The following is a 144,179-nucleotide window of genomic DNA, read 5'->3' on the forward strand; positions in this document are numbered from 1 at the left end:
TAAAGATGTCTATACACAGTAACAGTAGTGATGATAACCTTAATATTACTCATGAGAAATTAAGAATACGTCTATGAACGTAGGCTGGGTGTTTTGTTTGGTTTGTTGTTTGTTTGTGGGTTTTTTTTTTTAATTTTTCCTCACTACTTTTTCTCTCCCTTCCCCACATAAAAGCAGCATCATACACAAATGCAGTAGTCACGAATTATTTTCTTTTAAGTAGTACACCATCCCATACTAGCTTCTTGTAGCTTAAGGGCTGTTGTTTACTTGGCTGGTAATTAGCAAGCTCCCTACCTCTAATGAAGCAACAAGACCTGAACAAGCTTCAGACTGTCTCTTCATACATTCCTTAGGCTACTGAGCAATTTATCCTTCAGGAGGCACATCACAGATGCTGCCATGCTGACAATAAGCACAGGGGTCCCCCGCGCATAAGCCAAGCAAAAACTGCATGCTCTGAAGTGAAGCAATAGATTTATGTTTTACCTGGCTCTCTGATTTTCAAGTAACTGAGACTGACACTTTGGGTTCAGGCTTGTTTTTCTTTCTCTGATAGTCAGCAGGCCAGGAGAGCTTAAGCTTGTACAGTTCTACACAATTTTGATTTATTCATCCTGATCAGAAATGTTTTCTTAATCAATCACCAGAGGTAAAAGGGTCACATTTCCTTCTCTGTTACACATACGAGATTTGCAAGGAACGATAACATGGAGATTTCAAAATAAATCTTCAGACAGAAATACTGATAAATAACAAAGAAAGGCAATCTAGAAAAATAAGTCGTTTCATCCAGCTGTGCTCCCAGACTCAAAAGAGCTGGACAATTCTCTAGGATTTACAACTGGACAGAGGTCAGGACACTTGGGGTATTTCATCTCTGGGCCTGTTTTGGCAAAAGTGCTAAATTGCCACAGCTGTGATAAGCACAAAGGCTCTCCTTCATCCTCTTCTTCATCTCCTGACTGCACAAAGTACACCCCTAATTTCAGCCTATTTTGTGATTATATTCTTTGTCTCTAGAATCTAGAATACACACTTTTCTATACCCATGAGCCCCCAGAGCTATACTTTCTTTACAGTTACTTGTAAACCTCATTTTTTGGTAACAAGGACCCAGAAAACCAGCAACAAACGTACCCACACACAGTGTTGTCTTCTTGCACTTACAGGTGGGTTACCTCCTGAATTTTTTCTCCTCACCCCTCCTGTCTCTCTAACATGGGCTCCTGCCCTGCCTATTTCCTGTTTCTATTTCCTCCTCACTGTCATTGCTTCCATCCCAATTTCCCCTCCTTGCTCTTCATGAAGTATACATATCGGCTTTGAACCTCAAGCTTTCCGCTTGAATGAAATTTGATGCACCACACTGATCATAACGGGGCGTGTGGTTGTCACCATTTTTATAACACAAATGACGCGTTTTAAATCTCAGCAAAGGTTATATTTTCATACGGTGCTGTACCAATTAACGTCTAAAATGACAGGGAGTTAGAAAGCGCAGGGGAATTGAAAGACGTATTTTATGTACAAATGACTGCTGAACTATGGTCGCTCGGTATTTTTAGTTATATTGTCATCCCACTTTTCATCTTGTAATGAACATCAGAGGAGAAACAAATGGTGAATACCACCTTGGCAAATGTCTGGTAGTAAGTCCGGTACTTGGAAGTAACTTTCCTAAAATGAAATTACCAAGATGTAGAGAATTGTACTGAACCAGTACCCAGCCCCATTATATTCCTCTCTGAGGTCAGTGACCAGCATGTGCAGGGTAAGGACTAGAAAGTCTGAGCTCTGATTTGGACCTAATATGTAGGGCTATCTCATTTTTTTCAAAGAGATCTTGTGAGGCTTGATTAGTGCTGATCCAAAAAGAAAACGGTTATCTATGGAATTTTAAATTAAAAAAAATATATTCATTGACTTCCTCTGAATAAAGTTACTGAAAATATTAAAAAAATATTTCCAACTCAATGGACCAGGCAAACAATTTTGAAAACTGAGTGGAGGAGGAGAAAGGGAAGAAAAACAACTGCAAGGAAATGCTTTGATTCTATTTGATTCAACCCTTCAAAATACATTTTCCAGTTCAGAATCATCTGAACATCAGAAAAAAATTCTGAATTTTCCTAATACTTTTAGCAGTCGTCAACTGGTAGCAATGAGTTTCTGTCAAAATTTGAAACCTAGATCTCCAACAATTGTGCTTTTCAATGTTTTAATGAAAAGCTCCATTAGAGTATTTATTAATTAATACAGGGCTTCTGAGATTTTCATTACAAATAAATGCTGCCCAGGGAAATTAACTGTGGTGAGGTCAGGAATCAGACGAAAGCCTTGTCTGTGCAGAGAAGCTGGAATGCAAACCATGCCAGAGGAGAGATTCCCTTCTCGGGCAGCTCTTGAACAAAAAAGGATCTGACACATTTCACCTTCAGAGATCTAACTGAATATAACCCAGGAAAAACATCTATGGCTTCAAGATTTTCAGAGCTATTCAATGACCCAAATGAAAAAATCTTTACCCACACCACAGACAATTTGAAAATATCTCAAATATCCCAAAACATTTCAACATCCTAGGTCTGTGGAGGCGGCATTTACAGCGGCAGCCCAGCACGCCGTACCTTTCTGGCTGATGCCACCTTTTTCTTTTAAAACAGATGAAATCTGCCTCGTAGGGGTTGGAAAAGGAGTCAAGCAAGTCTGGCTGGGTAGGTTACAGCTCCCTGCCTCAGGGGAGGAAAAGATGTAAATTCCCAAGAGCTTCCTAAGCACAGAGGAGGCCTTCAAAATGTTCTGGTCATGTCTTGATTAAGGTACGTTTTTAGGACAGCATAAGGAAACCTATAGGGATCCAGTTCTGCTATGCAAGAGGTGTCATCCACTTAAAAATTCTGTTTGCAGGACAGACTTGCAGGAGATAGCATATCAGTTCCCTGCCACACAGAGCCTCTATTTCACTCAAAGGCTTCAGAAGTACATACCTGCCTAACAAACGTGAGTAACAATAGTTTGCCTCCCATGAGATAATAATTAATTTTGAAGAAGACACAGACCTGTTCCAAGGTTTTTTTACAGCACCAAGTGTGTGCATTTGTACTGTCCCAAACCACCAACCCGCAGATACCACATGTATATGACTTCACACGCAGCAGCAGCAGCAAAAGCAAGAGGCAGAGCTCTTTACTGACATACGGAAGCATTAAATACACAAGATGTTAGAAGCCTCAAGCTCTAAGTAATTAAATAACAACCTACCATCTCCGTGGTGCTGGCTGGAGTCAGGAAGAAATCCCTTAAGTTCAGAAAGTAACCCTCCAGTTGTCCAATTAACAGAAGTAAGATAACTCCATCTGCAAACTGGATGAAGAATGATCTGAATATTATTTATTATGATGGCTTTCAGTAAAGTACTCCGATAAATGCCATTCCAGCGATAAAGGAATTTAAATGGTACTCTGGCAAGCAGACAGCCTAATGACTCAGCTCCCCCAACCTCTTCTACAGTGAACTTCGTATTCAGTTACATAAGGCTCCCAAGTTCATATTAGTAAAAATACGACCTTGTAAAAGGACAGCTATTAAAACAAACTATTCCAGATGCGAAGAGACTTCAGACGACCGCAAGCGACAACGGCGTAAGTATAAATAAAAGAAAACTGTGCCTGGTGCCTGAGATTTATGACACAACACTTGCAAAACTTCCTTTCTCACAGTTGCCCACCAGGAAAACCCAGAAGACCACAAGAGTGCAGCTCTGCTTTTCATCCGCACGGCATAAATCACAGGGACCGCCACTGCACCGGGGTTTTGAATGCCTGGAGCAAAGCAAGACTTGTGGGCTGATTTCTCCGGCAGCTATTGCGGGCGTATTTGCAGAAGCAGGGAAAGAAAAAGCCATGAGGGATATCCCTGAGCTCATTTCCCATCGCTCGCATGCTTGCTCCCCGGAGAGGCGTGGGGAGGATGCTGCGGCTCCCCGGCTCCATGCGAGCCACCGACCGCCCTCCCCGGAGGCAGCGATAGCGGAGGAGGACAGGGAGGTGATCCCAAGGCGCCTAACGAGCACTTCTCTTGCAATTTCACGGACTCTAAAGAAGCTCAATGTTCAGAGGATAGGACTTTGAAATGTAATGAAAATCAGGCCTTTCTACCGTGAAGCAAATCCAGCGTTAAAAATCACTAAGCACCAGCAATCAACTTGGCTTTCAGTTTAATTGTCAAAACACCTTAACTTCCATCCCGACAGAAAGAGCATCCATAGGAGTTGGGCAGACTCCGAAAGTAGCATTACAAGGGCAGCATTCAATACAAAGCTATATTTTTTCATTACTTATTACCTTCAGAAACCTCAGGGAGTGAAGCATGGTATCTTAACCTGAAGCTAGAAATAATTGTTATGTTGCCAAGTTTCAAATTAGTACAACAAAAAGGAGGAATCCTAATGGTGAGAGGAAACACTCAAGTGGCTGACAAAACATGGTTAACGTGCAGCTTAGAGCGGGCTACCTGAGATTCGATGTCTTTCACGCTTAATCCCAATTTTCCAACATGCTGGTTGACAAATTGCAAAAATACCTAAAGAAAAGAGAAAGGGAGGAGAGGGCGGAAGAAAAGATAACTTTTCTCAGTGAAGTCATGAGTTATGTTTTGCCTTATAAATCTTGATGTCTATTAAAAAAGTAAATTACCTTTTTTACAGCATCCAGTTTATCTGGAGCACGGCTAAATAATTCATCAAAGGCATCATCTTCTGTATGAAAACAACGTTAATTGGTATTATTTGGAATAACTGTCAGATCAGAGGTTTAAAGTGGCTCTAGAAGGAGAAAGGTGTTTACACCTTATAAGCCAAGGAGAAAGAGAGTCATAGGGAGATGGGGAAAAATCCTGCTTTTGTATTTATCAGAGAACAGGGTGACAGGCTTCCCTTCAGCCTGACTACATCAGAGAAAACAATTTACTTCACTCAGCTCTGCAATTTTTGCCTGCCAAGGTTCTCAAGATTTGTGCTGCCACCAGCCTGAGCAGTGGCTAAGTTTTGCATCTCTACAGTTTATCTCTTTTCAGTCATGTTGTTTTAATCTCTTGGATAAAATACTGCGAGCAGAGAAGAAGAGCTATACGTTTTAGCGCTCTCCCCTAACAGAAACATCATTTACATCAAATTTGCAGAAAAATAACCCCCTTCCTTCAAAAAAACCACAAACTAGATGCTGGGTTTGGAGACACTGCCCTTTCTCTGAAAATTCATGGACCTCAAAAATGACCACTGCTGCCAACCAGTTTTAAAGGCAGGCACCAAGCCAGTGCCAGCAGCGCTGCGCCAGAGAACTAGCATGAGTTTAAAGATTTCCAGGAAAATTAGATTCATCAGAGCTCTGTGAATGCCCACCCTCACCCTCCTTTTTCTGCCCGGGTTTAGCAAGAGCAGGATACATCTCCCTACAGTAACCTGTCCACAAGACTGCTCTGGTTCAAGCACAAACAAAGCATTTGAAACGCCCTTAAAAATCAAGGGCACTCTGGCAGCATAACTAAATGGAGAACCAGTTTCGACAGTGCAGGAAAGCAAAGGTCACTTTGGAAGATCCCTCCCAAAAGCCAGCGACAGAGAAGCCTCCACTGTGAAAGGGTTTCCTCCGTCTTTTCCGTTCTCCCCGTTCAGAGGGTTGCTGCAGGAGCAGCGTCAGGGAAGGGGTGAATCCATCAAACGAATCACCCGGCAACAGTTTGAAACCTGCAACGGTCTGGCAAACGAGAGAGCCCTCTTCTGGAGCCACGCTTTGGGATTTCTCTCTTTGTTAAGCAAGCTGCCTCAGAGAGAGAGCGAGCATTTTGAAGAGTGAACTGCAGATTTCTCTTTCCAGCGGAATCAACCCACTGGAAGAAATACCTAATTACAAACTGGGTTTTTTTTTCCACAATTTCAGCCCACACTAGAGGCTACTCGGTTGAATAAGTGATAAATATGGAATAAATTATACAGTTTGCACCTCTGCAAAGGATGAAAACACTAACATAAAGGGGGCAGGAGAGAATTAAAATGGTTGCATTGATTCGCTGGGGATACAACGTGCTCCTTTGCAGCAAGGAAAAGCAGCTCCCACTGAAGCCTGAGCAGCGCCCAGACCTTCTGCAGGCTCTAAGCACGTGGACATTTTTCACCTCAAGTGTTTCACAGCCCCCAGAAGCCCTAAGGGCAAAATCTCAGGGGACATTGGTTTTACTGAGCTGCCGTCTATAATCGAGCACCAGTAGCATTTCTAAATCTCATTTGCAAACTGCGGAAAGGAAACTACATCGAAACTGGTAGCAACAAGAAGCCCAGTTCTCAGGCCATTGTGCTCATAAATAGTTGCAACAGTGAATGAGGTCAATGCGTAAGTTCAAGACGTACTTTGTCCCTCAGCCAGGTCTTCTCTGTTGGGTTATCAACCCATTGTATCATTTCTTGTCTCACCTCTCATTTGTTGCCTGTAGTCCACAGGCAAAGCCACCACCCAATTTCCAAACTACATCGTGTTGATATGAACACACATTAACATAAGACATTTAGAGAAAAACACTAGGGGAAATCCAATAATCTCCATTAACTCTAGCGGGATCATACTTGTATCAGGAGGTAAAAACGGATCACAGCGTGGTGTATGACAGTACATAGCAGAGAAACACTGAACTTGGCAAGGCCAGTACTTACTTGACTGCGCTTCTAAATTCTCTCTAAAAGTGCAATAAGAAAAAAGAATTAGAAAAAGCATTCAGCAGAACTAATCTTATTCATAAGAAAAGCTTCTCTGGGCCATCAGCTGTCTTGTAAAGGAGGAGATACAGTACAAAGTGCCATGAACTTTATGTCAGAGTAACTTTCCAACAGACATTTTAAAGCACATTGTATATCTGTATAGGCTCTTGGAAGTATATGAGATTTTAACTGGCCCACAGACTGATGAACATTGGTTTTATAAGCACAATCCATAATATCCTCTTCCAATAAGCTGCTCATGATACTAGTATTTGAAGATGTTCTGGCGTATGAAAGATGATAGTAGGAAAATCTGTTTCTAGTGCTTGGGATGATGACCATATTTTCTCAGTTTATAAATGGTATCCTACTGCTTAAGTCCTTTAATAATGACAGCACCTCACAAATTCAGCAAGCTTAAACTGAAGACCTGCCTCCTTTTTCTTTATTTAATGACACAAGAGCAAAAAATTAACAGTAGGTTGAAACCACTATGGCTTTACAAAATTTCCAGCGTAGTCTGAGACTAAATTTACAGTCTGAGGTAAAGTTACAGACCTGGATTTTATTATTATATTTTTATTATATTACATGGCAATGACAAACACTAAGCCTCAGAAATAGTCATACGCATTATTTTAGAGAAGTGTATATAAAGAATAAAACAGGAATATACCACAACACCCAATCTGGAGAAGGGGAAAAATAAAGAAAAAAAAAAAAGAAAAGAAAAGAAATCAGAGAAATGGCTCACATGCATATGCATGGCTGGGTTTACACTTTTTGTCATCATCATGATCCCAGTTTTTTTTTTTTTCTGTGGGGGAAGACACCCACAATATTTCCTGTCTGATTGACAGTGTAAAAAACAGATATATCCGTTCTTACTTGTTTTCTGTGATATATTCCACTGCATTTGTCGTCTTTAATCCTCTGGAGGTGTTCTGTTAAAAAGACAATAAATATTTTTGGGGTTTTTTATACACACACAAAAAAAAATCTGAAAGCATTAATGAGGCTTTCATGAACTGTTTGCCGCCTTAATTAATTACCAGAGGGCATTTATTCAAGAAGTCCAGCACAGCATTTTGAGAGGTGGCTGCTCCCTTCTGCTCTCTCACTCTTCAACCAGAAGTTACCTACTTCCCCACCAGAGGAAGACAAAGGAGAAGCACCTGCTCCCTCAACTGGTGAAGTTCAGAGGCTGGCACGTTTGCCTGGAGACTTGATGAATACATCAAGCTGCTTTGAGCAGGCAGTGATTTCCTGCGCACATCACTGCATTAAGGACTCTTCAGACTTATGGCACTGGAGGTGGCCAACTCTGCCTTATAATAACCTCACACCACAGCCTACCACCCATTGATGAATCTTAAGATTTGGTAGGTTGCTTTGGTAGGTTGGCAATTTTTACTACTTCTGAAGCAACCTGGGATCTTTGCTTATGTCCTTATATCTTTTTTCCCCTCTATATAAATCTTAGCAAAACATCAAAGAAAACAGTCCTTCAACCCAACTGATAGTCTGAAGAGATAGGAAAAGGTGGGCATGCCTGCTGCTTTATTCAGGCACATGGCAAACATCTCTTATCACAGAAAAATCTTTGGTGTTTCCTGCTCTCCACATTTAGGCCATGAAAAAGACCTTCTGTTTACATACTGAGTCAACTCCTTTGGGTCAACTCTGAAGAGGAGCACACACAGCTCCACTGGGGCACAGGCAGGTCCTTCCTGCAGGCACATGTTGCAGAAAGGCCAAGCCATCTCTGGTCCTCTTTGGGTTTCCTCAACATTTCCCCCTTCCTGCCCTTGATCCCTCTCTTCTGAGCTGCGCCTTCATCGGCTTTCCTGACTTTTGACCTAATGATTACCATTCCCATCAAGGGCATTGATTTCTCCTAGGGGGAATCAGCCCACTACCATAACCCCATGATCTCCACTGCCACCCCTATCTCTCTCAGGGTGAACAACCCTTTCTGATGCTGCAGTTTCACAGATAATCCCTCCCAATTTCTGCACAGATGAGGCACTTGCAGCCCCATAAGGCACTAGATGGAGGGCTGCTTTCCTCAGAGTCTGGGTTGTCACTCATCAGACCCATATGACAGGAGTGTGGGCAGCAATGCACAATTTGGACTCCCATTAGACACCAGAGAGACCACTCCCCTGCTGAAGTGCTCAGCTGGGATGGGGCCACAACAGCTACCTTTGCAGAACCAAGTCCCAGAAGCAGCTGTCCCTCCAGGACGCTTTTAAGCATTCTAAAATGACACCCGTAGCTCAAGGGCATGCTTCGTTTCAGTTCCAGTTATGATCCTCCAAAGAGAGAAAAGCCATACATCACACGTCATGACATACAGATCGTGTGCTGGGCTCTCAACACCACTGAATTGCAAACCCTCTGTTAAAACTCTAACACAGTGGTGCTAATTTTTGCAATTACATCCCAAATTGTGGGATGTTTGATGTTCTCCTAAAGTTCCAGAGTTGACTTTAAGAAACAAAATAGAGAAAGAAGGCATGTAGAACTCAGCCTGTAAAGAAAAATACCAAAATGCAACCCCAACAGAAGGGGAGTAAAAACTCCCTTCCCCTAAAGAAATGAATCTTCAGCGTTAAACCAGTGTCACAATTTATGAGTGCAGGCTTCTATTTTAAAACAGAGTTAGTTACAGCAGAATTTCTTCTTTTTCTTCTTTACAGAGATCAAGAGCTGTTTTCAGTTGGGACCATTCCTTCTCCTCATCAAGGAGAAAAAACAGCATAGTGTTTCTACCCTTCTAAAGATACAGCATCTGAACTGAGAACAAAACGATAGCCTGGTCTAGCAAACTCAGAAATTAAAAGGCACGGTTGACAGAAAATACAAGTAACTCTTTCACAGGTGCACACACATTTCTCCATAATTCTTAGCAAATTTGTCTTGTGAAAGGTCTCCAAGATCTACTGTAACAAATAATGAAACTCTAATTACCTCAATGGTGATTGTTTCCACTTGAACATTTGAAGGCATAGCCAGGTTGGGTTCAAAGTGCTTTGCTATTGCAACCAGAAGATGCAGTGTGCTCAGTAAGTCCTTTGTCAAGATAGCTATTCCGTGTAAAGAAAGAAAAAGATGTTTAGCGTGCAAAACAAGTAAACCTCACTCTAATATCATAAATTCTCCCTGTGATCCCAAAGCCATGGAGAGCCATAACACAGGTGGGACACCAGATTGGGGTTTATATAATATTACAATTCAGCAATACCACACCTTGAAAGTCCTTTTTGTGAGACACACACACGGGCACAGAGGGCTGTTAAGTGGTCCACAAGCCGCACACTTAGAGGATGCAGCTTGCATGACCTAGTCAGGGTCAGATGTTCCTGTCTTACTTCTGATTCAACTAGTAACTGAAAACAGGAATTAAACAGGTTGTTTAATTCCTGTTCTGACACCCTTTTGCTTCATAGCAGCCTTATAGCAGAGGAAGCCCCGTGATGGATAATCTTCTCCAATTTCACTTCTGCACCTACATTCCACACTCCATTTCAGCTGACTTTCTTCCAGTTGCAAACACTTAGCCACAGCTTCCAGAATCACAGAGAGTTTCTGTCGCTGTTTGTTTTCTGTCAATGCGATCTTGTCCACATCCAGCTTGAGAGATCCTAGGTTTTCTTTGACAGACCATCCACAGGAAGGAGAAGGATGTATGTTAACAACACCATAGGAAAAAATAAATTTAAAAAAAAAATCAGAAACATAAACTGAAAGCAAAGCACGCAAAGTCTTGTTTTAAATGTTCCGTATCACTTAATAGCTTCCACAGACCCACATCCCACACCCATATGCCCCGTTAAACTCCTGCGCTCTCTGAAAGCCTCAGTAAAATCAGTGAAGCTCTGCAAAAGGGAGAGGACTCAAGTCATTCCTTGCAGCTTCATCCCCCAACCCTAGCACTCCACTTTCCTCCTTTTCCTAGTGGAAGCTACAGGAATTAAACAAGTGAATCTTTCCTGTAGACAGTGTGCAAAGGCAATATCAACTCACATATACAGAAGAAATCCCAGCTAATTGCTCAGGCAAGTAAACTATGAAAATAAGCCAATCCTGTTCACGCTGCTGCCCTCAGCCTTGGTGAAAAGGAGATATGATTTGAAACACATCCCCAAAGAGAGTGAAGGGGAAAAGAAAAATGAAATAGGCACAGGAGAGAGAGAGAAATAGAAATAGACCAACAGGCTATTCCAAGAGATGGCAGCTTTACACAAGCACCTCTTAGTGTAAAGAGCCCCTTAGATATAGATCAGTTCCAGTTCCAGCCCAGTGCTTTAGACCGAGAACTTTTTATTGTTTTGAGGTGTTTTTTTTAAAGCAGGAAAACATATAAATTATAGTGCTAATTCCATCCAATGTTTCTGGTAGCATCACAAGTCACCTTTGTGCTTCTGGCTTAGGAAGCACTTCTTCCCTCCAGAGGCACTGTAATTTCACACGTCAAAGTTAACCTTTTTATTGTGTTAACTAGCAGGTAAAAAAAAAAAAAAACTTTCTGAGAAGAAAAATAATTCTATAAAAACAATAGTGGATAATCAAGCATTCGTTCAGAATTGCAGTTATCACAGATGGTTCACAGTGCAGTGCTTTTCTCAGTTAGCAAGAAGCAAGACTCCAGGAGATCACTGCTATTGCAATTCATAAGGTTTATTCTCTGATCTGGAAGTTCCTCCATGATGCGTTTGTGAGCTAAACTCAAAGCAGCAGCTTACCCAAAAGATGATGAAGTACCAGCCCATCATACAGATCTTCTTCCAGACTTTTAACCACTATGTGTTCCTCTTTCAGCGTTGTGTTAATCCAGTCAATCAATAACTGCAGAGGAAAACAAAGCAGCTGACAATTATATTGTTGTTCCATACTATTATATAGTATGGAACTCAGTGCTATATTTTTTTTCACCTTTCTCTTTAGTCCCTCATTTCACATCTTGGTTTGCTTTCAACCACCACTTCCTTCCTTTGTTCTTGTTAGTTGTTTTTTAAAGAGAAGTTAAGTATCAGTTAGTTTTCCCTAATTTTCAAGTGAGATAGACATCTCAGAAGTTATATTCCTATGAATTTTGTAGAAATAGTTACACAGGTGGAGAGAGAGACCCTATTCTCACTTCTAACTGGGAAAAGGCTGCAAGAGTACACTTCCCAATGCCTGATTTCATTAGACATCACAGAATTCACACAAATTCAACAATCAGACAAAAGTTCCTAAGAAAAGAGGCTTCACTTACTCTGCTGGCTGTTTCTTGCAGTCATCCATGTTACTAGCACTCCTCCCTTTCCTCTCCTATTTTTGTTTTCTTTTTCTTTCTGCAATTTTGTACTAATCTGTCTCCAAATACCTTTTTTTTGGGGGGGGGGGGGGAAGGGGAGGGGGTGCATTTTGTTTATTTTGCTTTCTTACATGGCAGTCCTCCCATCGCCCTTTCCAATATCCTTCCTGCCTTTGCAAGGGGAAGCTGCTCAGGAAGCCAAGGGCTGGCTACAACTGGAAAAGAACCATATTTCCAGTTACATCCCTTGGCCCTGCAGACCCTTGCTTCAGCACTGTGCTCCTACACAGGCGACCAAAGGAGCTCCTCAGAACTTCCCCAAGCATGTGTTTTAGCCCCTTATGTTGCTAGAAAGGGAAGACGACCTGCTGAAGCTGAGCTGAAAAGCAGTAGCCCCAGCTGGCTGTTAACAAGAACCTCTCACAACAGGGATGGGTATTGCTTGTATTGCTGTTGTTGCTACAAGTGAGTGTCTGGAGTTTGTTGTGTGGATAATATCCTTCTCGCTCGCTGTAAAGAGAGGAGAAAATTCATAGCAGATCCTTGCAAGTTAGCCAATATTAACAAAAATGTAAAAAGCAGTTCGAAGAAAAAAACCACGTCTCCGAGGTGCTTGAAACCGCACAAGAAACAAAAATGCCTGGCGCCAGCGCTTGCCTGAACTGAGAAGCTGTCAAAGGGTTTGTAATGCACTTCCTCAGCAAAATAGTAACAGGAATTTTCTAGACCAGAAAGCTGTGCTCCTCAGCTAATGCTTGCAGGTTAAGACCTGGCGATGCTTTATAAGTGCGAGGGATAGAGCTGTACCCCAAACATAACAGTACAACCAGATGGAAGCTGGAAAAGCAGAAAGTACCGCCAATGGAGTACAGATCTCCATCCCAATCTCTTCTCTGGAGGAGCCATGAACTTTTTAGATTAAGAAAGCAATCAGTGGCACCGATGGGCACCCAGAGGACTGCCTGCCTTGGGACCCAATTTCCACCTCCTCATCATCCAAAGAAAAGAAACTAGACAGTGAAGAACGTTGTTTCAGGAGTCTCTGACGGGAAATGGTTTAAGCACTGAGTCTCATAGAAACCTTCATAAACTGAAGAAAGCTCTTCATTTTTGGCAGTCTGGAAAGAACAAATTCAGTGTCTCTGTAGACAACATAATTGCATTTTGCAGCACCACCTTTCAGATTTTCTCTTTTGTATAAAAACATTGTGAAAGCCTGACACAAAAAATTAAATCTTTTTGATCAAATGTGCATGAAGGTTTAAGAAAACATAATATAGAAATGCACGTTTGTGGATTTATGAATGCTGTGCAATACACATAGCAGCACAAAGCCTAAGCTGGTTTTCATAATATTTATAGCAATTTTAGTATCTCCATAATGCAAGAAGTGCTGGTCTCATAAGAGATATGCCACTTTTCTTCCAGAAAATGTCAGTATGCTAGCCTTCCCCTGGGCTGTGCCATTAGAGAAACACGGTGATTGAATGCACAGGGGAGATTTTCAAAATTACTTGGAAATAAAGTACTTTCCCATGAAATGGGATTCATCCTTCACGGTTACCTCAAGCAGACAATGCACCATACAACAACTCAAAAGCTTTTCTCCTGAATTCTTGGTGACTTGCATACCCTTCATCCCTTCTCCCTCTGCTCTATGCTATCCTCATCAGGCTGCAACCCAGCCGAGCCACTGGCCACCGGAGGTAGAAGACCAGACAGAATGTTGCAAATCAGCACAGCAATCCTAGAACTTCTTATCATGGGATCAGGGCAGCAAACTTGCATGTATCGGAACATCTCTCTTTAGTCACAGCAAATGATGACGTGGGTTTCCTTTCAATCACGGTCTGCTGTTCCAGCTGGACCGTCATTGCTTTTACACTATCATTACAATAAAGTAGCAACTGGGTACTTCTGGTGTGGCTCATCCACACGTCCCAAGTTAGGAGAGGTAACGTATAAGAAGAAACTCAGCTTTTAAATTGACACTCCACTTTACACAAAGCAGTGACCTGTCTTGGGCGATGCAGGCGTTTGAAGGCTGGTCTTGTACAGTCCCAGCCATCCTGACACTGCGCTTAAACAAAAGCTCTGGTTTACTTGTGTGGAGCCCAGGTGCCAAAAGCAGAGCTCGTCCAAATCCATAAAGAGTGAATGGAGCCAAAGAGTTGGGTAATTTACAGGGCTGAGCATTAACACAACAGGTTAAAAACAACTTGAGGTGAGAGTTTAAACAACATAGTAAAAGAAACGGTACCAGTTTTAATTCTTCCAATTTGGGATTATTCATTGAGGTCGGTTTTATGAGTTTCCTCTTTTCACCTATGAAAGGAAGCAAACAGGATCCATTACAATTGTAAGATACGACTAATGCAAATTTTCTGTAAAATAGGCTATCAGTTTAATGTTACCCAATATCACTAACTGCCCTATGTAGAAACACCACCATTTTGTATTATAACTGATTCCTTATGAGAAAATGGTATGTCAGACTATTAAAACTGCTGTTGGAAATTAAGCTTCAATGTAATTCAAATCAGTAAGATCTAGATGGACAATTCTGGAAAGAGGGAAACAAACTCAGCCAGATCCTTATGTGTGAAATTTAAATTTCAGTGAAAGAACCAGCTAGAAGATGTGCTGCTTCTTCATGATCTGCCTCTAGAGAGTCAGCAGCCAAATTATACACAGAGAGCTTACTCACTGCTGATAACACCAGGGGACCTCTGCTAAAAATATATGGTTCACTTGTATTAAATATTATCTGCCTTGGTTCTTCAGGTCATTCTTTGGCCCTTTTTCTGCCCTGGTTCATAAAGTACATACCTTGAGGGATGACATTCTCAGCTAGGAATTGATTAACTGCAGCAGGCTGTGTAAACACATTTAAAAAGTCTGGATCCATTGTCTTTTCTCACTCCTGGTAAACTGGTAAAAAATATGGGGGTAAAAGGAACATGAGTAAAGGCATGTAAAGATCAAAGTTAGTGCCAAGAAGAAAACAAACAAACTGAAGGGCTTTCTTCAGTTACTATTTCATGACTGGTGGGTTGCTTTTTAAAAAAAATCTGAAAATGTATTTAAATGTGTGTAAAGAAAAAGAAGTTAAAAAGAACCTTTAACACATCGAAGTGATGTGTACTGCCTGCTGCACCCTTGGTCTCTGTTTGGCCAAAGAACCCAAACATCAAAAGCTGCTCTTTAACATTTGGAAGCCTGTAAGAAAAGGCCCGAAATTAAGAATTTGCAATAGCATAAGTTAATATCCCTTAAGACTTCAGTTCTGTGTGTCCTACTCAGTGTTAAAATTGGTATACTGGGTAAGACTAGCTTACCTAGCATCCAGTCCCTTACAGCACCCAAAAGCAGAAGATGGGGGCGGGGGGGGGGGGGGAAACATGAACAGAGCAAGCACAGACAGATACTTCCTTAAAACACTTCAACATCCCTCAGCTCAGCCTTCCTAAATCAAAACTGGGATCCTGGTAATTACAAGCTGTCAACACATTTACTTCCCATGAACTTCCCATCCATCCCCTTGAACGCGCATCTCTCCCACCATTCAGCAATGGGGAGCTGAAAAGCGTGGCTTTACCTTGCGTGAAGCCCCACCTCCTGTTGCTTCCTCCGACGTGCCACCTGCCAGCTTCCCCCGAAGCTCCCCACTACACATGGTGCAACGGAGACCAACTGATTCGCATCCTTCACGTCACTGTGTTACCACTCCATCTTACTACTGTATTGCTGTCCTACACCCCCAACGGTCATCTCTTTCCCAATCTCAGGAAGCACAGCCTACAGCTTAGTCGTCCTTCATAGGGCAACCACTCCGTTGCACCTTTGATCATCCTTGCTGCCTTTCTCTGAACTCTCTCCAGCTCTCTCTCCACCAAAAAGTCTACCACAGCCTTTTTGAAGCACTAAGGGACCAGGCCTGCCCAGATGTAGAGAGGTGCACCGCAGCATTCACGGTGTTGTTCTCTGTTCCTCTCCTCCTAATTCCTAACGCTGTTTGCTTTTTTTGATCACCGCTGAGCGCCAAGCTGACGCTTTAATGGAACTATCTATTACATCCCCAAGATCTCATTCCTAAATAGCAACACACCACTCAGAGCCCATCACTTATCTGTAGAGTTAGTATTGTTTTTCATGTGTTTCACCTCACGTTTATCGACGTTGATTTCCTACAGCCATTTCAGAGCCTGCAAACTGCAGTTCCTTAGCATTTAATGGACTCATTGCTTATTACTAATAATCAGCATTCATGGGCAGCCCTTTGTGTCTCAAGCTGCATTTCTGTGAGGGTTGGTCCTAGACAGAAGCCTTTCAAAGAATAATACACTGCAGAAACAACATGAAATGGACACCTTCTTGGGGTTAGCTATTTAATGAGATATAGGAAGGGATGGAAGACATGGTTCTCACACTCAAGCTTCCACGTTTGCTGCAACCAGCCTCTGCAGCCCATCGTTCAAATTTGCTATTCAGAGCTGTGACTGACATGCTGTTTTTTCCAGCCTCCACCTTCCTGCACATTATTTATCAGTAGTTGGAGAAGAGATCGCTGTAGGAGACAACTGCTTGAATACTGATTATAGAGGCATTTCATTATCACATTTTTAAATAAAATTGAGGTTTAATTATTGACTATTCAAATGAAACAGCATAATTTGGTCCTTCATCCTCTGAGAACATCATAGATGCATAGGCTTGTCTGTTTTAAAGTCAAGAGGTGTTTCGTTTTTTCCTGTGCCACCTGCTGAGGCAGCCAAGAAGTGAATTTTTTCTTAGGGCAAGAGCTAGGCTATTGCACAGCGTCGCAATACCACAACTAGCGAGAAAACAACTTATTCTCTAGTTGGGTCAAATCAGCTCACTTTTCCTCCATGAGTCTTCACGCAGTCTGGTTCCCACATATGCCTGACATATGATATAAAGCAATAATGAGCTAGCAGGGGTCTCTGGCGTACAAACTAGCTGTAGAATACACACAAGGCACTTACCGGTGTTACCAAATTGTTTCAGCTGGTTTATTTCCTGTTTGAAAAGACAAAAGCCCTACTCCGCATTAGCTCAAGCACATTTCCTAGGAACAGTTGTCTAAATAGATCACACAAAAGGAGGGAAACAAAACCTAAGTGGCAACGTTCATGTCAATGAACGTTTTTTCTGCCTTCAGAAAACCAGAACTTAAAAATAAATAAGAAAAAAAAAAAAAAAAAAGAGAATATGCACTGTGTGCCCACTTTACAACTTACTTTTACTTCCTTGTTTTGTACCAGACCTTTCAAGAGCCATTTTTGCTCATTAGCACCAGAAGAGATGCTGTCTTATTAAGAACAATCCACGTGGACACAGAAAGTTTTACCATTAAAAAAAAAAACCCAAAAAAACGCACCCAAAGGAGTCCTTTTTCCCCCCGAACTTACTATTCTCTCCTTCACTAATTCTCCAGCAGCTCTTCCAAGACCTTCTCACAGCAGGCGCGAAGAAATTTATGGGGAGAGGGGTCTGACCCCCAGGCTCGGAGCGTCCTGCGCCGAAGCTGCAGCCTCCCATGCAGGGCAGGGGGGAACACGCAGCGTACGAGCGGGGGAAGTTGCGCCGCGGCGGCACTGACTACTCTTTAAAAAACGAAACCAGCGTCGTATCCGGAACTTAATTGTCTATGTGCTCGGTCCCCGCTGGAGACTAAAATAAACAGAAATACAAATGCAGGAAACGTGCAACCCCGCAACTCCCGAAATACCAGAAAGCATTAGGACGATACGATCGTTCTCCCGTGGCACTGCGTGGCACGACTGCTTGCCAGCCCGCGGCCGGGGCGACTCGCAGCGCGCTTCTGCTTTGCATGTAATAAGAAAACAGGCCAACGACAGACCAAACCATCGCGCTACATCGCACCTTTTACTGACGGTCCTTTGAGCAGTTTATAAAGCAGATCAGCATTACTCTACCCACCTGGTAGAAGGAGAAAGTTAGGCAGAAGGAGATTGACCTATTTGTCCGCAGAGAGCTAGTTAGCCACACCAGGGCCCAAAATGCTCATCTGAGACAAGAGTTATCTCCACTAGGCAGTGCTGCTGCTCTTCATAGAATCATAGAACGGTTAAAGTTGGAAGGGACCTTAAAGATCATCCAGTTCCAACCCCCCTACCATGGGCAGGGACATCTCCACTAGAGCAGGTTGCTCAAAGCCCCATCCAGCCTGGTCTTGAACACTTCCAGGGATGGGGCATCCACAACTTCCCTGGGCAACCTGTTCCAGTGCTTCACCACCCTCACAGGAAAGAATTTCCTCCTAATATCTAATCTAAATCTCCTCTCTTCCAAATTAAAGCCATTACCCCTTGTCCTGTCACTACATCTCCTGACAAAGAGTCCCTCTCCGGCTCTCCTGTAGGCTCCCTTCAGATACTGGAAGGCTGCTATGAGGTCTCCCTGGAGCCTTCTCTTCTCCAGGCTGAACAACCCCAGCTCTCTCAGCCTGACCTCATAGGGGAGGTGCTCCATCCCTCTGATCATCTTCCTTCCCTTTCCCACCGTTAATTAAAGAGGGAAAGCTCCCTACAGCAACCACTTTCCCTGGACGTTTCCTCAGGTACCAGTTACATTTCCTTCTGGAAGAGTTAACAAAAAGCAATTCTGCAGTCTTCCATGAAATATCTCATCCCAGAATGAGAAAGTATACAGCCACACTAATTAAGCTGGTCTGGTTTAATGGTGTTAAGGGACTGACTCCTGTGTTTAGCTCCACACCACAGACAAGAACTGACAGTTCTTCATGAGCTAAATGGGATAAAGGAAAGTGGGTTGAAAACAGATCTCCAGCTGCCATGAATTCTTAGTAACTGAGCACTTAAATCCAAAATCCTTAATCAAAGGGCAAACTTAATTGTATTTTCTAAGCAAATAATAAGCCCAACATTACACCAAATTAGCAAAGAACGAGAGTACCTTCTTACCCATGCAGAAGTGTATGCCACAGCCTAGAAATGTAGTAAGTGAAAAACAAAAGGAAGGTATAGCTGGAGACGCTATTGGCAACTTTGGACAAATCCAGTTTTGTATCAGCAGGCAGAGGGAGCAGGAAGAAATAAATGTTGGGAAATTCATCTGTAACTACTAGGTCTCTCCCTACCTCAACTCGCAACGCACGTGACTTGTTTCTTGAAAGCCTCATTCACAATACAGCACGTCAGTGTTAAAAGCACAAGTCCGAAACACACGGGATCTTTTTTCCTTCAAAAATTGATGTTGTCACCAGTCCATGAAGTATCCAGTCTCGTGTAGGACAGCATTAGTAAATTGTCTCTCAGAGCTGCATTTGATTTTATGCCATCTCCCGCCCCCTGAGTCCTTCTGTACATTCCCAAAGCACAAATCACACACACACACCCCCCAGACACACACCTGGCCCTCGCATAAAGCCATTGAAGAACAATTCAAGGAATCAACAGCACTCCCACCAATAACAAGCTCTGATAATGCATTTTCCTGCTTCTCCGCATGGCCTTGCTATATGGAAGAGCCGCTCTATGCTCTCTCCACACCAGAGCAGAGGGCAGCACACAGGCATTTTCAGTGTCATCCCAGACTGACTTGAGCTTCTGGCTTCCCAACAGCTCTGCAGACACATCAGGGACTGGCTTTGGCATGCCAGGCTTCCCTCCTGTGCTGCTGTGAAAGAACTGGTCCCCAGGTCTTCTTATGGCATCAAAGAGAATAATTCAGTGACTTTTCTCTTGTGGAAGGGACAAGGTAAACAACTCGATCAGGTCCAGTAGCCGAGCAAAATAAAATAAATTAAAAAAAGTTGATGAAACCTACAGAAGAGCTCATTTGTGTCTGCCCATACAATCTCATCACCTGTACCAGGGCCAGAAACCTAAGATCACTGCTTTGCTAGGTCTACATCGATCATCATGTATCTGGGACCCTTGATGAAGAAGGCAGCTGAAGCCCATTTTTCAAAAGTTCTTCCCACAGACTTATCCATTTAGCCAAAAAAAGATGTAGAAAACCAAGTGATCATCATTTATTTATTTGAATAAATAGTACAACTGTCACAAACCATGCACAACACTCCTGCTGTCATTTTTAGCAAACATAGCATTGCATTGTAACTTGCTTACAGTACACAACTCTTGCCACAAAGCTGGATGTCTCCAGCATATGACAAGTCCAGAATTTTATCTGCAAGGCTGGTTTTTAGTAGTTAGAAATTCAGAGTAAACACTGTTAAAAAAAGTAGAAAAGAGTCTTAAAAAATACATTAATACTGAAAGCACGGCAGGGTGGGGAAGAGGGGCAAAAAGTCCTATAAAGTTTAAACCGACTAAAAAAAAATCTGCCACTGTTGGTTTTTCATCTTGAGTAACAGGATGCAGCTGAGGAGTATCTGGGCTTCTTCTGTGGTAACATAGCTCACTGGAACCAAGTATGTCAAGCAGATGCACCTGAAAGGCAACTTGTATGGACTGGAAAAGACAGACATTCATTAAGTACTTACAAATGTGGAAGCTTTAATGCTACAGAGCATTCAGAGTTCCACAGGAACTCAACAGGATTCAGACCTACCCCAGTGGCAGCCAGGGAACATATCTAAAACTCCAGTAATGCAAAGAGTTCATGAATAATATTTTTAACACTGACTTATCTTTTTGAGGGGGGAAAAAGTAAGTATCATGCATAGGTAAGAGAAAGGCATGACAGAAACAGGTGTTTAGAGAAGCTTTACCCACATTGCTCCTCCTGTAAAATGGACTGCTCGAAGCTCCAGTTAAATCCACCCTGTTCCCAGTCTGGTTAACAGTAAATACAGCGTCTACAGGAAGAGTGACCAGAGTGACCTGGCTAGACAGCAAGGAGCTAAGGAATGAAAAGTGTATTTTCCCTATGTAACATTTACCAACAGACTTAAAAACATAACAAAACAGAGTATGACACCTGCTCCCAACCTGTCCATGGCACCAAGCCTGCAGTAATGTAAGGAATGCTAAAAGGTACCTATGCCTCAGGTTGTAGAGGAGGGACTCAGGTTTCTACAGTGACCAGAAATGCCTAATTAAACAAAATGGAGACTCTTTTAAAACTTGGTGGTATGTTCACATCTGCTCACAAGCAATGAGGATGCTAACTGTTAAATCCCCATCTCAGAAACAGCTATCCCCCCTCCCAGATCCAAACCGATTTTATCAATCTCCTCTTGTTACTTTCTGTTTGCTTTTGATATTAATATTGCTTGCAGTTTCAAAAACTAGATTCTCTGGAGGTATTTCCCAGCAATCCAGAGAATATAAACAGCATTGTCACTTCCACATCAGCTGAAGGGAGGCGGGTGAAATGACAGCGCTTTAACAGACTTGTTTCCCACAAATAACACCGCATTAAACTAAAAGTTTGCATGACCTTTCAGTTCAATCTCCTTCCAGCCTCATGATACCCTTATTTCACAGCACAAAAGTTAGACCAATTTCATTAACTTGCCAGGAGAGCTGACCGACCAGACCTTAGTGCCTCTGCAAGTCTCCTCTGTAATAATTGCTAGTGTCGTGGCAGAGTCTAGCGGCCCCATTTGAAATTCAGGTCCAATTGTGCTAGGCTCTGAAAAACAGCAAGAGGTCAGGTCCCTCCTAAAGTACAGGCAAGCGATGACTCCCCACAGAACCTTATAGGGTAGATGAGACCTGAATTTTTAATGGAAAGAAATGGCAACTTCCTTCCATCTTGGCTTTGGAGTTACAAAAGGAGGTGACCCAAATAAATCGAATACTAGAACCCAGAACCCAAAAATACGAAGCAAAGAAGTAGAAGCCCATTTCTCTCCCTTTGAGATTAAAAAAAAAAAAAAATGTTTAAGGAGTGAAGGAGAAAAAAAAAATCCCAATCGTGAAATGGTATCATTCAAATAGCAAGTTTCCTCTTGAATTCAGAAGGGTAAATAAAGGTTTGCATAAGAAATCCACTTTTAGGGTAAAAGACACCTACTCACAACAGGACTCAAGTGAGCCTATGGAGCAGAGCAATACTACCTGCTTCCTCTTTGGGGCACTCTGCCTAATATTTCGCACAAAATCATTGCTGCCCATAAAAGAAAAGTTACTGCTGAGATACATAAAAGCAGTAGTCAAATCTCTCCCCGGTGCGCTACAAGAAAAGGAGTGCTGTTATATAAATATTCCACAAATCATTTACTCTGGAAATTACAATCCCATTTCTTTGCACAGCTCACCTCAAAAAAAAAATCTACTGGGATGGCTCATGTTCCAGCACAGCCTCCTTGTACACACCACTCACTACACCTGCACATCACCAGCCAGGAACCGCTCCCCAGATGAAACCTGTTAAGTACTATGAGGTAACTAGACTCTTACCGGATAAATACAGCAATCCTTTTTTAAAATGGATTCCCACTAAAATCTGTAACAGCTCAAAAGGCTACAGGATTAGACCAGAGCCTAGCAGACTATTTCTTGGGATAGCACAGGGCAACTCAATTTAAAGCATAACTGATCAACTGAAAAGCTTCACATTTGAGTGCTAACTATTGGCTCGCACTATGTGTAGCACGTCTTGCATAGCCCAGTGCAATCCATAAGTACAGGCAAGCTCTTATTTATACAGGAATTCAGTTTTACTCTTTAAGAAAGAAAATACATGAAACTCCATTTACAAAAGCCTGACCTCCAGAACTGTACAGCTGCCAGTAACTCCAACAGGAATGAATCTGACCCTTTATCTCAACTATGTGAAATGAAGAGTCAGCCTTTAAACTGCCAAGCTCATTATTCCCTATGTCTGTGTCAGAAAGGACCAGGGGCAAAACGCATTAATCCGGCCTATGCCTATTTGACCAGCTCCTGAGTGACCTGATTGAAGCTGCATGCTTAATAGATGACAGCAGCTCTAGCAACTAAATTTATGCTATAAAGGAGATGAAATAAAAAATAGACATCAAAAGATTAGATGGTCATCCCACTGCAAGACTTAACTCTGTGTAAACACGGAATGGAAATAACACTGAGTAGTATGAGGTTAACACAAAACCTGAAGCTTTTGCCATTAGCTTCAGATAGTGCCTGTAATTGCCCTCAGCCCCACCCACCCAACATACAAAAACCTTATTTAACTGAAAAGGCTCTGCTTCTAAATAAATTCCAATGCTGTTTTTCTATTGCTAACACTTAAGCCTGGAAAAACCATCAAATGCCAGCGGCAACCAAGGAGTATGCAAAAGAAAGTCTATTGTAGAATCAAAGAGTCTCCAGCCATGAGGAAAGTCTCATGTTTTCCCTGCGTATTAAAGTAGTTAGTGGTATATTTCCTTTATCAAAAAGAACATTTGTCAATCATAACAAACAACAGACCCAACAGTATCTTCTGGTACAAGTGTGAAATATCTACACATTTTCAAGTGACCTAGAGAATACACATGCATTATTTTTAGCGAGATTGTCATATAAACAGCTACAGAGAGACCACATCAATTGTAGAAAGAATGCATGAAGTATAAGTATAAGGCACAAAGGGAGCGTGCAGAGAGTGTGTTTATTGTAATTTCTGCCTAAGGAGGTTGGAAGGATGAAGACCTCAGCAGCTTCCAGGATCATTCAACATTCTTGTACTTTGTGAACAGGTTGTATAGAACCCTGAGGGTAGACTTCAGATCCAAGTTGACAACATCTGTGGAAAAAAAGGAGAAATCCTTAATTTGCTTTTTGTTATTCTTCGTTTGCCCTCAAAGGAACAAAAGTCCCCACATCTTTGAGCTGGTGGGATCAGCAACAAAACACCCCACATAGCTCTGATCTCCCCAAGACAAGCTTTTTCAGTGTCCCATAAGAGGCACTTCAAAACACCTTCACGATACTACAGTCAGAGCTAACTTCTCCGGGAAACAGAAGAAAGATAATTCCCTTTCTCATCTAAAATTCGTTACAGAGAAAGTCTACTTTTGTCCAAGACCTACGATCAAGGCTTTGGGAAATACTACCGATGACTTCACTGGCCACAGAAGCAGCAAACAAGTAGCCATACATAGCATAGAAGATACTAAACCTCACACATTCACAACTCTGCAATGATACAGTCCACAAATAAACAAAGCCTGAATTCTCTTAGCAGACACAAAGTTTTCTATTATTTAATATCCCTTCTTACCATGCAGGGAACAGGTCTGAAACAGTTCTCAACAAAAAGCCTTTCTGCTGGTACCTCCCAACTTATTACTATAATAAAATGCCAGGAAATACCCCTGGATTACGTCTGTGACTATGGGCGGAGGCACAGCACAGAGAAGGCTGAAGAGGTGGAAGGAAAGCCTGGATATAATATGCAAGAAAGGCAGAGGAAGCAAAAAAATACACAGTAGACAATATATATGGAAGCAGAAGTAAGGAAGAACAGATAATTTAGAAAATCATTCAAAGAACTAGGAAGACAGCAAACAATTAACAGACTAAGTACAATTAATGTGAGGTCCAGGGGAAACATCTACTGCCTGTTTTGAAGAATCCTTGCCAGGTTCTCTCCACCCTTCCCTCCCTCCCTATACTGGGTAACACTCTAACCCCCACACCTCATCTGGTATTTTCAGTAATCTCTCAAACTTTTCTTTCTGCCCTTTTTCTGGTATTATTTTACATATTTCATTTCTGATTTTGTATTTCACATTTGCAAAAGAACCTTCTCCTGCCCCAAAGAAAGGAAAAATCCTAACTGCTGTGAAGTAATACACCCTGAAAAAAGAGATATCTTACCTGGGTAACTGAAATATGAAATGCATTTCTAATTTTTCCAGGTGTCACAGGAAGTTGCTTACTACCATAGCATTCTCAGTAAGGTAACAGGCAGAATCAGCAAGATTGTACCAGCAAGAACTCTGTACCAAGACCCAGTTCCTTCAGAGGTGGATTTAAAATGTAAATTTAGCTGTGAGAAACAACACTTTGCAACAGCCATGCATTTCTAAAGCTGGGAAATCAAGGCAAATATCTGGAGAAGAGACAACTACCAGCAGATTTGCCCCACTGATGCTGGCAGTCACTTTTGTTTGCTAAACAATTAAACAAAATAGTGCTGCCACTATGAAAATACCAAAAAAGCTGGCCCAAATAGTCAGCTCTGCAGTGGTCAGAGACTTGTAGTTTGTATTTGCCCCAGTCCCCTGAAATGGTTTTCTTTTGCCCATACTATCCATTTTCAGCTTCCCACTGAAAGCTGGATGGGTCTTTTCCCTGAGCCACTGTAATCTCCATCTCTGATACAACATCACCTGATACAACATGAAGCGGTGTGGCCAAGTCCTGCAGGGTCCAGTTCCTGCCTCTGGCTGACACCAGTTCAGATGCAGGAGCTGCCTACACTATAAACCAAGATCAAGGTGCCAGTGGAGAGAACGAGACCTGGAGGGTAGAGCAGAAACATCGCTGGAAGCTAGAAGCACAGCTAGGAAACCAGGGCACATCCCAAGGAGAGAATAGCTAGGAGTAAGAGGCAGCAAAGTTCCAGGGCAAGGGCTAAAGGCACCAGAAGAAGCACCAGAAAGAAGCATCTGGAAGGGGGCTAAGACCTGAGGCACTGCATGTACAAGCCATCTGCCCTCATGGAGGCATTTAAGGCTGACTCCTACTAATCTCCACCAGCAATATGAGCTGGGTACCTGATGCTGATCATCCGTGGTGATTACCCTGAGGAGTGAGAGGTATGGGAGGCCCCATCACTAAAAGAAGGAACGGACCCAGCTCTTCTATTTGGCAGTAAATTTAGGGTCAGAAGAAACTATTGTGGTCACATAGCCTGACTTTATGTACAACACAATCCTTACAGAACTTTATCTTGAAAATCCTGTATCAAGCTTACAAACCAACCTGTGGCTGAATTAAAAATAAGCTTAACATTGCATGGTTTCCTTTTTTTTTTTTTTCCCTTTTCAAATCGTCCAGTGGCAGAAATTCCACCTCCATCCCTTGACAATTCAGAACTGATGGTTAATTACCTTCACTGTTGCAAAAGTTATACTGTAATTCCAGTTTGACATTTTCCTAACTTTCAGACCTTGTTATGCCTTTGCTGCATTAAAGAGTAGAGTAGCATGAGATGCATCCTCCCTGTGTGGGTGATTACAGTGTTCCTTATTGATCAGTGTCTAACAGGCATTCCCAGGAATAAGCATACTCTCAGCATCCTATTTCTTATTTTAAGATGAGGCATGCACAGTCACAACATTACCAACAACAACTAATAAAATGTTAACTGAAAGTGGCCATAAATAATCAAAATAGTTTAAAATATTCCATTAATTTAAAACTTTCACACTCCATCACAACCCTGTTAGAGGCTAATAAATTAATCCACTAGAACATACTCTTTCTGCAATAACTCAGCATCAAGTTCTGCTGCTGGCTCAATCTACCGAATTGGGCTGGAAGAACAGAGAAGAGAAGCTGTCCCATATGCTCCTATTTTTGTTCATCACCTGTACAAAGACACGCTCAAATATTAAACAAGATCTCTTTCTTTCATGCACTGCAGAAAGCACGGACTATAGAAATATAAATTGTGATGTTCTGCTCTAGACAACATTTTAAATTAAAATCCTACAACTAATTCAAGAGGCATTTACTACCCATTATCACACTAAAGGCCATGGATTCACCAAACAGGTTTTCCAGCCTGCTTAGGAATGATCAATAGGTCGAGTATGGCATTAACAGAATATGTAATATGCAAGACTTTTGTGGAGCATCTGAGTCTACGACAAAAGGAATTCTTCTTCTAAGAAACACGTACTACATGACTGTACTAAGTGTCAAGATCCTTAGAGGGTTCAGTGAAACTATGGTGACAAGCAAAGCCCAAGATGTTACTGTCCTCTCCACAGGAGCAGCTTTTCAAGAGCAACAGTGAGTTTTACAGGCAATTCCAGCCACACGGACACCTGACGAGCACGCTCACTCCAACAGCTGTGAGCTGCTGCTGCCAGGAATGGGTACGCACACAGAAGAGGAAGGGATACACACAAGAGACCGTATGTCCTGCAGCAGCAAAAAGCAAAAAGGAATGTTCTATGAGCTCATTTGGCTCTCTAACTCCTATTAATAATTAAATTTTCAATCAGTAAAACACTTAAACATATTCTGCTGCTTACTGAATCTACACACCTTGTCCAGAGCAAACAGAAGATCTGCTATAGTGTTCTACCACTCATGACAGTGTAAGGATATAACCTTATGGGAAGGCAATGTCCTCTGTTAGATCAACCGATGAAAACAATACAAAAAAAGGGACAAGCTTTCAACTAGAGAAGTCTTCTCCTAGGTTTTTAACACTTTCTCTCTTGCGAAACAGACTTACCTAGCTTACCTGATCTCTTACTGCAATCTCTTTAACCCCCAAAAACTGCGATTCCTGATTGCGCATCCACATTTCTCCTGTTTCCTTGTCCACCTCACATGCCCGCTGACTGAGCTCCAAGACTCAGAAGACTCCTTTACTTTCCCAAGCTAGTGCCTTGTTTCACTGAATTATTCAGGAGCACTTTTCATCCCCAAATTTAAAAGAACAGTACTGACAGGATACATACGCATTTAATAGTCTTTTGCCTTTTCTCCTCACTATAACCAGCTCCGCTATCTGTTAATCTATTTACTATCACCACTTTGTCCCATTTTAAGTCAGATTGAACATTTATTGGGGGCTCCTCAATTTAATGCGTTCTGCGGAAGCCTTTTAATGCCTATGTAGTTTGTAACAACAGGAATAAAAATTGCTCATTTAGCAGTCATAAAGTTTTAATTCTTCTTTTTATCCCTAGTGCAAGCAACAATGCAGACCTCATCATTAATTAATTTCAAGGTTCAGAGACCTTAAAGGAAAAACTCAGTTTTTACACTTCAATTCTGACTCCCAAGTCCATATAAATCAAGAAGAGAGTTTGCTACTGGTTCTCCTAAAAAATACAAAAGCCTTTCTGTTATCTGTCACTGAAATCTGATCACAAGAGTCCAAACTAGCGCCAACTGTAAGAATTATGAGAATTAGACCATGGAAAGTTTCCTGCTTGGACTGTTATTGAGAATACCAGGCAAATTTAGAATATAGCACTGCATAGGTCTTGGATCATTCACTAAAGCTAGATTTCTATACCTCAGTGCATCTATTCCAGACCAGAAACACAGGTAAGGATATACCCCAGATACAGACAATGAATCCTTTGGAAAACTGTCAAGGGGTGCATTTACTGCTCCACTTTGTGGTACTACTGCTACTATCTTTGAATGGAGTTGCACTTGAAAAGCACCTGCTGTTATGTCTTCATTCACAGTTTAGAGCCACACGGCATGTCCATACCTTCAGGGCGAGCTTTTGGTTTCTTCAGTCCTCCATCTTGCATTAGCTCAAAAGCAAAGGAAACATTATGGACCTGAAAGAGGTAAAGTGTTTAGAATCTCAAAGTTATATACGCATTTAAAACCTTTAATTAAATTTTAGAAATGCTTTATTCTCTCTATACTTGATTTTAATAGAATTATCGTTCTCTATATCAAACATTTACATGCTTAAGCATGGCAGAAAGTACATATGGGAGACTAAATGAACACTTGTATCATTATAGGGCAAATATTCACTTTTTGATACAAAGAAAGTAATTTAAAATTTCCAGATTTCAAGTGTGAAAATGTCACTGGGTACCACATGAACCAGGAAACCCCATTAAGCCCCTATCTCAGTCTCTGAGGTCTCAGTCTCTGTCTCTGGCAGAGGCCAGACAGCTCCCATTAACAACTACAACAGAGCTGCATTTTGTTGAGTTCTTCCTGCCTTTACCCAAGATCAATGTTTCCAACTACAAAGCAAGAGATCACTCACCATCCAGGCAACAAGGAATACAACAGAATTGACATAACTGAACAGAAATGAGAAAATACATATGGGTGTGCAAAAAAGAAGAAATAAGGACACTAAACGGAATTATTTTCAAAAACCATTAGTATTTTCAGTATTATTATCAGTTGCCTATCAAGCAACATCATCAAGAAGCCAGGGCGCTTGAGTCTCCTGGTGCTTTGCTTTGGCTTCCTCTACTTGAAAACAGAGCTAAAAGCCAAATTAAGTTTCTCTAATGAAGCAAATGCTTCAAAAAACTCTTGGTGGTGGCATTTCCCAGACAGACTGTGCAGTGAACTTGCAAAACAAGTAGGCACGACTGTACTGAAAGAGCTTTCTGAACAAGCCACCAAAAATCATACATGAACATAAAGTCAGAGGAAAGAAAATGGACATAAAGGAAAAATGCAAGAAAGTGGGTGTCTTCTGTTAATCTCTCCTTTGAGAAGCAAACATTATAGTTTAAAGAGTTCTTCATAGCAGCTTTCTTGTCCACGCGTACTGAAATTTAAGCAAGGTAATTTGCATTATTAATTCTGTGCATTTTTGTTACTGCAAATGACAGTTCTGGAGGTACATAGTAAGAGGGAGAGATTTAATTAAAGCTACTCATCTCGAAAATCAGGGAGTTACGCATACAAAGCTCCCTACAACAAGGAAGAAAGGCCCCTTTGACTAGCGCTTATTGCTCAGGACTTTATTATCTTTTTACCTGCTACAGTTCCTCCTCATTCATTGTGACAAAACCAATCACTTTCAAGATGAAAATGTTTTTTCCTTTACCAAAATCACAGAGTCTACCTCTCCTTCTTTGATTTACAAATCCCCTTTCCTCAAGGTAGAGTCTTCACACAAACCCACAATATTTCTTCAGTAATACTGGATAATTTTTATGAATTTAAACCATAAACAACAAAATCATAACTGAACAGGTGCTGGCTACAATTAGCATTCTGCATTTCTACAAGAGTGAAAATTCAAGATAATAGGATAGAAAAAACAAGAGAAAGCTATAAAGGAGAGCTTGTATAAGATGTAGTAGTCAACCATTTTCCCACTGTTCTACCAAGTTCCTGTGCAGTATACAACATTCAAAATGAATTAATCCCCATCCTTTCCACAAACTAACACCTAAAGCAGCCCCTCTTACCAGAGTCTGATTTCCTGCCTTTAGGGAGACCCTTTAAGTTCCCAAACAGCAACCAGTCACCTCCTGAGGAAGTCAACAATCCTATATAACCTATAGACCCTATAGCAGGCTCAGCATGTTAGCCTGGGTCTGTAACAGCGCTCGTTTGGTGCCGCTCAATTTCCTCTTACAATCCTGGTACAGGCAAGGTGGGTTACTCTACCAATGATGAATTTTCACCCAACCTCAGACAGGATGTACTTTTGCTGCGGGATGCTTGACAGCAACAATCTGCGCTGAAGCCATTATGAAAACTCCACCATTTTAAACAGCCCTCGCCTTACAAAGCATTCGATCTTTCAACTTTTGCCAATGTTTCCCCTCCTGACCTAGCCATTTCCTGCTGCAGCTCAGCCAACACAACGCTCGCATCCTCTCCACTGCAGAACGTGACAGAATAAAAAGCAGGGGGCAGAAGCATTACTCCAGCACAACCAGGCTCAGAGTATTCCGATATGAGGCACCAAACATACCCAGATGTGCATGCATGTCCAGGAACAACTGCAGAAAGAGGCAAACTTTTGGTTATGACAATAAAATGTGTGTTAAGCACTCTTCTCGTTGTTAGCACTAGGAAGGACACAGTACAATGGAGCGAGTGTGGAGCGAACAGCGAGATGCTTATTTTGTCTCCTTCCATCTCCAGTACCCTCCAAGACACTCTAAGACTGCAAAGAATCCACTCTTCTGCCTCAAAGCTCATTTAGGCAGCAAGTTATTCACTCCTTACCAAAAGAAAGAAATATCAAAAAAAGACAAGCTAGCACATTCTTTCAAAAGTTAAAGTCAGTAACATTGGCAATGATCCTGCCAAGAACTGGACACTGAACCAGATGTCTGTGCTTACAAATTGATCTCAGACAGGCAATTTTTTGCATGCTCCCTCCCTGGCAGGATTAGGGCATCCGTCTTGGCTGTAGATGAGCTCCAAAACACGTTACCTGTGAGCGCTCAACATACAATTTATAATCCCAGATCAACCAAAGATCACGGCCCAGGTACCACCTCTTCTACTACAGTACCTCATTTGCATATCAAGCAATGATATTTATTTGCTTGGCTTGTAGGAACATAAAATAAACTACAGAAAAAGAACTAATGGATAGTAGGCTACTGACACTACTGAGATGAGGGGGCAGTTTTTAAGCATGACATTCTGTGACCTTGGGAAGAAGCTCTATCTCCATGCCAATCCCAGCGTACAGAGCTTCCCATCTTCCACCCTTTTGTCTTTCTTGCCTATTTACATAGTATATACTAGGCAAGGCCAGGCATCAGCTCTGCTGTCTGGCACAATAAGGCATCCCTGAACACAAAACCACTTCAGGCAGTACTACAATTATATAAATCACTTTGATTATGCAAAGTACTATACAGTACAAAGCACTTATTACTGATTATTCATTCCGGATATTAATGAGCTTTATGTGTCGTTTGATGCTAGGTAACAGAATACCTTTGTTCCTTAACTACGGGAAATTTACCCATTCATTTCACAAGCAACTTTTAGTGGTATTAATTATCAAGTGTCACAGCCAGTGCATCTTTGCTACAGCTCCTGAAGAGAAGAATATACCAGGTTCTGATTTACTGGGCGAAAAGAGAAAGGACACAATGACTGGAAAATATCACATGGTAACAAAGCAAAAAGAATATAACCTGGAGTTTCTACCCACCTTTTGATCAAAACTTTCAGGCGTTAAGTAGAAGTTGTGAAGTGGAACAAAGTAGTCTTCAAGGAGACCCATGAGTAAAACCAAGTAAACACCATCTGCAAACTAAATAGAAATACCAATGACATTCCTAGGTGAAAGCATCTGTTTTCAAATAAGCATTTATAAACAAGTGGAACAAGGAATGCTTGGCCCAAATTAGGTACTTTGATTTCTACCACTGTTGTTTGCTAGCACAGAAGTGTAAGACGGTTCAGGAGTCACAGACAAGGAATTGACAGCGAGTGTAACAAGCATTTACGGCTTTGTTTCATCTGCTCCCTGGATTCACCTATACCCTTGCAATCACCAGTGAAGCTGAGCAAGCTAAATCAGTCTTTTCTTAAGAGCCTGTTGATATAGCTGCTTTCTTGTCAGTTCTCTAAAGAAAAGAAAAAACCACAGGATACAAGGCTTTCTCCCTACATCTGGTAGCATTATTTCCCCTACTCTCTTTTCCTGAGCAAAACAAGGAAGCCCATCAGCTATTGCTATAGCATTAACCCATGCAAGATCATGTGCCAACCACTATTTAAATTACTTACATACAGTAAATACCTCTAAGCAGAAGAAATTAAAAGCAATTCACCTGGGAGTTATCTACAATTTGTACTCCTTAGTTGTGCAGACTATTTGGTCTGAATAGCCAGAGACTGAAAACAACCTCTTCTTTATCTCCAGCCAGTTGCCTATTTACTAGGCGACTGAATACTTTGGAGTGAGTTTAAGAGTATGTATGTCTGTTCTTGCTTTTCCTCATGTTTATTTTATTTGCTTGAGGAATCTTGCCAACTTTACTACAGTATTTAACAAAGCTTTTTCGATCAAAAAATAAAAAAAAAGGACTTCCTGGGAAAGATGTTTGCATGTTATGTACTATCAGTCCTACTACTACTGTACCTGGTCATTTCAACCACAATCCCTCTGAAGTTGTGTGTGCTGGACATTCAAATCTCTGCCCTTAATCAGAACTTGAAATTAAGTCTCCCCTGTCACAGGTAGGAAGTTTAACTTCACAAAAGATTTTTTTTTCTTTCCAAGTCAAAGTAGCTTGTTTAGTTTCAGTAAATACTAAATAATATACTGAATACTTTCAGCAATACTATTCAGTATTCCTACGACACAGAACAACTACTTCCTGGCTAAGGGGGGGGTAATGTTTTATATTTCTAACAGACTTGTTACTTGTGATGCTGATATGGCATATGTGACATCTTCTAACCTTTTCAAAAATAAATTGTTGGGTACTTCCAAGGCATTACACAAGAATTGCTTGTGACAGATCAGATCCCGTCACCCATTTATTTCAGCAAAGCTATAAAATAGCAGTGAATGACTGGTATTAAACTAAGCCAGGCTCAAACCAATTACCCATACTCCTGGTATAATTCTCTAGACGCCACACTTTTTTTCTTTTTTTTTTTTCTGGGACAATAAGATAACGATCTCTCCATGGTCCAGCGAACTCTGGAAAGAATATCTGCTTCTGCTTAGTCAAGCTCATGCCTGAAAATTGCGTAATTTTTACTTCTAAAGTGAGAACTATGCCACTGACACTGAAATTCACACTTACTTAAGGGTTCCAAGCATATTCGATACCTAGTTCTGTTCTAGAGTCAGAGAACTCCTAAAGAAGACAGTGGTGGTTGACGGTCACCTCTGCTAGCTTTAAACAGACTAAGCTGGATACCACTGGCAGTCAAGCCACTGCAGTACAGGAGCTACGAGCCGTTAATCCACACTGCCGAGAAGCAAGCGCAGTGCATGTGTTCACGAGATAGCAGGGTAGAGAGGAGCCTATAAAGACCTTTGCCGCAACAGCAAAATTGTTTCCAGTCCCACTTTGATGTGATCAAAGCTAACACTGATATCTCTATGATGAACTGCATACTGTGGTCCACACTCCTCCCGAGAGCCCCAGGCAGCCAGCTATTAAGAGCTTATTCCAGTTCATCATGAACCCTCACAGCTAGAAAAGACACAGCCCACCATCCACCCATAACTATAGCAACTGCTTTGCAGCACTCCACTTTGATCCGAGAGACAAGCTGCCCTGAAATCTAGCCATACTCCACAGTCGTTAGTATGACCCTATTAAATCTACAAGAATTTCACCTTATAATACAAATCAACAGCAACACGAAGCACGTGTAAACATGAGTAAAGGAAGCATCAGTGAATGGCATTGCTACTTAAAAGACAGAGCCCCGATCCCACAAATTAACATGCCCAAAGATAAGCAGTTGCATAACACGGTTTTAAGGAGTGCGGGCCCAGATTTGCAATGTACACAGTTAGGTAACAGACAATAAGACAAAGTCTCCTACCTGGGTTTCCAACTCCGTTACTTCCAAATTTAGTTTATTCAAGTGTTTGTTCACAAAGGTGATCAGAGACTATAAAAGAAAACACCAGAAAGTGATGTTAGACAGTCCAGACAGTGCCTATGTGAAAGGGTTAACATGATCTTTGTTTTTTTAAGCTTAATAAATATGCATGCATGTTATTTGCTTTTGCATAATTAAGTACATAAAACTGAAAACAACTCAGTCGTATAGTCATTTTCATTGCACCATATGCCAGAAGTCACCAGATGGTGCTATTACATACAGCGTACTAGTTATTTTTCCTAGCACATAAAGCATACTTTAGCGTTGTGGGAAAAAGCTGCGATGACATCAGTTCTTTTGCAAGTTCTTTGCGAAGATGAAGCAAGCAGTAGGTGCAATTACCGTCCACGCTAATTTCTTCAGGTTCTTGGAGAAGATCCACTGCCTGGGAGCAAGGCATCAGCAGCACTGAGCTAAGACTCCCAAGAGAAGATGCCAAAAGTACCCTGTTCTGCACACACCTCTGCTCCTGGAGTGATGTGTGCGTAGCAATTAGCAAATTACAGTTGGGATGTAACCCAAGTCTGCCATTTCTATTCCCGCAGGAAGCAGACATGCAAGATCCTGCTGCTATGAGTGAGGTATGTGCTAACGTACTGAAGCAGAGGGATCTGCCAGCCTGCTTACAACACTTCCAAAAGGGACACAGAGTTGGGTGTTAACAGCTCTATCGCAAGGATAGAGTTAACTTAATTCTCTATCAACTTTAAAATCACTCTTCTAGATGTTTTAGACTGGAAAGATAAAATCTTCCAGAGACTTAAAAGCACTATTTTAAATGCATACAACTTCTGTTTCATACAAAGCAAAGCGACGAATTACAGCACTGATCTTTGCATACTACTGTTCTAATCAATAGCTTAACAGCCACGTTGGAACTAGCTGAGAGAACAACATGGAGTGGCTTCCTTATGCGTTCTCTAACACTAACAAGAGCTGGCAGAGATCAATAGCTACTTTACCCCTCTGCTCTGCTTAGCTCAAAGAGCCGTGTCAAGAATACATCTGGGTAGGTGTGATTTGCAATGATGCTCAGCCTTGGAGATGAGAAGAGGACCACATGAATTAAGTGCTGAGTAGAAGAGCCCTGGGACAAAAGCAACTCTTCTGTAAAAGCTTTATATTTAGCAAACTTATTTATGGCTGAATCACAGTTCAGGCTACTGTGGAAAATATCTTCTAGTTGTGGAAGATCATCTTTAGTACAAGAATGAGCTGAAAACCAAACAGTGAGTGCTTCTTGAGGAGACTGAGGCTGAAGACACACGCATGACTGTGGCTGCTGTCGAGCCTAGCGAAGGGGTCACCACCACCAGCCACTCACTAGCCTACGGCACAGCCCCACTTGGGATATAAAAGCGTGTATGACTGTCCAGTCAGCATGATCTGTACCACTGTGAATACTTTGCAGAGTAGCTTTTTCCTAACCTGCGTCATTGTGATTGAATCTAGCAGCGCTACCTAGAAAAGCCTTGGCCATAAACCAGAGTAATGAGACAAGCCTGACCCGAAGCCAACGAATCCAGGTATCGCCTGGCTTTGAAACAGTGACCTTTGGGGGGATAAACACCCTTTCCACTATTTACAGTATTCACTAATCCTTTTCTGCTATTTTCCAGATCTTTCTGGATATCATTCCAAAAGTCTAAGAAAAAAAGCAATGTAGAAAATAAAGCTCAAATTTTCATTTTTACCTTTTTAACTACGCTGAGTTTGTCAGGTGCATGATCGAAAAGGGTGTCAAAGGCATCACGCTCTGGATTTAGGGGGAAAAAAAAAAAATTAAAAAATCAATATACCTCGAACAACCAAGTACGGGAAGCAGGTTATGTGTCCCAAGCTTAAAGGTCTTTCTCAGAAAGCCATGTAATCAAGACTGAAGCTAAAAGTTATCACCCTATTTTGCTGTCTAACTAAATACCAAAGCAAACTCCCTTGGGAATTTTAAAGGTAACTGAAAATAAGCATAGTATTCACTGATCTCTCTTTTCTGCCATTCATAATTGGTCAAAAAATATATAGGTGGAAGAAAAATTAAAATGAAACACAAGTTTTGATTATGCCCCAACCCTAACTTAAACAATGAGCCACTGAAACATCATCTGGTTTTGGGGCACTACAGCTACAGTGATAGCTATGGTTGCATCCATCGCTCAGCATCAAAATCAGGTATTAATTTGCTTAGTTTAATATTACTGGTAGTATCCCTGACTTCAGTAAAGCTTAAAACTGAACACAAGTGAAATCTGATGCAGCAGTGTATGACAAGCAAAGCTTACATACAGTATGAGTAATTAACTTGCGTTTAGACCTTCAAAGCATTGTATAACAATATCTAATCCAATCTCAAGTTCTACTAAATTTACCATATTAGTGCAACATTTCACACTGTGGCAGCTTTGGGCTGACTGAAATCTTCTTAACACTGAGTTTTTTGGATGACAGCTATCATCATTAGGTAAAACAAGAAAAAATTAGAAATCTAACCAACTGCAGTATTGCAGTTGCATTAAAAAAAAAAAAAAAAGAAAAAAAAAGCATTAAAAATGCTGGAAAAGTGTCTGGGTTTTAAGCTGTTCAAAATTTCAAAATAGGTTTTAACAGTTTTTCCAGGTTCAAATTCTTTTAATTGACAAAACACATTTTAATAGTTTTCTATTGTTAAATAAACAAACATATTTATTATGCAGATTCCTTTGGTATCTGAAGATACGTTATTTAGCCCCTACAGCCCCCTGACATTACTTATTTTCCGAGTATCTTATCAATTATTAATGCAGATACACCGCAAGAGGGGAAATGGTAGCGCTCACGTATTATTACTGGGGAACAGAGAAACTAAGTTACTTGTATTCACCACACACAGTCCTTAACAGGAGCCCACATCTCTTCAGTGATAAGTGAGTTAATGCCACTAACAAAACTAAATGCAAAAAGAGGAGTCTTTCAGCAGCAACACCAAAAAAATTGCTTTTTGTTTAGCAGACCAGATCTACGGTTGGTAAGGTCTAAACTCTAAAAATCTAGTGAACATGCGGGAGAAGAGATGCTCCATGCAAAGGAAGTAGAGGGAGCTGACTGGTCGCTGGAAGTGGACAGATAAACAGAGCTTTCTTAGACCTCGTACCATACACCTTTGCTTCAGTCATTTTCGTGTACTCATTTATATATAAATTAAATGGTCACATTATGAAGAAGGTGTAACTCTTATTGCTGGGGGTTGCAAAGATTTTTACTTGAAAGCCACTAACAACAGTACTAGGAAATACTGCCCTGTGCAGCATTTTCACTATTTATTACTTATAAATGAAAACAAGTCAAGAGAGACCAGTCTAAAGAGCACAAGCAGGATACCGGATGATCTGGTTCTACCCATTATGCTCCATATCTGTGTGCAGTAACAAAACCTGCCCCCGCAATACATTCCAACCCCACACAATTGTTCAATCCATTGTCTTGATCTGCTGAAGGAAAACAGACAAGATTTTTGTGCCTGATACAAATTTGAAAAAAAATTTCGGAGTCAACTTTGTTACTTACCAAATCTTCCCATCATCATCCTGCAAGTCAGAGCATTCAAAAATACTGGGTTAGTTCATGAATAATCGAATTGAAAAGACAAGACCATGGGCTTAACGGGCCTTCTTCTGCAAGATGCCGAGGGCTAACCACTCCTACCAAGTCAGGAGGCAGAGCATGCTGCAGACCAGACCCAACGTGCTGCAGGAATGTCCCCAGCAGACCACCAGTGATGTCAGGGAGATACATTCGAAATGAATGGACATGCACAATTATGTTTTACACATAATTATGATTTCTTATGCGTAAATATTTTTACGATGGAGAGTGAACAAATGTACTTCTGTGTACAGTTTCCACAAATACAGTAATCAGATGCTACACCACACAGCTCAGGCTATCTCACTTTCATCTGTTTTCTCTGAAGAAAGAAAACATACATCATATCTGGATATTATGTAAATAGACCTGTCACATATGAATTATATACACAGCCAGTGACATCACCAGACATAGGCAGATGTTTATCAGCTGAGAATCAGGCCCTGATTTGCACAAAGGAATCTGAAAGTATTCAGTGAATGCTGGATTCTGCTGATCACTGCATTTTCTGTAGCTACGCTTGTATCTGGGTACACAACACATTAAACAGTAAACCTCTTAATATTGTGCAATATTAAATAACTTAATAAAATACATGTATAAACACACATGGAAATCTGTAAACATCTTTCTCGCTAAAAAATGTCTAAACCTCACTCCGCAGATTACCTCTTACAAACCACATCTGAAGGAGAGGACAAGCTAACTACATTGTTCAAGAGCACAGGAGTGAGGGGAGGAATTCTGGCCAACAAACCTGAGGCAGAGCTCTGATCCTGCAAAAAACACTATGAGATCTTTAATGTCCACACAGAGATGTTATGATCTCATTTTTGAGCGTTTCCATCTGAAAGATCTTCCCCGCTGAGCTAGCCACATGGTACTTAATTTATCTTCAAAGTCACGGAAAGCTGAGCCAACTCTACAGGGAGCCAATACCCTGATAAACTGAAGGAGGACTCATGTAAGCCCCTCTTAGAATAGTTGCCTTCAGGCCACGCAGAGGAAAAAACCTCATCTTTTATTTGCAGCCAAAGTGCATGTCTAGCCTTCTCCCTATAAAAAGGACTGTAAAAACATAAAGCAGAGTAATCTGTGGCAAAAACTGGAGAGGGAAGAGGTTTATTTATTTAATTTAGTTTTGCTGAGCTCTAGTCCTGAGGTACTATTGAAAACAGAGATCATCTCTCCTTACAATTATAACAGGGTATCGCTTCAGTTTTCAGAGGTATTTCAAAGAATTGCCTTTTGTCAAACTAATTCTTCCCCAAAATATCTACATTGGCCCTTGACTTGAGAGAAGCAAAAGCACTGGGCACAAATTAGTTATATATGGCTACCTCCAGAAGGCAGGGGGCAGAAAAAAAGGCCCACAAAGGTCAAAGCCAATGAACTATTCAGTTAAAAGCTTCTGTAACACAAGAATGTCAAGAAGACACTTTTCTCCTTTGTAACATATTTCCAGAGACCAACATTATTTCTATAAACTTAAAGAAGCACCATCACCATCACATTAATGGTTTTTCTTAATTTAGCAGGGGTGAGGGGAAGATTAAGTCTCTCTGTCGCCTTTGTAAATGGTCTCACATCACACACCACAGACACATTCTGAAGTTGAAGTGTTTTGTGCTTACTCTGTCGTAGTCGTCAGCTCCTCTGTAACATGAGTGGTCTGAAGGAGGCCTTCGCGTTTCTGGAAAGGAAGATGAGAGTTAGAAACTGAGATGGCATTAGTAAAGGAAAAGCTCATTAGGGGCTCTGCCTCATTCAGCATCTTTCGGAATCCCAGAGGAGAAAACTGGATAAAGACTGTTTGCTAAGTACTGTAGAGGTAGAGGTGAAACAGCTGACACATGGGGGCTCACTCCCAGAACAGCGGCATTTATCAGGCTGACAGCCAAATGGATGTTTGGGAGATGTGTATATATATATATATTTAGATATATATATTTGCAGCCAACAAACTCGCTAACAATTCTCCCCCTGAGACCAGAGTCAACATCGTGTCTGGAAAACAGATTAGAGAGAGTGTGTCAGCCCCGTCTTAAACTCCCCATGGGCACTTGTTTGTGTCACGGTGTCAACTAACAATTTGACACCATTGGCAGCCTGGCTCTCCGGAGAGGTTTGGGGCTGAAATAACATGGACGGCTGCCCCCAGGCCAGGGCTCCGGTGTGCCGGCAAACCTCTCCAGGCATGAGGGCAGCTCTCCTAGAGTAAGCATGTTACTGAGGCCACCAGCCACATGCCTGTCAGGAACTCATCCACTAAGGAAACGTAGGAAGCATAAAAAGCCCAACTAGTGATTTCACAATGAACAGTATTGTTCCAGAAACTCCTGGAGGTATTTAAGAAACGTGTAGATGTGGCACTTCAGGGCATGCTCTAGTGGCCGAGATTGTGGGCGTCTTTTGTGTGTGTATGGCTGGACCCGGTGATCTCAGAGGTCCTTTCCAACCATTAAGATTCTGTGATTCTGTATTTCCCTGTTACTGGCTTTTCTCTCCTCAGGGTAATTTTCTGCATGAATAAGGAGTCTCCTACCCAACAGAGAGTTAGCATGTGGTGAGACTCAGTTTCCAAAAAGCTTTCTAACAGCTTCCTCAGCTCCGTTACAACACAGCCCCCTGACACAGGTGGGCTCAAATGTGTCTGATCCTCTCCAGTGCTTTGGAGACATAACATGTGCCTCCCGGAGGCTGGAAGTGCTTTTAATCGAGTCAAAAACTTTCTTAACATCTCTCTGGGTCCCTTCGTGAACTATGGGATATAGCCTTATGCCTGAATGGCGGAATTTCTTTCCTCCTTTCTCTATGCTTAAAAAGCTGACACAAAGAGCTCAAATCTCAGCAGCCATCTAGGAACCGGGTCTGTCAGAATGACTTACGGCAGGGTTAATAAAGCTGCTAACTCAGGTAAGCAGGGAAACCGCCCCCTCAGGCACAAGCTCTGTGCACATACGCCATCTCAATCGTTTTCATCAGCTGAATCCCAAACAAGAATTTGTTAGGCTTTGAAGAGAAAAAACACATCCTTTCCCAGAAGCAATCTAAGAAATAAAAATTGAAATCTAAAAGCCAGTAAGAAGAACTCCTGCCCTCCCGCTCCCTACTCAACGAATGAAGGCAGCACCGCTTTCTCAAGCCACCACCCAGGGAACCTGGCTGGAAAGCACAGTGGGAGCTGTGGTCTCCCATCGCTGTGCTGTTACGGCTCCGTGCCGGAGCTGGGCCCTGTGCTGGATGCCGCCAGCTGGCCATGTCTTCACAGCCCCTCACTTGCCTATCACGCGTACATCTCACCCTGCTCCCCCCGAGGGAGCCACGGGAACAGTGCCAGAAGGTTTGGCGAAACAAGCCAGGATGACAGCATGGATGGAAAAATGAAAAAGCATCTGACAGGGCAATGTTTTCTCGCATACAAAACAACGTTGTCTTTATTCCATCCCACCATGTCTCTGCTTTATTAACACAGGTTTCTGGACCTTCCAGGCACCATGTACCCCAGGGAAGAGATGCTATAAACTGTGAACAAAAACTCACTACATGGCGACTAGTGAATAATGCCTCCAACCCCCCGATAAGAAAGAGGAACGGATGCCAACGCTGACTCCCCAGTAGGTGGAAATGGCAGCATTTGAGTGTAGCCCCCTTCGAGGCAGCTGAGCACGCTGCCTGCGCAGCAAGCCTAGGTCCCTTGGCCTTGCCATCCAAAAGCAAATGTCATTCTTTGGTGAAACTTTGATTCTTTGCACCGCTGCCACCAGACACATTTATTCTTCACCCTGCCTTGCCTCTGACCTTTCAGTCTGCAACTCAGACTGCAAGGGAATTATTGCAAAAATACTTCAGATCTCCCAGTAGCACCAAGGTGGGACATGCTGCAATTTTAAAAATGAGAATGAGGAAAGCTAAGCGCAAAAGACAGCAATTCCTGAGCCCTATAAAAATAACCAACACAGTGAGCTTTAGGAACAATATTTACACTTATTTCTGAGAACCTTTTTGTTTTCCTGAATTAGGGTATTTGTTCATCATGCAAGTCTAAGTTCCAAATATCAGGCAGTAGAGTCAGTTGGAAGAAAAATCTCAGGATTTTCAGCTCTCACTGGAAGAATGCACTGAAACCACGAAGTTTCTCTCCTCCACTGGGTGGGGGCTGGAACCACAGGCACATGCTGAGTGACACCAGTATTAAAACATGTATCATCTTAGACTCTTAACTCAGCACTTGGAGTAGCTATCAACAGGATCTTAACTAGAAGATCCACCTTGCTCTGCTAGGACTCTTCATGTATAACTTCGACATACATCACCATGGTTACAAAATTTTCTGTTTCACACAAAAAAACCACCAAGAAAAACAATTCTGGAGATTGATTTCAAAAAGGTTTGAAAGTGATTAGGTTTCAGGAACTCAGCTCTCAACAGGGGCTACCTCATGATGCCCAATATAAAATAACAAACAAAAGTGTTTTTCTGCTAGGCTAGTATTGTAGTTGTCCTAGGTAATATTGACAGAGAGATAGGTAGGTAAAGGATCTTCCTACCAAAGAAGGTAAAGCAGAAAGTCCTCTCCAAAACCCTTGTGGGTTTAACAAGATATAGATCCAGATCTTTCTCACACTGTAAATTAACTATTTTTAATTAAAAAAAAATATATAGCACCTTAGGAAAGTCTCAGTCTGTCACCTCAAGATGCTAAAGGCGTGAAGAATTTAAGGGAAGGGCAGAATCATCACCAGTCTGTGGAGATCTTGACAGATACTTTCCATGTAGCACAGTGCTGTCACAGTATTATCTCATTTTATGGAGCAGGATACTAAAAATTACAGAAGAAAAAGCCCACAAACATTTACACAAACTAATAAGGTATTCTGCATTGCTCTGGGATGGGCTATGGAAATGCACACAACTTCATTAAGCAGTAACTTGCTAAACCAGTATGACTCTCTTATTTCCATAGCACAAAACCAGCCCATCTGGGCAAGAAGCACCTCATGCATCTGCACAGTGTGAGGACAGCTCAACAAAGTTGATAATGATAATCCTAAGTGCCAAAGTCACTCATGAAAGCGAGATTTAACCAGTTTTGAAAATTTCAGTGTGGGTGTGTTCTTGCACAATACTCCCACAATATCTTGCAAGGTTTTCTTGCTGCGGGGTCAATTCTGCAAAGTTTACAAAGTCTCAGAGGTTTTATGTTAAAAACGAGGGTTTATGTTATCTTATGTTAATTGTGATCTAGTTTGACAGAACCCTAATCATTATTGGGATCTGTAATCATTTAACAATAACTTGATAATTATAATAATAATCATCCTAGTAATAATTTTTTTTACTCTGTTTAGGAACAATATTAACCTCCTTACCCTTCCTCTGCTTGTCATTAGTATAACAAAGGCTAAATAAAATCCATTTAAAGAGATGTGTGTTACTGGATCAGCACATATTTTTAGACTAGGTTATGGACACTGCACTACAAAAATTCAGTTTACCAAACTATAAGGCAAAAGCTATTGTTCCAGAAGAAACATGCTTCAGTTTATGCTGCGCCTTGCTTTCCACTTAAATAAACAAAGCTGAAGAGTTGCAAGCTTTTCCTAGCAGTGGGATAGGGGGGCTGAAACAAGCCTCCTGTTGCATGGGGCCAGCTGAGGTAGGCTCACAGCCAGCAGTTGCCATAACCATCTCCAGGGCTCCAGGCTCTAGGTCCAAGAGCAAGAATTTACAGCCTCTCAGGCTTAAATTAACTCTCACTGTACCATTGCTCTGACACCTTCAGGAACTCCCTTGGGGATACAGGAGTTGCTCTTTTTCTCTTTCTTTCCTTTGTTTCTGTCAGGATTTATTTCATCCTGTCTTCACCTCAGCCTTCTCTAGTCTCAAGATGCAGGGACTATGGTGAACCAGATGCTCTCAGCAGCTGTTCTCTCTGTATCACTCCAACAGGAAAAGGTGTGAAAACACCTTCTCCACAGCCTTCCCTTTGCTACAGAGGAGGAGGGTCCTAAAGCTTGAACTAAGGACAAGGAAAAGGAGGCTCTACCTCTTTACCCAACGTTTTTTTCTGACATCAGTTACAGAAGACACTTCACTGTACTGGGTAGAAGGAGATTTCTAGCATCTGGGTGTCAGAGGACTGTTTACCACCTTATATTTGTGTTTTCCTCCTTATCTTTCCAAGACAGTCAAAAGAAATTTTAAAATAAATTAGTCTCCTATTTACATTCATGTTACTTTATACCTAGCTCACCGTTGTTAAAGCGAAAGAACTACAGCAGCCTGAAAGCAGTTCAAAATCACCTCTTAAAGATAATACATACGTTTACTGTGAGCCAGGAAGTATCCATCAATTACTCATTTACATCACACCCTGTACCTCTAGAGCATTCAGGTAGGCAGCCTGGAAAATGTCATTATGTAAACGTAAAGCAAAATGAGGCTTGCCTCATCAACCACCATGCAATTGCATCTGGTAAGGGGATCCGCATTTGCAAAACAGTCTGAGATCACTTTATCTTATTGATAGAAAACCTGCTATAGACTGACAGCTCCAACAGTAAATGGCACATATAGAAAGCACTTCCACAGCCCGCTGCCAGCAGCCGAGCCTGCCTTGCAACAACGGTGCTGAGCACCACAGCACACAGCCACGGCGTGATCGGAGTGCCAGCTGGAACAGCTCTGCCTGGTGTTTCAACAGCTGCTGAGAAAAGCTGGCTTCGCGTGCTACAGACTGTACTGCCACAGGAGCTTCAGCTGGGATAGAAGGCAAGATAAAAAGCAAGAGTGCATCTGCTCTGAAAGTAGAGTCTTTGTAGAGTGAAAGGAAATGGTCAACACCAAGCAGAGAAAGGAATAACCAGAGCATTATCTAGGGCAGGAGGGAAGAAGTCAGGGTTCCTCAGGTCAGATCTCTTCTGCATATCTAAGGAAAGCTAACAAAAACACAAGGCTGTGAAAGAAACGATGAAAGTCCATTAGCATGCCAAGGAAAACAACATGTCTAAGTCTGCATAATAAGTCACTGGGGAAAAATATCATCAGAAACAGGCTTCCCAGACTAGGGAGACTCTACGTGCTGAAACTCCTTTCTGTGCTGTTTGTGTTTCAATGGCCTCTCTACCAAAAATGTATGGCAAAAAGACATTTACTGAAGTGCCAGAAATTACAGACACAACTCTTTCTTATATGAAATCCCATCACGTGTTTTTAGCTTCATATTGCAATAGTAAATGGTGGTCCCAAACACATTAAAGATACGATGTTCTCAGGATCCCATTTAAGCATAACAAAAATGCATTCCCAGGACTGGGACTCACTAAACAACTTGGGCAAGAACTTTATAAATGACAAGAGATCAGGGGGCAACAGATGGGAGCAGCCTAGTACTGCAAAATCAGACTGAGAAACAATGATTTTTCTGATCAGTTTCCCTTCTGAGTTCATACTCACCCGTACAACTACCACTTGTATAGACACATGTTCAGGCAGTCGAATGGGAGCCCGGAAATGCATTGCCAAAGCTACCAGAAGGTGAAGAATGGAAATCAGATTCTTGCCATGGATGGCTGCAAGGAACAAGGAAAATGAAGCAAATAAAAGAATACTGAGGCTTTATTTTAAGCAAACAGCTCTGGAAAAAAGGCAAGGGAAAGGCAGTGAAAAATACCATTAGGGAAAACAGTTTTTTTTAGTTTTTAAACTTCTTCCTCTTTTTCCTAAATTAACAAGGCCTACAAAATAATTTTACAGGTAGCAAAGCCTAGGTTCAGCCCTCCTTTAAGTTACATGCCTAACTTAGGAGTCCAAACACTTCAGCTCCCTCTCTAATCAATGAAGACAGGCAGACTCAATCACCTGCCTTCCACTGTACTAGAGAATTCTACTTCTAGCAGACTTCCAAGTGTTAACACAAACTTTCCTGGCTGGAGGAGATGAACCCCACCCAGTACCTAGGTGAAGGGACTTCTCAAATTCCATTCTCACTTTTAGATTGTAGCAGGCCATGCTTGAACAGAAGGGACTTTATGCTTAGCCTGTCAGAAGCTGCATCCTCCATCCACTCTTACTGTGGTGGCCCGAAGGATTACACCACCCTCTAGTACCTTGAATGATTTACACATTTCTTATATATGTAGGGATTCAAATTCAGGAAGCAAACAAAAAACTTTCTAATGAAAGCATATCCTTAAAGGAACAAATTACTTCAATTATTCCAGGGTTATGTATATCTGTCCTTAAACAAAAACCACAGAAGAAGGCACCAGATACAACCCATACATGGACGTGGCAACACCCTCTATGTACATATATAAATAATTAAAAAAAAAACCCACTGCATCACAGAGAATATGATCAACCTATTGATTATCATATCCTCCTTGCCCGTGAAGCTGAGACAGAAAGCATAACAGAGTCCTTACAGTCAACGTTCCACTTGATTGTCCAGCCATGGGGTCGGAGTAAATCATGGACAGCTTCCAGGACCGTCTGCAACTTTTGTTTCTGTCCAATTTCAGATTGCGTCACTTCTGCCACGTTCAGTTTACGGTCAGCCAATTTTTCTGTATTTGAAGAAAAGAACAACAGAAAGACCAGGGAAACCCAGATTAAATAAGGCCCTAGGTGGGAATAACAAGCACAGAGCACTGGGCAGAGATGGACTCTGCTAGAATTTTTCCAAAGGAATGATTTTCCTCAGAAAGCAAAATAGCCGAAAGCAAAGCTTTCATCAAAGTGTGTCAGTTCCAACAAAACCTGTGACAGAAAACTGGTAAGGTCAGGCAGAACATGCTTGTCAATGAGGTGTCAAAATATATAACAACTTTCAGATAGGCACCAAGTTAGTAAAAATATTCATTATACCTCCCATTTTCTTTCACTCCTGAAAAGCATTTGGCACAACACAGCCTTCACTACACCAAGAATCTGAACAGGTTTAATGGGTTTTTCTAACAACAAGTTAATTTAGAACAAGAAAGGGGATATACTGTGTGACCATTTACTTAAGTTTGATAAGCTTTATTTCAGGTTAGCTGAGGTATGAACTGAAGCTAAAGCAAACTTTGCCTCCTCAAACCATCAAGTCAGAGACTCATATGACCCACAGATTTATACCAGCTTAGTGGAACTAATTTAAAGTAATAAATAAGTTGGTACAATCTTGTCATGTTATGGGATTGTCACATCATGGTTGATTGCTTCCAAAAATGAAGTAATGTAGGAAATTTTGTAAAATGCCATGACTAAAATTTGAATTCTGTTTCTGTAATATAATTTAATTCTTTGTTGCTGAAGTCATAGACAAGTCATTCCTCTCTTCCTCTGCATTGTGGCCCTTGCCAAAGATGCAGGAGCTGAATTTCTCTAAAAAAGAAAAAAAAAAAGAAGAAGAAAGAGAGTTAAGAAAGGTGGGGTGGAATCCTCCAGGCACCTGAAAAATGGGTACAGCTGATCTCTTTTCTTCCTCCACCCTGGGGAAAAAAAAAATGGTCAAACTCACTCTGCTCCTGGGACTAGGAGGTCAGAACTGGTTGAACATATTCCAATCACATATTATTATCCCAGTCTTTAAAAACAAACAAAAAAATAAATACATACTTCACCAAAACTGTTTTCAAAAAATGGGATGGACTTCAACTCCAAAGATTGTTTCAGAAACAATTTCAGAGTTGTCAAAACCTATTATTCCAATAATGGAAATATTTCTGCTCTCAATTCAAGAGTATGTTTCTTCTTGACATTTTACCTAGCTGAAGATATCTCTCATCTGTTTTTTAAAAAGTGACAGAAATACAAAAGTACTTTAACAATCCAAACAGAAGAGACTTGCAGGTTATCTACTCACAAATACTTTGAGCATTTTGACTGTTTCTATCCATCAACGGTAGGAAATTTTTATCAGTATCTGAATAATATTAATGGGAAAAATGTTCTTTAGCCAAGGTGTCTTTTTGAAACTGACTACCAAAACATGCAAATAGTATTTTAAATTATTTTAGATGTTTTTTTTAAAAGTTATACTACAAAATTCATTTTTTGGTCATGTGTTCTCTATTGTTCATCTGTTCCCAGGAAAGCTGCCAATCAGCAAGTAGAAATTTCCTTTCACCCCGACACCATGTGTACCAAGCCACTCCAGCCTCTGAGTGGCACTACTTGCACCTCGATAAAATTAACTAAATGAGGAACTCCACTTCAATCAGACAGCCATTTGTTAACCTCTTACTCCAAACTGCTTCAAAACAAACCCACCAACAAGCCATTGTCTTTCACCCTTTTTTTGTGCGTGTCTGCCTCTCAAGACAGATCCGCTTGAAACATCTCTCACACACAAGGAATAATAACTAATACTTGAAGTTTAATGACCGTACTTTATTACTCCTTTCCTGGAGGCACCAGAGAAGAAGACTTGCACAACAAAGGGCTGACTTTAATTCTGAGGCCTCCAGCACCAGGAGCACCAGCGCAAGCATGACATGCTTTGCCCCTTGCATCAATGAGACAGCACGGAGATGGGTGGATTCAGTAACATAAGTCTTGCTGAAGAAACCAAGACATCACTGAACACAACACAAGATTGTGGCTCAGTTGTGATAGCTTCGGGTCGGGGGAAAAGCATATGCTCTCCAGCCAGAGGTCCAACAGGAAAAAAAAAAAAAAATGAGGAAAAAACAGTCCAGTTAAAGTCTCAGGCTGCAAGATATACATGTCCACCCTTCCTCCTGTAAGATATGCTAAGTCCAACTGAGCTACTTATGTATGTATGTACAACTAAACACTTTCTAAATGTCTGCAAGGCCTGAGGGTGGAACCATGGCCTCCACAGGAAGCATACAAAATCAGTGATACCTATGACAAAATGGCTACAGTGAAATGCACTACCACTTGCTGAAAGAGCAGTGGCTATCCGTTAAGAAGTACATCTGTGTTCACACAAGTACTTCCCAGGTAAAATTAACTCTACACCCCTGCTCCACATCATGTCTGGAGGGTCCCAGCTGCGGTCTCACCAAGCAGCGTTAAAAGCACTCACTTTATCCCTCAAGTTATTTTTGAGGAGTTTTAATAGCACACAAAGTTAATTGTTGTTAACCAATTTTAAAAGCTTGTGAATGTTCACCAAAACACTGCAGACCTGTTATTTAAGGGGCGTATGCAGAAAATTCGGTACGCAGCATCCATGAGCACCAGTGGAACTAGCACCATTAGGTCCTCTTGCCCGCCTCTGACATACGTCGCACATCCCAGCCCACTCTTGAAAACACGTCCTAAGTAAACCGAGAGCAGTCGGACTATCTGTCTCCAAGAAACCAAGAAACAGTGTGGGTTTACAATGGAACTTGAAGCTTCAAGTCTCTTTGTTTGTTAAAAGCACCTCCATAAATCACCGTGCCATCATAAGGTTTCCTCCATTGCGCCTCTTGCCTGAACACACACATTGCAAAGATGTAAGGGGGTTGCAAAATCACAATTACTTAACTGAGTGTATCGTTCCATGAATCACTCACACGTAAGTGCACATTATAAGTATGTGCCTGCTGCTATGCATTCTCTTTTTCTCATTTTTTTCCCCCCTAAAAGTAATTCTATCAGGACCTCAATAAAGCTCTCAGCCCAAAAGCTTTCAGAAGCAAACTATACAGACAAAATTTTGGACCACATAGCTTCTGCTTGGTCCCCCACTGTAAACACGAATCTCTTCACCTTTTTTCTGCCACATTTTTTAGCTGCCTGGACTATACTTAGTCCATGAAACAGGTACCTAGGAATCATCTGGATTTCCTCCTCTTTCAGCAGACAGTCTGAGAAGAACAGATGGAGACGCTGACACTGTAGCGATCAGTGAAAAAAACCATATCCCTGGTGAGATGGTGAGTTACTGCACAGACCTGCTGCTGTCTGCAGCTTTGGAAGAGATTAACTTTGGGCCCCTTCCAGTCTTTGGGGGAGCCTCCTCTTGTGTGAACTCACCTAGCAGCTTTTGCAGCACCTGCCCATCATAAAGGTCCTCTTCAAGCTGTTTGACAATGATTCTCTCCTCCACCAGCACATCGTTAATCCAGTCAATTAGAACCTGAAAGTACAGAAAAAAAAGAGGCAAACGTCTAAAAACTACTGAAATATGTTCCTTCCATTCAAGGCAGTAATCAGGAATATAAAACAGAGCAAGAGAAACTGTATTTATGTATTTCCAAGTTACAGAGAAATAACAGGCAAAGAGATGCTTTTGCTCTATTGTTTTTAATTCAGGTGTTGCAGCAGGGCAATTTTAGTGCCTTCTACTTTTCCTCATTAAATTGTCTCCTCATTGCACCAATTCTAAAGTGAGTAGCAACTAGCAGCCCTACAACAATAACCTTTGCTAGTATCTATGCTCCCCACGTCCCCAAAATCATGTCTTACCTGTTTTATGTGAACAGCATACTGGCCAATAGATGACAAAAGTCCCACACTCCCACCACGATCTCCACCCTGAATAGATGTGAGTGGTGTGCCGGAAAGAAGAGCTCCAGAGGGGAAAAAGTGAATGCTCCTACCAACAGGAGCTAAACAGACCCACTAGCTAGATCCCTGCCATTAGCAATAGGACAAGACATTTTGTCTTAAGCTATTGCAGAATACAGAAGCCTGGAACTAAAATTTTGGTCAAATGGGCCTGATAACCATTCTACAATGTACATAATAGTGCCCATATGCTGACTACCATAACTATAAAAATCATTCAATCACCTGCAAAACAGGAACGAACATAAAGAACCTTCGAAAAGAAAAGGAACTGAGTTAAGTTTTCCAGGTGCCAAAGATAATAATTTCCAAACAGTTACAGGAAAAACAGCCTTGACCATTTGAATTTGGCAGTAGTGCTTTCCTCCAATTTATTATTTGGAAAATTAAATAACTTTCACAAAAAATAATACAGTTCTGTGGGAAGAGACACAATGTTAAATCCTGCTAAATCCTTGATGTTATAAGAGGAGAAGACTATTGCCAATCATAGACACGCAAAATCCATTAACTTGAGCCACCTAGAGCAATGAGCCTCATTTAAAAATTCTGCAGCTTTTAATTTGCTTCATATAAAATTCTGGATTCTTTAAATTCACTTTCTGATTAGATCCCATACTACCTCTTCTTGACAGTCATGATGGCTAAGAAAGTTTGGGGGGTTTAATATACAAGAGATTGTGAACAAAAGCAAATAAAATATAGACGGGCTTGCAATGGAAAACACCCACCTTAGCAATTCTAGGAAACACAAGTATTTGAATATGTTGGTCACAAGGACATTTAAGTAATTCAGCCTGGCTACTGAAGTTCATTGAACCTACCAACCTCAAGTAAGTTTTGCTAGGCTGAGTGTCCACAAAGAAGTTTACAATCCAAACATGAAATACTAGTGCTTCACGTGCCTCTAATCTATACCTTTAGTACTTCCAAAGCTTGCTGAAAATGTGCAGGGCTGCAACTCAGCTCTAAAAATACTGTAAGTGGCAAATTTTAGGTGAGTGATACTGGCAACCAGTCAATTCATGGAAAGCAAGGATCAGCATCAATGCTCACACATATAAATCACTTTTGCCCTCTAAGCTGCCCACACGGATGAAAAAATCTCAATAATAAAAATTACTCCTCTATAGAATTTTATTTCAAAATAAAGCTTTTCTGATAAGTTATTCACTAGTCAATTATCAGCAAGGTACATCAAAAGTGGACTTCTCTAGAGCAGGTAAAGGAAAAGCGGAGGTGACATTTGAAGACAGATGTGGATATACAAGGATGTGCTCTGCACCACTATCATTGCCCCACTGCTCCCCTGTGACCTTGCAGGAACCTCATCTACCACTTGAGACATTCCCTCTATCAGATGGCCTCTGCTGTGCAGCTACAGCTACCACCACTATTCCAACACATGCCACCAAGTTGTTTCACGCTCTCACATCCTCCTAATGCCGTTTGTTGGGCAGGAGGATCATACTTCCCCTGCTTCATGCTCCCCTCCTGCAACACCTTCATGGCTTACTTTGCCAATAAGTTGACAATCGCACTTCTGCTTGACCAGCCCAGCCTGCTGGCCCAGTGGCTGCCCCTGGCACTTGGGGTCCTAGATTGAAAAGGGGTATTGCAGCACCGTGCCCTGGCAGGTACAGTCATCCTCTCACTTTGGCTGTGGTCACAGGAGCAATGCTGGGAAGCCTGCCTCCTAAAACATGCTCCAACATGCCCTGGAAACCATCTTGCTTTTATGTCACGCATGATACACGTCACACATGGGCAGAGAAAAATGTCAAGACAATTGCTCTTCCCGCGTTTCACCCTCTAGCAGTTCTCAGGATACCTCTTCAGCAGCTTCTGGATGAGATAAACTCTTCCTGGCCCATCCTTCTCCTCTAGAATTAAAGCTAGGTTTTTCCAAAAAATCATAATATGTCAGCTATAGTCTGGCATATGGCATCAAACCTTTGGATTTCTTTTGAAAATCCCAACCAAAATTAGCTCATCAGAGATCACAGACAGCAAAAGTTACATGCAGGAAGATGCAACCTAAATAAAACAATTAACAAAGCTCTGCTCCGCAGGTGGAGAACCATGACCACATTTGGAGAGAAAAATCCCATCAGCTATTCATGTCTCTTTCAATCTTCTTCAGGGGACAGAAGGACATTTATGATTAAGGACTGGAAAGAGACATTACATAAGTTAGCAAATGATTACCACAGCTGGAAGACAATGAGAAGAGGGATACCATCTTTCACCTCAAAAACTCTTCACTAGTGAGGCAGAAAAGTGAGTCCTAAGTAACAAGATACTTTCTTGTCCCAGTTCATCTGGAAAGAGATTTTCAAAGCCTGTCAATAAGGTGACTGCCCTATTCCAAAAGAATACAAGTTTGGCACACACAGACATCAACAGAAAAACAACCGAAGAAATCAAAGTCATAGAAGATTTAGGTCTTCCCTGAGATTAACATCGCAGACTATCAAATATTATTTGGAGTTCAGCTGAAATTATCATTTGATAATCAGATCTCTTTACAGTCCCTATAGGAAGAGGCCAGATTTCCAAAAGGCCTCAGAAGCTTTGTTAAAGAAAGACTCAGGATGCTAAACTATTTGAAACCATTAATAAACAGTTTATTTTGTCTGTCCTGTGGTGAATGGTATTGAAGTCAGAATCTAGAAAATACCAAGGAATTAAAAAGGAAAGTCTAGAAGTACCTTCTAACGTAGGAACCAACATCCCATTTCCAAGAGCGTAGATGAACAGGAATCACAAAGTGGCTTAGGGTACAGGGTGTTAAAAAAGGGAAATACACTGGGTACTAATTAAATGTTTCAGAGAAATTTAGCAGAAAAACTTTTGTCAAAAAAGTACATGAGATACAAATTAAACAAGGTCTAGCCATAGCTATTATTTTAATAGTTCAGCATTTGAATGAAATAAAAATATCCCAAATAACATTCTAACCTCTTTAGTATTCAGACTACAAATCCAGCTCTCTTAGAAAACAAATGAATTTGCAATTTATATTTAAGAAGAAAAAAATCCAACTGTTTTTTGGTTGGTTTTTTTTAACAGCCCTAGAAGACTGGCAAGTGCTGTAATTAAAAAACAAACCAACCCAAAAAATCTGCTGTCCCACCTCTTGCTTTTCTTATTGTGTCTTAATTAGGTGCCTGGAAAAATCTTTCTGCACAGATTTTTTTTTTTTTTTTTTTTTAACTTTTACGAGGGAAATAAAGCACCATATTCCTTATTGAAATGACAAACATGCAGAAATACTTTCTGACTCTCTGCTCACAGAAAGTCAGCTCTCCGGTTCTTTGTAGTTTCTCCTTCATGCAAACACAAAAGCAGAAGATATTCAATAAGCTGAATGTCTAAAAATTTAAACCATTTGACACAGGCACAGAGTACTTGGTGGGAAGCAGACAGAAGGTGCAGACAAAGAGCTTTTCCTGTGCATGAAATATGTTTAACTTCGATCTGTCTGGTCTCACGCTCCTCTACCTGTTCCTTCACTTCTGTGCCTGCTCTTCATACATCTGAATTTCAATATTGCCTTTTAAGCTTGGGCTACATTTGCTGCATTAAATAACGGGTGTCAGAGAAACACTGCAGGTCTGAGGAAGTGTTTTATTGCAAAGCCTGTTCTCCCACTGTCAGCCCCAACACCATGCCCCTCCTTACACGCAAGGGCTGGTGAGGCCATCGCAAGATCCCACATGTAGCTAATGATCTTCAGTGCATCCGAAACTCATCTTCGTGTTCAGGTACATGGAAATATTTGTTGGGTCACTTAATATGTCACACCTTCATTAAAAGCTGCTTTTCTACAATCTTTGGGATTAGCAGCATGATTTTAAAACTTTAATACAATGTCCCCATGTCTCAAAACCATGCCTGCCCTTCCATGCATATCCATTCTCATATAAAACATCTCTGAACTGCATCAAATGCTCAGACACATGCAGTTGTAGTTGTAAAATTTCCAGCAGTGCTTTGAATTCTGACATAGCCGTTTATCATACCATTTTTAGGATAAATGCATACATCTGGTTAAACGAGCCATGTTGCATTACTAAACACTGGGCAGAAAACTGAAATTCGCCACGAGGCAGACAGCCGAAACAAGAGAGTGCTGGAAATCTAGAAAGTAAAATGAAGTTTGCCTGGCTGATTGGGTTTTTTCAGTTCATGCCAGATGGGGTTTTACATCAAACTTCACCAGCTCGGTGAAGTATTTTTGTTCTGCAGGCTGGCTGCTCCCATGGCAGTGGGGCACATTCAGAGTTAATCTTCAGAGTTCAAGGGCATAAGGACCCCACGGTCACCACCACTATACAGTAATGAACAAAACGAAAAACAAGACAAAATACATGAGCACATCTGGCACGATGGAAAAACAGGAAGCCCAGTCACCAAAACCAGCAAAGAAAGAAAACCCTGATTTCAATGACCCTTTCTCCCACCCTCAACTTCTGGGAGAATTAGGAAGCAGAGATCAAAGGGATGAAAGCTTAACTGGCCTCAGGGTTGAGCATGGAAATTAATATTAAAAAAATCATATTCAGGCCTGGAAACTATTGACTGAGCACAAAGCACTGGCAGCCTGTAAACAAAGAGAAGGCTGCTCGTTCCCAAAAGCAGATCGTGGAGCATTTAGGAAGCACAGTTTCATCTGCTCACATGTGAAACCTTATCGAAAGGACAGTGGCTTCATTTTGGTTTTCTCTTCACTACACTGAATTTAAAACGGCCATAAAATTAGACATGGAAAAAAGGTGATAATTTCTAGGACAGTGAATGATTTTCTACAAATGAGAATGTTTACTCACTTCAGGCAGTATCTATCATCTAGAGCAGCAGTGTTCGGATCTGTAATAAGTTTAGATGAGGCTTTAAAGGCTAAAAGTTGTTGTGGTATCAGCCGATCTTAGAGAAGTCTTTGCAGGGAGGGAAAGCGTCTTGTAACCGTGACTCACTGCCTTTTGTCAAGGCAAGGCACTTTCAGATGGCACCCAATTCTTGCAAGCTGCTGTTCTAAAATTTTGGATTCAATTAGTAGAAGCTCTTCTTCATCCTTCTCCTACCGAAATACATGAGAAAACGCTAGGAAATCTGCCACTTATGTGAAATATTAAATTATCTTTTCCAAGTCTCTGACTCAATTCCTACAGCCTATTAACTCTAATTATGATTAGGATGACAACCAGCAATGAATCTTTTGAAACTTTTACCCTTCAGCCATATCTGAACCAGAAGAGAAAAGAAAGATTCCTTCCACCTTTACACACAATACACAAAGAAACACACATGAAAAAGGAAAGCACACGTAGATCAGCACACACCTCCTTTTATATATATATATATATATGTATTTTTTTTTTTAAAGTATTCAAAAGAGAGCTAGAAGAACCCCCAAACACTTTTTACAATTAGCAACATGAAGCAACTAAGGGAACTTTAAGTATTCATGGAAACTGAATTTTAAACAGATTCACAATAGCATATAGACTAGAAACCTGACTCTCAGGTACACAAGAGGAAACAACAGGTCAGAGGACACACCTCTCTATTCCATCACAAAACGGCCTAAACTTACAATTCAAACGCTTACTTTAAGCTAGCTGTGCACTTGTCACTTGGGAAATACTGGGCAATGAGTAAAAGAAGCTCACGCATTTCAGGCACCAGAAATAGAGTATTTTGTGAATAAATTATTTTTATATATATATAAATAAAATTATAATTCATCTCTCTTTCCCTGATCTGAATTTTCAGCTTTAGGTCTGTTCAGCCCTGTACCAAACTGGGTTTGGTTACACACAGAGCAAATGAAGTGAGGAAAAAACGGCTGCTGGACACAGAGGAAACTTAGTTGAACACTTCATATTGACTATTTTTTGAATACCATTAGTGATGGTAACAACCAACACTCTGAGGCATAATTCTAGTTCCTGATGATTTTCATATGTGCAAGAGGACTTAAAGCAGGTATTTTAGCATCCCCAACTAAGCAGCCTTCAACAAGGGGATTCATTGTATGTTCACTTCAGTAGGAGTGAGGGATGAGGCTTTCTGTTGGTTTTTTTTTTCTGTCAGTCTCTCTCTGTTACCACAATGCTATACAATCTGTCTCTCCAGAGTTACAACAGCTCTGTCAAAATCATCTCCAAACGCTCACATGAGCTTGTGCTGATCGATCCACTACGCATGTAATTCCTATGGCATGAGGCTAGCAGAAATTAAAACAACATTTTGTGGAGACAAAGAGATATTAAAGCAGTGTCAGCAACAGATATCTCTGCTGCTTCTTTGCACTGAGATCCATTTGCCCAACCACACGTAACCGACAGAACAGAAACACTCAAAATCAATGATGGCAAACCATTGGCACATCTAACTCTGGTGTTGAAAGAGATTTGGGCTGGCACCAATGAAACCAAGTCATACTGCCAAGTTTCAAAAGGCATGAGGCTCTGTTGCCGCTATTGACACGTTCCTCTCCCAGGGGAAAAGAGAGAGAACCATTTTGAACTATAAAAACCTCCATCTATTCAACTCCTCACTCCTTGCTGGCCCGTGGAGATCTTTCATTTCAAGCTCTGTTGGGCAGGCAGGCTTTTCTGCTGGCTGCTGCTGTACAGCACTTAGCACAGCTGATTCTCATCCAGCACTGGGGTTCTTGGAAAATATCATTAAACACTGAAGAACAGAAAACAAGGAATAAATTGCTCCTTTTTTTGGATTACCCAAACTCTGTGGCATCAAATAGGTTTTGCCAACATCATTCAAACCTCTCCCTTCCTCACAGATTCACACCAACACAGCGTTAAGTATTTCTCTAGCTGAAGCTCTGTAAAAGCTCTCAACTGCTGAGAAGTATGCAAATGATTAGCAATTACCTAAATTACATCATTTTCAAGTAGGCACTCTATAGGACACATCTCTCCTCCGGGGATGATCCCAAGGAAATGGTCCCCAGTTACATGCTGTAATAGTTGCTGTTCAACTGGTAATACGTTACCCTCTCTTCGTGCAAGCGTAAACTGGCGTAGTGAACCACAGCCTGATTCTGCGATGCGCTGTAAGCACTCACACACATTCTCAAGTGCTGCCCTAGCCCTGATTTCCATTTCTCCTGAAGGTTTTCAGGTTTTTAAACTGCAAAATATAACCTTGCTAGACTACAACATCCAGGGAAGACTCACCAACTCACATTAAATTCAACAGCAAAATTCCCAATTTAAAAGCAATTCTGATCAAGTCTCCTGCATCACAGAGTGCATCTGGTTCCTTCACTGCAATTACTCAGCTGAATTATTCATGATAATATCACTGCTCCCCTGCCAAAGAAACCACAGTACATTTTTAAAAGAGGGGTGCAAGACCATTGTACATTTTGAGAGAATTAATGGATTTAGGTATTACAATTTAAAACCACAATGTATTCCAGGTGAATTAGAATAACAAAGTGAAATGAGCACAGCTCCTTGCTAAACTCGGGTTTATGTAGTTTTATAATACTAAACATGTTATTGCTAGTGTTAAAAATAAAGCACTGAGCTTGTTTAAAGACATACCAGGTGAGCAGTTTGCTGAGGCATTCTGTGAAGCATATGCATGCAGCTAGGTGCACAAGGTTTCCTGAAAGGAATGTGCCACAGCTCAACCCCCTATCTGGAGACAGTATACACTACTCAAAGTCTTCAGACCCACCCAGCTACAGCTGCATTGTTGTTTCTAACAAAAATAATTAAAAAAAATAATTTTAAAGTAATAAAGAGGAAGCGTAACACAAGCACAAGTGTTTGGATCTCTTTTGGAAAGAGATCACATTTGTTCAGAACTGTCAGCCCTTCTCTCCCTGCACAAACTTTCACTGTTAACATCAATGACACCGCATAGGAAAGATTCTCCTAAACACTAATTCCTCAAGATCAAATCCTTCACCATGAGCACTGCTGAGGCAGAAAGCCACACCTCACATCAGCACAGTTGGGAACATGATTATGAACACCTTGGGCAGGTGTCTCCAGTGACAATTACAGATTCAGGACAATCTTGCCCCTGCCACAGGACACAGGAAAACTGAGGACTTTTCTTCTTTAAAAAAAAGAAAATCAACAGACTATAGGCCAAAAAAAAAAAAAAAAACCAACCTCAGTTTTAACTGTCCTATAACACCAGAGGTCTTCTTGTTGTCCCCCACTATGCCCTTGCTCATTTCAGTCCCACTCTTTCCTCTCCTGAAATCTCACTAGTGCTTTCCAAAGCTCCTTCCCTGTTTTCACAGACAGAAGGAACCTAGGTTTACACGCAGCGACTGCAGGCAGATTCAAGCTAAGCACTGATCCTCGCTGTGATAATCACAAGGACATAAATGGACAATGGAGCTTTACTCCACAATGGATCTTTACCCCATAATTACCATGAGCATTCCAACATTCAGCCTTTTCTTGTTTCTCTTGTTGCTTTTAGCCTTACCGCGTTGATAACCTCAGATTTCACAAATATACTTCAGTAACAAGATGTATTCCCCAACTGTGTTGTTGGTAATCAGCCTGTAAATGACTCCAGCTCACTAGTTAAATTGAAGAAGGACAAAATAGTGATTTCTTACCTTGATCAGTTCTTTGAACTTGGGATCTTCTTTTGAGTTAGGATCAATCATAGTGCGTTCTTCATTCTCCTCTGTCCAAGTAAAATGGGAAACTTTAGTTAGATCCACTTCAAATGTACACTGCTGAAACACTGCAACAATTTCTAACCATGAAGTGGCCTGTCAGCTGACAAAGAAATGACAGTGCCTAGTCATCATCTAAGCAAGGGAATATCTGATGATCAAGGTGTTAGGCATTTTTAGAGATGTGCAGTAATGTAACACAGCCCTAACTTCCCTAAAATGCGATTATTTCCACTGACCTTCCCCAACCCAGACCCGCAGAATACATCAGGAAGATCACTGTCCTCTATACCCTGCAGAGAATGTTAACATTAACACGCCAAAAAGTGTAGTCAACTACTTCTCTCCCTCTCCTCAATTTGTATTAAATTTCTATTTGAAAACACCTGTCCCAAATGACACCATCCTGAAGAGCAAAGCAAGCTTATGGCACTACGCTCAGTGCAACCGCTGAGACTTGGGCCGACAGTTTGTGCCTCTGCTCTCTGGTTCCCTGAAACCTGGTCACACACGCGGCCCCAAGTGCATGAACTCCTTAACCTCTGGTTAAGCTGGAGAATGAAAACTACCCCAATTTATATCAGTTGTACTTGCACATGAGAGAAGAACATAAAATAAATTTCTGCTGTTGCTGTGAGGTGGAGAGATGTGAGAAATGCTCTCCAATAGTCAGCAGGACAACCACAAGAGGCATGAACATAAAGGTTATTTTTTAGAAGGGATGATTTGATACAGAAATGTTGGTAGCAGAATCAACTTGAGCTCAGTAAGGCTGACAACCAGCCAGCCTTGGACAGAATTATCTTCACAACAGCACACAGGGACACATGCATCATGTGCATGTTTATATGTTACCATAGATATGGACACCGGTATTTAGGAAGCAGCTGGAGCAAGTCTTATATTTTACATTCTGGTGCTTGCTTTCAAGTAGCACACCTCTCCCTACACTCTTCATTTGAGCTCCTCTAGTAACAAAGTGGTAGCTGTGATCTAGGTTAGATCTGTTCCCTTCAGTGGAGAGCAAACCCTGGCTACTGCGTAACAGGGACACAAGGATGGGCGACAGTGTCACAGCTACATGAGGGGATCCACATCTCTTCAGCTAAATAAATTATTCATAGACCCCATGAATTTATATTTAGCTGAGTCTAGACATGCCATACAGAGTCCCATTTTCTTACTGATTTCTCAATTCCTTCCAACATGACAACGAAGGTGGTGTTTCGGTATGACTGCTGGTCAGGCCATTGCCGCACTGCACAGAGGAACCCTTTCCAACAATGACCAACCTACAGCAACTTCCTATTGCAGTGCCGGACTCCACTGCTCTCACACGGGAACCATGACACTCGCACATCCTAGACACGAGACAGATACCTTAGACTTCACTCAGACATTTGGGTTCAGTATTTTCCAGGGCCCCTGACCTTTATTAAAAAAAAAAAAAGACCGTGCTCTCTGAGCGTACTTGACAAATCTCTACAAACTTAGGAAAAAAACTGAATTATTTTGCTGCTTTTCCCTCCCACCCTGTTCCTTTACTTCCTCATTATACCCTGGGGTGATTCAGCTCAGTCAGTAGAGCATCTGTCATTCATTCAGTGGTCAGTCCAGCCCAAACCACAACAGGCAGTCTAGTCATAAGGAAGTGGCACCCACTACACACCCAAAATATCGCTAACTGAAACCCTGAACAAGATTTGACCCATAATGATATATGATCCACCAAAGAACTTTGCCTAAGGTTCACCGGTGGTCATGTCTTTGCATGACAGGCCTTCAGGAGCGGTCTTGCATCTTCTGAAGTCATGCACACCTTTACTGGTAGCCAGAAGAAATCACTGGAGACGCTCCTGATCCACAGATATACAGACAGCAATCAATACTTTGACCACATCTCAGAACAGCACTTTGCATTTCCTACCATTCTTCTAATCAGAAAAGCTAAATGACTAAAACTTTTTTGTTTTTAATTTCCTGGTTTATTATTTGTCTCCGTGGCAGTTTGCTTCAGCTAGTTACATAGATTAGGAGAAATATGGCCAGGAACGAAAAAAGTATTTTATTCCAACAAGTTTTAAACACTTTTTGCTATTAAATTATGATGTTAGTCTTCTAGGGACTCGAGGAGGGTGGGGAACGGAGAGAACAGGAATTTGAATACTTACCTTCTTTCTATAAAGCATTGCTTGTTTTAAATACTTCTAATCACATTTAATTACTATTTTCAGCAGTCTAAATGCTCATCTGTTCATTCAGTATTGGATCCCATTTTGCTGTACCGTCACTTGCAAAGTGGCAGCAGCAACCCAAGGAGGAGCATGGCATCCACTAGTTAACAACAGTGCACTACGTACATTGAGACAGTCTAAGGGTTCCACAGGAACCACAACACACACTTCTGCTATAGACTTTCTGTGGGTTGGCCTTTTGCACTCCAGTTCCCCATCTGTGTGTGTGTATATATATATATATATATGCGTGTATATATATATATATACACATAGACAGAAAGGATATCACTTGCTTACCAGAGAAGAATGCCCCTGAGGACAAATAGAGACTGAGATCCACTTGGCCAGTTGGTTAATGGAACTGAAGTCCCTCTTAAGCAGACAAATTCAGCAGTATTTTCCATCGAATTCCTTCCAGATCTCAACTTTCTATTTGCTTTCAGGGTGACCACAGAAGAACTCAGTTCTCTGTCAATTCATCGAACAAGTCAATTTTCCAATGAACTACCTAGTTTAAGTGTACCTGCATAGCTGGCACTGCTCTTTAAATTCCAATTTAGCCCTTCTAATTTCTAATCTACATACGACATGCAACAGTTCTCAACTCTCATGCTCAACCCTCTCAGTTTCAACTGAGCAATCTACATTCAACAGTAAAGCAGAGAATACGGGGGTCACCGTGGCCACCTTCATTAATAATTGCTTAGTTGAGGTCTGTAGCTTGAATACTTTACCTAATAGGGTGTCTTCTGGATGGATGTCCACGGCACTTGGGTTCATTGGTGCATTGATAGCATTTTTACCTTCTTCTTGGAGGTCACTCACTGAAGAGATGGAAAAAAAACAAAGAAAGACTGTAATAAATGCAAAGCTTGCACATATGTAGTGGTTGACGTGGGTATTCATCCTAAGAGAAAACATCTGGTAGATCCATTTCAAAATAGGCCCACAGTTTATGGAATTAAGAAATGCAGCCACAGTGGAAAATAAAATCTAAGTAACATCCTTTTATAGGTTCTTATTACACTGAGCCACCACACTACTGGCTGAAAATATTTTGCAAGAAACCCAATTCTGTGGTAAGAGCAGCCTCAAGAGTGCCTGTTTCTCCAGAAGGAAAGGATGTGAGCTTTGTCTGCAGGATGGCCTTTATCTACAGCAAACTGTAAAAACAAACTCCTTTTCTGATAGGTTGACCACCACTCCTCACCACCTTCTCCAGCTGCAGAATAGCAGGAACTGCAACTTGTTACCGGCCTTATTAAAAGCCTCAGAGAATCGCAGGGAGACTTACCAAATAAAGATGAAACTGTATTTCATTCTAGCATTGCCACGGGCTAAAAATAGATGTAGCACAATCTGGTGAACACAAATCTGTAACTTCTGATTTCAAATTTTACCCCAATCCTACAGCTCTCATTTAGGAAAGTCACTAAAGTACCCTTCATCAATAAAATGGATATTAAACAACTTTCCTACGTCATGCCACATGGGAGGAACTGAACTTGAGAAAAAGTACTGAAAAACTGTTTAGTATCTTCACAGAGCTTTACAGTAAGAAAAGCACTAAGAAAAGCACTGTACCAATGTTACACTCTCCAAGGTACATCTCTCCCTCTAAGATCAGATAATGATTATTTATTATAAGCCAAGCTATTGAAGTAGACACATTTGAAATGGGGGATACAAAGACACTGTAATAATGTCATCTATTCAGGTAGCATGGGCTAAGATAATTTGTGGCAGCATTCGTGGTATTGCAGTCTCCTTGGGAGAGGTCCAAATCCCATACTTTTTTAGGGGAAAGCAAGTATTTCCAAATAAAGAAGGTCTGCAAGACAAACTTCTCTGGGGAGAGAAAAGGAGGAACAGTTAACTAATAGTAACAGTATCCCAACAAGCACTTCCTTCAAGAATAGTCACTATTCCCTTTTCCAGTTGGAAAATCAAACCACAGGCTAATCATTTGCATGCAGTCTGCAGAGGTTACAAAATCCTGCATCAGAACTTGTTTTTTTCCTGCTCGATAGAAGGGGAAAACACAGTAATCCTGCTGGCCCAGAGAAGGAGAGGGAAGAAGAACCCACTACAATCCCCACTCCTTCTCTCACAGGTATTTGAAAAGAAGGCGCTTAAAAAAAGTTACCACATTTCTTAATTGCAGTTTCAAGATGTTAGCTAATTCTGGTTCACAGCATGACACTGAGCATGACTAAAATCCTCAATTACGAAATTCCGTTCTTACATTCTGCAAGCAACAAACACCAGTCCCATACTTTTGAGACCTTGTGGCTTATGAACCATGTTAGAGAGGCTGGTTAGAGCCAACACAGCACAAAGCCTGCAGGGAAGGGGGTCTGCCAGCAGTAAGCACGGCTTGCTTTCTGCATTGTGTCCCTTCTGCAAAGGGAAGGGAACAGAACAGCATCCCCGACTGCAAACAGAATACCGTGTCTGCAGGCTGAGATTTAACTTTCTGAATAAATGCTGTTATTAAAGAAACTCTCAATTATCCCTTTTCGGCATTCATTCTCATTTTTTGGAAACCTCTCCAAACAAAACTCAGGGAGCTAAGAGGCCTCTTAAGCAGACCAAAACAGCTCTCACAGCATGCCTTACCCAGCCCTGTCTGCATTACACCCAACTAGAGCTTTCTCACCCGCCCAGCTCTTACACTGAGATGCCAATAGGAATACAGCCGCCAGGAGGCGTAAGAAAAATCGTGTGGAAAGTGGGTATTACAGGTGAAGATTTTTAAAACCCTGCCAGGACTATAAATTCCACTTCCACTTCCGTAAACCCACATTCCACTTAAACCATACTCTGTTTGAAAGTACCAGCCTTCTTTCTAGAGGTAACTAACTCTTTTCATTATTACAGCACTGCTGTCATTCTGGGAATGCCAAGTGTTCGATAAGGTCGGGGCATCGCTGTTCCTAATGGTCTACAAATGCAGGAGAGAGCTGCTAAGTTCCTCTGGGCAGTGAATACATGGTACTGTCTTCAGCGTATGCTACATAAACAAAATGCTGCATAGCCAGAATGCTATTAAGCCAGAATGCTTTTAAATGCAGCCAAACTATTTTTATTCCGAAAAGTTTAATTAAGACGATACGTCTGCTCTTTTCTTAAATGTAAAATGATCTCCTCTCTTCATGACAGAAATACCTTGTTTCTGAACAATTTACTAAACTGAAAGAAAATATCAATACAAATTTGTCTATTAAGCCCCCATCCCTCACGACATTAAGAGCCATATTAAACCCTTACGCTTGCCTTCAGATCCAGCGCAGCTGGGCCAGATCCCGTAGGACCACAACATCCTCTCCTACGGCTACCGGCAAAGCACGGCTATGCCAGCAGAAAGTCCTCCAGAGCCTGCTGCCCAGGGACGGCCCTGCTTACAGAGAACCCGTACACCAGGTCCTAGGCAGAGAGCTTAGGAAGAGATTCTGGCTACAAATGTGATGTTTCCTACCTCCTTTTTTGCGCCTCTTACACAGGAGCCCTGCCATCCCGACGGTTGCAGATGAACCGTATGGGCCGTCTGAATGCTGAAGGAGCAGCAGCAACTGGATAAGGGGCTGCCACCTCGGGACTGCCAAACCTATGTTAATTTGGGCACGGTGACACAGGAGGAGGCACTAAGATAGCCTCCCAGCTGCTAGGTTGGGGGAGCAAGGGGGAGGGAGGACACAGCACTTGGCCATGGACTCCCAGCCAGGAATGCCTCCCTATCCTTTGCCGCTGCTGTGGATAGCCAAGCGCCTCCCTTGGCCTGCTGCTGGCCACCCCAGAGCAGGCACCTCAAAAATGGTGTTTTCTCTGCAAGGAGCTTCCTGAGAAAGCCATCTCCACCCTCTGGCCAAAGCACAGTGGGGTTCCCCACCGCGACAGCTTGCCCCAGGAACACACCGCTTCACAGAGCAACAGCCAGGGTGCAGAGAAGCAACTGCGCTCGGGAACATAAATTTGCCAGGGTACTCCCGACACCTGCTGCACTCCAGAACCCTTTCATGCTGCACTTGAACACATGCTGAGAGGACTTCTTCCCCCTCTCGCTGCCCCCAGTGTTCACTTATCACTGTTGAGCAAAGAAACAGAAGCAGGAAAAGGAAACCGAGCCACAACGCTGGAAAAAAACCAGAGAACCCACAAATGAACAAGTGGAGACAGTTAAAATAATAGCCAGGATGAAGCAGTGGGTACATTTCTGAGAAGAACCTGGTATGTGTTTTAATGCAAATTTACAACAAAGAACAGCTTTCGGTCCATGCTTTCACAAACCCCAAGGTACCGACTGTAAAAGGCTTTGAGCAACCTGCTCTAGTGGGAGGTGTCCCTACCCATGGCGGGGGGGTTGGAACTAGATGATCTTTAAGGTCCCTTCCAACTCTAACCATTCTATGATTCTATGGTATTAATGGATTGGCAAGCGCCAACCTCCTCAACCTGCCCTACTGGATCAGCAACAGTGGCTTTGCTGTAAGATTTATACCAGGTTCTTACATCAAACAAGCCATCCATGCAAGAAGGCATTTTACTGGTAGAGCAGAGCTGCGTTTGGCACCACAGGCTATAGTCATGATAGGTCCCACATGAGGTGTTACCACTTCTTGCCTGCTCTTCACCTGCCCATTCACAGGTTCCCTTCTATTCCCCTTCCCTTCCTCACAGGAAACATCTTCCCTTGTCATGTTGGCATAGTTCCTTGGTCTCTGAATGAGATCTGTGTAAAACATCCTTCTCTAAAGCCTAATCATTTAATTTTGTAGAATGGTCAGAGGAAACCTGCCGTAGGGGAAGACAGGAAGGGGAAAGAAATTGAGGACAGGCTGGAGTAGCATCATTTAGTCCAGGCTGGTCCCCAGCAGAACCTTTCCTGCATCTGTTACCCTGGGACAGTTCGTTTGCTCCCACTGACAGGCCAGGGCAGGGCAGAGGTCTCCCTCAGACGTGCCAGCAGAACTTGTACGAGCAGCCCCAGCATCCAGGGAACGCTCTCCTGCCCACGAGAAGAGTTTGCCCCCACCCTGACCCACAACACAGACTCTGCTAAATGGTTAAAGCCTTCATGTAAAACTTGCTGATGGTCTAAACGACTCGGCTGTGAACTTGCACAGGACAAGTCAGGTGTAACTACAGGCACAGAAAGATGACTGCCTCGGAAAGGTAATCTGGCAGAATTAACCACAATTTCTCCCAGATGTCTGGTATAGCCTCCCTCCCTTCTGGCTGGGGATCTCTTCTCTGAGCAGATCCTCAATTAACAGGCAGCACTAGTCCTCCGAATTGCTTCAGCCAGCACTAGCAAAATCCAAATGTAGCAAGGGACAGGCAAGCGGCCAAAAGCATTCAGCGAAAACTCTGTGTATTTCCCTAAACCAAAAATTTAAATTCATGAGTAAAAGGTCACTTCTCCGCCAGTCCACCAGGAAAGCAGCGAGGGTTCCTGGCAGCCCTCCCATGTTTTAAGAGTCTCCTGGCAGTGTCAGCAGTCAACATGATTTAGTCACATTGGAAGCTGTGCTAGCCTTTCAAACAAATTAATTTAATGAGTGGATCGCATACACACATGCTATGCAGCACTACTTCTGTAAGCCAGGCAGGCTGCCTCGGTGCACGGGATTACACGCAAACTGCACAGAACAGGAGCAATTAGCTGCAGAAAGCTGGAAGCGCCAGCACAGCTGTCAAGGATTTCTCGCAAGTCAGAAAATGGCCTTTAATGTCAGCAGGAGCACTATAAAAAGAAGAAAAGTCCCCGCGCTTTCCCCTTTTTATAAGAAAGAGCAAGCCGACGTCAACAACTTGATCCTTTCTACCTTCACTGTTAATAATTTTAGTTTAATTCTGAAAGATATCAACAACAGCACGGTTCACCTCTTAAGCCTTTACCATTCACTGCCTTGTTATTAAAAAATTGACCGCAAGCCTCTCCCTCTTAGAAAAAACAGACGGTAAATGCTACTTAATTTTAGCTCTGGTTATTTCTGACGGCAGCGCTGAATCCCACCCGGCAGAAGGTGGCAGCTGCCGTGAGGCTAGTCACGGGTTTCTGGATAGGGTGCTTCCCTTCGCGTTCAACCAGCGCCGAGCTGGCTCCGCAGCACCGCCTGACCACAACTTTTACACAACAACGTGCTTTCATCTCGTGATTAAACCCTAACTTTGGAAGCTATTAGACTGGTTTGTTACCCTTGGCTCCCTTACAGATGATTTGTTCAAGTAACTTTGTGATCCTCTTCGGTCGGAGCAGCACACAGAAGGGGAACGTGCAATGACCGTGTAACGCGAACTCCACGGGAAGCTCTTTTCCTGCCCGCAATGTCTCACTGCTTCCCAAGTTTCCTTGTGCTTCCCAGAGACAAAAGTGCAACCAGATGTGCCTTTTCAGACAGTGACTCACCTGCCTGCAGCTCATATCCCAAGAGTTCAGATAAACACGTGCAAAATAGAAAGTCCATATTCAAGACCATTCCTCCCCCATTCAGACCAGTGACACGACCCTCACTCCCTCACACCTCAGGTGAGACGTGGCCACTGGACAAATCCCCCTGAGGAAGCAGTCAGCCCTTGCATAAAAGATCAAGTACCTGCTCAAGCTCCCACTTCCCACGTGAGGTGTCAGACCAGAAGGCAAGAGGTCCCTGGTGGGTTAAAGACCTGCTCCTCCGTGTGCCTCTCGCAGACCAACACACACAGAATTTCCACCTGACACCTAAAACTCTTTCACAAAAAGTCATCTTCGAAACGGTAAACCTTCTAGGAACATTAAAAAAGAAAAAAAAAAAAACAAACAAAAAAACCCCCAAAAAAACACCAACCACAAACAAACAAACAAAGAAACAAAAAAAGGAAAAAGAAACAACAAAAAAAACACACACACACCCCCCAAAAAACCAACAAGTTTTACAAAACCTGGTATTTTCCAAGGAAAATTGTTGTACTGAAAGATTTCAAACCAGCCCCAAATGTAGCGCATGCTGATACACTGAGTCTCTTTGTCTCTTTTCTATGGACCACACACAGACAACTCACCAGCCTGCTACTGCATTACTAATCGCTTAACATTTACAAAAGGCTCTGAGATCTTTTGGTAGAGACTGCAGGAGAAAGACAAAGCCTCCATTAATTATAATAGAGAATTAATAACCACAGGCAGATCAAAGGCAAAGACTTGATCAAATCCACATAAAGGCACTGTATCAAGGGACTGCATTCAAAGCAGAACTGTGGTAATAAAGGAAATTATTTATATCCCTCGGTAGGCAGACAAGGCACTCACAGTGGACAGGCACTGTCCTTAAAGGAAAGGAAAGACCTAAAAAAAGGGAAAACTAAAGCTAAAGGCAACTTTTAGGAAAGGGCTGTAATAATCCTCTTGTTTAGTTGCAAAGAGCAGGCCACACTTGTTTATATGATGGATGTGTTAAACTTACACAGAGGAGTGGTCTACTCTGTGACTGCCAGAACAAAGATACCCCCCTAACTTTCGCCAGGGGTAAAATACACATCTAGCACGGCAGCAGCATAGCCAATGCTTGAGGCAGTGAGAAACATTTATGAGAAGCCAGGGTTTGGTTTTGTTTATGAGGGTGAAATACTGCTTTCAGGTTTTTTCCCATGAAAATTCTTATCTATCATGTCGTTTATTCGGGGTTTTTTTAAATTTTGGATGAAAAAAAGAATTTTAATTTTTTGGTAAGTGGACGCTTGTGTTGAGATAGCCAATATTAACACTGCTCCAGCTATCCTGGCCAAACCCCGCACGTGCACCAGCCCTCCCGAAGAAAAGGAAGGGCGCGTTGCGGCAGAATGGGAACGGGCAGAGAAGCAGCAGCTTGGGAGAGAGAAGCACTAAACAGACCGCAGCAGCCGCAAGCGGCTTTCAACATGACCAGCACTGGCAACTGAACGTCAAATCAAACAAAACGAGACTCTGTAATTTGGAGTCCTCAACACAGGAAGGACATGGACCTGTTGGAACGGGTCCAGCAGAGGGCCATGAAGATGATCAGAGGGATGAAGCACCTCCCCTATGAAGACAGGCTGAGAGAGCTGGGGTTGTTCAGCCTGGAGAAGAGAAGGCTCCAGAGAGACCTCATAGCAGCCTTCCAGTATCTGAAGGGAGCCTACAGGAGAGCCGGAGAGGGACTCTTTGTCAGGAGATGTAGTGACAGGACAAGGGGTAATGGCTTTAAATTGGAAGAGGGGAGATTTAGATTAGACACCAGAAAGAAATTCTTTACTGTGAGAGTGGTGAGACACTGGAACAGGTTGCCCGGGGAAGCTGTGGATGCCCCATCCCTGGAAGTGTTTAAGGCCAGGCTGGATGGGGCTTTGAGCAACCTGCTCTAGTGGAGGTGTCCCTGCCCATGGCAGGGGGGTTGGAACTAGGTGATGTTTAAGGTCCCTTCCAACCCCAACCATTCTATGATTCTATGATTACTAAGGAGAAATATCTTTAGTCAGTTACACGGCCCACTTCAGTTCAGCAGGAAAGCTGAATCCTATGAAATGAAGTTGCTGTGTGAGGAACCAGTTCTCTGCTCCAGCTCCCTGCAGGGCCCCGGGAACACAGCGCTGGTGCTGCCGAGGAGGATGGATGATCCTGCCCTCGCCCAGCCGCTGCCCGTGCTGGGCAGCCGTGGACAACACAACAGCCAGCAAAGCAGGAGTGGCCACCACCGCTGTTACACTGCTGGCGTAACTGAACAGGTAGATCCCCCCTCTGGTATTCATCTGGCTCCAATAACAACCGGCAAAGCCGGAGCTGACCCACAGCTGCCTGGGCATAAATAGGCAGCGATAACAGCCAAGATGAGCCCACAGTCCCAACACTGAGTCAATGTATTTAACCTTCGGGTCTTCTTTCCAGCAGTTGTACCGATTCCACTCAAGCCTCACAGCTACCAAAGCACCAAGCCAGAATTCATCTCAGCATTTGGCTCCCCAGCTGTCTTAGTCCCTTTCTGCTCAGCTCATGCAACAGGTCTAACCCCCACTTAGCAAACACTTAAACAGGAATCCTTCAAAGTATGTTCCGCAAGGCAGAAAAGCAAGATGCAGACTTTGGCAGAAGCTGACAGAGAGCTACGGAGCTAAAACTAGAAGTCAAACTTGGGATTCATCATTTTGCTTTAAGTCCCTGTTTCTCATTTCTTTAATTATTATCTTAAGTTATGTCACTGCCTTTATCGGGCAGGCATCCATGCTGTCAGGAAAGGGGCACTCCAGACTCCTCCTTCATCCCTAGCTGCCACTCACCACTTCCCTTTTGCTGGCACCAGTGGTTGCAGAAGCCACATTATGGTACAGAGCAGGGACACAGCGTGCCTGGAAACTCACCAGATAAGAGAGGAAAAAATATAAAGTTAGTTTTCACTGTGTAGACACACAAACACCAATGCTGGAAAAAGAAATAAACAAACAAAAAAAACCCCACCCCACCACCAAACCAGCAGAAATAAGAGTGTGGACAAGAATGGTGTTGCAAAGATCTACAAAATTACACCTACAAAAGCAAGGTTTTCAAGCATGGGTGAAGCCACCCAGTAGGATACTGAGCTGACACACTGACCTTGCCAGCTCTGCTGCAGTCTCCCTACACTGACCTTACAGCAGCAATCCCACAGCTTTGAAAATGGCATATTTTTTTAATCACATTTCCTTGTGCCCGAGAGGCATAAATATACTTTTAAGCAGCTCCCAGCAAACAGTTCTGACATTTTTTCCTCCCTGCCAGAAACAGAACAACACTCCCCTTCAAGCAGATGAGCAAGGAGAGGTCAACAAGCTGCATTTGTTACTGGTGATGTCCTGCAGCATTCTCAGGATGCACGCTGGCTGTTACAGCACAGTGTAACTCAGAACCTGTGCACACTCTGAGGTCTGGAAGCAGCACCTGGTTGGGAGCAGGACCCCACAACTTATCATCGTGTATCCATTCGTTTCACGGACGTGAGATTTTTCTCCCCCATTTCCTGACCCTTGCATTAGCTTTTGCACAGGCTTGCTAATAAATGGGAAAATGTTTCAGTAAAGAGGGTCCCAGGCCCTCATGTGTATATTTTATTATTAAATAAAACAATCTGTAAAGCATCTACACCTTACCCAGCTCTCCTTACCTCCTGGACATACCTTTGGCACTTGCTTTGTCCAGAACTTGTAAACAAATGGCTTCAATCCCAGTTTTTTTGACAGGGAAAAGCCAGGATGCTGCCTCAAACACCACAAGTAATAACTGCAGCTTGAAAGGACCCTAAAAGCAACTAAAGTTATACTCCTCCCTCTGCACACAAATTCCACTTGAAAACAGGGAAAATGTACTTTCTCAGCCTTCCCCAGTTACAATTCCATCACAACATACAAAAGGTCATTTCTTCCCACGAAGCAATGTGGAGGATTACATTCTCCCGTGCGTACTGCATGAGCGCCGGGATAATTTCTACCTGAAAGAAGGATGTGGAGTCAAATCCACCTGATGAGAACAGAGGGAAAGAAAAAGTCTGATAAGAAGAGGAAAGAACTGAAGGAGACTTCTGGCCTGTGTCCAGCCCCACTAGAAAACCTGCAAGGCATTTTATATTTCCTGCCATCAATTCTCCATGAAATACTGTATTCTACTGTGTAGTACTTAGTACTCTGCAAGGCTTCTTTGTACTCCTAAAACCAAAGCTGAGCACAAGCACGTAGGGAACAGCATGTTCACAGTCTAGGAACTCAGTCTGAGATCCCCAATGAAGCAGGCTGATTTCCACAAGGTGCCAAGCACCAACATGACTCCTTTAACCAAAAGCAGTGCCAGAAACCAGAATCAACTCGCTACTTAAGGTATCCATGTTTGATGGGTCTGGCCGAAGCCAATCACCAAGGGAGAGAGAGCAGAAGCTGTCAGAAGCAGAGCTAATAGCATTACTCTGGAATGAAGATGTCTAGTCCATTCATTCAACTCGTCTTCTCCATCACAAAGAAATCAGGGAGAAAACAGCATTTCAGTTTACTGCCTCCTACGAGCTCCATCTCTGACCCCACATACAAATCTAACTGAGCAAACTTTATCAAAGAGAACACTTGGCATCAAAAAAGCCGCTACTGCGGCTCGTGGTAACATGTTTTACAACTGAGCCGGTTTCCATCCCTCCACCAGCTTCCTTCCACTTCCACCTCATGGTTTGACGCTTCATTTGTAGGTACCTGAATGAAACCCCCTCAGTTAATTAACTGCCCAAGCAGTCTTACCTACTCCGGCTTACTGCTTTCCCCATATCCCTCGCCCCCCTTTCCAAAGGCACGACAAGGTTAACAACCACCACCAAAAGCAGTCTACTGTGCAAATATGAAAACATTTGACGCTGCTTGTTCTTCTGAACACGACGAGAGAAGTACAGAGTTAACAGACTCACTTCTGAAGGCAGTGACGGCAGGTGAACACAAGAACTAAGAGAAAGGCACCGTCTTCTCCAGCTGATAGTACAGAGCCCAACAAAGCCCAACAAACTGACTTCACGCAAATGGAAAGGAGGATACAGCTGCAACTTGCAATTCAAAAAAAAAAAGCAGCTTTTTTGCTTGTGCAACATGATTCTACAGGAAGAATAAGCTGAGATAAAAGATGCTGCGAACCACAAAAAGTACACATGCCTTATCGCTGGAGTTGCCCAAACGTCACCCAGAAAGACAAGGAAAACCCTGAAAAACACTCATATATAGCAACTATATTTGCATTCTAGCAAACGCTAGTTTTCAGTTCAACAGAGCGCAGGACAGGCAGTGCTCCAGACCAGAAGCTGTAACCTAAACACTCAACACATACTTTTCATCGTACCATATCGTGAGGTTGCTCATGCCCAGCTCTACCTTCCCCGTGTCCTGCCTGCATCCAGGGCACTAGAGCAGTGTATTGCAAGTGAACTGACGTATCTCACTGTACAAGAAGACACTGCAAAATACAAAGAAGTTTTCTCAAGGGTTTCCAGACAAGTCATATGTAGAAAATTATTTCACTTGTAGCTCTGAGCACCAGAGGAGCCTGCCAAGACAAGCACTTCAGTGATAAGTGCTACAGACCTCACGGTAAGAGTCTGGAACTCAGAGCCCACGGTCAGATAAAAGCGCATCCACAAGGGGAAGGTACAGTGAAGGTAGCGGCTGCCATAAAAGCATCCAGATGCTAAACTCTGCCAGGTTTAAGTAAGAAATAGACACCACCATGTCCTAACGGAGCTGCTGAAAACCATGTAGAAAGAGCGGAGTTCAGGCCTCCGACTGCCATTCCAGTCCATTCTCCCAAACACAGCCCTCAAGGGATAACAAAATGCGATCACGAAACAATAGCCAGCCCAAGAATCAAATCAAAACAAGTCCAAAGCACAAGAAAATGTCACGTTTCACCCAAGTATCAAAAAGACCTGCAGCTGTTATTATTTGCTTACTTAGTCAGCACACCAAAGTTTTACACTATTTGCAGTTCTAGCTTTCTATGGTCTCTTTTAAAGCTTTTACACTGGTAATACCAGGTCCTATGAGCTAGCCGAGGAGGTGTTTCAGTGGGGCTGAAAAGTCTTAAAGACATTCAAAGCTCACCTACTTGTCAGTCCCAAAATAGCTTTCTAACTACACAGCCTCTCCAACTCACCCTCACTACAGAAGCCAGAGCAGCAGCCTGGTGGAATCCATGCTTTCCTCCTCACTGAAAGGTTAGACAGGCAAAAAAGATGGAAAAAAAATATTGTACTCTTACTAGTACCTCAGTGCAAAACCAGTAAAAGGACCCTGTTGAGAAGCACAGTTCCACTGCACGCTCTTGTATTCACATGCTCATAAATCATTAATTCACAGACTTCATGATGTTCAAGATGTCCTTACTCCAGCCTTTGATGGGTCTAAGCTGCCAGGGAGCTACATAAGATCATTGGATAATTCAGGGTGGAAAGGACCTCAGGAGGTCTCTAGCTGAACTTCCTCCTCAAAGCAGGGTCAGCTCTAAGACCAGACAAGGTTGCTCAGGACTTTGTGGCTTAAAACCTCTAAGAATGGAGGCTGCACAAACTCTCCAGGCATCCTGTCCCACTGCTTCCAGGTCCCCAGCATGAAGAAGTTTCTCTCTTTGTCCAGACTGAACATCATTCATTTCAGTTTATACTTCTTGTCTCTCTTCTCTGCTATGCACAACGGTGAAGAACCTGGCTTCCTCTTCTCAACAATCTCCTCATAGGTATCAGCAGACTGCCTACTAAAAATGTCCCTGAAGCAGTCTCATCCATAGGCTGAAGAGGCCTAGCTCCCTCAGCTCTCCTCATAGGATAAGTGCTCCAGCTGCCACCCTGGTGGCCCACTGCTGAAGGTGCTCCACTTTAGCCATGCCTTTCCCGCACAGAGGAGGCCAAAACCAGACATTATGTATCAGCTGGGATCTAAGGAATGCTGAGTAAAGGCGGATAATCACTTTGTTCAAATTACTGCCTCTGCTTCTGTTAATACAGCCCAGGATATTGTTGGTCTTCACACAAATGGCACACTGCTGTCCGGTGGTCAGCTCGTTGCCTACCAGAGCCCCTAGGGCTTTTCCAGCAGAGATGCCCCCAGGTAGGCCATCCTCAGCCTGTATCATTGCAGGGGTCTGGCTCTTCTATCCTGAGCGCAGGACTTTTCACTTGTTCTTGTTGGATTTAAGGATCTTGCCAGCCCATTTCTCCCACCTGTCTACGTCTCCCTGAACGGGCAGCCCTGCCCTCCAGTGTACCAGATGGTCACCCAGTTTGGTGTCATCTGCAAACTGTACGAGCATGCACTCCATCACCTCCTCCAGGTCATCGATGAAGATGCTAAACAGGACACATCCCAGGATAGACCACAAGACAAACGGATCACACGACAGAGGGGCAGTGCCACAGGAAACCATGAGGATCTTTTCCCCCCACCCTTTTCTTGCACGGGGATTAGTTACTCTGGTTTTACTCTTCCCATGGAACAGATATGAAAACTTTCACGCTGCCAGTATGGCTCCACAGAATCATCTGGCCGGCTATGGTGCAACACACCAAATTACTCAGCCTCCCTAGAACACCAGTGCCGATCTCCCGTGCGTTTGGTACAAAAGCGGAATTCCCCAGCTCAGACAGTTTCAAAGTAATTGTATTTGCATTCTGGAGAAACCTCTTACCAACCCCTGGATGAACAGCACATTTGTTTAGCAAATGAAGGAACCCAGTGAGGATGCCTTCTACCAAGATTCTGGGCAGTACAGCATCTGCATGTAATGCAGATTCACGGGAAGAAAAGTCACTCGCTAAAAACTAGCATTTGTTACCAGTTTTTCCACAGGAAAGAAAATCCACATGTGTTCCCTATTGGTTAAAGAGCAGAGAGAAGGCTTTTTACCAGGTGCTCAACTAGCTTGGCAAACGTTGGTACCTGTGATCTGTTTGTTAACATGTAAACAACAAGAATTAAGGGATCAGAAATATACAGGTGGAAAGACAGTGTAAAACAAACACACACCTTAAATGTCAGAGTCATGGCTTGGTCAAGCATAGCTCCCCAGCCGCCTTATTGCCCTCACTAACGATGTCAGCAGAGCAACAGCCAGCAGAGTTTTTAGGTTTTTAAACTAAATGATGCAAAGCTAAATGATACTGAAGATCCGAGGTGATGCCTGAAACTATGGCCCCTCACTGTGTTAATGCAGCAAAAGCGGACATTTTCAAGACAGCGGTCTAATTAAGGACATCGTAAGTGATCGAGAGGGAACCTATTAGTCTGAATCCGTGTGAGCAGTCAGAGGAAAAACTCACAAGCCCCCAGTTATCCCAGACACATCATGGAAACATAATATACCTTTTTCCTTCAACCATACAGCAGAGAGCGGATACTAAGGCCAGTCCCTCCTCCCTTCCAATTACCATCTGTCCCTCTCCCTGATGAGGGACCCCCAAAAAAAAACCCAGCTCCAAAGAATCAGAGAAATATTTCTTGGAAGGACCTACCAAGGTCCAGCTTGAAGCTGGATTATTGCCACATTGTATGAGGTGAGTCATGATGGCTTCTCCCCTCCACATGCAAAAAAAAAAACCTATCAGTTTGTGTGGCAGACAGTATCAGATCTGCTATAGAGGCAGCAGATCTGGTTTGCTCCCAGACAATCACCACCTGGCACAGCAGGACCATTTGGAGCATGCCATCCTGCACCCAATTAAAACCCAGTTTCCCAATGATAGGGCTCCATTATACACGCTTATTTAATTACCTAATTAGAGAGACAAGATCCCTGTCACACCAAATTCAGTACAGATCAAAGATATATCTATAACGTTAGTATTCCTGCAGCCTGCTTAATTTTTTAATGGAACCATTTCACTGTAACATTACTGGAAGCCATACACAGGGAAGAAGGCAAACAGTTATCCCGAGGGACAATTTTATAATCCTGTTCCTGAGGAGGAATATTAAGCAGAAAACGCAAGCCTGGATGCCTTGGTGCTTTGTCCTATTCTAGCATTTCTGAAGAAAATCCTGTCAATTTTGCAAAGCCCCTAAATCCATCTGCTGGACTAGGCAAACCAGAGAGCAAACACTATTCTATTTTAAAATGACATGAGTGTCTGCATCTGTTTAATAACACACTTGCATACATCTGCCAAACAGACCTAGTGGAAAGACACTTTCTGAGGATTACACATTTTTCTATTTAAAGACAGTAAAGAGACACCCTGCCTCTATACAGAGATCAGAATAGCTCTCCTCATCCAGCTCTCACATCCTCCTTCCTTCCTTCCTTCCTTCCTCCAAATAAATTGTGTATGCAACCATCTCAGCTAATTAAAAATTAGCAATAAGGCCATATGGCAGCTATAATGGAAAATATACTATTTCTTTTTTCAGTGGATTTCATTATGGTTCAACCACACAATGAAAGAAGTACTAAAGGAGGAACTGGAATTCCAGGAGCCAGAACAGCTTGCTTGTTTTATAACCAAAACACAGCATATGTTGAAAAGAGATTTTATAAGAATTTATATCTGACCACCAGACAGGTCTCCAGGATTATAAAGAAGCCTTTTTTAGCTTGGAGTAACAATCACTGAGAGACAAAACAGAATTCCCAAAGACCCTGTTGCTCGCCACTACCAAAGCCAAAACCAGAATCCCATCCCATGGCCTTCCCTCTCAGCCTAAGGGCTCTGCAGAGGGTTCTGCAGCTGGTGCACGGAAACAAAACGTTTGTACAGGACTTATAATTAGAAGCTTCATTGTGTGGATGTATGTTCCTCCATGAGGAAGTGACAGTGATTTAAGAGCCACAAGAGTATGGAGCCACTGCGCTAGGCCAGTAGACGCTGCCAGGTGTGCATGTTCTCTCCACATCTGGTTTTCACAGTAAGACTTAACCGGATTCAAATTACAAAATCCTAAAAATACGTATGATAGCTGTAACACTTTTCCAGCTAAACTAGACATACACAACAGAAGTCATGAATTTTGGGTTGCAGCTTCCTACTTGGCCAACAGAAGAATCCAAATTAGGAAATATATACCTAAGCAGGCTGAATACGCTTGACCCTGGAGACATCACTTGGCCACTGACCTACTAGCTGTGCAACACAGAGGTTCCTGTTCCCAATTCCCCTCCATGCTCATCCCACCCCCAAAGATAAATGGGGGTCACTGTCACTCACATGAGAACTGATGGATTAGATCCCCTACACACAGTACTTCCTGCAGTGGTGGGGACAGAGAGCATCATCACCAAGTGGCCTGTCCTGCAGTAGGGGTCCCAGGATCCATCACTCCTCCTGGGGGCAGCCTAGAAGAATCCCCTGAAAAGCAGGGCTCTCCCACTGCTCACCCTGCCCTTCCTTCCCTTCCACTCCCTTCTCTTCACCACAACACACGCCACACTTCACCACCCAGGGCAAGAAGCACAGATGCAGCCAACGACGACGACCAGAGGCAGGTACACCACAGCCACCGGGACAGCACGTAAAGCCAGGGCCGGTCCACGTATGCCATACACACCCCGGGGGAAAACCTGCCACAGATGGGCATGCTTTACAAGTTATAGCAAACAACTCTGAGAACTGCATCGGTTGATTTTACTGTGCCCTGAAGAAAAAAATAAGGTTTCTTGGTCATAACATGTATATATAACACATTTCACAGAGCACACATATGAAGGAAAGGATAAGCAACTACTAAAGTCATCATGGAAAAGAGCTCAATTAGAGGGCTGTGCAGAGTAAGGCATCTTTCAGTGGACACCATGGCAGCTGACCAGAACAGAGCCCGTGCATCAGTCACGTCCAGACACTGGCACAGGTCAGACCTTCTCTGGAGCCATGTGGTTGACTTTCAAGTCTCTGGCTTCTACAAGAGAATACCCAGATCCCGTTAGTTCATAGAACCTGGAGGTTTGCTGAAGTCATAATTGCTGTAACGAGCAGAGGTCGGCACAAGGAGAAGCCTTTGGGAAATAAGCCTCCCCTTCCTTCTTCTTGCTGGCCTTCAGGTCTTCTGAAACAACTGTGAGTTTGAGGGCTGGCCCTTAGCCTGCTGCCGCAGTGAGGACCTTGCCCCATCAGCATAAGAAGATGGACAGTCTGAAAACGCTGAAAAGGGAACAAGAGTCCGGGGTTAGTAAGGCACGCACAGAGCCTCCTGCATTACCAGCAGCAGCAAGGATGACAAGGATCACAAACAGAAGATGTTATAGGAAAGGCAGAGAACTCCTCTTTTATGATACAGGTCAGTATCTCTGTATGGTCATATATTCACATCAGATCATATATCCACATCAAGACATCATGTCCCAGGAACCCTGACACGGACAACCTCTCAGGTGCACATTTGCAGGCCAAGATTTCTAGTGGTGTCCAGGAGATTCGTACACTCAACTCCCTTTGAAAAATAACAGCAATTTGGCATCCAAATACCTCATGAGCACCTTTGAAGTACCAGCTACGCTGGCACTTCCACAGCTACAAACCTGAATCTCCTCAGCTGCGTCCGCAACACTTGTATGCATAAGGTACACACACTAAATTTTCTTCCCAGTTAAACAGCAAAGCTGTGACACCAATTCCTGCAACCAGCAGAATCTACCTCACACTGGTCTTGCCATAGACCACATAACCCTGGATCCCTCAGCAACAAGTTGCTCAGACACGCTTTCGCAATGGAAAGAGCTTGCCAGCTAATCTCCCAAATCTCCTAACATCAAAGTACGATCCAAAGCTCAAAGCAGTGCCTTGGAAAACTTCACCAGTTTCATCTGTTTTCCGATCAGCTGGCCTGTAACGGTTCTTAAAAGTACATAAAGAGACATTTAGCACTGTTATGCCTAACAGTACTAAATCTTCTGGACTCCTGTATTGCCGACATGCAAATCAGTAGGATGCATTTATATTAATAAAGAGATCTTAAATATTACAACTCTTTAAATAAAAACCCCAAGTATTCAAGCCAGTATGATACAACACATTGCAGAACACAGCCTGATCTCCCTGCATAGATCCGATCTATGGAGGGACCAAGAATCCTCTCTTCACACCATCCACCAGGGAGCATCTGCACAGACTTTACATAAAAAGTGTGACTTTGCAGCTGCCCCTATTCATATCAGGTCCACATGTAGCCCTCCATGCATCAGAGTCTCACAGGGCTCACCCACACGCTCCTCAAAACAGCCAAATGCCAGCTTCTAGAAATCTTTCCCAAGACACTAGGATTAATAAATCCTTTAGAAGAAATTAAAATAAACAGGTATCACCGAACAAGTGCTTTTAAGTAAGGGTAGACTCATTTTTAAGGAGAAAAAGGAAAATAAAAAGTGTTGATAACCACCTTGCTGAGGTTCTATGGTGCAACATACCAACATTCTTACAATGAATCTTATATTAATGATGGCAACTCTGAAAAGAAAGCAACTTTTAAATGTCTGTTTTTCTTAAATAGAAGCAAGTCGCTTTCTTCAATCCACTACTGAAGAACTACAGAGCTGTTTCACGTATCTTACTGCATGCTCTCTGGAAGAAAACTTCCAGCTGTAATTTAAAACTCTGTTGTCTCACCAACAGACCGAGCCTAAAGCCGCACTGGGCGAACCATCCGAGCCTAGCTGCAGTTACAGGAGAAAAACATGGGGTTTATGACACGATTAAAAGGATGATTCCTGTGCATGTAAAGTTCATTCCGGTTGAGACACTGACACAAACTATAACTACAGTAGAGCTTTTGCCAGAATAGAACAGTGTCAGAACCCAAACTGGCACTGTTCTAGGAAGAGAAGACTAAAGCCAGACCTGGTCAGAGGTACGCCTGAGCCCTACAGGAGAAACTCAGCAATTAGGCTACACAGGTTCCAACTGGAAATTTAGGTCTCTCTGTGTTTAAATTAGTGGTAGAAAGGATAATAAATTGAACCTGAATTTGCATATGTCTGCACACATTCTTTCTATGGATATATACATGTCTAGAACAGTATGTAGCTTCAATATAATTATATGCAAATTCCTCTCTTAAAAAGCAAGTAATTCTGCTTAACAAGCACCCACCGCATCTTCTGTTTGGATATTTCAGCAGCAGTAGCTTATTCTGATGCACATTTCCCCAGCCAAGTATCCTCTCAGTCTGCAGCTAACATACCTCTGTGAACCAGGACAACAGAATTAGACCTTATGTACTTTGTACTTGTCTCATCATCCAAACAAGAATTCCCTGCCGCATACTATGAGCATGGAAAGTAAGTTAAGATGGGGGTGATTTCCAACACCAGTCTACTGAAAGGAAGAGCCTTAAAAATACATTGAGTACCAGGTCAGGAGACAGTAAGAAGCAACCAGTCGAAGTTTATCTCAGATTGCACTTCAAGGATCTGCAAGAAGCAGATTTGCTCATGAAGCTTCCTGTTGGGTGAGAAATACCACAAGACTACCCAGCACCCTGCAAGTTACCTGGCACTTCACCACTGCTCAGAAATGCACGTGTGCCTCAGGACAAAAGCTAGAATGCAGTCACCAAACTGGTAGCACGCCTCCATACTGGCCTTTCTAGGGATCAGGTGAATGCCCAAGTCCCAGTTCTTCCGCATCAGAGAGGTTGGAGCAGTTACTCCACCAGTACCAGTTCATAAAGTACGACACATGGGCACAGCCAGCATGAAAAGCCAGAACGAGAGGGAACGGCTTCAAGCTCCAACAGGGTAGGTTTAGACTGAACATTAGGAGAGAATTTTTCACAGAAAGAGTGGTCGGGCATTGGAATAGGCTGCCCAGGGAGGTGGTTGAGTCACTATCCCTGGATGTGTTTAAGAAACATTTAGATGTGGTGTTGGGGGATATGGTATGGGGGAGAACTTTGTAGAGTAGGGTAGATCGTTGGACTCGATGATCCCAAGGGTCTCTTCCAACCTAGACGATTCTATGGTTCTATGATTCTATGAAACACAATCTGCAATGGTCAGGAATGGCTGTGACCAAACCCCAGGCATGAATACTACCATCAACGCCACCTGCAACATTGAATTAAACGTGCCTTACAGCTTTACATCATTTTAGGATCTATTGAATAGGCATCTTTGAAAATCATTTTAAAGCTAAATACATTTGTTAGAAGTCTCATACTGCCACTAGGCAAGGACTAAAGAAAAGGTGCAACACACCGAGACGGAGAAGTTAGATTTTTTGCAGTCTGTTTACACAAACACACCTTTGGAGACTACATAACAGCATTAAAAAGAGATTTTAACTATTTTCAGTATATCATATTCAAACGAAAGATGAGATCCATTTTCTAAGCAAGTCCAATTCTCCTTTCCTTTTGTGTTCAAGGGGATGCCTTACAGACTTCAGATGTGCTCATCAATACAAAGGCAATGAAGTAGATCTAGTTTTGAATCCCTCTTCCCTCCAGAGAGCAATTACCCACACAAGCAGACCCATCAGTTTCAAAGAAATGATAAAGAAACTGTTTCCTCCAATTTAATTCTGCTGTTGAGCTTATTTCCACATGTTCTTCCCTCCAGAAAGCCAAAGTGGATTGAGCAGTAAGAGCAGTCCCACCTGAAGATGGGTTTTAGCATATGTAGAGCTGTGGGAAACAGCAGACTACGCAGCGCCTTTGCCTAAGGATCACGGCACTAGAGAGGACTCGGGAAACACAGTTTCCATCCCTGGCTTTGTCACTGGCTTGCCAGACGACCTTGAACAAATCGCTTCCTTTCCTCACCCCCCAGCTTTTCCCCTGCAAAAGTGGGAACAACAAAAGCGGTGGCAACAACTGCCACCTTTCTCTGGGAGAAAAGCTTTGCCATCTAATGAAACACGCGTCCACCAAGCCGTTTACCAAACCGGTACGCCTGCAGGCAGATGCAACAGCAAACTTTTCACAGCCTCGCTGTTACGCGGAGCCATGGATCCCAAGAACAACACTTTAACCTCTGTCGATGTGCCTAAAACCTTCATGTTATTCCAGCTGCTGTCGCAATAATTCTGCCCTCTGTAGCACTGTCATCTCTCGCCTTCTTTCCGCCCCCCCCCCCATCCCCCTATTGATTTCATCACACACAATAAACTGCTCTTTTCTGGAGCAGTTCCCTGTGCCCACCCTCAATCCTGTCACTGGGAAACAACGCTAAGCAATTAAGTATGTTGTATTTCTCTCACTGACTCCTCCGTATAGGCTATATATATATACACACACAGATACAGTAATAGAAGGTTTATTTAGCCAAACACCTGCTGCCCAGATCTTTCATATAGTGTATTATGAGGAAAAGAAAACAAAGCTCTGCAAGTAGGCCAGGAGTGATGCTGGCAGCAAACCCCCTCCTTTATTTCAGTACAAAGACATCACTCTGACCGACAGGAAAGGGGAGATTTTCAAGTTCCTTTTACAGATGGAGATGAAACACAGCACAATCTGAAACAGTATTTCCTACAGGGTCTGAAAAGAAGCTAAGGGATCATCTAGCTTACAAACTGTATCCTGCTACGGGCCCTGCCAGCACCCCAACAGTTTCCTAAGCTATTTAAAGCAGATTTTGGAGCTCCTGAACAGATGTGCCAAAGGTTAGTAACCACATTACGGATGTGGCACATCTTGAAAGACCAAGATACACCAAGACAGTGTCGTGGTGCAGAAACAACAGGCAAACTTAGATTTTTGCAGATTTCCACATAGCCTCATGGGGCGGGTATAAACCAAGGGGTCACACGAGCACTGGAACAAACACATCCCGCTTTTCTAAGGATGTGTGTCATGACTGATCGTAACATTTAAGAACACAATGCTCTTCCCATAGACGTGTCCTTTCCCCAGCTGTTTCCCTCCCACCTGGGGTCTCTACTAGCACGTGGGGAGGGTTGAGCCCATCGGCAGGTTTTCCTGCGGTGGGATTCCACTGAGGCGTTTCTATACTCATTGGTCACCCATTTTGACACTATCTGCAGTCATTTACTAATACTTAAGAACAGTAGTTTTCTCTCAGGGGCATTTTTAGCCAAACTATGGGTTAAAAATATTCCTGGGAAGGAAGAGGAAGGGAGGAGCCAAACAGACACTGAGATCACCCACCCCTTACTTCCATAGGAAACCAGGAGCAGCGGTGGCTGCTGTTTCTTTTAAGTAAGGGCTGCCCAAGAAGTCAGTTTAACCATAAAAATTCAGAAACATAAATATAAGGTGTAACAGCGTAAAGCAGAGCTTCAAGGTAGAAACTGGGAGGCTTCCTCAAAGAGCTAAGCAACCTGTAGAATTTGACTTCAAACGTTGAAGAATTTAACCCAACATCTTAACCCTACCTCACCTACCAGCACCCACTTGCAAAGCACTACGTCACGCCATACTGCTAAAGCGAGAGCAGCAGCAAAGCTGTTTACATGCAACGAGTACTGCCACGGTGACTGCCACCAGATACCTAGGAACCTTTATTTTATCCTTCATATCCGTCACAAAGCAACGGTATGAGCTTACGCTGGCTGCCTTGATAAGCCTAACACTTCTCTCCCATTTGTAGCCTCTCTAAAAATAGATTGCAGCATGTTATAAAGCAGTTAGCCAAAAAAAAAAAAAAAATATTTAAATTTAGTTGCTTACGGGTTGGCAGCCACACGTTACGGTTGTTTATGACACGGCTGCCACCCATGATTAAAAAACAGAAAACCCGTGTAAGTCACCGACAAAAACTTTCTGAGTGTCACTGTAAGGATCTCTGAGCGGCGTGATTCAGAAGTTGTGCACAAAGACGAAAAGGATGAATATAACTGGATTACAACTCTTCCACAGACCAGGTTAAAGGCCATTATATGACTACAGCCAAAGACGGTGATACCAGGCCCATATTTATGCTATGACGCAAAAGACAGGCAGCAAAGGCAAGAAGTATAAAGAGCTCTCTGGCTCGACTGCTTTTCGTGCTGTTAGAGGGGGAGGAGGCAAGAATGATTTTTCAGTTGCGATAAACCAGCGGCCAGCACTTCCATTTGCTGCTGTGGAGAGCAGTTGGTGGAGAGGGCACCATTTACTCTGGGAAGATCACTCTGACCTCTGCTGGTCCCCTCCAAGAAAACCAGGAGAACCTGCCTGAAGGGAGGGAGGGAGGGAGGAGAATCCCCAGGGCAGAGCAGTCCCCAAGCACACAGGAATAGTTGACCACATGGCTCCTATATGGTCTATCAACTCATTAAAGGCAAGACACTCAGATAAGCTTCAAATTTACTTCTGCTTCACACTAACATAAAAAGATTTAGTTTCTAGCCCCGAAATTTGCTCCTGCGGTTGCCCAGGTCCTAGCACAAGCCATGGACCACCCTCTTTCCCCCCCGGTGCTGGCCCCACCCCACCACCTCATCACTCCTTAGCCTTGGGCCCCTTCCAGTTTGACAGCCACGGTCTGGACAAGCCTGCATTTGAGAATTACCCCACTGGGCAAAGAAAGTGCAAATTGTGCCTTCCTCAGGCCTTAAAACTTCACACGGAGGAAAAGATAAAAGGACAATAAGCTGTTTCCCCTTACAAGGAAGGGCCTCGGCCGCCTGCAGCAGCACAGTGTTGTCACACCCAAGGGGTGGCTCCACGGGCTTGTAAATGGTCTTCTCTCCCTTCATATTTTCAGACTGGAAGGAATACCCAAATTAAAATCTGAGTCATGTGTTTCCGTTTCCTCCCCATCACACTGACAGAAGCGTGACCGCCACGCTTTACATCACCGCAGGAGAGATTCCCCACTAAATACTGAGGGCAGTAACCAAAATGGTCCATTCCACCACCAAGAGGAGCTGCGGCCAGAAGGGTAGGCAAAATAACGGACAAACTCAGCAAAATGAGTGGGTGGCCCCTCCAAAAGAGGTCGCCTCAAAAAAACATCATCCAGTGATGCCGAAATTTCTCATTTAAGAAGGGACCCTGCCAATCTCTTTAAGCTTAGAAGTCACCTTTGAATGAAACACTTTTTCAGAGCGTGTGGTCGGCATCCCCCGCTGGAGATGAGTTTTCTCCACCATCTTCCTTAAGAAGCAAATGAGATCACAAGGCTGGCACGACTGCTTCTGCTGCTCCTCAACAGAACCATGTTGGAGAAACTCGATTAAAAATAGATAATAAAGGAAATGCCTGTAAGCCCCACCAAAACAGCGAGGAGAAGGAAAAGGAAGCAATTTCCTTGAGCCAGGTTTTGAGGCCAAGTATATTATTTTTAAATATTAGAAAGCTGCCTTCTAAATTTTGCTGGCAATTAATAGGCTCAATATGGGTAAAACATGTGCTCCCTCCGGAGCCAGCTGAAAAGAGGCTGAAACTCACATTGTGTCTCTACCCTACACCCATCAGATGCTAGAACAAAAAAGCGAGGCCAGAAAGTCGAAATTGTATTAAAGCGTAAGGCAAAGACACCCAGTTTCACTGCTAGCAGAGGGCAGCAGTTTGGGGATAACGCGGAGGAAGAGCATCTCTGCAGAAGCCAGTATTTGGTCAGGGAGGGAAGCAGAGGAGGACAGAGCACGCCACCCTCGGAGGAGAGGAAAGGTCCACTCTGTGTACAGAGGGGCTGGGAGCGCCTCTATCAAGTCTAGCGGCGAGACCTCCTCTCCCTATCTACAGCAGCCACAAAAAAAAAAACCCAAACAAGCCGTGTTGCTCGAGGGCAAACGGTGCTATCCCCGCACAGCTTCTGCTGACAGCAGATGGCTGCGCCAACGCCTCGCACGCCTGCACACAAGGCCGAACCAGGGGTGCAGCCCCGAGGCGAGTGCGGGCAGAGGGGTGGGTGCGCAGCGGGGGTCACCCAACCACCTGGACACGGGTGCCGGTCCCCTGGGCTGGGGCTGAGGGAGCTGCTCTGGTCTGTCCCGCACCACAGGCAGGCACCGGCCACGGCGGCGGTGATGACCCCAAGGAACACACAACCCCGCTGTTAAGCATCCCCCTGCCAAATCCTGGTGCTTGAAGGCTGGATGTTTTGGCTGGATATATTGGGTTATGAAAAACGCTCCGGGCAAAGTATCTGCGCCAACATGAAGCCTACGGATGAAGCGGGCCTGGAACGAAACACGGGTGGATTTTACCACTCCCTCGGGGCTCCCTCAACTCTCAGACTAGAAGAAACGACGCCCACAGCCTCCTTGGTCACCAGAAGTTTATTTTACAGCAGAAAGCGGGTTCCGGGGGTTCCCTGCGGACGTAGGAGAAAGGGGAGCCGGCGAGGCGGGGGGCCGAGCCGGCAGCCGCCCCGGAGGGCTCCGGCCGCGCACGCCCGATGAACGGCCACCCCACAGCGGCGTGCGGCGGGAAGCGCAGGGACCTCACAGCCGCCCCCCAACGCCCGCCCGCCCGCCCTGCTTGGGGCCCCGCAGGGCGCAGGAAGAGCCCCCCACAGCCGCGCCGCCAGGCTGAAGCGAACGGCGAGGCCCCCCCCTCCCTGTGCCGCCGGGGCCGCCGCCGCCCCGGGGGCAGAGAGCAGGCACACCGCTTCCCAATCCCTCAGCGACCCTCGCCCCGGGTGGCGCAGCCCCCTCGGCCGGGGGTGGCGAACAAAGCGGGGGCTCTGCCCGCAGCCTGTCCCCACCGCCGGCTTCCCGCAGAGGGACGGGACGGGACGGGACGAGCCGCTGCAAGTCTCGCCGGTCGGATGCTCTTTCCTTCCTCCCCTCCGCGCGGGCGAACTCACCCTCCTTGGCTTTCTTCTTCCTCGCCAGGGTCCCGCCTAGCTTGCCCAGGAACGACTCGTCTTTCTTCATCCTGTGGGGCCGCAGCGTCGGGGATCGGACGGGCGCGGCGGACATGGGCTTTGCCGGTGGGGGTGACCGGGGGGGAGCCTGCCCGAACCCAGCCCAGCTCTGCCCCTGCCCGGGGGATGAAGCGGCCCGCGGAGCACGAACAAAGCCCGGGGAGCGGGTGGGTGAATCACCCGGCCAGCCGCGACCGAGCGGGGAGAGCCGGCAGCGGGAGGCGGGGGGGGGGAACTGTGCGAGCCGGAGCCGGAGCCGCACGGAGGGGCAGGGGGCGGGCTGGGAGCCGCTGCCGGCGGCCACAGCGCCCTGCCACGGCCTGGAAGTCCGCGGGAGGCGTGGGCGGGCCCACAGGCCGACCCGGCGCCGACGCCCCCTGCGCCCGCCGGCCCCATCCCGCCCCCGCTTGAGGGGCCGTGGGGCAGCGACCGCCCCGGGGATTGCCTGAGGGTCACCCCGAGCCCCCGGGCGACACCTGTGGAGAGCCCTGCTCGCCCTCTTCGGCTGTGGCCGAGAAGGGGCCGGGGGCGGGCTGGGCTGCGTGCGGGGTGGCAGCCAGGTGGGCCAGACTCAGGAGGGTGGAGAGAAAGTGGGTAACAACCACCGCAGAAAAGCAGGGTCCGGTCACAGCCAGAGCAGAGGACAAAACTGAGGGACAACTCTTGGCCTGCGCCGCTTGTCAGGGCTCAGCTTAGCAGTTCCTTGCTGGCTCCGTTCAGGTTTGCCGCCCGGTTTTCCAGCCTCTTGCGTCAGACTAGCCGGCCTTCTCCTCCTGGCACCTTGCCCCTTGGGGTTGGCATCTCCCGTGCGGTAAGGTTTGAGGAGAAGGGGGCTGTAGGCTCCATGTTTGCCGAGCTCAGGGGCGGTGAAGTTCACGTGCACCTCCGAGAGGGACGCCGCCACCTCCCAGGTCTCGAGCGCTGCCACCACCGTGAGCATCGAGTGTGAACACGAAAACGGCCAAAACCAAGAAAGTAGGTTTTGATCCCACCAAGAGAGAATTTCTTACTACTTGTCATTTTACAGCACCCGGGAGCGTGTTAAGGGCTTTCTGGAGCACACACTGAAAACATCCTGAAGAGTTTATAGTGTTCGGCCCTGACCCTGCGAAGTCTTACGCACGTACTAAACTTTAAGCCCCTGAAGTGGTCCCATTGACTTTAATGAGACCGCTGGGTACCTAAAGTCACGCACGTGCCTTTGGCCGTGCTCCTGCAAGCGGCTCCCCATCCAGAGCCCTTGCCCCAACAAAGAACCGCATTCAGATCGACACGACTTGGCACAGGATCCGCACACCCAGCTTACACGACAGATTTTCGTGCTTGACCTGACACAGAAGTAACACTGCACGAGACATCCAGAGCGTAAGATAGCAGAGAGAGTTTTCTGTGTCGTTTCACAAGAGATTTAGCCCGAGCTAATCCCCTCTTGTCACGCAGACCTACTCTCGTCCCTCACCTCCAGCTGCTTGTTGCTTTCCTACAGGCGCTTAGGCAACTAAGCAAAAAAAAACCCAACAAAACAAAACCAAAATCACCCTGCTCAGCTTTCCAGTGTGACTGCACATGAAGTCACCCAAGGGCAAGTGCCAGCAGAAGGGAAGTAGAGGGGACACATGACTGGGGCTGGGGAGACCCTTCCGAGTGGCAGCGCAGACTGAAAGTTATCATCATGACTTATTAAGAGTAGACATTAGTTCTTTGGGAATCCAACTCTAAATACATTTAAGAATTAATACTGACTTTTTTTTTTTTTTTAAATTATAGCTTATTTTTCTAAGAGGATGCTTTCAGAGCAAGGTGCCAGACTGGACTGACACATTTGAATCCAGCTTTGCGATTATAAGGACATTACGGAAGAACAGGAGGGGTACTGCTGCAGGACAGTGGAGACAAGAAGTTCGAATGCTTTTTAAGAAGAGCTGCGGGCAAGCGCAGTCCACGAGCCAAGGCACGGCAGGGAGCTTTGATCGAGAGCCTGTAACTCGTTCTGCGGTCACAGGCCCAAGGAACCCACCGGACCCAGCAACTGTCCCACCGTGTCTGTTGAGAATAGGATACTAGTCAAAACTGGGACAGAGCTGCTCTGAACTGCAAGGAAAGAGAAGCTGCACAGCGCTCAGCATTTAATGAAAATGCCTTTTGATTAAGTGAGACTGCAGCCACGGAGGATGCTTCAGAATACAAACCCAAAACAGGAGGGTGTCTGAAGCGGAATGTGGTTTTTGTGCAGAGAGGAACACAGGGCAGGACGCAGTTTGATTTTACCTGAAAGTGTTTGTAAGAGACTGAGAGGTTTGCGTTTCTGTCATAACTGCTATTAACAAAACGTGGAGTGGTTTCTAAATATAGAGATACTGTTAATTTACCTAGGTGTCATTTTAAAATCTGTGTGTTTTTGAATAAAATCTGTAAATTTTTGTATAAAAATATTTTGCTTTTCCCTATTGAAAGTAATATTTACCACAACAGCTAATGAAAGATTCAAGAAAACAATGCTTGCTCACCTGTTTATCTAATGGGGTTTCTTTCTGCATTTGAACCTGTTTGCCTAACCGGCTCTATTCCTGATGTTGTGTTTTGCAAATCGACAGGAGATTGGCAAACGGACAAATACTGTTTCAAAGCCTGGAACTGAGGGGGAGTCACAGGTTCGGAGTGGGACCTGCAGCTACTTTTAATATGCGCCTTTAATGGATTAGATGTCAAGTTTATAACATTCCGCCGCTCGAGCTGCCTGCTGCTCCAGCGCAGTGAGGTACCAAGTCACCCACGGCACTGCTGTGCATCACTCGCAAAAGCAACCAAGAAATGGGAGAGCTGTTTCTACATCTCAAAAGTCCTACATTCTAGGAAACTTGAACCAGGGTTCCTTGTCAAATAAATGAGCAGCATTGCCACAACCGTAATTTCCTCCAGCCCCATACTACTGTTATGTTATGTGCTACCACATCACTTAAATATCTCACAAAATAATACATCTGTGGATTTTAAGTTAATGGTCACTCCCACTGGCTGTGCAAGCAGCGTTATCCCTGGAGGTATTTAAAAGACGGCTAGACGTAGTCCTTAGGGACAAAGTTTAGTGATGTTTTTTGTCAGTGTTAGGTTGATGGTAGGACCCGATGATCTGAAAGGTCCTTTCCAACCTAGACAATTCTATGATTCTACATTTCTTGTGGTCTGCTTCACTGGCCAGGCTGCCAGGTGCTGGTCTTCTCCACCTGAGAAGCAGCAGCTGCTGAGCTTCTCCACTCAGGAGCCCTGGGAACACTGAGCTTAAAAATGGATTGGTGACAAACAAAAATCTCAGGAAATCCTGGACAAAGCCCCTCTGAAGAAAGTATGACTTATCTAAAAACAAGCAAGCCAAAACCAAAATTGTGACTGCACTATGCTTGAGAACTTCAGGGAACCAGTGTAAATTAGGGCAGCCTCTCGCATCTAGCCCAAACCTGAGTGCAGCATACAGATTCACTCTAATTGATCATTTCACCCATCATGGGAAAAATTATAAAACTTCACTATTTTGCTTGTGCAAAGAGCAGTGAGAATTGTTATAAAGAACATGCGAACGAGGCGTACCCTGGCACCGTTGCATCAAAACCCCATTCTGCACATTCTCCAGCTTCCAGCAGGTCTAGCCCCCAGACCAGTGGTGCCCACCTCTTCTCGCCGGGGTACTGCAGACTACAACAAAGACTCCAGGCACCTGAGGAAATGACCTTCGCTGACCAAACCACTCCTTCAGCCCAGTACTGTCTCGGAGGGGTGCAAAACAGTTTAATAATTATGATGACCCCTATGCAGCCCTAGTGTGTAAGTGGAACTGCCCGGAATGAAAAGAACCACTCTGCCGTGGATGGAGCGACATTACTTCACTCATAGAGGGAAGAAGCAATACATTTATTGACATAAACTAGGGATTTAACAAAGTTTAATAGCAAATGTGACAGTGTTTTAACAAGATTCGATGGCAAGACACACTTGGTTATTACTGCATAGAGGACAGGATCAGACAGAACTGTCAGGGAGACCCCCCCCTGTTGAGCCGAGGTTCAGAAAGGACCCCCTTACTTCTACTCTCCTTCTCAGAGAGGAGTCTAGGTGCAGCTGGATCCAATCCTAGTCCCAGACTCGGTCAACGGTTTATGTCTAAATGATTACATATGTGCAATCGATCCTTTATATCACTTAGCTAAGATTTCAAAGTTTAGCATGCTACTAGTCACTTACTGGGTGTCTCTTGTGGCAAGGAATCTCTGAATCTCGAGGAATAACCTTGAGCGACGTCCCTACTCAAGGGGGGATCCTGGTGTGCAGCCTGCTGCCGTGCAGGAGAGCTCAAAGACCTTGTGGACTGTTCGCTATTTAAGGGCGTAAGATGATTGACTTACAGTCGTATTTGCATATCAGCCACAGTACCAGTATTGTGGCGAGGTGGGTGCATTGCTCAAGTTAGTCCTTGGCTATTGGGTGGTTATCTGTCTCCTGAAACCACCTTTGAGCCGGATGTAGCCATCACGACTACACGCACCCGTTATGAACACCACGAGCGGTTATCGCTTGGGCAGGGTTAGGGGAGAGAAAGGTCAGGTTGGCGGTGGAGCACACCGTCACACTGTCAAGTTTAGGAGCTGCACAAGCAGAAGATGATGCCAGAGATCTTTAAGGGCTGATGTGTTAAATCGCTGTTCAGATAAACCTGTCCTGTATTTGCAGTCAATTTTTTTGTTTTAACATAATTTCTTGCTTTAAGCACTCCTCAATAAGGTATCCTGAAACTTACACAAAAATCTATTTTCTGGTTCCTTCTCAAAGTGTTTTGTTCTCCTGATTTCAAAATCAATTAGTGGAAATCCTGGTTAAGACATTGGTTATTACCTCAATGTCTCCTCCTGTTCCCTTGGCAAGTCCCAAACCTGCCAATGGCTTTCCATTGAGCTGGTTTTATTGCAGGATACAAGGAAGGTGATAGGGAGGCGATTGTGCCCCTGTACTCAGCACTGGTGAGGCCACACCTGGAGTATTGTGTCCAGCTTTGGGCACCTCAATACAAGAGAGATATCGAGGTGCTGGAGCAAGTGCAGAGGAGGGCAACGAAGCTGGTGAAGGGCCTGGAGAATAAATCTTATGAAGAGCGATTGAGGGAGCTGGGACTGTTTAGTATGAGGAAGAGGAGGCTGAGGGGAGACCTCATCACTCTCTACAACTACTTGAAAGGACACTGTAGAGAGGTTGGTGCTGGTCTCTTCTCACAGGTAATTAATGACGGAACAAGAGGGAATGGCTTCAAGCTCCAGCAGGGTAGGTTTAGACTGAACATTAGGAAAGAATTTTTCGCAGAAAGAGTGGTCGGGCATTGGAATAGGCTGCCCAGGGAGGTGGTTGAGTCACCATCCCTGGATGTGTTTAAGAGACGTTTAGATGTGGTGTTGGGGGATATGATATAGGGGAGAACTTTGTAGAGTAGGGTAGATGGTTGGACTCGATGATCCCAAGGGTCTCTTTCAACCTGGACGATTCTATGATTCTATGATTAAGCCGCCTGTGATCTATGTTGCACGGAGCATACAGAAGGGATTTTGTAAGGGTCTGTCTGCACTAAATGTTTAATGCGTGGCTGATGCAAGTTACAGTGACCACAGTGTCTCCTTTCGCGCCGTACCAGCTCCGTGTTCCCACGTACCGAGCACTGTGATATTCTTCTCACGGGCTCACCTCTTCCCTAACCAGCTCAGATTTTCATTAAACGTTACTGCTTCCCCAGGACGCTCGTGTCTTGCTTTGTTACAGGAATGTTTGCCTTAGCTCATGGATAACACCAACTTTAATAAGCTATGAACTTTATGCTATGCTGATTTCGGAATGTGTAATAAACCTAAAACTTAAAATGGAACGGTTTTGTTCTTAATCGGGCAGCCCTGCTGCCCCAACTTTAGTCAAATAACCTCCTTCCTGCAAATACTTGATCTTTAAACCTCACAGCAAGATAAGGCTGTCTTGTGTTTGCCCATAAAGGCAATGATGATTATTATTTTTTATTGATAATGCTTCTTTGGAAGAACAAATAAATTCTGTTTCCTGAAACAGCAGCGTTTTGCCCATAGCAAAGGCTTTTGGAGGGTAAGTGAGAAGTTATTGAAGCTGGGATCAATACCAGTTACAAATCTGCATCTCACTTAAATTGATTTTAAGGTTTTAGGCTATCCCTAATGAATGTTTTATGCTGATTTCCTGTGCAAGAGAGAGTTCTTCCCTGCGCTGTTGCTAGTGGGAAAAAAGTGGATTAGCGTACCAAAACCTTTAGTTATTCTACTTTGTTCAAATACCTACACTTCAACTATTATACATTTTTCTAGTGAGTATTTCAACCCTTGGAGTTGCTAATGAGATGTACGCCCAGTTTGCCATCCAGATTCCCATACGGTACGAATACATGCATCTTTCACACACTTCTGTGTCTCTCGTAGACAACAGCGCAGCTGCCACCCTCCTGTAGTACCAGCTTTGCCAGTGAAGAGCAGCGTCGCCGCATTTCACAGCAGTAGAGCCAGTACCGCGGGTGCTGAAAAGCTGTTATCATTTCTTAAATAATTTAATTCAAATACAGCTCCTCCAGCTTTTTGGAGGAACGCTCTCAAAAATCTTCAGAGTGGAATTTAACATGACCTATGAGACTTGTGTGGACAATACAAGCAGCGGTGGTGAAATTAACTCCTCCCACGCAGCAAATGCACCAAGACAAAGCCCAGGCACACATGGTGAGTAACATCTCCTGTGCAACCTGCTCTAGGTGGACCTGCTTTGGCAGGGAGCTTGGACTAGATGATCTCCAGAGGTCCCTTCCAACCCCCTATCATTCTGTGATTCTGCGAGAACAACAGTCCCTGCAGTTCTTTCTACGTTGTAAGTTAACGTTATAATCAATACTTCAGGAAAATGGGGGGGGTGTGTGTGGTAATTAAAAAAAATGGAGTAGCCTTAATTATGCTGAAGATGTACACAGAAAGATATTCATTGCTTAAATTGCCCATTTCTTTTAAGGTTATTACACATTTTTGCAAAACTGAATAATTAGCAAGGAAGTCGACCGCATTTTCCAGGCCGAATAAGACACTTTACAAATGCAAGCTCCGCTTTCAGTGCATCAAAAATAACCTGAATCCATCTGAAAAATGCTAGGAACGCTAAAGCACACAGAAACGTTGATCTGTAACAGCAGTAGCAGAGTGGATGTTTTCATTTCATAAAATTCATAGTGAAGTCTTAGATTACATCTAGCTTTAAGGCAGTGTGGAAAAAAGCATTTTACCCAACCTCGGGGGGAAAAAGAAAATAAAAATCAGTCGGTTCTCATACCTCAGTATCTTTATGAAATTGTAATCAGGAAATCTGTGAGAACAAACTTCAAGCAAGAAAGCACACAAATTGGTTCGTAAGCTACACACACAGTCCAAACAGCATAAAAAACTCCACTGACTCAAGTAGAGCACTCAAGATGTACAAACAAGTATCCTTTAATAATTGAAATAAAACCACACAGATAGATCCATTCACCTCTGACTTGGATGTCCTGTGTATTTATAAAGAAAGGCTGGAATTTGTAGCATAAGTAGAAAAAGTTATGTCAGCCTACTGCAAAGTAAAAGGAGGCCGGGTTGTTTGAGACAAGAAGAGAGAGGCTATGGCAAAATAAAGTAAAATTACACTTCGAGAAATCCAAAACAAAACCTGGAATCATTCTGAGTCACATCATGGTGCTTCAAACAAACAGGGCTCTTCTAAGTAGGAAATGAAGAGTTTATATCAGTACTTTCATCAAGTGTGTGTTAGTCTTTAATAACTTAACTGGCTGAGGGCCATTAAAAGTGACACAGCTGCTGCTTGATGAGTGGAATGGCCTGCGGTCTGAAGTGCAGACTCTGTCTAAAGACAAGGATGAAAAAGGCCAGCTGCGTTATTCCTATTCTTCCATACTGAATGAGATACCAGCAATCCACATCCCAGAAAATTCTCGCTGGTACCCTACCTCTCATCAGGGATGAGACTTCTCTGGGTGTACATTCATTAAGAAATCTGTCAGAGCACAAAGCACTTCTCTTCACAAATAGGGAATTACACTGGAAAGACTAAACCTATTCGGAAACCTCTTTTTAATTTCAGCCGTGAACTGTTAGCTTTAATATTTAACTGAGCTAAATATTAAAGCTCTGAATTCACATTTGTTTGCCTTCTTTTTTTTTATAGAGGTTTTCTGTTTCCTCTACCATCGCCTTACAGGACTTTATACTGTATTCAAAATTCAAGATTACCTGAGATTACTGTGATTAGCTGTATCGCGAAATAATGCTGACATTTGAATATGTGGTCTTTCATAGTTCATGTATTGAAGCAAAGCAAAACAACCCGCTTTTTAAACTAGAAAATAATGACATACGGTCTTGTTATCACTTGTTCTATTGTAACTTTTACTGGTTTTTCCAAGATGATAGATACCTCACAGACACAAGGCAGTTATAGGTAATTTTTCTTCCTGGTCTACCAAATGGGTGAAAATATGTTTGGGAGCGGGGCGGGTTTGGTTTGGTTTTGTTGTTTTGTTGTTTTTTTTTTAAAATAATGTTACTTATTTAATACTGAGGCAGAAATGTACCGCTTAACTGATGCTACCGATGTGCTTCAGAATCACTTCTATTATGTATTCTATTTAACGGAAAAACTTTTAAAAGAAGACTATTTATTCCATGCGGACAAAAAGCTCTACCAGCTGCAGACCGGGTTGCATTTTTCGCTTAACGACGGAAGAAAGCCAAATGCTCCGACTTGCAAAGAATACGCCCAGCATAAAGCCTCGTCCCAATTAAGTGAAAATCATCCAAGAGCACCGCAGTTGCTAACAGCGAGTTAGCGCTGCCGTCATGAAACACACATTCCATTACACTACTTCAAAAACCTTGCCAAGGTAGAGGAGCTCCGTAGAAATCCTCCCGAAAACGGGAACTGCCGCAGCGGCTGCCAGGCTCCAGCCCTTTTAAAGAGGAGACGAGCACAGTAGAACAAAACTACAATCCCATACGCTCCAATTCTGTAATTTTAGGATGCTTTTCTTAAGTTATCCCGTAGGAAGTTCAGGATAATTTCCCAGACATCTGACCAACTCCTTAATATTCCCACGAATGAGGAAGGTTTTGGTTTTTCCCCCCCCTCCCCGTAACGTCACAGTAAAAATTTATACTTTTTCCTGGGAGTTACCGCTGACACCCCGCCGAGGAGGGAGAGCCAACCTGACCCCCCGCTCCCTTTTCTGTGGGCCTGTACCTTCTGTCGCGCAGAGAAGAGGAAGACTCTCTATCCTTTCCCCAAAAGGGCGTGACGCGGGCAGCAATTTCTACACAGACGCTTGACCGGAAAAGCCAGGTATTTCGGAAAGGTAGTATCAGTATCAAACATCAGCCGCGACGTCTCCGCAGAGGTTCCCGTTGGCAGCAAGTACAGGCCTGCACGGAAAAAGGCACAGAGCAACAGCAAACGCACTCGTGTTGTAAGTTTGTTGTAATAAGTTTCCGTATTACAGAGGTCACTGTCGTATTTTCATAGATTCATAGATTGGTCCAGGCCGGAAGGGACCTCCAAAGGTCATCTAGTCCGACCTCCCCGCAGTCAGCAGGGACACCCCCAACTAGACCAGGTTGCCCAGGGCCTCATTGAGCTTCACCTTGAATATCTCAAGGGAAGGGGCCTCAACCACCTCCCTGGGCAACCTGTTCCAGTGTTCCACCACCCTCATGGTAAAGAACTTTTTCCTAATATCCAATCTAAATCTCCCTTTCTCCAACTTAAAACCATTGCCCCTCGTCCTGTCACTGCAGGCCTTTGTAAACAGACCCTCCCCAGCCTTCCTGTAGCCTCCCTCAGGTACTGGAAGGCCGCTATGAGGTCTCCCCGGAGCCTCCTTTTCTCCAGGCTGAACAACCCCAGCTCCCTCAGTCTGTCCTCATAGGAGAGGTGCTCCAACCCCCTGATCATTTTGGTGGCCCTCCTCTGGACCCGCTCCATCAGGTCCATGTCCTTCCTATATTGAGGGCTCCAGACCTGCACACAGTACTCCAGGTGAGGTCTCACCAGAGCAGAGTAAAGTGGCAGAATCACCTCTCTGGATCTGCTGGCAACACATCTCTTGATGCAGCCCAGGATGTGATTGGCCTTCTGGGCTGCGAGAGCACACTGCCTGCTCATGTCCAGCTTCTCGTCCATCAGCACCCCCAAGTCCCTTTCCTCAGGGCTGCTTTCTAATACCTCATCCCCCAGTCTGTATTTATACTGAGGATTGTTTCTTCCCAGGTGCAGAATCCTGCACTTGCTTTTGTTGAACCTCATGAGGTTCATCTGGGCCCACCTCTCCAGCCTGTCCAGGTCCCTCTGAATGACATCCCATCCCTCTGGTGTATCGACAACACCACACAGCTTGGTGTCATCTGCAAACTTGCTGATGGTGCTCTCAATCCCTCTATGTCTGATAAAAATGTTAAACAGTGCCGGTCCCAGCACGGACCCTTGAGGGACACCACTAGTCACTGCTCTCCATCTGGACTTAAAGCCATTGAGTACCACCCTCTGGGTGCGACCATTCAGCCAATTCCTTATCCACCGAACCGTCCACCCATCAAATCTGTATCCCTCCAATTTGGCAAGCAGGATGTTGTGAGGAACCGTGTCAAAGGCCTTTTTGTGGTTTTTTGGGGTTTGTTTTGTTTTGTTTTGAAAGCTTGTATTTTTAAATCAAATACAGGTATGCTGCTCTCAACAATGTGACAGCAAACCCACCCCCTACATTCTAACAACCTCCTAATTTCCTCTTCCATCTTCCCCCAAAGCTCCCCAGCAGCGTACTCGTGAGCAGCACCTGATACCACCGTATCTCCCAGATACAAAGAGCTTTTTCCAACGTTTTTATGTGGATGGAACGGCTCCAGGAAATCATTCTCTTACAACTGGCACTACAAATACCGACCCTACTTCTGACACGTTATCGCTGCCTTCTCACTGGCTCAGAGGTGCCCCCCAATACAGCAACAAAAGGGTACAGCCACTGTCCCCAAAAGCCCTTCTCTGCTCCCCAGGCCTCCTATAGCTCCTGGAAAGGGCTGTAAGTGGTCAGGTAACACCACAGCTGAAGAAACTCTGGGCTTCAGGCGGTATTTGCAACCTCAGAACTGTTCACCTAAAATTGGAGAGCCCACAAGCATGTGGGCGGTCGTTCCAGGTGTAGCATTTGCAGGCATTTATCACCATCTTATTGTCCCTAACTGTGGGCATGGCTATAAAAGGAAGATTATCCTCACTTCTCAGTAGGTAAAGCCATATCCAAAACCACCCCATCTAAGCAAATCCCATGCTTTTGAATCACAGTTCAAACTGCAGGCCATCCTTACACCTCACACTTTTTATCCTTTCACAGCCATACTCTGGCCAGAAATACAATCAGCCAAGAGGAGAATTGTTTCAGGTCTGCCCAGAGCTGTTCCACACCACCCAGTCTGCTTAGCGCCAGAGAAGCTTCTCTAGTGGGATTCTGATTTCTATCTTAACCATCTTAACAATTAAAGCCTCTGCAACAAATTTTAAATGGGAATATAATAATCATTTCAATGTTCCACAGAAGTGACCGCATAATCCAGATGTTGCTTCCAGAGGAATACAGGAATACTATATACACCGCGATACCTTTTGTGCAACTTGTTACATGCCATAAGAGAGCGTTACCTTTCGACGTAGTGCAATAAGGCAGGGAAACGCTGACCCGGGAAAAGGCTCGTGGAACTTGATTTTTCACCCTTTATTCTTACTGGACAAGACGGTACAGTGCGGTCTGTCAGCAGATGTGCTTGAAAGGCCTCTTCAACCATTTCCCCCACTCACCCCTTATTTCTCATCGAGATCACAGTTCTCTTAAAACTTAATTGTGGACTAGCTGCTTCTTAGTGTGCAGACTGAGGCTGAGGCGACTTCTGTAGGCCTGCTCAAGCCAGGACGGCTACTATGCCCTCTAAGATGGCCAGCTGATACTCGCTTAGGGCTCTCTCGTGTAACATTAAAGTACAAACTTAAGCATCCTTTAGTAACAAACAATCTGCACAAGGAAAGAGTTCTTAAGGCAACAGCATAAATCTAATTTTATCAAAAGGACCAAAGTAAACTTTGAACTCCTAGGAGTCTCTTTTGGTATCTAACAGTATTTCGGTATCTAAACATTCCCATTAAAAATATTTGTATATGTCCAAATGTAGACAGTGCTAGAGAAAAATGAGTAACATTTGTTGACATTCTTAACATAGTGTCAGATGTTATCTCATAACAACAAAAAATCATCAGAAACGCTTTGTTAAATATGCATTTTCCTACAGCAGCTGTTAGATACACACACTGAAAAAAAGTTTTTTATATGAAATTTTTGTATTTGAAATAGACCTGGCTTCTGTCATTCACACAATTTTCCGTTTTGAACAGCTGCGAGCCTGTTGCTGCAACTTTTTATAAAGGAAAGGATGTTTAGTCAAGGAGAGCTCTGCAAATCTAGGCAGACCACTTTCCAGCCCTCATATTTTAGAAAGTTAGTTATCAACATAAATAGATTTAATTTCTGTATTACAGCAACAGCAATATATGCCAATCCTAAAGCAATGTATAAAACTGTCGTCTCCTTAAAGAGAGTGGAGTCAAGGTTTCATGGCAGTCCTTACAAAATTCAGCAGTCAAGTGGCATGACAGTATCCAAACCTGTGGCTTTAGCCGAAATCAGGTGTATAATAACTTGTGTTATTTCCGTTCTACTCTCCCAGAATCTTCTTTGTATTATGATTTTAAGTTTGCCAACACTTAATAACAAAAAACAAAAAGTAAATTTAGATGCAGGGAAAGTGGACTCGAGGTTCAGATCCTCTTAGGATGACAACTCAGGATTAATACATATAAAAAAATAATATGTAACTATCTTCAAAGATGAGTTGTTAGGACTAAACTAGTGAGTCTAACCTTATAAAAACTGGAATATATGCCAAGTGATAAAGTAAGAGGTCAATTTTAAGTGAAATTAGCATCTAAAGAAGTCAGTAGAGAGCCATGCCTCTCACACAAGAGCAAACAAGGTAGTATCACATGATCACAGGTCTTGACATCCCTTTTTGCAACTGCTACAAAAAGATGTATTTGCAAGGCCCAAACCCATGGCTTCGCTGAGAGCATCATAGCACTCAAAACCGCCTCAGAGTGGAGAACCCTGAACCTTGCCAAGTTATTCTTGAATTTTAGTATTTACTGTGCTAGATAGCTAACTTGAATTTTTACAGTATGCAATTCACATTGTAGGAGGCATTTCAATATAGATGGTTTTACAATAGTGAAATATATTCAAATCAGAACACTTACAACCATTATTTGCATAAAATAATTTTTGATGCATAACAGAATTTTTTCAGGGTGATTTGCTCACGGAAGTTGATGATAGGGAAAAACTGTTCCCCTTTAGTTTCCGCTCCAGCCATACTCACACTTGGTCATCCCAACACTTGTGAGACTTGTGGCTGGAAGAGCGAAGGCTGTCCAGGCCAATGACAACTATAATCATGTGAACTGTATCCAAGAGCCAACTTCTGACACAACTCTCTCATACTTTAAGTAATAACTAGCAACTGAAAGCTGTAAGTTAAAATAGCTAGAATCCTACAAACACTTTCCCCTCTTTCATAAGAATCAGAGGTACAATGAACCTTTAGAGCATAATTTTTTAATGTAGTTTCTTGTGAAGTCTGAGGTAAATCACTCAGATGTGTATCTATTTCAAGAAAAAATTTAGACCGTATATAGCTATATTACAGACTTGATTTCAATTACAGAACACAATTTCATATACTGATGTAAAATGTTTCTGTATTATAGGAATCTGATTCCTGCTCCAAACTGAACACCATCACATATCCTGAAAAGAAACAAATAATAAACAACATTAAGTGATAAATAAGGTACTGATGAAATTAAAATTGATTCTCCCTACCCCGAAATCCCCAAGGTTTTCAAGCTTTGGAAAGTTACAATTCAAATTTTAGCTGACAAAGGCTTTTTAAAATAAATGCTTTGCCGATCTGTCATCCATATGGAGTATTTACATTTGCAAATTAAAGTCCATCATTTTCAAATTGCTATTATTCATTCACATTTCACATGAATGACAAGTAGGAACATAATCCAACTCCTGTATGAAATACAGAGCATCTCACACAGCATTCACAGGCAAGAACAGGCTCCCTGAAGCTTTTCTATTATGTACTATAATATTTGCTTGGTGAAGGATAATTGGTTGTTAGCAAATTAATTTGTTCTCCCTTTCTCTTAATCTATAGTTAAACTTGTTTTCATTTTTCAAGCAAAGATATTAAACTTGGTATTTATCCAATGATTTGGTTTTGGGAGGTTTAAGAAAATCCCATGAGCTGTTTGAGTGATCATTTCCCCTACAGAAATAAAACCTGCCGCAGAGCTATTCATACATTTCAACAGCTGATCTCAAGTTCAATGAACTCTGAAACCTGAGATACAAAGTCTAAAACCAAGAAGTACTGCGAAACCAACATGAATATAGCAAGCTGAAAGAAGAGCATCAAGTGCTGAAAAATCTCTAAACTGGCAGAAAATAAAAAAAATTTAAAAGACAGCAATTCTTTCTGCCAAAACCAGATAGAAGTCCCATAACCTTTAAAATCAGTTACTATGAAAGAAATTGGTGTAGAAAACAAACCTGTCACCAGACTGTACTCCCATGGGGAAACAGTAGTTAAGTTCTAATCTAGCAATGTTTCCGAGTCGGAGCACTATTCCAGCACCGTAAGACCAACGGATATACTCTGCCAACTTCTGCAGGTGAGCCCTGGGACCATCACCTGAAAGCAAAAGAGCAGGAGAACAAGAATCAAAGTAGACCGTCAAGGTGGTCAAAGGCTAACTGGATTTTCAGAACTAGCAAACAGACTACTTGGAGCGCCTCCTGAAGATTCAAAGTGTATTTAGTACCCGCAACTCCCATAAAAGCAAAGAACCTTGGACTCAAACTACTATGATTTCTGTTGGATTGCTGGTTGATCTTTATTTCCCACCCACAGGATACCTACTTGCATGAATCTGGAAATGAGTATTAAAGACTTAAAATGTCTTTAAAACTAATAGAGACCCACTAAAGTTAATTGATCTGCTTTCAATTGTGCATAAAGTGTCTCCCTCCCGTATGGATGCTACCTCTCTTCCATCAAGTGAGGCAGACATAAAGTATCACTACATACCAATAGGGACTGAAATGATAGTGAAAAACCATACATGAATACACCAAAATATATCTTGGAAAAGGTTGGGGATGGGAGAGAAAAAAAGTCACATCAGCTACCACATCTACACTCTAATGCCACCATTTTTTATTCAGTTCATCCCAGAAAACATCAGAATCCCACTAAAATATCATCTTCCAATCTCCCTTTAGAACGGTGTAAGATAGTAGGCGTTAATCGATTACCACACTGGTCTGCAAACATCACCAATTCACAGATACCACTGCTCCCATCCTAGCTCTCTTTTGTACAAGTTGTGCTTAAATTTATGTGGAGAGCTAAAAAAATTACTGGCGATCTGTCAAGCAGACAAGTTAATAGCAGCAGCTTTTTGACAGGCCCCAAAATATACACAGTAAACAAACTGTTTCTGAGTAAACACACATATAACAGTTCTCCTTCTTTTCGCTTTTATATATATACATATGTATGGAGAAGCAGGCTTCGTTGTATGCATTTCTATTGAGTCTTACCATAGTTAAGATTGCAGAGGTTTCCAGCATTAAGGAAGAAATGTGTTCGGAAAAGGTCTCCAAACCCTCCCCGGCCTGGCCGGAAAGGGAGAGGGGTGTATAGATGTAAGCCTCCAGCCCAGTAGGCTTCTCCTCCCAAGTAATCACCTATTTAGGGAAAATGTTGGAATAAAAACATTTACTGTGGAAGATATTAAAAGAACAAGAACACATCCTTAAGTGATTTTATAATGCACTGCTACCTCTTTTACAATTCTTGCCACTTGCTTCTAGCTCTCTCCAACCTCACTACTATCAAGAAAATATTAGCACTTACACAATTCTTTAAACCTTCCAAGTGAATCGCCCTTTTCCTTCATTCCCTCACTGGAACAGCCTGAGGCATTCACCTACTTGTGGTTCATCAGAGACTACCTCCTGAACACTCTTGAAATAACGTGCCTTAGTTTTAAAAAATGGAAATTGATGCAATGAAACAATAAGCTTTAAAATACACTGAATACTGAATCCAGAGATAACGGTAAGTCAGCAGCAGAGTAAGGGATAGAGCTCAGGAAGCTCCTGGCTCTCAAACGCCTTTGTTGATCATATTACCTTCCCCCTAAGCTACCTGAATATATGCTGTATCAAATAAAGATTTAATGTGACTGTTGCTATAACCATTTTTCAGGAACTTTTTAAGCTTGAAGGTTGCTTACTAATTAAAGTGCCATACTACAAGTCTGAACACACACTTGCTTTACAGAAAGAGCTTGTGGCTTAACTAAGAACTACCGGGATTTATTCCATTGTGAACTAAGATGTAACGACAGATCAAAGACATAACACTTCTCAGATTCAAAGTGCAGAATGAGTGCAATTATTTTTAAGCTATACAAAGCTGAAGGACAGAATTTGATTTTTTGTTACACAGTAATATTTACAGTATTGTCAGAGAAGTGGGATTTACAAGTTACAGACCTTCACTCTGGGGTCCAATGCTGTACATACTGAATCCACGCACGCTTGTTGGTCCACCAAGGTAAAACCTAGTGGGCACAGTCAAAGTTAACTTAATGCTTCCCTTGAAAGAACATATTTGAAAATATATAGCCATACTTCTAACATTGCTTTTAAGAATTAAGGTAACTTTATAACTGGTTTAGTAAAGTGTATTTAAAAAATACAAGAAATTAAATCTAAATCTCAATCCTGATGCATTTGGCAAAAAAAATCAAAATAAATGGAAGTATTAAAAATCAAAATTTGTTTTCCATCACTTACAAAGATCAAAACAGAAAGATCCCCATCACTGAAGAAGAATCATAATACTATCTGATTCTGTCTGTTATAATAATTTTGATAGAAATACTGTAGTTAAGATCTATCACATGTGAAGTTGACACTTAGTATTTAGTGTAAATAAATTTAAGTCTAAATGCTTTCTGCTAGTGATCTTTAAACATAGGTGTTAGAGGGCAAAATTGCCCAAAAAGCCAACTTAGTTACAATATGGCTTTACTTCTAAAAATACCTACAGTGTTACCTATGCCAAATACAAAATTTGGCAGGTGGCAAATACCATTTTGCAACCATAAATATTGGCAGGCAAAGATACTACATAGCAAAGTATAGATTTATACTACCCCAGTATGAGAAGCAAAAACAGAAGGCATGGCTTGAGCACTAACATTCAATTAAAGCTAACAAGAAACTTAATTTATTCTCCTCAGAACCAGAGCTACTACTGCTTCTCTCTTCTACTATAGGCTCTTCTTTATACATTACCTGGGTTGATTGAAAAAAATTAAGAAACATTTAAAAAAACTTACCTGTCAGCTATACTGGATGGCTTGTCTCCAATAGGTACTAGCATTCCACCCCAAAGTGATGCTGAAAAAACCTTTGGAGAGAAAAAAAAGATTGTTTATTAATATATCTTATTTAATTTCCTTAAAAACGGTATTAGTAAAACTTTACCACTCAGTAACAGGCAGAGCTCCCATCAGTCTGACAGAAAGTTACAGATGGTCACAGGGTATGCATGGATATCACACCACCAGTAAAGGTATTTTCAGGGAACTCTTGATCGTTGCTGCCCTCTTGCTTTTATGCAGTGCTATCTATTGAAAAAGCCAATACAGCACATTTGAACCAAGTGCTACTTTCATAATAGCTAAAGAGAACACGCATCCAGCTCCTATTTTCTTATGAATTTTCCTGTCTCGAAATAAGACAATACTGCTGACATAAATTAGTCCTGGCAATTTTAAACCCATAAGAGGCTAAGTCCAGCAAATAGCTACCAAAAATGCACAATTGTTACCTGTCTGTAAATTAGCCTTATATGTGACCACCTTCTGCAACTCACTGTATTGACATCAAATACACATACAGCATTACTGCTCATGTATACAGTAATTTTCGGGAGCCAAATCACTGTAATAAATACATTTGCTTGCTGCCTGTGTACCACAGAAAAGTACTACTGCCAGATGCTGAGCTCTATTGTCAATCCCTAGGCTAAAGGCACTGGATAATTTCTCTAATTTTACAGCACGCTCCTGTTACCTTCTGCCCTGAGAGTCCCCAGATGCCTCCCCTGCTCTTATCAGATGCGAAATCATCATGCACATTATATCTGGTTACACAACACACAGCACGTGCAATCGCCAGTTGCACACCAAGCCTACACTCAGGAATAACATAAAATTATGTACAGCACGTGAGGAGATACGCTTCACTTTCATTCACAGCGTGGGCATATGAGCCGTCATGGGAAAAAGCAAAGTCCTCTTTGCACAACCATCAAGCTGTTAAATTACTTAAAAGGAGAATATGCTGAATGTCCCAGTTTGAAGTAAAACCGAAGCAATTTTCTGTTCTGTAACTTTACATCCCAGCTAGGCCTCCTCTAACTCTCTGAAATTAACGGCATATTGTGGAGAAAACTGCTCGTTCTCAGAGTGATAAGACCAATGTTTGTGCTCCATGCCAAGGAATGGTATGCAGGGAGGCCCTTGCTTATACTTATTGCTGTAACAACCAAGGGCAGCCCATTTCGTTATTTGCCCCCTTAGAGGGTCGGAAACGGAAAAAACGTAGAGGGGTCACATCGGTGGGGAGGAGCGGACAGGAGAGGTGACCCAAACCTGACCAACTGGGGTATTCCATCCCATCTGTCCCATGCTCAGTATAAAAGCTGAGGGATCAAAGGGTCAGCCCCCTTCCTGCGATGGCCGACGTCCAGAGAGGACTCTGTCTGTTCATCTGCCTTTGATCCCGATCCGTGTGTTCCTGACTCCAGAGCTGGAATCCAGTTCCCATTCGTCACTGAGTCCAGTCTGGGACTTCCCCAGTGCCTGCCGGTGACGTGACTGTCATCCTGGGAGCCTGATATGGTTTTGTATATATTGTATCCATTTCATTATTTTCTTCTTTATTTTTATTTTAATATTAATTCTTCATTAAAGTAGTTTAGTTCATTCTAAACTTCTGAATCTCTTTATCTCTTTCTCCTCCTCTCTCCTCTTTTTGGGGGGGGAGAAGAGGGGGAAAGGGCCACCTGTTGGTCCGGTTTTGGTAAATTCGGCCAAAACCACGACACTGTTTTTCTCAGCTGAAGGTGAGCAAATAAATGTCAGATGACTAGAATCGCACTCACCAGGCAATTGCTTTTCTTCCACCACGTGGAAGGTGCAAATATAATTATGCAATAAGAAAAGGGTAGAGCAAATAGCCTTAAAATGCCCTTCTGTGTTGGCCTCACTGGTCTAACTCAAGAATTCCATTGCACCAAGTCACCTAAGAATAAAAGCATGAAACAGCAGACTGACAGATCCTTACAGCATCAATTCATTAGTATCTGCACGACAAAGTAGCTTGGAGTTTTTCAGTTATATTGCTGACATAATGCTAATACTCTTCCAGTCTTATAGAGTTTCTTCATTATTCCAGTCCTTCTTAAAAAGCTTTCAAGAAGAGGAGATCTTCTCAATGCTTTTCTGTTTTGTTTTGGGTTGTTTGGTTTTTGGTTTTTTTTAGTATGTTGGGATGCAAATTATTGTAACCTCTGATTTTTAAATTTTCATAATGGAAGTTGCTGTTTAATTCCCCATTCAGCTAGAATACAAGAACTTACTGCACCATCTCCATGTGATAAAGAACTTCTTTCTAAATACAGGAATATTTCGAGCCTATTTCCACCTAATACGAGCTCTAAAAGATGCCTGAAACTTACGATCTCTACATTCTGGTAAGAAACTAGAGTACATTAAACACGAACTTGAAGCGGAATTATCAAGTGTCATTTCCTCTGAAGGAAATCGAGTTGGTATACGCAAGATCGGCTCTGCCAACCAAACCAAGACTTCTCAGTGATGATGATACAGGCATTTGCTTCAAGACCGCAGTTAATCCAAACCAAAGTACAAATGTAGACACCACACCATAAAATTTGGGACGTGCTCTGCCTACAGGGTGGCAGACTGAGGTCTCATAAACTTGTCACACTACCATGTGTCTTTCTTATTGGAACTTAAATTGTTCATTGTGCACAAATATGAAAAAGTTCAAAACGTTGCAGTGCTAGTGCAAGTTCAAAACGTTGCAAGCTCAGTGTTGTGAAACCAGCCTTCTCATTCCTGCCCAATAATTCTACATAGAAGAAATAATTACATGCTATGATACCAAAATTAGTAGTCACATATTCCTAATTTACAATGACAAAAGAAAACTAAACCAAGATTAGTCAGAATATTCATAACCAGGTGAAAGAAAAAGAACAAAGGCTGTAGTAAGTTTTTGAAAAATCACTCTCTTTAAGAAAGATCACAAAGAACAGATAAGCCTGACATTTCTTCTGAAAAGAAAACAGTTCATATCATTAACTGTCAGACAAGTCCTTCTTTCCAAACTGCCCACTTCCCACGCGACTGTGCATGGCAGGAATGTCAAGTTAAAAATAGAGTATTTCACTTTCAAAAAACCAAATCAAGGTATCTACACCGTTCACTTCCTCTGATCAATTACTAAAATATCTTTTAAAAAATTACCGAATCCCAGAGAAGTTGCTTATTCAATTGAAATTCAAAATCCTCTTTCAGAAAGCTCACATCTCCACCTGTATAGCCAGCCAACTCCTGCAAAGACACAAGTTTACGAAAGTTATAATGGATATTACATGTTTCTTCCCCCCAAAAGTTCATCATGTCAGCATCAGCATAAGCAGTGTTTTCTGTACAAGAAATACAGATGCACTGGGATGAAGAGACAAGTGAATTTTGAACCACTGAAAAAACACGCAAGACCCTCAGAACAACAAGCAGCATTTTTCTTCCCCAAATATTAAACCCAGCTATTACTTTCTAAACCATTTTGGAAACAATAGCAAAATAGAATGGAGTAGGAAAATTCAGCACCTGAAATCAAACCTCATACTGTATTTACCTAGGACCTGAGAAGTTTTCATACATACTAAAACTGGGCTGAAGAACAAGATAGCCAGTTCCATTACGCTAGTGCTAGCTGAAAATACCAAGCAACTGGATTGGCATTAAGAAGCAGCATCTAACAAATGATGTTAACTGAACCCTGAGCTATAACCATCCTTCTCACTCAGAAACAGAATAGTTCACTGCTGCTTACAGGAACAGTAGCACTTCTAGTTCCAGTGGCATTTCAAAGCAAGCTGCTTCTAAAGCGTTGCAGAAGTTAATGCTTCTGAAGTGTTAACCCATCCAGTAGAAAAGCCAGCTTTTCTAAAAGCTGAGAAAGTAACAAGAGTGAAAACCGTTTTCTGTGCCAAAATGATACATGTGTATGCCTTTGAGAGTTATTTTTACCCAGTCTTTCGGTTTTAATTCTAAGGCTTACAAACTTTGTAAGCAGCAACAGGACCACCGTCTGGTAGTCCTACATTACAGTGTTAGCAAACAAGGACTAATACTGGCTGTAAAGTGTAGAGTAAATACTGTCAGGGATAATCTATCTCAGCTAATAAATAATTTAATGCTAATGGCAAGATAAAACAGCTGTGCCGTTTGACCAATGGTATACAAATGAAAATTTGCCACCACAAAAAGGTTGCATGATTTCAAAAGGCACACACTGTAAAGATAGAAAGTAAATGCGGTGATGACCAGCACCACTGTATCCTAGAAATTAACTGTAAATTGACTAAGTTTAGACATTTTTAACATGAACATCAATTAGGTAAATTTAAGACTCACTCAAACACACTTACAGCTAAAATCCAATAATAGCCTAAGTGATGTAATACTACCTGATTAATTTTCAGCAAAGCACCTCGTCTTGGCAAGATAGAGGAGTTCCGGGAATCAATTACCATGGCATGCTGAAAAGAATCAAACAATTATTTTTAGTTCTCTTATCTGTTGAATACCACAGATTGACACCATTATTTTCCTAAAAAAAAATATGCAAACAGTGGAAGAAAACCACAGCTCCAGCTAAGGCCAGAGTAGCTTCCTGGATTTGGGAACAATATACCTACAGACTAATTTAGTTTTGAATTTAGAGGCCACATGAAATATACATTTATACAGTATAAGCATACTACAGAAATATAGCACCAACAATACCCCAGTACAAATCATCAATTTTGTGACAGTAACCTGCAATTCCTACTCCTACAATTTGTAAGCTGCAAGTTAAAGACAACAAGTGATCAAAAAATGTTATAGGAAATAATATTTAGAAAAGGCACAACAACTGTAGGATGAGGAAATTCACTGATCCTGTCTTCTATAAAACAAGACAATTCTGCAAAAAGAGATGGCAGATGACATGAAAGAAAGAGCAGGACAGATGCCCTGCAGGAAGAGCAAGCCAGCTTATGCAACAGTCAAAACGCAACAGTCAAGTATTAAAGTATGTTTTCTCCTTGGACTTCCTGGATGTCTCTGTGAATGATCAAACCCAGCAAAAGATGTTGGAAGTAAAACACCCTACCTACTAAGACAAAAAGCTCCTTTTGTATCACTCGGAAGTATTAGATTACTCAAAATAATGTGTTTTTAAAAATTATCAGGAAAAAGCCTTACAGAGAGAGAAGATTTAAGAGAGTGTCCACTTTCTTCTCGAACAGAAAAGGATGCTGTTCTAGCAAGGCAGCCAAGCTCTCTCCACACACCCTCCCACTTCAGTGTGTGACTGGTCTTCCAGATTGGAAACTACAAATAAAGAATAGCATAAGACATGAAATTTTTTCTGCTACAAAATTTAAATAAGCATTTCCCTGAAAAATCTTTCTCTCTAAAGTTTATTTATACATGAGTCTATGCTTTTTCTTCCAAACTTCTTGGATCAGAGAGAAATTCTTTTTCATTTCAGAATAATCCTAATTCTGCTCCAGCCAATAGAGCTTCTCCAAGTAGGTGCACATGACTTAATCCACCCCAAAAGAAAAGTATCTTGAATTGGGCTGATATAGTGAGCTAGACAAGTTCTCTGAAATGGTACTTCAAACATTAAAAATTTGGAGAAAAACACATTGGTATTTTTAGATGGACAAAATAAGATTGAATTGTACGAAAAAGACTAAGAGGTATTACCTCTGTAATTTTAAAATTGTTGAAGGCTTTCAAATAATGGCAAGTTAGCCCTGCGCACAAGTGTTTCAATCATTAAAAAAGTAAAACAAGTATTTGCAAAAGCCAGCTGTGACCTGAACTAAATGTAAATGAATCATGTGTTCCACAAATGCTTGTGCTATACTTACATTAAATTCTGTTGATATTCCTCTATCGGTTTCACGAAGAGAGCTCCAAGGGAACTGTCCGGTTACTTTATACACGTTAGCTGAAAAACTGAAACACGACATTACTGGTAGGTTTGAAAGTGAAACTATTTAAGCAGGCAGAGTTTTAACTTATCACAAAAACTTAAGAAACTAGCTCTGCTACATGATTAAGAGACCCTCAATGAAAGATCTTACTAATTGTTTTATATTCCTTCAATAAAAAAACCAATCAAACAAAACACAAGTACTAAAAAATGCATCCCCTACTTTCTCTCAAAGTTTCCGGGCTGTGGTTTGAAGAATGACAGGCCATATGAAGTCTCCTTTGTTCCGTAGGAGAACTGGAAGGTTACTTTTTCTGCACGTCCAAAGAGATTTGGGAACTTGAGCCCCAGTACCTATAAAAAATAAAATCCAAACATTTCATATAATTTGCTATCTTGCACCTTTATCATATGCTAAAGACAAGCACATCTACCCTAAGAATGAGAAATGGAGATATTAAAAAATAGTTGTAACTGAATGTAATTTTCTTGTAAGCTAAGTTTCTCTTTGCTCTGGCAGCAAAAGACACCACAATAACGCAAGTTACAGTTAAACATCCAATTTCTAGTGCTGTCCAGTAGCTGCTGACTTAAATCGGCATTCTCACTGTATTATTAGTACTGCTATTATTTCAAGCAAAATCTCCCAGTCAGTCTCAAAGTCTGGGAGAAGTACGTCTTTGGTATAATAAGCAAATGCTCTGCAACTGCATAACTTCCAGCAAGGTATGGTTGATTGGAACCACAGCAATAAGCCAGTAGAATATTATCAATACAGAGCCACTCCCTTGTATTTTTGTTTTGAGGCCAAGATACTTTTGCAATCAGTGGTGATGGCAGTACAACGTACCATACCATCCTCCAGAAACTACAGTTAAAGACTTTCGCCTGTTCCGAGAAATTCCTTGTATCCTTTTGGCAGCTCCTGGCACTTTGGCAGAAAGGATGAAGGAGGTTTTCTCCAAGCACAGACACTACCAGGACTGTTCTACTGTTGTGTGTTCTGTTTTAAAAGAATGTAAAAAAGCTACCAAATTCTGATTGCCTTTGTCTAAGAGCTATTGGAAGCAAATCAGCCAGCTAAACTTTGTGATGATGGCTAATATGCAATTATCCAACTAACAAGAAACTGCTAATCCAAAGGGCTATTAGTATGAAATATTACATTTATAGGCTTCAGATAGAATAAATGTCAAAACTATTTAACTCTTAAGGAACCATAATCTCTGCTGCCAAGACCACTGTATATAAGCCATGCTTTCGTATCACTCAATTGTCTTACTTCTCTGTAACAAACTAAAATCAAATAGAAGGGGAAGCTGAGTACAAAAAGAGAAACCGAAGCAGCTTTCAGACTGTTTTCAAATGCACTAGAACCAACAAGTAGGATTCCCCACTGGTTTCATTCAGGCCGTGACACCCTGGACGTTGCTCTCAGCAGTGAAGCTGCATAACCAGCTCTCAACTCACGGAGTTCCTATTCTCCCTGCACTCACACGACACCATCACCTGTGTCATGCGGTATCTTATCCAAGTTAAAAATACCCCTAAGAAGAAAAGGATGAGTCCCTTGATCTGGCTTATCTACCAGCCCCAGGCACAGCTGCACTGTGCACATGAGAAGGCAGAATGGCTGAAGGAATGAGCACCTGAAAGCATGATCTACTTACACCAGCCCTTCCATTAAAAGAACATTAACAGAACAACAGTACGACTGTTATTTACCAATTGACGCTAAAAGTATTTTTCACACAACATTTAAATCTGATGCATCCTTACTTGAATCAAATGGAAACAGGTTCCACAGTTCATATGGTTCTGGAAACCCTAGCACTTTACTAGATACTAACTGGTACTGGGCTAAAATAGTGAAAAACAAGAACAATTTCTAAGTCAAACAAAGTATTTTGACTGGGAAGAAAAACACTTTAAATAGATATCACAGAAACTAAATGGCAAAGTTCTTACTAATCTCTCCAGTAGATAAAGCATCTTAAAAAGTATCAAGAAATAATTTAAGTCAGTTTAAGAATTAAGAAAATTAACATACTGAGTTGGAAGCTACAGCATTCTTCCCTAGCTCAAAATAGGCTTTTGCTGAATGAAAGCCTGACTAATACAAAGACTCTTTAGAGACAAAGGTCTGGCAAAGCCTTAGCAAAGCTGGATCAAGAAAATAATTTGGCTTGGATTGAGTTCTCACTTATTTAATCATCAAATTACTTGCTAGGTTTGAAACATGAAAGTAAGTGGAATATCAAAAGGAATTAATAATTATTTGAAATAATCCATACCATACTGCCTTCATTGTTGCCAACCATAGTGTTATAGCTTCCAGTTAGTCTTCTCAATTCTGTTACCTCAAAGGTTACATCTAAACCGTTTGGAAGGGCATCATCTCCTACATAAACAAACAAACATATGTTTGTTATCTCTAGAGAGCTTTTTTAAAAAAAAGCAGACAGAAGCTAACTTGAATTATTTGAAAAATGGTTGAATTAAATGATAGTAAAAGCCTACATTACAAAGAAAAATGGCTTGAGAAAAAGAAGTCGTTTGTGGACATGAGTGCAGAATTTGGTTCAATCAAAGCATGACTGGCTCTAATCATCAACACGGTAGTTTAATTATGAACAAGTAACCCACTTAAAAAAAAAAGGTACACAAATTCTTACATTAGAATAAAGAGAAATTAAAGTGATTCCGACATGGCAAGAAGAACACCGTCACTAGGGCAGAGCTCCCAATACTCTGCGGGTAAGTACTGAACAACAGAAACCAGCCAGTGCCCTCAGGGCTCTGGCTACAGCAGCTGCCAAGGGTTCCTAATTGTGCTTGAAGCAGCTGGGACAGCATCCCACCACCAGCAACCTTTGGGACTACACTGTGTTTCCTTCTCAATAATCCAACTTTCCTCTGCTGAAGAGAACAGCAATGAGTTTGAAAAGCAACTACAAGCCAGGGAATGCCAACGGAGCCTTGCCATGAAACCTGCATGCATTCAGCTGCCCCATATGAACTATAAGCCAATGAAATATAAGCCAATCACAAGCACTGAAACAATTACCAGTATTTCCTTAAGCAGCAAGGATGTGCTGATATAATGTCAGTTATGTGATGTGTAATACATGGAAATCCAGGACACATTTTCAAGCTTTTCCTCAAGTGTTTCTATGAAACTTTGGATTAAGGGATGTGTACTGTAGTTATTTTAGTGCTGGAAATTCATTCATTTTTGCATGCATACAAGTAATATTTATATACATGTACACATATATACAGACACATGCAAATATGTCTTTTTCATAAGGAATATCCTTTTTCCATAAGGATAATGGATGTAGATACACACATTTGTGTATATGTAGCACACCTACATGTGCATCTAAAATACATAAAGGTACATGAGAAAGTAAGTTATATACACAAAAAATGTCCAACCTATTACATAGGGAAATATACATTATAGGTATGCACGTGTCTATGTGTGTACAAGAGAAAAGGTGAGGATTAATGAGGCAATACATACCTTGACATGTATCAATCAGAACCTCTACCTGTCTAAAGATACCTAGACGAAGCAACTTTTCACGAGCTTCATGTGATTTTCTCATCACCTACAGGATGAGATAAGTAGCTCAGTCTTTCAGGTTACCAAAAGATAACTAGGATAAAATAGTTGAAATGTAGCTAAGTCATATTATATTTGCAGATTTTGTATATATGCGCCTTCAAAACAGATCACCACCACTTTAATGCTTGAATCTGTAAAGAAATAAATAAAACTCAGAGCATCCAGCTCAATTCTTACCTTTTGTTAGTGCGCATCATAGAATCATAGAATGGTTGGGGTTGGAAGGGACCTTAAAGATCATCCAGTTCCAACCCCCCTGCCACGGGCAGGGACATCTCCACTAGAGCAGGTTGCTCAAAGCCCCATCCAGCCTGGCCTTGAACACTTCCAGGGATGGGGCATCCACAACTTCCCTGGGCAACCTGTTCCAGTGCCTCACCACCATCACTGTAAAGAATTTCTTTCTGGTGTCTAATCTAAATCTCCCCTCTTCCAATTTAAAACCGCTACCCCTTGTCCTGTCACTACATCTCCTGACAAAGAGTCCCTCTCCGGCTCTCCTGGAGGCTCCCTTCAGATATTGGAAGGCTGCTATGAGGTCTCCCCTGAGCCTTCTCTTCTCCAAGCTGAACAACCCCAGCTCTCTCAGCCTGTCTTCGTAGGGGAGGTGCTCCATCCCTCTGATCATCTTCGTGGCCCTCCGCTGGACCCATTCCAACAGGTCCATGTCCTTCCTGTGTTGAGGACTCCAAAGCTGGACACAGTATTCCAGGTGGGGTCTCATGAGTGCAGAGTGGAGGCGTAGAATCACCTCCCACAACCTGCTGGCCATGCTGCTTTTGATGCAGACCAGGATGCAGTTGGCTTTCTGGGCTGCCAGCACACGCTGCCAGCTCATTTTGAGCTTCTCATCCACGAGCACTCCCAAATCCTTCTCCTCAAGGCTGCTCTCCGGACATTCTCCGCCCAACCTATATTTGTGCCTGGGATTGCCATGTCCCAGGTGCAGGACCCTGCACTTGGCCTGGTTGAACTTCATGCGATTTGCACGAGCCCACCTCTCAAGCCTGTCCAGGTCCCTCTGGATGGCATCCCTTCCCTCCAGTGTGTCGACCACGCCACCAAGCTTGGTGTCGTCGGCAAACTTGCTGAGGGTGCATCCTAATTGTTACAATACTTAAAGCTATTATTCAAATAGGTTTCAGTATTTAAAACTTATACACCTATCTACAGGGCCCATGCTTTTGGTAAAAAAACCCAAACACCCTCATCTGTTTAAATTTAGACTAATTTACAGGTCAAATTACCAGCTGTACCCCGGAAGGAATCACCACCTAAAAGGGCAAGGACATACAGCCTAACTTGCACTTTGATCCACTGTGGAGACCAGCATCAGTTATCTGTGGGGAGATCCAACAATTTATCTTAAGCAAAATAACTGAAAGTGTCACCTACACAGTTAGCAATTCTCAATAGGAAGAGTGAAGCTGAAAAATATCTGAGATAACTGCCACCTCACAACATATTTCAGCTGAATACATCAGAAAATACAGTATCTGCCAGTATTTCTTATTTAAGTTTGGCTTCCGTATCACAAGATCAGAATCATCACAAAACTTGACAAAGCTGCCTCATGTCTGAAGGGAGGAGCCCAAAGCAGGAAAAAGAGAGAAAATCATAACTGGCGTTTTTAAACAGTAGGTCTGTACAGTACTTACATCAATGAGATTTTTAGCCTTAAAAACATCAGAGATTTCATACATGATAATGTCATCTTTGGTCCTTCCAAGTCCATCAAAGTGCACATGCTGAACCACCACCTAAACAGAACAGATGTTTAAACACAAATACTGAATTTACATCTAATAATGATTATCAAAATCACCAGTGCAGAAAAAAAATATTGTCCAAGTGAAAAACCTCTCAAGATTCCCAGGCTAGTTGATGCTAACCTACGTTATCGGAAATGAGTGCTATTTACAATTCTGTAAAGATGTTCCCTTAGCAGGAAAATTAAAGAAAAAAGAACTCTAATACCAAAGCTAATACTGGTTGTAGCAGAAGAGACAGTAACAGATTGTAGCTGCTAGGCTTTTAGTTGTTAAGTGTTGTAGAGACAAATAAATCACTGCAGAAATCACACTGAGATATTAAGACACATAAGACAAAACATGTAGTTAGTCGTTAGCTATGTCTTGTGTCAGCTACACATAAGCAAATAGTCAAAAGAATAAACAAACCAACCTACAAGCCATAAATATATAAACTATTAAAATTATTACTACCACTGGAGCATTGTAGTTTAAAATGCATACTGAGATCACTAGCATTATGGGGTTTTATGTTTTCTTGAAATAATTCATCTTGTTATATAATCATCTGAGAGAACTTGACCTTAAAAGTCATAACACTCCAGGTTAGCTGGTACAAAAGGACTACAGCGATTGCATTTCCCTCATTTTTCCAGCCTTTTCAGCGTATCACAATTTTAAGGGTAAGTGTGAAAAAACTAATAATATGCAAATGCCTCATGTATTCACATATAACAAAATAACAGAGTAAGAGCAACCGAGCATTACTGCAAATTGCTTTAAAAAATCCTATCAAAATATATATATCATGAACTAAAAAAAAATCCAAATGTTATTGCCAAGCTTCTGGTGAGGAGGACTCTGTATAGCATAAGGGAAAGGAAAATTTTAATAACAACTGAGATGACGCATGGTGTCTCACTCCTCTAGCACGGCTAAACACATTGTGGGCCAAGACAGCCATGCTCTTACACATGAAATATTTTAAAAAAAGAAGTTATCATCCTCTGCTGAAGTTAGTATTTCCCTTAGTAACATAATTCACGGGGTGGCAGTTTACCCTAACCTGGCTAATACTGCACTCGAGCAGATTAAGGACACTTGCTTGGTTTGCTCCTAAGCAGTGTTGCAGAAGCAGTAATCTCTTATGAGAGAGGGGGGAAAGCAGCATCTGCAAACAGGGCTATTTAGTTCAAAGCTGAATTTCAATAACTCCTGCGTTAAGGAAAAAAAGAACAAGAACTAGTCAACATCAGATTAAATTCACAGTACTAAATTTAATTCTTTCACATCTCAAACCATACTTTAGAAAGTATGAGAAAACCATGGTAAGAAACCATGGTAAGAAAACCATACTTTCCCTTAGGAAAAACAAGCAAGCAAGGTCGCCAAGACGTTCCTCGTAAAAATCAGGATGTTGTTCAGGTACTTACATCTTTGTTTTCGAGAATTTCCTGCTTGGCCTCAGGTTCAACTTCAACCAGTTCAGCTTCCTCTCCCAAGGCACCGAAGTCTGGCCCACCCATTGGAAGAGGCTCCAAACTCTGAAAGCATAAAAGAAAACTGCATGTAATACGGTACGCGATTTGCGATTTACACCTTTTGCGAAGGACACTGTTCTTGACACTGCTCATCAGATCATAAGGCGAAAAAAGCAAAAGAGAAGATTTAAAATGGGGGGGAACTACCAGCACATGTGCTACCTACCTGCTTGCTGAAATTTTTAATGAAAGCTGAATAGCTTCCATGTTGAATGATTTATCAAAAATACTCTGCACTCGTCCAAAAACAACCTTATTTAAAGCACGCTTCCTGTGTTAAAGATGAACTCTACCTTCTTTAAAAAAAAAAAAAATAAAAACAAGGTGTCAGTACTTAGTTTGGGTTTCTGGGAGTCAGAGGAGTGTGAATGTTGAACAATGGGGGGAAAAAAGGGTGTTTTCAGCATGTGACTTTGCTTTGCATATACTTATATGCTTTTATATTTTAATAGTTCTTTTAAAAGTATCCTTCCAACCAATGCTCAAGAACCTCAGGCCCTATCCATCAGAGGTGAACTTTTTAATCAAAATGGTTTCCAGCACAGCATGACTTCATTTACTAAACCTGAAAGAGTCCTTAAATAAAACTTATCCAAAGATAACGGATTCAAACACGAGTGAATAGAGGGTTACCTGCAAAAGGAGAGGTCAGGACTGGATAACTCGGTAAATCTACTTTTAGTCTTAAGTCACTAATACAGTACTTGCTGCATTATTTAAGGATGGCTGTTTTGCTGGAATGGTAAATTGCTGTTACATATCAGAAGCAAGTTAAATGAAGACAGAATCCTCTCTCACTCCCAATAATTTTCCGGCAAACACAAAACACTCCCTATCCACACAATATTGTATATCATTTTATGCTGCAGACACATAGAAAACTAAGATTACAAGAAAAAAATTCAAAATAGAAATTAAATTGGTCGTGGTAATTAGATACTTTGGAGCCTTAACAGTACGCGGCAGCAATATATTCCTCAGTCTAATTAAACACTATGTAAAAGCCTGCTGGTTTTCAAGAAGCTCACAGGAAAGAGCTTTTCTACCTGGGATCTTGAGGAATCATCCAGACCATTCTTAGCCCCCAGATAGGTCAGTCACTCATTAATCATGCCTGAATCATCTACATCAGTTTTAAACACTCCTATGCAGGCTCCCCACGGTTGTTTTAAGGGGCAAATAGTTTAAGCCAAATTCACATATTTCACCAAATGGACTTAAGATTTGCACCGTGATTCCTCTGCTTTACAGTCAGCAGCACCACTGACCTTTCCTACGTTACACTCTGATATTCTTATAGCCCGATTTTGTCGTAACCCGCTTCACATGACTCGTACACCTTTCCATAAAGCAGAATACTCAGGAGTGGGCTGTTTATCTAAAACTACCCTGAAAGGAGATGCTTCTCTAATGAAGAATTGAGGCATGGAGAATTCAATGCCTTCCTAAGGTATGTCAGAACCTACGTATCCTTGTTCTTTGAAATTTTTTTCTGATGTTGCCATTATAACCACTACTTCTTGTCATAAAATCATAGAATAGTTTGGGTTGCAAGGGAACTTAAGGATCATCCAGTTCCAACCCCCCTGCCATGGACAGGGACACCTCCCACTAGACCAGGCTGCTCAAAGCCCCATCCAGCCTGGCCCTCAACACTTCCAGGGATGGGGCATCCACAGCTTCCCTGGGCAACCTGTCCCAGTGCCTCACCACACTTATAGTAAAGAACTTCTCCCTAACATCTAATCTAAATGTACCCTCTTCCAGTTTAAAACTGTTACCCCTCATTCTATCCTACCGCTACATTCCCTGATAAAGGGTCCCTCCCCATCTCTCCTATAGGACCCCCTTCAGGTACTGGAAGGTGCTATAAGGTCTCCTGGAGCCCTCTCTTCTCCAGGCTGAAAAACCCCAGCTCTCACAGCCTGTCCCCGTAGGCGAAGTGCTCTAAGCCCTCTGACCGTCTTCGCGGCCCTTCATTGTTGTTTATTTGTAGTCATACCACGACAAACACTTAAATCTTTACCTTCCTTCCTTAAGTATATAGATTTGCAGGTTTACCTCAACCCCCCTCCCCGCCCGCCCGCCCGCCACCAGCCGGGCCCCGCACACGCTTCTGACAGGACGGCGGTTACCGGCCCGGAGACCCGCGGTGCCGCCGCCCGGGCCTGCGCGGAGCCCCTCAGCCCGATCCCGGTGTCAGTCAGCCGGGCTGCGCCCGGCGGAGGAGCGCGGCCGGCGCTCGCCCTCGCCCCCGGGCCTGGCCCGAAGGTCGCTGAGGCGACCTTCGGGCCAGGCCCGGGGGCGAGGGCGAGCGCCGGCCGCGCTCCTCCGCCCTCCGTCAGATCCTTCTCCGCTGCCCCGCATCGTGGCACTTACCCGGGCGTGCACGGTGCCCATGGCGGCAAAGGGACGATGGAGCTGTGAGGGCCCGAGGACCCGCCGGCGTTCAAGGCCGCGGCAGGGTGGCGGCCATGACAGGCAGCCCCGCCCCGGCCCCCATTGGCCGGAGGAGAGGGAAGGGGCGGGGCCAAGCGTGCGTTGCCCGGAAGCTTCCTGCCGGGAAGGCGCGCGTGCGCAGGCAGGAAAAAGGGAATCGGGGTTTGGTTTTTTTTTTTTTTGCGGAGGGAAAAGCAGTCAGTTTTCGTATGTATCCCTCTAGCGCTAGACGCTGCTGCCTACCGGAGGTGAGCGACTAAAACGTAACACTCTCCCCCCCCCCCCCCATGAACTGACGGTGCAGCACGTAGAAGTGGCAACATCTGCCCGATAACGTCACTATGACGTCACACCGGTCATCTTCACCTGCACCGTGCTACCTTAGAGCTTTAAATAAAAAAAAGGAGGGAACGTTCGTTTTTTTTCTTCCGCCGGACGCCAGTAACAACTTTGTGTGCTTTTTAAAATTATTGGGAGGGAGGAGAGGGAGAGGGAGAGGGAGAGGGAGAGGGAGAGGGAGAGGGAGAGGGAGAGGGAGAGGGAGAGGGAGAGGGAGAGGGAGAGGGAGAGGGAGAGGGAGAGGGAGAGGGAGAGGGAGAGGGAGAGGGAGAGGGAGAGGGAGAGGGAGAGGGAGAGGGAGAGGGAGAGGGAGAGGGAGAAATTCAAATTGTGTTTAAACAGAAAAAGTTATTTGTACACTAACAGACTGCAAAGAAAGTAGGTTTTGAATTAAGATGACTTACATGAACAAGCATCTCCCACGCTTAGGTTACCTCTGAAGTTACTACTCTTCAACCTTGCAACCATTACATATTTTACACGTTCAATGAAACGAACGTTTTGTCATTTTGCTTACACTCGGCGAATTATACTCAAGAAGGTTCGAAAACGTGATAAAAGAGATTGTCTTTTTATTTTAGAAAAAAAAAGACAAACCTGGAGCTATGCACATAGTTGCTATGGCTGATTTAAATGTAGTCAATAGAACTGTTCCGGGACACAGAAAGGAAGCAAAACCTGCTTAAATTCTAACACATACTGGTAAAACTAACATTTTGCAAAAAATTAAATTATAGAAAGTTTAGAGTTATAAAGACAATATAAAACAGATCTTGTATCTTTTAATCATAGTCAGAGTAACGTTTCCAATTTTTCTTGCAAATTTGAGGATATATACACAGCAGAAATGAACAAAAGAGTTGAAGTAAAATAGCACCAGTCTTCTGTAGTAGGGAAATGGATAGCTTGACACTTTCTCACCTGTCCCCCACCATGCTAAAAATCAATTTTCATGTTGTAAAATTTAGCACTTAGGGGGAATTAATTAGGGATTTTAGGGGAATCACAACTGAGGAACTGCTTAAAGCCCGGTCCAGTTCACAAGTTTTGCTATTGGACTGCCTTCGCCCTCCCAGGGTTCCCTCTCCTGAGCGTCACCACCTCATCCCTGTGTCTCCTCCTACAGGATACTCTCAGGAAGCACCTCTTCCGTCTCATCCCCCGGGTGCACCCAAGTTGCATGAACAAGAAGCCCTTCCAACGTCACACGCCCATCCCCAAACACATGCACAAACCCAACTTTAAAGCCACTGTTGTTTCCTTCCACTTTAAAAAAAAATTGCACAGGACATCCAAAGAATAGTTATTCTTAACAGTTACTTACTGCTTCTTACATATTTATATACTAATGCATTGTCTTTATTCAAATTATGCAGAACCTTTGTAGCAGGAGGTGTTTTGAAATGCTCATCGCTCAATACGGATGCGATTTGGCTAACTTGCAACCCATTATTTGAGACCTTTGCACAGCTCCCTGGATGTTGATGCTTCCACTAAGTCTTACACGTTTGCTTCTTCTAACAACTGGCTTGAAAAATCTCCTTTGAGTTCTCATCCCTCACTGAGACAGGAGGGACCTGGTTTTTTCTAGCAAGAGGGAAGTTAAGGAAGGGATGAAAAAAATCTCTCAAGTTGGAGTGGAAAAAATGATTGGGAAAGATTGGGCAGCAATCAGACATAAGACCTAAACATCATTCACCACTTGCTATACATTGATTTTTGTTAACATCTTCTGTAAAGTTTAACACTGTCTCAAATTACTGTTTGCTACTAATCACAGTCACTATTTTACCTACTTTTCAATACTTAGTCAAGTATTAAGTCCTTATTAAGTACAAAAAAGTCCTCCAAAATCACTGAAACTACCTGATTACACTTCAAGGGAATGTGTCCTATTTCTTATGTCTTTTTCCCTTGAAATATTTGAAAAGGGAAAGAGCCATAGAGGAGAAGTAATATGAACTGTGGAATACGTAGAACAACCTAGAATATTACTGTTCCTACAGTATCTCATGCAGACAACACAGTAGTATGTTTAAACATAAGGCAAACAGACACTGGAGGCCACTAAAAAGCTCATTTGTACATTTCCCTTTATGAAGTAAAAGTCCAATTTCATTTAAGTGCTATAAAAGTAATCCTAACATATAATATTGTTAAGAATTATATTTTTTAAAAAGCTTGTTTGATGCTTGTTTGTCTAACAATCTGTTTACAGAAATTTTTCTGCTGAAAGTAGATTTTTAAAAAAAATTTATTTCCAGAGAGACATTATTTACTACAAGTCTTACTACAGTTGATTGAGCTGGTGCTTTGACAGAATTGTAGTCTGTTACTTAGTATAGCAGCCGCTGTTTTTATAATCCTTAAAACTGTAGAATTCCCAAGGCAGATTCGTCAGGACGCTGTAAACAAATAATTTTCCAAGACGTATTGGCAATAAACAAAGTGATCTGTAGTCCTTTAGGATTTAAATTTCTCTGCCAAATTGGAATTTTGCAAGCTGTGGAATCTATTTCCAAATTAATACTCTGGAGCAGTATGGAAACTTGCCTCTGAGGAAGAGTCAAAATCTATCTCCAACCCAGACTCATCAGAATTTGGGAGAAAATTAGGGTAGGAGTTTAAATCTGAATGCTCCTGTATATTAGCAGAAGCATTTTTCATAGCTGAGCGCATGAAGCACGAAGATTCCCAGAGCCAGGTTTCAAGGTCTGCAGAAGAGTGAGGCATTTTAAGATGGCAGTATGAAGAATGAAACTCCACAGCAGATGGGACAGTTTGACATTTTCTTAGTGATGCATAATTGTCTTTCCTGTTAAAGAAAAAAGAAAAAGCTTATCAGTGATTCAATGACGTTTCTATTACTGTTCAGATGTCTGACAGGGAATCTTCATAGAAAAGGAAGAACACTAGAGGAAAACAGTTAATTCTACATGCACTTAATGAGTTAGGATACGGGACAACAGGAAAAGGATCTTGAAATGATCATATCTAAAAGAAGGGCACTCTGCCGTTATGTGTTGTCCTCAGAAGTACGTATAAAATAGTTACATTAAGTCAACAGTTACAGTAATTATCACTAACCTGGACAGCTGGAACAGAACTTTCTTACACTCTAAAAAGTACCTGAATCACCAGGTTAGTCTTTTCTAATCTGAGAAACGTGAAACTGATGTTGTCACCGAGAATACCCAATTTTTTCTTTAAAATTCTCTCTCTTCTCTCGCAGTGCTTTTGGGAAAAAACTCCAAAGCAACCTGCAATGTCCCCTCTCACAAACAAGAAAACCCAACTCACCATACACACAATTCAACACCAGTTTCCACACCTGAAGTTCAGGTGCACTAGAAGACCATCCACCAGGTTAAGTTTCCTAAAAGGATTTTCATACTGTAAACAGCACAAATTTTCATGAGATTTAAGTTTAATTCCAAAACAGAAGCTAGATCTGATGACATAAGGGAAAGAATGCAAAAAAAAAGATGGGGAGATTACTTTCTGCAAAAGTAGCCGTAGGTTCTTGGTGGATGCTGAAACAAAGTACAAGCCCACAAAGAGTCACCTGTAGAATACAATGCAGAAATCTACACACAGAGCCGTGAGACCTAGCTACCTGAAGGGGGAATCCACTTAAAGGAAGGCAACAGAAAACTTAGAAGTTTGACAGTTTTACAGAAGTAAAAACAGTTCAGTGGGAGCTGATCACCTTGAAGTTATCATAAAAGCATACAGCGAAAGCCGCATGACCACCATGTTCTGTTTTAGGGCCAAGAGCTTGCTCTTTCCACAAGAAGAGAAACAATGTTTCTGGTTAATCATGACTCAATGACCAAATAACCCCTCTGAAAAGTTAAATCTGAGACAGTCTTGTGATTTTGTGCCTTCCAAATGCCCATTTCAGAGGAAGAGTCTCATGATTGTTAAGGCTGGAATATAAGCAACATCAAAAAGCTGCTAAATAAAAGCAGGAAGATTACCATACCCAAAGTTATTGTGGAAAGGAGTCAGAAATACCGTTAAGAAAAGAAGGAAGAAAGGACACGGGATTACACGTGGTACCAAATAACTGAAGAGATGACAGTAGGCTGATACCAAATATATACCAAGAACTACATTTCTGCTCAGGGAGATGGCCTCGAAAGCCAACTAGTGTTATACAAGAAAAGGCTGTAACTGATTTCAGAAAGGGAGAAGAGAGGCTATTAGTATATTGGAATTATATGCTTCTGAATTCTGGATAAACCTGAGTTTGTAAAAAGAAAGTATTTTTACAACCTAATATTAAAGCCACCATTTAAGATTTCCAAAGGGGGAAGGAAACCCAAGCTTCAACCTCATTAAGTCTTCCATTAAGCCAGAACTTTTAACAGCAAGTTTGACTACTCTGTACTTACAAGGAATGGAGCATACGAATTGGATTTTTCACAATGCCAATCCAGAACCTGCCAAAGCTTCCTAAATCTCACACCAGCTTAGCAAGAGAAGCATCATGAACTTAGTTACAACCAGGTTAGAGGTTTCTCTTCCATGGAAATAGAGGTTCCTAAAAATTCTCCCAATGTGTCTTATATTAATTCTTCTCAACTATTTTACAAGACTGTCCTTCATATTCATCTCCTTTTTAACTCTTACAACCTTTCCTGTCCAGACTCCTAAGAATCTAGTCTATCTGCTACGTCTGATTTAGAACATCTTGAGCAATGTTTTCCCACTCTTTTCTTCTTGACTGCTCCAGCTACTGTGGAACAGAGATGAAATGAGACCTCTGTTCTCAGCCCAATGCTTGTTCTCTAATCCATCCCTCTCCCCAAAAAGCATAAGCCTACCAACAGGCAACACCTCTTAATCTACAATATGTAGCAGTCATTGATCAGTTATAAACAAGAAGCACCAGAAAATATACTTAAGAAACAATGCTAAAGATTAGAACCAGCAAGAACTGTTTTGTGTCAGCTTTGAGAAAATTATTAAATCCTGTTTTAAGAGAGAAACTTTGTAACACTTGAAGCTCTGACAAAAGAGAGATAATTTCTAAAAATGCATCATGTGCATGCAACAGCACTCCACTTTACCTGGATGTACAGAACAGCTTGCTTTTAGCCTGGGAATAAACCGTACCAGCAATCCGACAAAACTGTTCTTGCATCCATCGAACATCAGCAGGCATATCAGGAAACCAGTTTACTAACCTATAATCAAAACCAAAATGCACATTGTTTTGTAAGCAGTAGATTCAATCTGCATTGCATTCTTACATATGACATCCAACATCCAACAAAATAACACAGCTTTCATTCTCCCCAAATTGACTCCCCCCCCCGCAACGTCTGCAGGTCTTCCCAACCTCTCCAAATTTCCATTGCTTTCCATTGCTTTTCTACAAGCTAAGAAAAAGGGCAGCACAAGACCGCTGCATCTCTGATCTATGTTGAGCAGCTGACCAGTACATGCATTCCACACCTCGTGACCAACATTTAGGAAGTGTGCAAAAATCTTCTGTCTCTGAGATGTATTTCTGTATGGTAGGAACTTTCTGGTCAGTTTAAAGTTAGGTGGGAGAGGAAGGAAGAACACAAGAAAAGCCCAATGGAAGAACAAATAGAAGGCAGAAACAGAACAATGTCACAACTGTTGCTTTTTCCCTTTGATGCTCTTAAGAGTTAAGTCAGTTACACAGAAGAGGGGTGAGGGGCAAAAACCCACATTAAAATTCTGTTGAAACTTCATAGATTCATAGATAGATTCATAGATTGGTCCAGGCCGGAAGGGACCTCCAAAGGTCATCTAGTCCGACCTCCCCGCAGTCAGCTGGGACACCCCCAACTAGACCAGGTTGCCCAGGGCCTCGTCGAGCTTCACCTTGAATATCTCAAGGGAAGGGGCCTCAACCACCTCCCTGGGCAACCTGTTCCAGTGTTCCACCACCCTCATGGTAAAGAACTTTTTCCTAATATCCAATCTAAATCTCCCCTTCTCCAGCTTAAAACCATTGCCCCTCGTCCTGTCGCTGCAGGCCTTTGTAAACAGACCCTCCCCAGCCTTCCTGTAGGCCCCCCTCAGGTACTGGAAGGCCGCTATGAGGTCTCCCCGGAGCCTCCTCTTCTCCAAGCTAAACAACCCCAGCTCCCTCAGTCTGTCCTCATAGGAGAGGTGCTCCAGCCCCCTGATCATTTTGGTGGCCCTCCTCTGGACCCGCTCCATCAGGTCCATGTCCTTTCTATATTGAGGGCTCCAGACCTGCACACAGTACTCCAGGTGACGTCTCACCAGAGCAGAGTAAAGTGGCAGAATCACCTCTCTGGATCTGCTGGCAACACTTCTTTTGATGCAGCCCAGGATGCGATTGGCCTTTTGGGCTGCGAGAGCACACTGCCTGCTCATGTCCAGCTTCTCGTCCATCAGCACCCCCAAGTCCCTTTCCTCAGGGCTGCTTTCTAATACCTCATCCCCCAGTCTGTATTGATAGCGAGGATTGTTTCTTCCCAGGTGCAGAATCCTGCACTTGCTTTTGTTGAACCTCATGAGGTTCATCTGGGCCCACCTCTCCAGCCTGTCCAGGTCCCCCTGAATGACATCCCGTCCCTCCGGTGTATCGACAACACCACACAGCTTGGTGTCATCTGCAAACTTGCTGATGGTGCTCTCAATCCCTCTGTCTATGTCTTTGATAAAAATGTTAAACAGTACTGGTCCCAGGACGGACCCTTGAGGGACACCACTAGTCACTGCTCTCCATCTGGACTTAAAGCCATTGAGTACCACCCTCTGGGTGCGACCATTCAGCCAATTCCTTATCCACCGAACCGTCCACCCATCAAATCCGTATCCCTCCAATTTGGCAAGTAGAATGTTGTGAGGAACTGTGTCAAAGGCCTTACAGAAGTCCAGATAGATTACATCCATAGGTTGCCCCTTGTCTACTGACCTAGTCACTTTATCATAGAAGGCCACTAGGTTAGTCAGGCAGGACTTGCCCCTAGTAAAGCCATGTTGGCTGTCCTGAATCATCCCCCTGTCCTCCATGTGCCCAAGCATGGCGTCCAGAAGGATCTGCTCCATGATCTTCCCAGGCACAGAGGTGAGGCTGACAGGTCGGTAGTTCCCAGGGTCTTCCTTTCTTCCCTTTTTCAAAATGGGTGTGATGTTTCCTTTCTTCCAGTCTGCAGGGACTTCACCTGACTGCCATGACTTTTCAAATATCATGGAAAGTGGCTTTGCAACTTCATCAGCCAGTTCCTTCAGGACTCTGGGATGGATTTCATCAGGTCCCATGGACTTGTATATCTTTAGATTCCTTAGGTGATCATGTACCATGTCTTCAGTTATAGTGGGATGGACTTTGTCACCTGGATCCTCAACTTGTGGGCCATCAATACAAGAGCTAGGAGGAGAGGGGTTGCCAGTGAAGACTGAGGCAAAAAAATTATTGAGAACTTCCGCCTTCTCCTCCTCTGTTGATACAAGTTCCCCACTGCTGCTCATTAGGGGGGGTACATTTTCTTTAACCTTCCTTTTCTGGTTAATGTACTTGTAGAAGCCTTTCTTGTTTTTCTTTATGTCCCTTGCCAAGTCCAATTCTAGCTGTGCCTTGGCCTCCCTGACCTTATTCCTACACAGCCGGGCAACATCCCTATACTCTTCCCAGGTTGCCTGTCCCTTCTTCCATTTCCTGTGTAGCCCCATCTTACCCCTTAGTTTGACCAGCAGGTCCCGGCTCAACCATGGTGGTTTCTTGCCTTCCTTGCCCAATTTCCTACATGTTGGGATTGAGATCTTTTGTGCTCTATGGAGAGCATCCTTAAAGATCTGCCAGCTTTGTTCTGCTCCCTTGTCCCTAAGGGCAGTTTCCCATGGGGTCCTATTTACTAACTCCTTGAAGAGTTGGAAGTTCGCTTTCTTAAAATTTAGCGTCCTGATGGTGTTCCTCTTGGGCTTCAAACTTCTTAAGAGAGTGAACTGCACTAGAGCATGATCACTGCAGCCCAGACTGCCTTGCTTCTTCTTCATCCACCAAAGCACCACATTAAATGGCACAGAAACAAAGTATTTTACTGAGTTCTACATGGTTCCATTTATAAAATCAAGTATTTTCTAAAGATAGTAATGACATCTACTGTTCAAGGTCTGGAATTCTCTTAAGCAAGTACAAAGCTTAGTGTTCATGGTGCACTCATTTAGAATAATTTCTCCTTTACAAGAACTGAAAAACTTCTAAAATTAAGCCTTGTTTCAAGAGCACAGCTTTCAGTGCTCTTACCTAAACAAACCTGGTAAGAAAATCTATATGCTGAGTAAACACTGGATTTCACTCCTGACTTCAAAAAGAAGCTAAAGCACAAGAACTGTCTGGATAGAGTTCAAATAGCACTGCAGAACATAGTAATAAAGAATGTGCTCCTGGAAAACACAAGTAAGGGTGCTTCTTTCAAGCAATTACGAGACAGCTACTAGTAATAAATCGGTTAGAAATCATCTTAATATGTTTACCTAGCCTTAGACTATAGAGGCTTTAGAAGGATACATTATGTAGCTAGAAATAATGGTCTTTTGACAGTTACCACTTGAATTCTAGAGTACAAGCATGTCTACAACACTGAATAAGATCTCAATGAGTAAATTCCCAAAAGTGCAATAATTCTAGAAGTTCTTTACCGCAAAGCAACAGAGTAAGCAGACTCCACTGGTAGCGTATAAGGTAGCATCAGATAGGATATCACCCTCATTGGGAAGAGTTTCGAGAACTGAGCATAGAATCCATTCTGTTCCTTGCAAGCTTCCTGCAGTGCTTAAGAATAATTATTTTTGAAAAAGATATTAGACTATTTGAAAACAGTTTAAATAATTTGCTCAAAGTTTGGTAATCTTCGGTCATCGTTATCAAATGTTACTGAAATAAGGCTCAGATAAAATTCATCTCAAGGCACTCTTACTCTAAACCTTCTGTATGCTATTTTAAAATATTAGAAACACAGACTCATACCACAGGGACAAAAGGCATTACCTAGAACTTTTAAGCAATACATCTAAGAATTAATTTTTAGTAACAGGATGTAAAGCTCACCTCTCCAAAAATACTTAAGTGCTTTAGATAACATTCCAGTCTTGCTAGAGACTCTATAACTCTAAGGAGTTTGTTGAAATTCTAGAGTTCCGCATGTTCTAGTTGTTACATATAGTTGTATGAAATATCACACTTCAAATTTTGTTCTCCTAGGTCACTGGGATCACCAGTTTCAAATCTTAGAGATACCCATCAACATCCACAAAAAAATCTAGTCAAAAGTTATAGATTAAAGAAATACCAGAAGTGGTTTTGGTCTATTAACAGCTTATTAAAAAAAACAGAAAAACCAACAAATTAGAAATCTACATAAGTCTGTTTTAAAAATAAGATGGGGATAACCAGTGTTTGGATTTGAGGTTCAACTTTGGTGTGAAATATATGCTTACAAAATTACTGTGCACATGCAAAGTTTATCCAAAACCAAATGAGAACTCAATTCACATCTCCGCAGTGTTGAAAGTAGCTCCTTCCTCCTGCTTCCATCTTATGTCTGTGGCTAATTAAAATGTACATGTCCACATTTAATAAGTATTTAAAGAACTTTTTTGGGTTGAGCTAGTCTCTAATATCACAAGCAGTTATAAGATTAAATAAAAAGCATCTTATGCAAATTATAAGAGTAAGCAGGAGGGGAAAAATAAATCAAAGTTTGCCATTCAAAGTTAGAGGAAACTGTCTGAAGAACGTACCTTTACGAAGTCTAGGAGGTAGACTCTCAAATATGCTCTTCTCCAAAGGCCATGGATTTTGGTTCAACTGGTCATTAAGTACGTTCATTTTAAAAGCTTCCACTTTGTTATTTTCTGTCAATATTTTTTTCTTCATATGGTCAATGTGTTGTGCAGCCTCATGAGGATTTCTTTTTGGAAAGGACAAGTGGACATAAATTGAGTCATTCAGAATACCTGAAAGAGTCAAGAATTTCCACTTAGGCTTGATCCACGGGTTTTCAATCTGTGCATCCTATACAAAGGCCTATCCTGAGGGAACATTATCTACCCCATATCAAATACACTTGCTCTTATATCCCACAAACGTTTAATCACAGTGATGAACACTCTTTTGCAGGTTTTCTTTAAAATACATTCTAAAGAAAAGGAAAAAGTGAAATTAATTGAAACTGCACTGGAAACACACCATCATTTACCAAATTTGTTTTCCAGCAAGAAAGCAAATGATTTAAAGGAGGGAAGGAAAACTGATTTAATATTTATTTGAAATAAAACACTTAAAATACATCAGACATTTGGGACATGGCAGGTATCACATTAGTACTTTGAGGCATTGCTACAACAAGGTGGAGAAGGAAACCGAGTAGGAGACAATATTGTTTGAAGATATATCCAAAGTACAGATCTAAATCAACATTGGTTGCCTTGCAGAACTGGTGCCAATTAAGAAAGAGCACTGATAATTACCTTAGAAACAAGCACTAGATAATGAGCACAAAGTAAAAAGAAGGGTATTTATATGAAGTTTCCAGAAAAGCATCATGAAGTTATTTTTATATATATATATATAAAGACAGCCAAATTTGACTAGGATCCATACCTACGTACAACAGAATCTGTATCCTACTTACAATTACTCCTAAAAGACAAATGTCAAAAGAATATACAGTGAATTTCGCAGAAAAGTTATCTGAAGTGTTATAGGTTCGGGAGGTTGGAAATTAACTCCTGTAGTTGAAATAATAAGAAAGAACATGCATAATGAATGGGTTTGGAAAGGTTATAATTATCACTAGTTAAACTTGAAGCAAGACAGACCTGTGACAGAATAAAAACAAAGGTGATCACAGGATCAGTAGTGTAAAAAAAGGAGGACAATAGTGCAATATGCAGAGGACGTGGTGGACAGACACCGCAGAAGAGCCTCAAGGAATCTCAGATAGTGTGAGATGGAAACATGCACACAGGAAACTTGTGGGTGCAGTACAGCAACAGAACCCATCTCAGCAGAGAAAGCCACAAATTATAGGCTCTTTATATAGCTTGTGCTTTTAATCAGCTAGTAAAAGGTATGAAGTAGGACTCTCTCATTCAATATTTAGTATCACTAGATAATCAAACTCTTAAGCAGAACTGTGACGTTCTTTAACAGTGAAGAAAACTGTTCCAAGAAAACCTGAATATTTAATGTTTAGTTATAACAGAGAATAAGCAGTGAGCACATCAAGCTATGACTGCATTACAGTGCTGCAACTAGTACTATCTGTAATAGTGCAAAAATCCCATTTCAGTTTCCACTGCTCTCATCTGAGGCAGTACCAATTTGATTCTGCATCCAAAGATTACAAGGGCTAGGCATATTTAACACATGGTTAACTTCATGCTAATATCAAGTTACTGTCTTTGTTTGTCTCAAAGTGTGCAGAGCAATGCCATTTATAAATATAAAATATGTTACTAGAGTTTTCGGAGTAGCACAGAGGAACTTTCAATTCTTCCCGAACTTATTTGGATCCCAACAACTGCTACATTTCAAGTTGTCATCTTCTAAAGGTTTTCATGATACAGACTAAGGATCTGTCTGTGACTGAGTTTATATTGTTGTTAGCCAGCTCCCAGTTCCAGACTATAGGGCTTTACCTAGAAATTCACTTGGATGACAGCAGAGAGGATGTCCTGGTTTTGGTTGGGTTAGAGTTAGTTTTCTTACTAGCAGCTGGCATAGTGCTATGTTTTGGATTTAGGTTGAGAATAATGTTGATAACACACTAATATTTTAGTTGTTGTTAAGCAGTCATGGGCTTTTCAGCTTCTCATACTGGCCTGCCAACAAGAAGGCAAGGGGGCACTCAAGTAGCTGGGAAGGAACACAGTTGGGACAGCTGATCCCAACTGACCAAAGGGATATTCCATACCATATGAAGTCATGGCCAGCATATAAAGCTGGGAGAAGGAGAAGGAAGGGAGGGACGTTCAGACTTAGGGCATTTTGTCTTCCCAAGTAACCATTACGCATGATGGAGCCCTGCTTTCTTGGAGATGGCTGAACACCTGCCTCCTGATGGGAAGTGGTGAATCAATTCCTTGTTTTGCTTTGCTTGCCTGCACGGGTTTTACTTTACTTATTAAGCTGACTTTATCTCAATCCACAAGTTTTCTCACTTTTCTGATTCTCTCTCCCACCCCCCCAGCTGTGGGAGAGGAAGGGGGAGGGGGGACAGGGCCTGGTGAGCAAGTAGCTATGTGGTCCTACTCGCTGGCTGGGGTTAAACCATGACAGAGGAGATGAGAAACCTGTGTCTTCTTAGGAGTGGGAAACAGTAGCCTATTCCCATCCTTCATGATTAAAGCAAAAGAAACTAATAATATGATTTCCCTAGAATTGGAATTCTTTGGTAATTTCACTTAACAATACCTTAACATTCACTTCACACAAATTTGACAAAAACCCAGAAGTTCAATTTCTGTGTGGCTGCACAACCTACCTCAGGTGAATAGTTACTACAACTATGTGTTTCCTACAAGAACTAAACTTACCATGATCCCTTCAAAAACCTCAACAACCTGGCCCCTTCTTAGCTACACACAAACTCCTCACCCTTTTTTTTTTTCTAAACTCATTAAGATCACATTAGTAATTATCCACAAGTGTAACATACCATTCTCTTTCAAGAATTTAAGAGCATCTGAATATCCTTGCTCACAGATCTCTCCTAGTACCTGCAAGCACAGGGTAAATGAGTCAGACAAATAAAAGGATATTTGACTTAAGATCAACAGCTTGCAGTAGGAAAAGCCACTTCTACCCACCCTCCATTCTTCTAAGAAAAAAATGTACATTAACAATTGCTATAATTCAACAGATTCAGATTAATATGCCTACTGTGATGACGCAGACGTGATCATGCATACATGAACTTATCTTTCAGCTATTAGAGATGCACTGCATTATTCACCTAAAAGGACAGCATTCTAACAGTTTGCAAGAATTTCCTCCCGGTTTTTTTTTTCTTTGACTAGCCTTTCAGCAGATGTAAGCAACAATGAAACAGGGTGGCCTGGAGTATGTCAACTCCCCTCCTTCCCTCCCAGTGATTCCCGCTTCCCAAAACTATGAAAAGTCAGCTGTGCAATTCTCATGCTCAGACTCAGACTTAGTCTTCCACATGAAAACATCTTTCACCAGATGCAACACCAGCTCACCTACACAGTAGTCCTAGACAGAAAAAAATAAAAAAAAATTAAAGCCTACATAAGTAGAATTTAACATTTTTCTTCAAGTGGTCAAAAAGCCTTCAATTAAAAAAAAATATATCTATAGCAGTCAGGAACATTACTTGTCTTCTGTAGTATAACCCAAGACAGTTGGCAATTCCAGACATTTTCCTTAGCAGATCTGCAATTAACAGCGCTTAGAAAAGTTTAAAGGCAAATTGAAGTATTAATTGAAACGTGAAGTATTTCAATTTTTTGCAACATGAAGTATTAATTGAAAACTTTACAAAACCATGAAGCTTTAGAACTTCTAAGTTCTGAAGCACCTGGTTAGCAGGTAAACATGAAGGGACTACAAACTGACAGTTATTAATTTACCAATGTTGATTTTATAATAGACTCTTGTGCTAATTCCCAAATAAATACTGAAAGCCAATAGCAGGACATGCATTTTAAGTCTGAGAGAGACTAAAAATAAGGAGAATAAAGACAAACTATGAAAAAAATAAACAATAAGAGAAATGTTACCAGAAAAGTTTATATGACTAGATGAAATGCTAAGAATACAATAGCTTTCTGCAAAAACAAGGCTAGTAACTACATGAAGGCAGTGAGCTACCTTAGGTTCTGGTGGAAAGAGCGCTTGTGTTAAGCGATAAAGGTTGCCCAAACTGAGCTGAATGCTGGTGTTGGTCACATTCATTTCATGAAAGTTGGCAGAATTCCCCTTTGGACAGATATCACACTCCCCAGCAAAAGGCGAAACTGTGATGGTATTCTTAGATTCATAGTGAGGCAAGTTGTCACTGATTCCTCCATCCACATAGCGCTACAAAAATTAACAGAAATAAGAAGTCACAATGGCTGAAAATTTCTAACTAGCAGATTTCCCATGCAAGAATTAAATAGTACTTAAGACTGTAACAGAACAGTCTCTGCCTGTGCTCCCAGGCTAAACATTTTGAGTAACATGCTTTGTCCTCTAATGCCAGTTACAAAACATTCCTACCTATAGTTCCATAGATAGCCTAAGAGTACTCTATTTGGGATTTTTCTGTCTGTTTGACAAAGAGCAAGTCCATTTTAAAGATCATAATCCTACACAACACGCAGGGGAAAAGTAGCACAGCTGTCTCCTCTTCCTCAAAGGAGAGCACCAACCAAAGAGCTATCAGAGTATTCCTTTACAAAGAATACAAGTAAAGAACAGCTCTACACTTCAAAGCTCAAGTTCCATGATACTAAACCATTCAGTTAGAGTCATTTTAAGTTACTCTTATTCTTAGTGATTAGAATTCGATATAAAAGCGTCAAAAATATTTGGACATAAAGAAAGTGCAAGTAAAAGCAGACAATGCTTCAGGAACCTTGCCAACAGTCAGGGGTATCTATTCTGCTTTGAGTGCAAGTTTAGAAGCTGTTCCACATTATGCTTTGTCTCCTTCATGTTGAGTTGCCCATTTCTGTAGTTCTATTTCATCACCACCTCAGACATTTTAAGATCCAAGAACTGAGGAGTTCTGTATCGGGGTAACTGATCTATAGTGCAGCAGCTGCTATGGCTAAAGACAGCTCCTCCACTCGCTCACAACAGCTATCTTTCCAGCGGCGCCAATTGTAGCTAGTTTATTCTAACAGTAGCAAAAGACCACCAGCTTTGCTGGTTTAGTGGCTGCATTTTCCTTCTCCCCAACTAGGCAACAAACATAACCTGTAGGTCCTTGTAAATTGTAAACGTAATAGAGTGATTTGAGCAGGAGAAATCTGGATTAACAATTTCATTTGCCTTGATACTCACTCCCTGACCATTCTGAGAAACAAGTTACGAAGAGGACAGATCAGAGCAATTTACCCAACATACTCTTCTAGAGCAGCCTGTTCCTACCTGTCAGCTTTCTTGGACACTCTTTAGACCCAGCAGCATGCAGCTACTGACCAAATTCCTACAGGTGTGTAACAAAATCACTAAAGTACATGGGCAATCACTAAATCCTTTGTGGAAGTACCAAGTACAATACGACAGGTTTGGCAAAGAAGCAGCCATAGCAGGCAGCCTTCTCTTGAAATTATTGAAAGGTGGAAGTACGCATCTGAGTCACTGTTCTACAGAGGTAAATGGTTTTAATTATTTGGAGTTTCTGCCTATTTGTTCCCCCTAATAATTTTTTTTATCTAAAACCATTGCTGTGTTTGAAAGGGGTATAAAAAAAACCCAACAAAACCCAGCATATCCAAAAGCTTCACAACTGGCAGTTAGATATACCTATTGAAAGTTATCCTTAAGTCTTTGTTTTAAAGTATACATGCATAAAGCACCACGACAGTAAGCAGCAAGATTCTACAAAGTTTACATACTTGACATTCTACTGTGTTTAAGCCCTACAGGAGTAATGTCAAACATATGCAGCTTTGGTATGCTTACCAAATTACATCAAAAACGCGTTAAAATCGTATCGAAATAATCACAAAGATCAAAAGGATACAATGATTCCTTCCTTCCCCTTCCCTCAGAACAGGCCCAAATAAAGCATCACTTGTATGTTTTTGTACTCTGAACTAAGCCTTTTAAAATAACATTGTTGTCTGGTGACAAGAACTGAATAGCCAGATTAGCCTGGATCCACCTAAACCTTGGATTCAGTCCAACGTCCTGTTTTCATAACACCTTTAATCTGGAAGAGTTTAAGGAGACACACAAGGTTTAGAAGTACAGATAAAGAAAAAATCCCTATAGAGTTCTAATCACTTTTGCTTAAATTTCAGCATGAAGAAAGAAACACATTTCATGCCTATCCTTAACCTTTTAGCACTTCCAAATTGCCTTGAGAACAGTTTGTAATCAACCACTGTTAAAGATGTTTTGAGTTTTCTTTCAGTATTCTTTCCCTTTTCTCGTGTAAGGAGCACCAAAATCAGAAGGAAAGCAAATGTAAGTTAATACAACACTATAACAAAAAGCCATGAATGTCACTGCCTTGATTTTGAAATGCATGTTTGCTTCCAGACCTGTTAATCAAAACATTTCCAAGTTATACTAATTTTTCTGCAGTTCTTGCCCCTTTAACAGGGGATTTTAGAAAATGCAGTATAGCCGTGAACTATTAAGAGGTTTTGTAACCAACAATTCCTGTGAAGTAATAGAACAGACTAATAAACTGACACTTTACCTTTAGAAAGCAACCTTTCTTACACTGAATACAAATGACAGAAGACATTAAAAAGCTCTGATTATATCTAACTGCACATGGAACTTTAATCCAGTTTTAAGGCAGATCTACCTACAGCAAGAACACAAAGATACACAATAAACTATCTTACAAAATTTTTTTTAAACAAACAAGTATAAGTGACCCTTCCTATAAATTTGTGCAGGTGAATAAGCGTCACCTTCTTCAACAAATATTTATCCTTAAGTTAAATACTTGCTAGCTTAGAAAACCCTGTTTTAATTACTGCATCAGCAAGCAAGAAATCTTAAAGAGCGCGCACACCTGTGTGTGTTTTGCAGTGTGGAGAAGAAATATATGTAACAGATCTTCCACATATTTAGTGTTTCCTTGCTTTTTTGAAAAGTTGTAACATGCAGCTAGAGTACTAGAAGCTATGATGAAGGTATTTATTTTACAGTAGAATAACCAAAAAAAACATACACATTGTCTCCTAATATTTTCAGAATAGCTAGAACATTTTTTAGTTCTTAACAATAGAGACTTACCACACCTCTAAATGACGGTGGAATTAGGCCACAATAAATAGGGACAAATGAACTACAGATTAAAGCCTGTAGGAAAATGAGACCATATAAATTAAATGGTAACTGTTCTATTATTGAATTCTATTCTATTATCATTTATCTCTTTAGACGTTAGCAAAAACAACCAAGCAAGCAACCAAAAAAATCCCCAGCAATTATACTGAAATAAAAAGAAGGGGAAAAAAGGTATTATCAAGCATTATTTTAAACAGGATGAGGATATTCCACATTTTTTAGAATGTAACCACACTCCATCTAAAAAAACAGCAAGACTGACTGAAAGCCCATTTCTAGAAAAACTAATTAGCAAGGAAAAGTTTATGATCATTCATTCAAGGTATACATTTTCTGGGCAACCAAAGCACCTAACTAGGGACACAAATATGAGCATTCTGGGATCAGCTTTGTAACTGATATTAAAAATTTTAAAAAGCTATTTTTGACTGTTTCTTGATCATGGCTTTTATAAGAATGACCTTAAAAAAAATTCGTATTCACAAAGGATAAATTATCCTTTTCAAGATTGATCCTTCACACCTACTGACTAAAACAGTTCACAGATACACTGACTGGGAAAACTAGTAAGTGAATTTAGTATAATGAAGCCTGAATTAATCTTTAAAATACTGCCAAAGCCACAACATCCTAAAATGTTTAAAATGGAAATCCAATGGATGATGTTAAATGGACTTAAGGTTACAGAAACTTTTAACAGTTGGCAGAAATAAACATACCTGGACAACTTCTTCTTTAGAGTTAAAATTAGATATCAATGCGTTTTTGCCATCTGACACTCTGGTTAGTGAAATACACAGTCTGCCCGATGACAACTGGTGAGTATTTTCTGGAAGATTTCTCATCAGTCCATCTCTTATTATCTTTATCACATTAAAGGAAGGATGAAGAGGACCAAGATTTCGCTTCCTAGCTTCTTTGGCTAATGCCAGAACATCTGCACAAGCTTGAGCTGAAAATGAAATGCATTTTATTTAAGAACAGAAGGTATGTCAAAACCCAACAAACACACTTCCAGTAATAAATCATGTCTAGAGCTCCAACTTTTCTCTTTGATTGCTAGCATGAAAATTCAAGAGCTTTTTAACAGATAAAATAACTGTGCACTAGAGTTTAACAGAGTTCAGGAGTTTTACGAGGGAAAAAATAGTCAGTTTAGACTTTCAAACAGAACTGTTTTGAACTCCCCACCCACTAAGTTACTTATACGTTATTTATACGTAGGCTGTAGGTGTAAAATACCCATATAACATGCTTCCATTAGTAATCATTCATTCTAGAAACATGTTCTTTAAGAAAAAATAAAGATGAATGATCTTCTGCAAGCACGTATTCATGGACATATTCCATATGCAACAGTCATAAAAACTACAGCGTATGATGCACAGTTGTAAGGTCCACAGCTTCAGCTCCTGCTGAAGAAGGAGAGCACCTGAGTTCACTACCGCTAGTAACACTTGTTGGACATTAACCAAATTTAATGTTTCAGGGCACTATTTACATACAAACACAGTAAGGGGAACATTAAATGTGAACTTATGGTAAGGAGCGTCAGAAGGGAAGGTTTTTAAGCAGTGGGTAAGAAACGTGGAAGAGATCTGTTAACACCTCTCACACAGGTCTCCACATAAATAGATGCATTTTTACCAATATGTAACAGACATATAATAATTTTTTTCTCCAATTAAATCAGCATTTGGGAACTAGATCAAAACACTACAGAAGACAGGATTTGTTCTTTGGAACACCAAGATCACTTTAACAACCTCACACAGTAAGCTCATAGTAAGAACAGCAGCTCATCCAACTGCAATGTTTTGTTTGTATTTTTAATGTCATGTTTCTCCAGGGCATACTTTGAGGAAACTGCCCGATAAGCTTGTCAACTTGGTAGAGGAAAGGGGGTGGGGAGGAAGGTCAAAGTAACAGGTTATTGACCTAAGTGATATGCTACAAGGCCATCTAAAAATGTTTCCAGAACTTGCATATTTTAACTTAAATAGAAGCTTTCTAGAATAGATAGGATTCAACGTATCAAGTTAAAGCGAGCACTGCATGGGAAACAACTTTACTTAAGCCTTTGAGTTCAAATTAATTTACAAAAATATTATCTATTACAATATTATTTTTCCCTCTCAAATAGCAATGTCTAAACCTTTCTCGTTCTTAGCACAGTAAACCAAGAGTCTATGTTTAAAAGACTAAGTCTAAAAAAATCTGAGGTATCAGACATAGCCCATTTTTGCCACTACAATTTTTTTCACTCCACCCTTGCAGAGCAAAGCCTTGGGCCATGCATCCAGTGATACCAGTAGCATAACCCCCCCCTCCACCCCAGAGGATAGCAAACGTTTTAGACACACTTCACTGTTAAGCAAATATATGCTTATGTTAGTAAAACACATTTTACATGCAATTACAAAAGATGCACAAGACACATTCTAGCAAGTGTAAGAAGTTATTTCCAAAAGCAGTTATGTAGACAGTTTTACCAGTTCTATTTTTTATGCACTCAGATATAAATCACCACCTGCCTTTTTTTTTTTTTTAAATAAACTAACTTAGCAAAGTTCAATTTTCTAAACTTTCTAAAGAGAGAAATCAGGCATGTTGCAGGAGTTTGAGATACTAAACTACTAGAACTCTGTCCAGGAACAGTAGTCTTAGTTGACGCATTAATTTCCCTTTGCAAAATAAGTACCTTTTTGAAAACTTATGTACCAAGCAAGTAAATTGCTTATTCTAAAAACACAGACCAAGAGCACTGGGTACATGGACACACAAGGGAATAAATACACACGCTTTCACTTCTCTGCCAGATCTTGACCCTGTTTTTCTAGGTAGCACACTGTGAAATTGAAGCTCAGGCTATTTGCACTACAGTCCTGTTTCTGCAGAAAAAAAATAATAAAGTAAACCAGTGCCCTCTAGAACATTGTAGCTCTGATTATATACCTCTCACTGTAAAAAACGTCAGGCAAGTATCAGCTCACTTTACATACTCCATTAAAGGCATGCCAATCTGATGAGCTCTAACAGTTTAGATTTGAGCTTCTCTCATTTCAACTGTCAGAAAATAACTACCCATCAAAATGGAATTTGATTTCACACTTAACTCCAATAGAACAATCTCTTTATTTGAGGTAGTCTATAGGAGGGGGGGAAAAAAATCAAGTTTACTTATTTATTGTAACCTATGTTAAATATGAGAAGAGCTCCTAAGCAGAAAAAGAGAGTATGCTGTGAATATCCAAGAGTATGTGATATTAAAACACTGAAAAATTAAAAAGCTGTTCATTATTAATTCAACAGACTTCAAAGTATTCCAACTTTTTTTCCTTCTCCCTTTCTTTCTCCACGGGGCAAAAATGCAGCTACCTCTTAGGCTGATATATTCCAAAATGGGATCTTCTCCTCCCATGACAACAGAAATGGACAGAGGGCTAGAGCTCAAGTCAGACTGGGATTTTAGGCAGAACTTGGTACATCTATTTTTTGAAATATAAGAGAGCTAAAGAAATTAATGTTCCTATTAAATGTGAACTGTTTCTAGATATATTTCTATATTCTCAGTTATATAATCATATTCCTATTTTTAATGGTTAAATAGCTATTAATTCATTTCCCACAGAGTAAAACTCAACATTTTATTTACAGCCCCTGCAAAACCTCTTCTCTTTAGTGCCCCACTAGAATGGGAAGCCACATTGCCACTGAAACACCAGATGCCCTAGACATCCATGGGAAAGATCTAACAAGAGGAGTGGACCTTAACAGTTCCAGTTTGGAATAGCCTGGAATGCACTTCATCCTCAAAAGAAGAGTCACCTCTAAGATTCTCCCTCCATCCTCCCCCAAATACAATGAAGGAAGCTTCTTCCTCAGTATGTAAAAGTACACTTTTCTCCATTCAATGGCTAAAGTTTACATTGATTCAAACTTGACATTCTACAGACTCTGAGTTTGCCTATCCAACAGGCAACACAAAGCACAAAGAAACCCCTTAATTTAAAACATTCAGCTACAAACATGTAAAAGATGAAAGATGCACATCAATTTCAGTCAAAACCCTGTTCATATATATACATACACACTCAGAGTTTGTACGCTGACAAGTGTACTAATGCAGGGCTGGGTTCAGTCAAGTCTTGAACATCTCCAAGGATGAAGGTCCCACAGCCTCTCCGGGCACCTGTTCCAGTGTTTTACCACCCTTGTGGTCTTTTCCTTATACCTAATCAGAATTTGCCATGTTCAAGCTTGTGTCTGCTGCTTCTCATCTTTCCACTACCCATCTCTGAGAAGAGTCTGGCTCTGTTTTCCCACAGTGAAGTCCAACTGTGAAAACACATGGGACTTATAACCACAACTGCAGAAATAACAAATACTATGTATTAAAGTATATCAGTGTAAGGGAGCTGTACAAATACAAACAAATGAAGTATATCAAATTGTTATACCACACAGTGTTTCTTTAGAGCTTATTTACAATCCTCTGCTTTCACACAAACTCATAAAAAAACTAACAGCTAAAAAGATACAGAATTAACACGGGAATAGCTTTTTTGTTTGAGGAAGTTACAACGATTCACAGATTTAAGAATGTGGCTGATTTTGAACTGTCTTACAACACACCCAAGTGGTTTTTTTGTTTGGTTGGTTGGTTGATTTGGTGTTTTGGGGGGGTTTTTGGTTTTTTATAAGTTTGCAGGAAAAAATACACTTGCCTGTGAAATATAATAACTTGGGCAGTGACCACACACATACTAGCTATTCTCTTAGAGAAAAGCAGAAATCTTAGTTGGCATATGAGAAGGGAAAGACAAGGGAATAATTTGAAGTCTGCAAGTCTCAACTATGAAAACGCCACAAATTTTAAAATATGTCATTAACATACTTTCAGGTAAAAAATATAAATTTTTTTGTGCTTGAAAGCACTTCAAATATTTAAAGCAGCTTCCTTAAATCACTTACAATTACTTAAGACTTAAAATCAGATACATTCTAAAAATAAATAGCTATTGTGCATAGATATGATTTGTTTTAAAAGCTCATATTAGGTTCATAATAACTCAAGTGTGTTATGTTAGGACATCACAGCAAAATTAAATTAAAAGTTTAAGTAGCACAAGTTTACTGCTAAAGCTTTGAAGAAATTAAGCCCATGTGACAGAGAGCAGTGGCTAAGCAGCAGGGACAAGCCTTTCACAGCATTATTCTCTTGCATGTACAGGGAACTTCTGTTCGATTTAGCCAGTGAATTGTTCCCTCAGAAATTTAAAGCAAAACCCAAACCCTCTCCAAATTCAAAATAAGCCCTCATTGTTTTCCTCCTCCATCTGTAAGTAGAATGAAAGGTGAACTTACAAAACCTTTTTGTTCTAAACCCAGTAAGGGTACCGTTAACAAAAACAATCAGTGTTAAGTCATGAACTAGACAAGCTTTTATTCAGTGGATTAGTTTGGTTTAAATGGAAAACCACTTTCAGATTTCCAGATACTTCATATGCTTTTTTAACTGCATTCCAGTCACTATCCTAAACACCTTGATATTTTACTTGTGTCAAGCTTGTTTTAATGTCTAGCATGTCTGATTCACTAGATAAATGTATATTTGGGTTCTCATGAGCCTTAAATATGTAAAAGCACGGTATACTTCTCCTGTTGCTAGAAAATAAGTGCTTATTTCATTTGAGAGACTATATTTAGCTGCAAACTAACATCTTTTATCCAGTATAAATAGAAAAAAACAAGATTAATTCTATTACTTAAATCACAATTAAAATCAGTGATTTTAATCAATCTACTGTTTCTAATCATATACCTAAGTGACCTATGCAATACACACTGTGCACAGATTAAAGAGGAAAAGCATGTTAAAGCTAACCTAAGCCCTGACCTTAACTCTCTTAGCCTTACCTCAAGAAAGGAAAGCCTTTAGAGGAAGTCAGTTAAAGCTAACTGAAACTTCATGTGCAAAGGAAAACTATAGAAGAGATGCACTATTTCCCCATAAATATTTTGTTTCCAACCTCCTTTTAAGGGTGTTGGGATTTAGCTACCGCCCGTTCTCCCATCAGTGTTCAATTCCTCTGCTTCACACAAAGGTAAGAGCACTCATCATCAACCCGGTATTTGCAATTCTGAAGCCAGGAGGTATATGAACTCACGGAATCACGGAATTCTTGGAGTTGGAAGGGACCTCTAGAGATCATCTAGTCCAACTCCTCTGCTGAAGCAGGATTGCCTAGAGCACATTACTCAGGACTGCATCAAGGCGGGTCTTGAAAATCTCCAGAGAATGGGACTCCACACCCTCCCTGGGC

The 144,179-nt window shown here is 42.0% G+C and overlaps 4 protein-coding genes across 6 annotated transcripts in view; all 4 read right to left on the bottom strand.

Annotated features, from left to right (window-relative positions):
• Positions 1 to 17,694, bottom strand: part of PARVG (parvin gamma) — a 21,452-nt gene extending 3,758 nt beyond the window's left edge. The window contains exons 1-11 of the mRNA XM_074152009.1: positions 17,489 to 17,694; positions 14,886 to 14,987; positions 14,317 to 14,381; positions 11,500 to 11,602; positions 10,267 to 10,407; positions 9,725 to 9,840; positions 7,640 to 7,695; positions 6,707 to 6,729; positions 4,698 to 4,759; positions 4,516 to 4,584; positions 3,265 to 3,366 (exon numbers count right to left, since the gene is read on the bottom strand). Of these exons, the coding sequence (XP_074008110.1) occupies positions 3,265 to 3,366; positions 4,516 to 4,584; positions 4,698 to 4,759; positions 6,707 to 6,729; positions 7,640 to 7,695; positions 9,725 to 9,840; positions 10,267 to 10,407; positions 11,500 to 11,602; positions 14,317 to 14,381; positions 14,886 to 14,964 (816 nt within the window). The 5' untranslated portion in view covers positions 14,965 to 14,987; positions 17,489 to 17,694. The remainder of the gene's footprint in view (positions 1 to 3,264; positions 3,367 to 4,515; positions 4,585 to 4,697; positions 4,760 to 6,706; positions 6,730 to 7,639; positions 7,696 to 9,724; positions 9,841 to 10,266; positions 10,408 to 11,499; positions 11,603 to 14,316; positions 14,382 to 14,885; positions 14,988 to 17,488) is intronic.
• Positions 17,695 to 20,076: 2,382 nt separating this feature from the next.
• On the bottom strand, positions 20,077 to 87,875 carry PARVB (parvin beta). 3 transcript variants are annotated; one of them, XM_074153135.1, is made up of 13 exons: positions 87,456 to 87,875; positions 62,029 to 62,118; positions 58,995 to 59,065; positions 49,841 to 49,943; positions 46,291 to 46,431; positions 45,320 to 45,435; positions 39,496 to 39,554; positions 37,781 to 37,800; positions 35,935 to 35,996; positions 34,178 to 34,246; positions 31,815 to 31,916; positions 28,413 to 28,485; positions 20,077 to 23,744 (listed from the first exon to the last, which is right to left on the bottom strand). In XM_074153135.1, the coding sequence occupies exons 1-13, from the start codon at positions 87,568 to 87,570 to the stop codon at positions 23,668 to 23,670; spliced, it is 1,098 nt and encodes a 365-aa protein (XP_074009236.1). In that variant the 5' UTR covers positions 87,571 to 87,875; the 3' UTR covers positions 20,077 to 23,667. The 3 variants fall into 3 exon arrangements, with proteins under 3 accessions (XP_074009236.1, XP_074009322.1, XP_074009414.1); XM_074153221.1 differs by lacking the exon at positions 87,456 to 87,875 and adding an exon at positions 64,773 to 64,837; XM_074153313.1 differs by lacking the exons at positions 34,178 to 34,246; positions 87,456 to 87,875 and having other exon boundaries at positions 20,092 to 23,744; positions 62,029 to 62,074.
• An 11,456-nt stretch (positions 87,876 to 99,331) lies between these two features.
• Positions 99,332 to 120,568, bottom strand: SAMM50 (SAMM50 sorting and assembly machinery component). Its single transcript, XM_074161540.1, has 15 exons — positions 120,453 to 120,568; positions 117,966 to 118,076; positions 116,440 to 116,541; positions 114,677 to 114,764; positions 113,442 to 113,548; positions 111,371 to 111,501; positions 111,083 to 111,170; positions 110,406 to 110,534; positions 109,625 to 109,696; positions 108,396 to 108,482; positions 105,174 to 105,244; positions 104,323 to 104,390; positions 103,363 to 103,509; positions 102,310 to 102,451; positions 99,332 to 101,493 (listed from the first exon to the last, which is right to left on the bottom strand). Exons 1-15 carry the CDS (start codon positions 120,471 to 120,473, stop codon positions 101,448 to 101,450), a joined length of 1,410 nt encoding a protein of 469 aa, XP_074017641.1. The 5' UTR covers positions 120,474 to 120,568; the 3' UTR covers positions 99,332 to 101,447.
• Positions 120,569 to 123,096: 2,528 nt separating this feature from the next.
• The window catches only part of LOC141463968 (1-acylglycerol-3-phosphate O-acyltransferase Pnpla3-like), a 22,441-nt gene continuing 1,358 nt past the window's right edge, over positions 123,097 to 144,179 (bottom strand). Inside the window, exons 2-9 of the mRNA XM_074146678.1 lie at positions 138,573 to 138,805; positions 137,800 to 137,865; positions 134,704 to 134,913; positions 133,529 to 133,589; positions 130,608 to 130,823; positions 129,507 to 129,639; positions 125,927 to 126,043; positions 123,097 to 123,666 (exon numbers count right to left, since the gene is read on the bottom strand). Of these exons, the coding sequence (XP_074002779.1) occupies positions 123,375 to 123,666; positions 125,927 to 126,043; positions 129,507 to 129,639; positions 130,608 to 130,823; positions 133,529 to 133,589; positions 134,704 to 134,913; positions 137,800 to 137,865; positions 138,573 to 138,805 (1,328 nt within the window). The 3' untranslated portion in view covers positions 123,097 to 123,374. The remainder of the gene's footprint in view (positions 123,667 to 125,926; positions 126,044 to 129,506; positions 129,640 to 130,607; positions 130,824 to 133,528; positions 133,590 to 134,703; positions 134,914 to 137,799; positions 137,866 to 138,572; positions 138,806 to 144,179) is intronic.

Source organism: Numenius arquata, chromosome 1, assembly GCF_964106895.1.
Source record: "Numenius arquata chromosome 1, bNumArq3.hap1.1, whole genome shotgun sequence".
Taxonomy (NCBI): domain Eukaryota; kingdom Metazoa; phylum Chordata; class Aves; order Charadriiformes; family Scolopacidae; genus Numenius; species Numenius arquata.

Coding starts and splice junctions, on each gene's coding strand:
- PARVB (XM_074153135.1), bottom strand. CDS start 87,570: ATGTCCGCCGCGCCCGTCCGATCCCCGACGCTGCGGCCCCACAGGATG. Junction 46,432..49,840: donor GGTGCTGCAAAAGCTGCTAG/GTGAGTTCACAC, acceptor CTTCAAATACAG/AAAAATTGGCTGACCGTAAA. Junction 23,745..28,412: donor ACCAAAAGCTCGCCCTGAAG/GTATGGACATGC, acceptor TTTTTTCCACAG/ATGTTGTCAACTTGGATCTG.
- SAMM50 (XM_074161540.1), bottom strand. CDS start 120,473: ATGGGCACCGTGCACGCCCGG. Junction 104,391..105,173: donor CCATCCAGTATAGCTGACAG/GTAAGTTTTTTT, acceptor TGTGCCCACTAG/GTTTTACCTTGGTGGACCAA. Junction 101,494..102,309: donor GGAGTACAGTCTGGTGACAG/GTTTGTTTTCTA, acceptor GTTTCTTTTCAG/GATATGTGATGGTGTTCAGT.